Source organism: Ovis aries, chromosome 1, assembly GCF_016772045.2.
Source record: "Ovis aries strain OAR_USU_Benz2616 breed Rambouillet chromosome 1, ARS-UI_Ramb_v3.0, whole genome shotgun sequence".
Classification (NCBI taxonomy): Eukaryota; Metazoa; Chordata; class Mammalia; order Artiodactyla; family Bovidae; genus Ovis; species Ovis aries.
The window spans coordinates 107,841,516-107,985,694 of record NC_056054.1 but is presented as its reverse complement, the minus strand read 5'-3'; the positions used below and the strand labels follow the sequence as shown (position 1 = coordinate 107,985,694).

At 41.4% G+C, this 144,179-nt stretch overlaps 2 protein-coding genes across 9 annotated transcripts; both read left to right on the top strand.

The window, feature by feature from the left end:
- The first annotated feature begins 13,250 nt into the window (after positions 1-13,250).
- Positions 13,251-49,230, top strand: FCRL4 (Fc receptor like 4). Of its 2 annotated transcripts, XM_042255989.2 has the most exons (13): positions 13,251-13,389; positions 15,080-15,103; positions 22,867-23,121; positions 24,521-24,775; positions 25,219-25,503; positions 26,322-26,609; positions 36,539-36,649; positions 37,064-37,126; positions 38,329-38,356; positions 39,126-39,208; positions 39,416-39,484; positions 45,994-46,025; positions 46,123-49,230. In XM_042255989.2, the coding sequence occupies exons 1-13, from the start codon at positions 13,329-13,331 to the stop codon at positions 46,162-46,164; spliced, it is 1,596 nt and encodes a 531-aa protein (XP_042111923.1). In that variant the 5' UTR covers positions 13,251-13,328; the 3' UTR covers positions 46,165-49,230. The 2 variants fall into 2 exon arrangements, with proteins under 2 accessions (XP_042111923.1, XP_042111926.1); XM_042255992.2 differs by lacking the exons at positions 36,539-36,649; positions 37,064-37,126.
- A 25,050-nt stretch (positions 49,231-74,280) lies between these two features.
- LOC101112371 (Fc receptor-like protein 5) lies at positions 74,281-131,844 on the top strand. 7 transcript variants are annotated; one of them, XM_042255965.2, is made up of 18 exons: positions 74,281-74,432; positions 89,140-89,160; positions 91,139-91,393; positions 92,482-92,733; positions 93,018-93,296; positions 95,557-95,832; positions 99,230-99,490; positions 102,183-102,461; positions 103,766-104,044; positions 110,112-110,390; positions 115,809-116,087; positions 124,773-125,051; positions 125,486-125,602; positions 126,288-126,315; positions 127,567-127,649; positions 127,853-127,921; positions 130,337-130,368; positions 130,447-131,844. In XM_042255965.2, exons 1-18 carry the CDS (start codon positions 74,336-74,338, stop codon positions 130,534-130,536), a joined length of 3,255 nt encoding a protein of 1,084 aa, XP_042111899.1. In that variant the 5' UTR covers positions 74,281-74,335; the 3' UTR covers positions 130,537-131,844. The 7 variants fall into 7 exon arrangements, with proteins under 7 accessions (XP_042111899.1, XP_042111903.1, XP_060259124.1 ...); XM_042255969.2 differs by lacking the exon at positions 91,139-91,393; XM_060403141.1 differs by having other exon boundaries at positions 130,337-131,844.
- Positions 131,845-144,179: the final 12,335 nt, after the last annotated feature.

Sequence of the window (144,179 nt, the reverse complement as noted above, 5' to 3'; positions counted from 1 at the left end):
TTAAATCTTTGAAACATTTCCAGAAACTTTAGGCAAAGTAGGCAAGACATATATTTCAGGAAAATAAAGGGAAGAAAATAAATTCTAAAAAGAGGAATGGTGGGTCAAAGCAGCCCCTGGTGTCTGCAGAACTAATATGTCATAGACAAAAGGAAGGTAGAAAAAAAGAAAAGAAAAAATAAAAATCTGACAAACAACTTCAGATGAAAAAAAAAAAAAAAACAACTTTAGGTTGAGGCATACGATAGTAAATTTTGTCAACAGGACTAGGCTCAGAGATGCCAGTGTTGCTAGTAGAACCTTATTTCTGGGTGTATCTGTGAAGGTGTTTGTAGAAGAGACTCTCATTTGAATCATAGACTGAGTAAAGACCTAGCCTCATCAATGCAGGTGAGCATCACCTAATCTGTTGAGGACCAGATTAAAACACAAAGGTGAAGAAAAGGCTTGAGCCAGGACATCCATCTTCTCCTGACTTCAGATATCAGCACTCCTGGTTCTTGGGCCTTCAGACTCAGACTGTTTTACCATTGGCTCCCCTGGTTCTCAGGCTTTCAGGTTTGGACTAGGACAATACTACTGGCTGCCTTGAGCCTCCAACTTGCAGACAGCAGATCATGAGATTTGTTAGTCTTCTCAATCATGTGCCAGTTCTTTTTGCTATATCTATGCATCTTCTACTGGTTAAAAGGTAACTGCAGAGACTTTACAAGGTGTTCTGGGCTAGAACCTTCTCTGTTTTTGGAAGCAAGGTTACATGGCAGGACAAAAAGACAAGATTTGGACTGGATGGGAATGCTGATTGATTTTTTACCACTTGTCTAACTTTGGGAAATTATTACCCTCTCTGAACCTCAGTTATCTTATCTATAAAATGGGAGTAATTGTTCTTATAGGGCTGTTATAAGATTGAGAACTTCTAAGAAATAAATGCCTATTGTAAAGAAGGCATATAATAAGTGGTAATTTTAATATTGTGATTGCTATTATCATCATTGTTATGGAAAGGACTGTTCCTTACAGACATTCCAAAATACAAATTTATCAAGAGGTCTTTAGTGAGTTTTATCCATGTTACTGCTACCACCTTTTTCCAAACACAGGCAAATGCAAAGAACCCTACATATGCTCATATAGTCTAATCAATGGAGTAGACTACAGAAAGCCCACTTCTCTTCTCCAGTCTTCAGATAATATTTTAGTCAGGGCTTTTTGTTCTAGAACAGAAATCAGTTCTGGCTCACTTTTCAAAATGGGGATATTTAACTGAAAATATATTAGCGACTCAGAAAGTGGAATGACTAGGCTTAGGAAATGGATAGGAACAAGAGAGTAAGTGGCCCAAGCAGTAGAGACCACAGCAAATTTCATGTTACAGAAATGTGATCTACACACTGATCTGTACACTGTAGCAACCCCATACCCTAATACCACCAGCTCAAGCTGCAAAGTCCTGGGGTAGAGGACTAACAGGCTGAGCATGGGTCACACATCTATCTCTTAACGGCACAGGAATGGGGGATGGAATAGTCTTGTTCATTGGGTTTTTAAAAGGAGACACTGCACTCTTCCTCACCAAGACCATGCACCAGGTGAGTCCACCTAAAAGGAAATCAAAGTGATGATAAGAACAGTGTGTTGTACTCAAGACATCAAATAAAGCAAATGACAAGAGTCTGCTAGCACCCCTAACTCAGTCATCTTAAAATATGACCAATTGACCCATATATGTGTTCTACATATCCATGCAAATAAAGTGTCTTTTTTTTGGCCAAGCCCTATGACTTGCGAGATCTCAGTTCTCTGATTAGGGATTGTGCCGGGGGCCAGCGTGAGGAATTCCGCCCATGGCAAAGGTCATGAGGAAGGAGGCTTGGCATACGCAAAGGTGTGATCAAGCCTCAGGAAACCCTCTGTTCCCGAGCATCTAACCCCAAAACCAGAGTCTGTTTTATGCTCTCACCTACACCTCTGACTCTGCGGGGGGCTCTCCCCCATAACCGTTTCTCTCGGAGAAGGAGTAAATGTGCAGCTCCAAAGCAATAAAAATTCCTGGGTGTGACAAGAGTGTTTCAGCTTACAGACTCCTCTGAAGGTTATCTAGCCCACTTGTATAGGTTTGTCCGGCCACATGTGATTGCTTACAGCCTCCCAACCTGAGAGGCACGAGATGTTTTAGACTTACTAAAGGCAAATTCTTTTGGGGAGTTAGAAATTATTAGTATAGTTGGCTAGGAATTATATTGGTGAAGGGTCTCTTCATTTGTTGTGTCAATAATTGCTGCTAATTCCCTGCTCTGGGTGGGACAAAGCTGTCTCAGGTCAAACCTCTCTGCTGACAGACTAGCTTGTGTGACAGGATTATCCTTACTGCTGCCACTAGACACATGATTATTTACTACCTCTCAACCATAAACAGCGCAGAGAGTTTTGGAGTATTTTGAGAGTCTTAATTAGCATAGGACTTTTTCTTCTTGTTGAGTCAATGATTGCCGCCAGGCCTCCATATCCTTAGGCACTTGGGGATATATTAATCAATGTATTTGGAATATAGCAAAAGGAAATATAGTAGTTTTTGATGTTAGCAATACTAGACTTTTTGAGTTAATGGATTTTCTCTTTTGTAATAGATCACTGTACTTTGTTATAAATCACTGTGTCCTTGCTATGTAAGAATGTAACTTTATCATATCTTAAGACTAAACAGATCTTAAGAGAAGCATTGGTGAAAGGATTTTCATTTGTTGGGCTGATGTTTGCTGCTAAATCTCCATGTTCCCTACACTTATAATGAATATAACTAACATATAGGAGAAATAAGTATTAACCTTTAAACATGTAGGAGAAATAAGTATTAACCTTTAAGCATATAGGAGAAATAATTATTAACCTTTAAGATTAATCATGTTAACCTTGGGTTAAATAAATTCCTTTCCGGATTGTAACTCACTACACCCTCACCCTATAGGAATGCAACTTTATTTGGACGGTGGTGCCTGGTTTAAGAAAAAACACCCTTGGAAGAAATAAGTTTTTGGTTATCAGAAAGAAAGGATCATAAAATGTCAGCAGGTCTCACTCATGGCCAGAAGATGATGTAATATCCCTAAGACCTTTTTTTTATATATACATTTATGTGAAGCACCTGATTTTGATAAAGGTCAGGACTGCTGACCCCCGCGTGACTCTGTATTCATCCCTATGTGTAACAAAAGGTATATAAGCAAACCCAAAATAAAGAAATCGGATCAGTTTCCGGAAAGACTGATTCCCTCATGTCGTTCTTTTCTGCTCCCCATTTTTTGGGCTGAATTCCCATCTGGAGCGTGGGTGCCCTCCAAGTCTACTTATTCGCCCTGGTTTCAAGACCACGCGAGAAGGAGCCCAAGGAGGGGCACCTTCCGATATTCAAGTGGCACCGGTGGCCCAACGTAGATGGTGCAAATTCCTTGTCTTGGAATTTTATTGGTATCCCACGTAAACCAAGTTATTCAGCCCCTTTTTTCTCTCCTACTATTTTCTGGCCGAATTCCCATCTGGTACATGGGTACCCGCCAAGCCTACTAATTTTGCCTGGGCTTCTAAGATCGGACCAGGGGGGCCTCAGTGCCACCTCTCCTTCTGGAGAACGGGAAGACGCCTGTGGCCTACGTAGGTGGTGATTGGTATCCCATGTGAACCAAGTTATTCAGCCTCTTTTTCTCCGCTAATCTTCTAATCCCTTTCTATCTGTAATTAAATAAGTTATTTCCAGAGATGCCGACTCCGTCCCCACCTTCGAATCACCCTGGATCCACCGGGGCTGGACCCCGGCAGGATTGAACCCAGGCCTTGGCAGTGAAAGTGCCAAATCCTAACCACTAGACCACCAAGGAACTTCCAAAGTGTGTCTTTTTGGATTAGATACAAATAAAGTTACTACTGTAAAACAGACTATAGCAAGAATTATGACAGGCTAGAGAAGATGCACATTGAAGAACTTAATGAACTAAAAAATAAAAGGCTGAACTTTAAAGAGGTCCTCTTTTTAGTGTTCATAAATTAAATATTACCACTATGAAATGCAGCTACTTGCCCAATAAGAAACAAAAAGTTTTCTAAGTACAAGAACTTTCACAGAGGGTAAATCTATAAAAGAATGTTTCTTGAGGGCAAAAATATTGTGTTTCCTGAAGAGAATTAAGCATTGGCTGATGTTCAGGAAGTTGAAAATATGATTTAAGAGCTGAAAGGATAAGTGTGTGAAATTTTTAACCAATGTATGGCATTTTTACAGCAGTTTATAAAAGTATAAAGATAAATACTACCACCACCTGGAATAACTATTTACTTCAATATCTTTAAGAATTAAGATGGAACTAAAAGTTTTGGTCCTGATGCTAATAATGTATTGAGATAAATCACATCAGATAGTGCATGCACGCATGCTCAGTCAATTCAGTCGTGTCTGACTCTTTGTGACCCACTGGACTGTAGCCCACCAGGCTACTCTGTCCATGGGATTCTTCAGTCAAGAAGAATCCTGTGCCCTCTTCCAGGGTATCTTCCCAACCGAGGGATTGAACCCTCATCTCCTTTGTCTCCTGCCTTGTAGGCAGATTCTTTACCACTGAACCACCAAGGAAAGCCATCAGATAGTAAATCTGTGTAACAAATCACCTTAAAACTAAAGTTTTATTTATTTATTTATTTATACATTTATTTATCTTATGATTTGAAAACACAGTTACTTGGCTTGGGTTTATCTCGACAGCTGTTTCGGCTTAGGCAGTGCTCAACAGTTATTGGCTGGGTTCTCTTATGCATTTCTCCTGTCACCTGATGATTGGGTTTGGGCTCTCTGGTTTAAGCAGTGAAGGCAGAAGCATGCAAAACCTCTTGAGACATTCATGATTTTCATATCATTGCTACTGCCACTTTTTATTGGCCAAAGCAAGACGTTAGGCCATACTGTATTCAAGAGATAAACAGATTCCCCTCTTTCATGAGAGAAGTTACCAAGTCACATTATAAGGTCACAGATGCAGGTTGGGGAAGAGTTTGTGGCTATTTTTGCATCTACCACAAGTCTTGAAAAGTTAATATGTGCTCAGTCGCTCAGTCGTATCCGGCTCTTCTGTGATCCCGTGGACTGTGGTCCACCAGATTCCTCTGTCCGTGGGATTTCCCAGGCAAGAATACTGGAGTGGGTTGCCCTCATCTTCTCCAGAGGCTCTTCCCATCCCAGGGATGGAGCCTGCATACCCTGCGTCTCCTGCATTGACAGGCGGATTCTTTACCACTGAGCCACCTGGGAAGCCCAAAGTTGAATATAGCCTGGTCAAAATTAGTAAAAAATGTGCTCTTACAGTGGTCAGTGCTAATACTGAACTTATGATTTGCAATGAAAAGGAACTAAATTTGATCATTGCACCATTCATAAGAAATCACTCTATGCTGAAACAGAGCACATCTCAAACTCAATAATTAAAACCGTAAGCCAGATATATTCTTGGATTAGGATCACAGAAAGACTAGCCATTTTACTTGATGAATGAGAGGCAGAGTATAGCTGTCATTCGTACATGAATTTTAGGTGACTTACTTGTGACATGATACCATAGAGAACTGAAAGAAACTCATTCATGTCATCGACCTCAGCTCCCCACCAAAGATTAAGTCAAATACTTGGTTTTTTAGTGGATGATTCAATACATTTAAACACTATGTCTCAGGGAAACATTCATTAATATTATGTGCTGTGCTGTGCTTAGTTGCTCAGTCATGTCAGACTCTTGGTGACCCCATGGACTACATGTAGCCCGCCAGCCTCCTTTGTCCATGGGGATTCTCCAGGCAAGAATGCTGGAGTGGCCTTCCTCTAGGGTATCTTCACAACCCGGGGATTGAACTTGGGTCTCCTGCATTGCAGGCAGATTCTCTACCATCTGAGCCACCAGGGAAGTCCAAGAATACTGGACTGGGTAGCCTATCTCTTCTCCAGGGGAACTTCCTGACCCAGGAATTGAACTGGGGTCTCCTGCATTGCAGGCAGATTCCTTACCAACTGAGCCACCTGGGAAGCCCCATTAGTATTATAATTCCCCAAAATTGTGATCCCATTGACTGAAATCAGTTTCTAGAAATAAAAGGGATGACCCAAACTATATAACTCTAATTATGGAGTTGAAAAGTAAATTTAGAAAAAAAAATGTCCGAAAATAAACTAACATGGTTAAATTGGCCTTTTCCAATGAACGTGATAGTTGAGCTCAAGAGTTTCAAATAGAAATAACTAAACAGTAAGGCAATGTAACAGTGAAAACCAAACATGGCAATGTAGGAATACCAGAATTCCAAACATCTAAGTCCTTCTGAATATGAAAACCACTGTGCAAAGTTTCTACGCGTGATCAGAGACGCTTACATTTGCAAATCGCTATTCAACCTTACAAAACAACAAAACTAAATGTTGTGACCATTTGTCTTTTTTTCTTCCAGTTTTATGAAGATATAACTGACATGCAGCACTGTCTAAGTTTAGGGCTTCTCAGGTGGCACAGTGGTAAAGAATCTCCCTGCCAATGCAGGAAATGCAAATATGCATTTGCATTGACCTCTGGGTTGGGAAGATCCCCTGGAGGAAGAAATGGCAATCCACTCCAATATTCTTGCCTGAGAAATCCCACAGACAGAGAAGCCTGTAGGCTACAGTCCATGGGGTCGCATAAAGAGTCAGACCTGACTGAGTGACTGAACAGGCATGCACACATCATATGAGTTTAAGGTGGTGCAGCATAATGATTTAACTTACATACACCATGAAATGAGGATCATAAGGTTAGTAAACATTTATTATCTGATTTAAGTGCAAAATTAAAGAAATAGAGGCACTTCTGTGGTGGTCTAGCGGTCAAGGTTCTGTGCTTTCAACACTGGGGACATGGGTTTGATTCCTGGTTGGGGAACTAAGATCCCACATGCTGTCTGTGATCTTAGATGAAAAAAAATTTTGCTTCCTTTTGATGAAAATTTGTATCTTTTGACTACTTTTATCCAATTCCCCCTCACAAATCCCTCCCCCATCTCAGGTAACTACAAAGCTGATCACATCTCTATGCATTTGTTTGTTTTTGGAGTATAATTGACCTACAGTACAATTAGTTCCTGTCATAGAACATAGTGATTTGATGTTTCCATACATTTCAAAATGATCGTCATGATAAATCTAGTTACCATCTGTTGCCATACAAAGATATTACATAATTATTGACAATATTCTCCACACTGCTCATTTCATGCCCATGACTCATTTATTTTGAAACTGGAAGTTTGTTTCTTACTCTCTATCATCTATTTCTCCCCCCTCAACTCTCTTCCCTCTGTCAACCACTTTTTCTTCTCTATATCTATGACTATTTATGTTTAGTTACATTTGTTCATTTGTTTCTTAGATTTCGTATTTAAGTGAATCATACAGTATTCATCTTTCTCTGTCTGACTTACTTCACCAAGCATAATACCCTCTGGATCCACCCATATTGTCACAAATGGCAAGATTTGATTCTTCTTTATGTCTGAGTAGTATTTCCTTGTGTGTTTATGTATCCATCTATATATATAAACATACATACATATGCATAATGCTTCCTTGTGTGTATACATCACATCTTCTTCATTCATTCATCTACTGATGGTCATTTAGGGAATATTCACATCTTGACCAGTGAAAATAATAGTGCAGTGAACACAGGGGTCCATACGCCTTGGAATTAGCATTTTCATTTTCTTCAGATAAATATCCAGTAACAGGATTGCTGGATATACAGCAAATTCCCTGAGTTGTACAGCAAATTCCCACTGGCTATCTATTTTACATATGGTAGTATATGTGTTTCCAGGCGACTCTCTCCATCCGTCCCACTCTTTCCTTCCCCCCATCTCTGGTATCCTGTCTGTTCTCTATGTCCGTATCTCCATTGCTGCCCTGCAAACAAGCTCATCAGAATAAGATAATTAAACTTGTAATGCATTATGGCAATTGATTTTTCTCACACCTGACTTTTTTTAACCGTACATTGCTTGCCTGACTTTCATAGGTTTGGAATTCACACCCCTTGAAACAGACTGCTGCTGCTGCTGCTGCTAAGTTGCTTCAATCGTGTCCAACTCTGTGCGACCCCACTGACGGCAGCCCATCAGGCTTCCCCATCCCTGGGATTCTCCAGGCAAGAACACTGGAGTGGGTTGCCATTTCCTTCTCCAATGCATGAACGTGAAAAGTGAAAGTGAAGTCTCTCAGTCGTGTCTAACTCTTAGCGACCCCATAGACTGCAGCCTACCAGGCTCCTCCATCCATAGGAAGTTCTAGGCAAGAGTACTGGAGTGGATTGACCTTGCCTTCTCCGTGATGTGCAGTTGCAGCTAAAAATGTGTAGTTACAGACAAAATTTAGAACCAAATGCATAGTTTAATGCTGTTTACCAGTGATGGGTGGCCTTATTTTAGTATCTAGATTTTTTAATTCTTTAATATACAGTCTGCCAGTGAATTGCTTGGTTTAGAAAATTACAAAGTCCAACTAAAAGTTATGGTTTTATAATTTTTATTTTGCTGATTCTTTCTCAAAATGTTTTGGCCAATGGAAGTGAAGTAGTAAGAAAATTAATTTCTATACTGGCAACCTACTCCAGTACTCTTGCCTAGAAAATCCCATGGGAGGAACTTGGTAGGCTGCAGTCCATGGGGTCGCTAAGAGTCGGAAACAACTGAGCGGCTTCACTTTCAGTTTTCACTTTCATGCATTGGAGAAGGAAATGGCAACCCACTCCAGTGTTCTTGCCTGGAGAATCCCAGAGACAGGGGAGCCTGGTGGGCTGCCGTCAGTGGGGTCGCACAGAGTCGGACACAACTGAAGCGACTTAGCAGCAGCAGCAGCAAGCAAAATCAGTAGATCAGTTTTTCACTTTCCCTTCCAAATAAGTAGGGGCCCCCTAACATGTGTCATCCAAGACAAGAGTAGAAATGAAGGCCTTCCTTGTATATGTGCAGAGGTTTAAACATTATAAATCAATCTAGTGAAATAGTAAAATATATTTTTTCCTTTTACTTTAGCAAATATGCCTTTATGATGACCTGCCAGTCTAGGTTCAAATATAAACTCCTTGGATCTTTGGAATCCCATACTGGAACATGACACCATAAGAAATGCAAGCTCTGGTTGCAGGTCCCAAGCCTGCAGCTTCCTCCTTCTCTTCCCACCCCCAGCTTCATCCTATAGCACAATGCATGTCAAAAGGAAATACCGAGACTCAGTTCCAAGAGTTCCCAATGGACAAAGCAGAAATATTTTAAGCAATGTGATAAAGTAGCATTAGATTATACCTAAAGTACAAAGTGAATACACATGAGTTCATAGTGATATAAACAAAGATTGAATGAATGAATGAACACACAGAGACAAATCAATAAATAATGGGGACCAAAAGACAAATCTTCCTTACAAAAGTGGGACTTAACACCCTCTCAACCCCACTTCTTGAGTGTGGATTGGATTTAGGAACTTGCTTCCAAACACTAAAGGGTGGAAAGGGATAAATAGTAACACTACATTGAAGAAAACTGGCGAACACCACCATAACCAAGTGACTCAGATAAGCAGTACTTGTAATAAGACATGTTGATGTTGTGTATCCCTTGATAGGAAATGATGAGAAGCACACTGTGGCATTCTTTCTCCAAACCCGTAACCCTAGTCAAATCCTGAGAAAAACATCAGATAAACGCAGATGAAACAGCATCATAGGATATCTGGCCAATGATCCTTAAAGTTGTCAAAGTCACGGAAAACAAAGACTGAGAACCTGTCACAGACCGGGGTAGACGAAGCAGAAATATCTAAACGCAATGTGGTATCTTAGATTGGATACTACAAAGAGAAAAAGGATTAAAAAACATTTAGTCATTCTAATGGGTATATAGTAGTACCATGTATGGTTTTAATTTGAATTTCCCTAATTATTAATAATGTTGGGACAGCTCTTCAATGCTTATTTATCATCCGTATATATATATATATATATATTTGGTGAAGAATGCATTCATATTCTTTGCCCATTAAAAAAAAAAAGTTGTTTTTTAAAGGAAAAAATGGTAAAATCTGAGTAAAGTGTGAAGTTAAAATTAATGCATATATATATATAGAATCTAGAAATAAGTACTGCTGTTGCTGCTGCTGCTAAGTCCCTTCAGCCATGTCCGACTCTGTGTGACCCCATGGACTGCAGCGCACCAGGCTCCTCCGCCCATGGATTTTCCAGGCAATGGTACAGGTGAACCCATTTGCAGGGCAGGAATGGAGATGCAGACGTAGAGAACAGGCATGTGGACACAGTGGGGAAAGGGGAGGGGGGATGGATTGGGAATTGACATATACACACACTACCATTTGTGAAATAGATGGCTAGTGGGGCAAAGCTACTGTACAGCCGAGGGAGCTCCGCGGGTGCTCTGTGATGACCCGGAGGACTGGGATGCGGGTGGGGGTGGGAGTAAGGTTCATGAGGGAGGGGATACATGTGTACATACGGCTGATTCCTTCATTGTACAAAACGTCATAAAACAATTATACTCCAATAAAAATTTTTAAAAGGTAATATACCAATCAGGGTTTCTTAGTTTTGATAAATGTAGCACTATAACATGAGAGAGTGGATGAGGGATACACAGGAAACTTCTGTACTATCTCTGCAATTTTCTGTAGATCTAAGATTATTCCAAAATTTCAAATTTATTTTTAAAACGCAGAGTTTTAAATATTTTTTCATGCATGAAAAAGATCAATTTCTTACAGTCAGTAAATATAAATATTTACTGTCAGTAAAAATAAATATAAATATAACTGTTTCTCATTAATATAAAATCTAAAAGTTGTTCTTGATTGTTTAAGCAACTGCCTAATAAATTGTGGTATTTGCTGATTTGAAATGAAACTATAGTTATGATAACAATAACATGCATTTATAGCAATGACTTAAACACAACAAAAATAGTACTTGACTTAAACTATGTAAACTTTTACATAGTGGTTGTCAATGTGACTTTTGTGCTTGGACATCTTTTGTAATGTCATAAATATAAAATTTTATTTGCTAATTGAATATCCCTCATTCATCAAAAACAAGAAAACGGAAGATGTGATTTCAGCTTCCCCTCTACCCAGAATCAATAATATTGAAGTACTTAGTGTAAAATACTTTTTGTAGAACATTGTATCAATTATAAAGTGCTTTCTAGTTCATAGCCCTAAAATAATAATAGTGATTTATTGAATGCTTACATTGTGCCTCGCACTGGGCCATGAGTTTTACATCATTATTGCATTCATACACACGACAATAGCAACATCCCCTCTGAGAGAAAGTGTTAGTTGCTCAGTCATGTCCAACTCTTTGCAACCCCATAGACTGTAGTCTGCCAGGCTCCTCTGTCCATAGAATTTCCCATCAAGAATCCCAGAGTGGGTTGCCATTTCCTCCTCCAGGGGATCTTCTGACCCAGGGATTGAACTCAGGTCTACTGCACTGCAGGCAGGTTTTTTTTTACTGTCTGAGCCACCAGGGAAGCCCTTTAAGTGAATATTATATTTATCTTGTTTTTACCAGTGTTGAATCTGAGACCTAAATAGGTTAAGTACTTGACCAAAGTCATACAATTAATAAGAGGTGGGGACAAGATCTGAATCCATGCCTCACCCCTCCTGAGACAAATAGCAACAGTTGAAAGATGATAGGTCACAGAGCTAGGTGATAAAGGACCTAAGTGCCACCTTGACACTCTTTATGTTCCCATGGTGACTTGTGTCTATCAATACTTTGATCCTTACAACATTTTACAAAGTCTTTAAAGGAGATGCATTTTATTTATTTTGTGATACTTCTAAGGTCATGGACATTGCCTAGAATTGATGTCCAGTATGATTTTTAATTAGAGAAACAACTGTATGTATATAGAAAAATGTGATTATGAGAAAAATATGGGTCATTCACCTAATTCATCCTATGTCTGTTATCTCCTCCTCCTAAGAAGGCCAGGGGTCATTTAGTCACAGATACTATGAGTGTGATGATGATGGTGACGTGACTGCCTCCACCTTTGACCATGCTCATCTCTCAGTCTACTTGGATGTCTCTTCCATGGGAAACTTCTCCTGATTCTCCATAATTGGGCCAGATTTCCCTCCTTCTAAACTATCAGAGCACTTTTCATTCTATTTAACTTCCTGTTGGCTTTACTGTCTCCCCACTAAGATGAAAGCTTATCGAGTCTTGCTTACCACTATTCTCCTGGCACCTGGCCACTATGCCTGAAAGTGAAGGTGGCTCAGTCGTGTCCAGCTCTTTGCAACTCCCTGGAATACAGTCCATGGAATTCTCTAGACCAGAATACTGGAGTGGGTAGCCTTTCCCTTCTCCAGGGGATCTTCCCAACCCAGGAATCAAACCAGAGTCTCCCACACTGCAGGCAGATTCTTTACCAGCTGAGCCACAAGGGAAGCCCAAGAATACTGGAGTGGATAGCCTATGTCTTCTCCAGTGGATTTTCCTGCCACAGGAATCAAACCGGGGTCTCTTGCATTGCAGGCGGATTCTTTACCAACCGAGTTATACTTATGTAATTAATATATATTGGTCGAGACATTCCTGTAGCAAATTTTGGATTCTAGGATCTTAAATCAAAAATTTCACAGTCCATTCTCCAGGAAGAGCATGATGGGGCTATAATTTATTCTTTGAAACCTTCTCAGATCAGTCTGTATCTTCATTTGAGACAAATGAACCAGGGTATTTTCATAAAGGTCAGACAAGGTACAAGTTGTCTTATGATTCAGATACTTTGTCCTATATAGACGGTTATCTGGAGGTGGCCCAGTAGAGGTTGTCAAGGGTCATTTCTGCATTGAATGGGAAGTTTTTGAACACTGGAATGATACAGCCACATCCTTGGATTATGTGGATCTCAGTTGGATTGCAGTCTTACCTGATATCTGGTAGCAGAGAGGATAGGTTACAGTTTTCTCAGAAGACAGAGTCTGGAGGGTTCTGAAAAGAAGACAACTAAAGCCTTGAGAAGCTATTCATACCAAGATATCTGAGCAGTTCTTAAATATTTTGATTAAATTTTGACTTTCATCACTGAGATTTTCTCACACAGGGTAATGTGCTATTTGGTATTTAAAGAAGGATTCCTCCACTTCCCCTTTTCACTTCATTAATTTGAGCAGCGATACTCAGAGAGGAGACTTGTTGAACTCACTCCCCAGTGCTGGGAACTGGCTTGTCTCCTATGAGATGCTCCTCAGGATGCTAGAGGAGGCTTCTGTGCTGCTGTGGGCATCCTTGCTGGTCCTCGGTAAGTGCTGGGGGTCGTCTCTGCTCACTGGGAAAACTGAGTCTCTCCATAGGCAAATAGCTTCTCTGGGCTGGCTGCTGAAGAAAGAGATTTTACTCCCGTTTAGAACAGCAGAAAATGAACAAAGGAGAAAGATATAAATTTAATGGAAAGACAGGGAAAAAATTATTTCCAAAAATGTGTTCCTCATTTGCTTTTAATTGCCTAATTGAAAAATTCCTTTTATTCTCCAAAAAGTGGACTTATTTTTCCATTAAAAAAAAAAAACAAAACTACAATTAGTTGTTACCTCTCTAATCACAGATCATGAAGACTAGGAGTAAAAGATGAACTGACTCCCTTGTGAAAGGACCATGTTCTGACCATGGGCTGATGTAGAATGATCTTCTGCTGAGAATAGTTACTTCTTTCTCTGTATTAAAAGATCAAATCTGTTCTAATGTTTGCAAAGAGAGTGAGAAGTTTTCCTTTGATTTTGTTTCCCTGCTTCTGGGTTACTTGCTAATATCTATCCAAATGAGACACTGAATCTCTAGTAGTTCAAGCTTTGGGAAATAAAGACTAGCCAGTCATTTGTACAATGCATTTTGTTAAACGTGTTTGTCTTGTTCTCAGCTCTATCTCCAGGCTCTAATTAAGAAGGGAAGAGTTATTAGTGTGACTGGCGCATTACAGGATCTCAGTAAATAGTGAATGAGTGGCCATATGGGGCATAGCACAGTGCTGGGCAATGCAGAGGATGAGGAACGTGGAGGACATAGCCTCTGTCCTCAAGAACTGACACTCTGATAAGGAAATCAAAAGAGTATTTGACCTGGCAATACAAAAAAATATTGCACAATGGATTATAGGATAATATGTGATGATAATTATTGCTGATAACCCTGTGTCAGATAGTCTTCTAAGAATATCTCGTATTAATGTATCTAATTCTTTAATAATCAAAGAGCTGGAACTGCTGTAAATTCTGTTTTATGGGTGAGGAAACTAAGGCAAAGAGATGACGTCTTGCCTTAAGTTTCATGCCCCAGTTAAGTGGCAGAGTCAGGATTCAAACCTCTACTCTGACAGTGTAGTTATGCTTTTAAACACTGCCCCATACTGCATGTCCAGTTGAGGATTTCACGTGAGCTTGAATGGGAGGGGTTCTAAGTCAAAAGAAAAGTGATGGTTCTGTGGCATAGAGGTATCTCAGAGGGCTTCATGGAAGAGGCGGAATTTCATCTGGGCTTTAATGCATGGGTGTAATTTGCTTTTGCTTCATACTGAGGTAGGAGAATAACACTCCAGGCAAGAAGATAGCAAAAAGCTAAGCCTCAGCAGCAGCCACAGTTATGTTAAAAAATAATTCTAGCAACCCTTAACTGACGACTTACGAATTTAACTCCTTAAAATAAGGCCTCGAGATCACTTTGATGGTCCTCATTTTACAGATGAAGAAATTAATTGAGCCTTGGAGGTTTTATGTAGCATGCCCAGGGTCACACAGCTAAAATTCAAACCTGTTTCCGTCTGAGTCTGCAGCCTGAGACTCTGGCCATGACATCACCTTGTTTCCCCAGAGTGGGTGGATCTGGGCATGTTTTTCCTCCTTTTGGGTGGAAGTTGAAAGTGGCAGGTGGGCTCTCAGGGTGAAATGGTTTGGGACTCATCGCCTTGTGCTGACACCTGACTCTTTACTCTCTTGCAGCAGCTCCAGTCAGTGGACCACTTGGTAAGTCTTTCTTTTCCTTTCTCTTTTACGTTTCTGGATGTCCTAACAGCCATCCTCTATCTCAAATATTTGTCAAAAGGGACCTTGTCGTGCCCGCATCCTTTTCTTGAGGACTACGGGCAGGTAAAAACACGTCTTAGGATTCGGACCCTGAGAGTTTGCGGGTCATACTCCCGGACCAAACCTGCTGCTGTGCCGGATGATCTTGGAGGAGGACCTGGGATATATGTCATGAAATTCAAGGAGAAGGTGTGTCCCCATCTGATGTGGGATTCTAGCTGAACTGACAGAATGCATAGACTCCTGAGGGGGGAAGAACAAGAATAAACTATTACCTCAATGGGGAAGGTTGAGGTGCAAACAACTCGCTGGCTTCTCCATATTTCCCCCAGTTTGACAGATCAGTTGCATACTCAGCTGCTTCAGTCATCTCCTACTCTGTGACCCTGTGGACTGCAACCTGCTCGGCTCCTCTGTTTGCGGGATTTCCCAGGCAAGAATACTGGAGTAGGTTGCCATTTCTTCCTCTAGGGATCAAACCCATATTTCCTGTGGCTCCTGCATTGGCAGGCAGATTCTTTACCACGAGTCACCTGGGAAGCCCCTGACAGATCACTGTCCCTAAGCAAGTGCAACCAACTCATCCCAAACTTCAGCATTCTCTGTAGATATTTCTCTGTTAATAAGCTCAGATCATGATGACTTTGAGCCCCTATCCTACTACTTAGCAGAAAGTCAGGCCTCTTTGGGGAGATGTTTCCAGGAATTTTGGCAGCCCCTGAGGATTCATTCAAGTCTCCTCTCCCCAGGGAGCTGATTATGGTCAATTAACTCCAGCCAGTAGGAGCCCCTGCCCCTTGATGCACGGTGTCCCATGAAACTTCCCAGAAGAGTCTCCCCCTCAGTGCGTGGATATAGATTTTTTCCCACAAATAACTGGGAGGAGATCATAACTTGACAAAGCTTTCTTAAAAGTTCTATGACGGCGAAATAAAATACAGAGAGTGTCAGCCAGTAGACGTGGGTAACCTCAGGACCCACTGCCTCCGTCCCAACCTCAGAAAGACCCTGACAAGATGTGTCTGCTCCTGACCACAGGGCTACCTGTATTAGCAGGGGCAGCTTACTTGGTGTGGCAAGGAATGAAGCTGTGTCCATCAAAGGAAGTTTCCCCTTCTCCCTAGAACAAGACCCACTGCCCAAGTCTCCATTTCCCCAATCCCAGGCTCTTCCCAGGAATATAGATAATGCAGATTCCTATTCTCTTCAAGAGAAACACAGTCTCATACCTGCTGGGGACATAGTATATCTGTACAAACCTCTAAAGAAAGAGAGAGAAAAAAGGTCTGCAGAGACATATGAATGTTTATATAACCAAACAGAACACTTAGTTTTCTTGTTTAAAACAAGCATTCAGGTCACTCTACAAATTTTGCCCCCAGAGTATTTTCATTATATTTGCGTATAATTCTAAGGTGTATTTGGGTGTATTTTGTTATGGAAAAATTTGAGAATAGGTAAAGTCTCAGGGCTTCCCTGGTGGCTCAGCAGGAAAAAAAAAAAAAAAAAATCCACCTGCAGTGCAGGAGCTTCAGGAGATGTGGGTTCAATCCCCAGGTCAGGAAAGTCCTCTGGAGGAGGACATGGCAACCCACTCCAGTGTTCTTGCCTAGAGAATCCCATGGACAGAGGAGCCTGGAGGGTTATAGTCCATAGGATCACAAAGAGTCAGACACGGCTGAAGTGACGTAGCACACGTGCATGAAATGTCTCAAGCTTTAAAAAGTGTAATTGCTTATACACCCTTAAATACAGATACTCCTCCTTATCTGAGTATCAAATGTACTAAGATAAAAAGACATTTAAGTGATTCCACTTACAATTTTATGGTAAATTGCATATCCTCAACATTGAGATATTATTTTTGAAAAAAGATAATATAAATGGAAATAATTTACTTTGTTTTCCTCATCACAAAATTTAGATTACCATAGGCAATTTGTAGAACAAAGCATGAAGCAAATATTGATTATTATTTTTTTTTTTTGGTATGTGATCGCAGTCACAGCTTCAGGCATCATGACTGTGTGCAAAGCAGGAGAGCGGGGGGAGGGAGGAGTAGGAAACTCAAACGGCAGAGGAGCTGCCCTGCTATGCTTCTCTCCCTTCACCATAAAGGAAAAACCTTTCCCCAGAATCCTCACCCCTTATTTCACTCCTAGCTTTATTCTTCTGACATCTCCTTACTCAGAACTGTGTCACATAGCTGGGCAGTTAGTGCTTCTGTTTTTCAAACTTATCGGCAGGCAACAGGCTCAACAGATGGGCACTGGGACTAAGTTTCAGAAACCAAACAAGTATTGTTCCTATCACTGATTTCCCCTCTTCAGTTGTTAACAGATCTTGCTCTACTACACTTGTCAGTGACTTTGGAGGCATCAGAGCAGTGGTCTCACAGAACTTTTACCACCTTCATGAATTACTGCATCTTTGACAGAATCTGAAGTATCACTTTAACAATCAATTTTCATTGTGCATACCATGAAAGATTAGCCTGTCAAAGCATTGTTCTGGCTAGATAGCAGCATTAAAGGAGTGAGAAAGTTTACGTGGATGTTTGTGAATAATTTGGTTTGCAATGACTTTTATTATGCCAAAGATGGAAACTTTTTTTCTATCCTCTTATGTTTATAATGGAGGATTGCAAATGAAACTGACAAAAGACAGATTGGCAAGAGAAAAGAAAAATTTTTATTCAAAACTTCAGGAGTACATAGAAAACTACAACCTAAGGAACCATTAGAATTCGGGAATTATGTAATATCTGGATTGGAAAGAAGGGGAGAAGGGCAAGAGGGTGACTTCGTTGTTGTTGCTGTTGAGTTGCTCAGTTGTGTCTGACTCTTTGCGACCCCAGGTACTGCAGCACACCAGGGTTCCCTGTCCTTCACCATCTTCCGGAGTTTGCTGAGACTCATGTCCATTGAGCCAGGGATGCCATCCAACCGTCTCATCCTCTGTCGCTCCTTTCTCCTCTTGCCCTCAACCTTTCCCAGCATCAGGCAGGGTGTTTTCCAGTGAGTCATCTCTGTGCATCAGGTGGCCAGAGTATCGGAGCTTCAGCTTCAGTATCAGTGCTTCCAATGAATATTCAGGGTTGATTTCCTTTAGGATTGACTGGAAGGCCACTTATTGGAAAACAAATAGGTTTTAGAAAAGATAAATAGGCCCTTAAAAGAATAGATGGGAGCTAAGCTAGTTCTGTCACGATGTCTGTTTAGGTGTGGTGTTGACTTTCAGTAGCTGGTGATAAGAGCTGATTGTTTATTTGCTCCTGGGGAGGTGATTTATAACAATTGACTGTTTCCACTGGCTTTGCTTTTAGACAGATAAGGGAATTCAGAATAAAAATGAATAAATAGGATCTTTTATCTTATGCCCTCAGTTCAGAATAATTTTTATGCCACAGTTGTACCTTCACCCATCAGTTACTAACTCTCACAACCTTGAAACAGCAAAACTTAGAAAATAAACATTCAGATAAGAAAGAACCACAGTAATAACTGTGGGAAGTAAAGTTAAAACAAAATCTACCAACCCAGAAATCCTCTCCACAAAGGTAAGAAAGAGAGCAAATTCTTTTAGTACTAAACAAGCATTAAATCAAATCCCTTACAATTATACAGTGTAAGTGAGAAATAGATTTAAGGGACTAGATCTGATAGAGTGCCTGATGAATTATGGACAGAGGTTTGTGACACTGTATAGGAGACAGGGATCAAGACCATCCCCAAGGGGGGAAAAAATGCAAAAAAGCAAAATGGCTGTCTGAGGAAGCCTTACAAATTGCTGTGAAAAGAAGAGAATCCAAAAGCAAAGGAGAAAAGGAAACATATACCCATTTGAATACAGAGTTCCAAAGAATAGCAAGGAGAGATAAAAAAGCCTTCCTCAATGATCAGTGTATGGGAGAAGGAAATGGTAGCCCACTCCAGTGTTCTTGCCTGGAGAATCCCAGGGATGGAGGAGCCTGGTGGGCTGCCGTCTATGGGGTCACACAGCGTCGGACACGACTGAAATGACTTAGCAGCAGCAGCAGTGATCAGTGCAAAGAAATAGAGGAAAACAATAGAATGGGAAAGACTAGAGATCTCTTCAAGAAAATTAGAGATACCAAAGGAACATTTCGGGCTTCCCTGGTGGCTCAGAGGTTAAAGCATATGCCTGCAATGTAGGAAACCCAGGTTCGATCCCTGAGTGGGGAAGATCCCCTGGAGAAGGAAATGGCAACCCATTCCAGTATTCTTGCTTGGGGAATCCCACAGATGGAGGAGCCTGGTGGGCTACAGTCCACGGGGTCGCAAAGAGTCGGACATGACTGAGTGACTTCACTTTACAGGAACATTTCATGCAAAGATGGGCACAATAAAGGACAGAAATGGTATGGATCTAACAGAAGCAGAAGATACTAAGAAGAGGTGACAAGAATACACAGAAGAACTGTACAAAAAGATCTTCATGACCCTGATAATCACGATAGTGTGATCACTCACCTAGAGCCAGACATCCTGGAATGTGAAGTCAAGTGGGCCTTAGGAAGCATCACTACAAACAAAGCTAGTGGAGGTGATGGAATTCCAGCTGAGCTATTTCAAATCCTAAAAGATGATGCTGTGAAAGTGCTGCACTCAATATGCCAGCAAATTTGGAAAACTCAGCAGTGGCCACAGGACTGGAAAAGGTCAATTTTCATTCCAATCCCAAAGAAAGGCAATGCCAAAGAATGCTCAAACTACCGTGCAATTGTACTCATCTCACACGCTGGTAAAGCAATGCTTAAAATTCTCCAAACCAGACTTCAACAATACATGAACCGTGAACTTCCAGATGTTACAGCTGGTTTCCGAAAAGGCAGAGGAACCAGAGATCAAATTGCCAACGTGTGCGGGATCATTAAGAAAGCAAGAGAGTTCATGAAAAGCATCTATTTCTGCTTTATTGACTACATCTATTTCTGCTTTGGTGACTACACCAAAGCCTTTGACTGTGTGAATCACAAGAAACTGCAGAAAATTCTTAAAAGAGTTGGGAATACCAGACCACCTAACCTGCCTCTTGAGAAATCTTTATGCAGGTCAGGAAGCAACAGTTAGAACTAGACTTGGAACAACATACTGGTTCCATATAGGGAAAGCATACGTGCAGACTGTATATTGTCACCCTGCTTATTAACTTATATGCAGAATACATCATGAAAAATGCTGGGCTGGAGGAAGCACAAGCTGGAAGATTGCAGGAGAAATATCAGTAACCTCAGATATGCAAATGACACCACCCTTATGGCAGAAAGTGAAGAAGAACTAAAGAGCCTCTTGATGAAAGTGAAAAAGGAGAGTGAAAAAGTTGGCTTAAACCCCAACATTCAGAAAACTAAGATCATGGCAACTGGTCCCATCATTTCATGGCAAATAAATGGGGAAACAGGGGTAGACTTTATTATTTTGGGCTCCAAAATCACTGCAGATGGTGATTGCAGCCATGAAATTAAAAGACACTTACTCCTTGGAAGGAAAGTTATGACCAACCTAGACAGTGAATTAAAAAGCAGAGACATTACTTTGCCAACAAAGTTTCATCTAGTCAAAGCTATGGTTTTTCCAGTAGTCATGTATGGATGTGAGAGTTGGTCTGTAAAGAAAACTGAGCGCTGAAGAATTGATGCTTTTGAAGTGTGGCATTGGAGAAGACTCTTCAGAGTCCCCTGGACTGCAAAGAGATCCAATCAGTCCATCCTAAAGGAAATCAGTCCTGAATATTCATTGGAAGGACTAATGTTGAAGCTGAATCTCCAATACTTTGGCCACCTGATGTAAAGAGCTGACTCATTGGAAAAGACCCTGGTGCTGGGAAAGATTGAAGGCAGAAGGAGAAGGTGATGACAGAGGATGAGATGGTTGGATGTCATCACTGACTCAATGGACATGAGTTTGAGTAAACTCTGGGAGTTGGTGATGGACAGGAAGGCCTGGCGTACTGCAGTCCATGGGGTTGCAAAGAGTTGGACATGACTGATCGACTGAACTGAATTGAACTGAAGGATTAAAACAGAATACAATGCCCATCACAGGCAGTCCACCAAGAGATTGCAAAGATAGAAAGGGATCTTTCATTCTTATATGGCCAAGGGGATTCAGCCCATTATATCCATGTTTTCAAGATTAAACAATAATTAGTTCTCAAGCAGGAGGACTTGACAGCACCTTTTGCCACATATTTAGTGTCAGTCGCTCTGTTGATTCTGACTCTTTGAGACCCCATAGACTGCAGCCCAAGCTCCTCTGACCGTGGAATGTTCCAGGTAAAAATACTGGAGTGGGTATCCATTCCCTTCTCCAGAGGATCTTCCCGACCCAGGGATCAAACCTGAGTCTCCTGTATTTTGGAGGATTCTTTACCTTCTGAGCCACCAGGGAAATCCAATTTATCACTCTAGTTCTCCTTTCATCCAGAGGAGAAACAACTTTTTCATATATTTATGTAGGGGACTTTCCAAGTGGCTCAGTGGGTAAAGTATCTGCCTTTGATGCAGGAGATGTGGGTTCGATCCTTAGATCAGGAGGAAGCTCCCCTGGAGGAGTGCATGGCAACCCATTCCAGTATTTTTGCCTGGAGAATCCCATAGACAGAGGAGCTTGCCAGGCTGCAGTCCAGAGGGTCACACAGAGTCAGATACAACTGAAGCAACTTAGCTCACACATATCTTTAGGTAAGACTGGAGGTACTATTGCATATTGGAGCAAGGTACACACCAAAGGTAAACTCTTACCCTTCCATGGTAATGGGGAGTCAGGAGCCAGAGGAGCTGTCCCCCTACATGGCTGCATTTCAAAAAGATGGCTCCTTCTTGAGAAAGATGGTTCTGAGTTATGAGACAGGCAAGAGACTTTTTAGCAATTATAAAGAGTCACATATATTTGAAAGAAATTCTGAAGGAAAAAACAGAGAGAGAGAGTTGTTTCTCTTACTTTCAACAGGGAGAATGAAACCTCTTCTTTTTAATTTGTATTTATGCTTACATTCTCCAGCTTCTGTCCATCAGTAATTCAAAGATCTTGAGGCTTGATTTTATGCAGGGCCCACATTTTATTTTCATGAATGAGTATCTTTGAGGTGTGGGGATTTAGAAGCACCTGGTTCCCAGCACTCATACCCTTTGTAGTTATTTCAGGGTAATTCCCACTTCAGACAACAGCCTGCTCATAACAGCCCTACCGACTTCTTGTTGGTAAAAATACTATATAGACCCTTTTCCATAACTGTGGAATTGACCCAAAATTCCTACACTCCCTCCCTCTATAATCCCTCACCCCACTTTGTGGCCTTGCCAGACAAATACTCTTCTTAGAGAAATGCGAGTAACGCGAAGAGTCTGGGTGGGAAGGAGCCCAGGAGGAATCTACTTGAGGATGTGGCCTGTTTGAAAAGGTAAGGGGGTTGGCAAGTCTCTCCTCACTGATCTCCCATGCTGAGTAGGTCCTGCTGGGGTTGCCCTCTGAAAGGCCAGTATTCTCCTCTAGACCATAGAGCAGCTGCTGACACTCCTGAGTAAGACAGTCAGCAAATTTGAAACCTGGGAAAACAGCAGCCTGGCCACAGGTTCTTTCAGAGATTCTCCAAAGCCAGGTCTTCTGGTCCATTCCACACAAACTGCCTGGGTGGGGATGCAGGCACCTTCACCTCAGACTTATTTCTCTTCTCTCTAGCTGCTGTATACAAATCCGTGATTTCCGTCCAGCCTCCGTGGACCACTGTCTTCCGTGGAGAGAGAGTGAATCTGACTTGTAGTGGATTTCACTTCTATGCACAAGAGAAATTACAAGGCTACCGTTGGTTCTCTGGGAAAGCACGTCCACGTGAAACTCCAGGAAATACCCTTGAGGTTCGTGATTCTGGACAGTACAGGTGCCAGGCCCCAGGCTCACTCCCAAGTAACCCCGTGCACTTGATCTTTTCTTCAGGTGAGAAAGTAGGTGAATCAGTGAAAACTTGGGAAGCGGTTTCTGTACATCTTAGCTCCCTGGATTTCCCAAGAAAAGTCTTCATTCTACTCTAAGCCTTGATCTTTCAGTTTCATGTCCGACCTCCCGCATTGTCTATAGGTGTTTTTCAAACTACTATTGACATCAGAGTTTAAACGTCTAACATTAATCAGCAGACATCTTGCACACATATAATTAAAGGAAGGAGTTAGTTTTAGGGGATTCAGAAGTAAAGCTGTCTTAGGTCCTGTCTTTAACAATATTATAGCCTCCTGTAGGAGAAATTGCGTCTACATGAATGTGCTGAGCACAAAATAGAAAGTAAAAAGTGCCCTAAAACAGGAATTCAGAGGTGAGAAATCTCCATCCTCAGGCCTCGTGTCCTCACCTATCTTAGGATTTGTCCCTTCTCCACTACTTTCCTGTCTAACTGGCACACATATCTCTTTGTCCAGTTTTTCCTGCTCCAAAGATCTTCATTTAGAGCAGTGGTCCCCAACCTGTTTGGCACCAGGGACCATTTCAGTGGAAGATAACTCTTTCATGGAGTAGGGTGGAAGATAACTCTTTCATGGAGTAGGGAGTAAGGGGATGGTTTGCGGATGATTCAAGTGCAGTAGGGCTCATGCTCCTATGAGAATCTAATGCTGCTGCTGCTCTGACAGGAAGCGGATCTCAGGTGGTGATGTGGGTGATGGGGAGCAGCTGTAAATACAGGTGAAGCTTTGCTTGCTTGCCTGCTGTTCACCTCCTGCTGCGCAGCCTGGTTCTTAACGGGCCACTGTCTGTGGTCTGGGTGTTGGGGACCCCTGGTCTGATCACTCCCCAGGCATTGGTCAGGAGGAGCAGGCATTCACTGCTGTCATCTCAGAGAGAAAGGGTAGAACTTATCTCTAATCAGGATCTGCAGGGCATGAGAGGTTCACGAGCGGACCACATTCACTGTCTCTCGACCCCGGCTTTATGTCTATGACCACAAACCCTGTGCCTGGTGCACTTCAGTGCACTGTAACACCTCTTAGTGCATTTCTCCAAAAGCGTCTTTGACAACTACTGTTATCTAGTCAGCAGGTTGGTGCTGATCTTTGCTGTATTCAGCAGTGTCAGAGATTTTGGTCACATCTCTCAGCTTTTCCTCTCCATGTTAGAATCCTTTTATTTTTGAATCTGTCCTTGAATGATTAGATAGATGTGTCTGGGATTTATTTAGGAATTGTATCTGAAGCAAGTCACACTGATTTGGAAGGAGATGAATGAGCTTGATCAGGAGACTAAATCCTGGGGAAGGAAAAGGAAGAAAAAGAAAAACTCTGCAATTCAAGAGACTCGAAGGAAAGAGTGCCTGAATGACAGTGTCTTATCTCTGTGTGATTTCCAGCCTCTCTCATCCTCCAGGCGCCATATTCTGTGTTTGAAGGTGATGAGCTGGTTCTGAGATGCCAGAAAAGGGGGAGAGAGAAACTGGCTGTTGTGAAGTATACTTGGAATCGAAAAATTATTTCTGGTACTGATGAAAGCTTTGATCTTTTGATACCGAAAGCAAGTTTAAATAACAGTGGCTGTTACCAGTGCGTTGGATTCTTGGAAAATGCTTATGTATTGAAAACAAGTCAGATAAATATTCAAATTCAAGGTAAACCCTTCATTTCATACACATTTCCTTAGCAGTGTGAGGGTGGGGTAAACTGGGCACCTGAGTGGGGATCTATATAAGTAGTTTTTCTGTCTGTTTGTTTACTGATTTGTTTTGGTGTGCCTCAACGGTTTGTGGGATTTTCTTAGTTTCCGGATCAGGACTGAAACAGGGCTCTTGGCAGTGAAAGCACACTGTCCTTACAACTAGACCTCCAGGAAATTCCCTATATAAGCTGATACCATAGCGAATGTGGGATAAATTCATGATCTAAGTCCTCTAAGAGGTAGAGAAGGTGGAGTAATTTAACTTAAATAGTCCCGGGAAAGAAAAATGTTAATAGAGAGGCCAATAAGTTTGTCTTGTTGGATGTCTGAAGTTTTCTGGAACCAAGAATCCAAGCTGGCCTCATACTGAGAGCTTGGTTTCCCTCTTCTCTCTAGAATTATTTTCACGGCCGAAGCTGGAAGTCACAGATTCCCAGCCTATAGAGGGGAAGCCTGTAAACCTGAGCTGCGGGACGCAGCTCCCGCTGGAGCGGCCGGACACTCGGCTTCACTTTGTCTTCTTCAGAGACAACGGAGTCATGATCTCAAACCGGAGTGGGTCCCCGGACCTCCAGATCACAGCCATTTGGAGAGAAGACTCAGGATCATACTGGTGTGGTGCTGAAACAGTGACTGGTGGCATCCACAAACGCAGCCTCCCACTTCAGATTGACGTGCAGAGTGAGTGTTGGAGGGCCAGGCTGTGATGTCGCCCCTGGCTGCTCCATCTGGCCCCGTGGGGGTAGGGACCGCCAAGCACAGATGGATTTTGTCAGCCTGACAGAGGCTCCAGGCTTAGATCTCATGAGAAGTGAGGTACTATAATAAAAGAAATACAGGATTTTGCTTCCACCTATATTTCTCTAAAAACTTAGCATTTCTTTAAAATTCCAGCACCTTGAAATGACAGAGATGATTCATGGAGGTAGATACAGAGTTGGGGAAAACAAAATGAAAACAAGAAGCTAAATGCTTTGCTATTGAATCGACAGATTCTAGGATGTCAGGTCTTTGGGGGAAACTGTTTAGAAAACACATAACCACAGAGGTGGATCTCAACTGGTAACAACAACCAGTGTGATGTGTAAAGTGGAAGAGGAGGACATACATACATAGAAAGATAAACACAGTAAATATTGGCTTAAGAACCAAAAGCAGGACTGGTGGAAAAGGATGTAGTCTAGGCCAATGTAATGATAGCAACTATTGCTATTATCTCTCTGGGATCAAAATAATTCAGACTAATAACTAGGACCTCACATAAAACCCAAACACTTTTCCAAGGAGAGTCAATTTTTCTCTCCTGGAGCCTATGTATCAGGATGAAAAGGTTATTACATTTAGTGATGCTCTAGGTCTGAAATCTGCAATCTCTGGGCTATAGTGCTAGCACCTGCAGAAGAGTGTACCTTCAAGTCCCATAAAAAGTGCCCCTGTCCAACATCCCAGCCCCAGCCTCCTCCCATTATGCCCTCACCTGTCATCCTGTGTTCACACAGGAATCCCTGTGTCTGGAGTGCTCCTGGAGACCCAGCCCCAAGAAGACCAGGTGGTTGAAGGGGAGACGCTGGTCCTTGTCTGCTCTGTGGCCAAAGGCACTGGGAACACCACATTCTCTTGGCACAGAGAGGACACGAGGGAGAGTCTGGGGCAGAAAAGCCAGCGCTCCCAGAAAGCAGAGCTGGAGATCCCTGTTATCGGGGAGAGCCATGCCGGGCGCTACTACTGCACAGCTGACAACGGCTACGGCCTCATCCAGAGCCAGGCAGTGAACGTCACTGTGAGAAGTAAGGTTTAATCCCCATTGATCTTATTTATTCTCATATTTCTCAAATTAGGGGTGGACATAGCCAACACTATCTTTATGATTCTCCTTTTTAAATTTCGTTTCCACTTTGCCATCTTCCAGGGTGATAGACACTTTCTTCAATTAAATATCAATAATTCAGGTTGTAAGGAGGTACTCCAGTGAGCTAATGCTGTCCAGGAACCATTTCACCCCTTGGGGATGATTTTGTGTATTTTAATGCTGATCCATTGTTTTGTTGCTCTCCAAGAACAGCGTCATGTCATTAGTAGTGTTTTGGTAGGGCATAGCTCCACCATCCTAAGTGTCAACTATACTCTCCTTTCAGTAAATCGTTGAACAGGACCAAAGATCTAAGGCATCATTTTACTCTGTTACTGAGGGTCTAAGAGTATCTTAGTACCAAATGGCATGCAAGTTATGAAACTTACAAGTACCAAGAGTGAATATAGAGCCCCTAAATGTCCATAGAGGACATAAGCCTTCCTTTGGGATTGCACAGTCCTAGCTTATATCTCTCTATCCATTCATCTATCTCCAAGGAGTCATATAAAGTCAAGCCAGATTCCCACTCAGCCACTATGGCACTGAAGAAATGATTCCTATGGGGCTTCAATGCAGCCTCTATTTCAGGTTCACTTGCATCCTGGGCTAACTACGGGAAAGCAAAGATTTTCCTGCCTTCCTTTATATTTAAACCCCTTAAAAGAGTTATCTCTACTCACTGTCTTCCCTTCTATTTTCTTTCAGACCCGTCACTATCAGGCTTTCCTCACTCCAATAGATACTATTATACCTATTCATCAGATGCTCCTTGTAAGTTTTCATTACTGGACCTTCATCACATTTTTCCCTGGAGTAGGAAATGGCACTTCACTCTGGTATTCTTGCCTGGAAAATCCCATGGGCAGAGGATCTTGATGGGCTACAGCCCATGAGCCAGGCGTCATTCTAGACCCTCCACCTCGAATCTACCTGCAAGTCTGATAGCTCTGCCTTCAAAATATCACCAGAATATGACTAACTCCCACCACGTCCACTCCTACCACCTGATCCAAGCCACCTGGATGATTGCAATAATACTGTTCTGCTTCATCTGTGGTTCTGCACAGCCTGTTCTCAACACAGCATCGGAAGGAACTCTAAGCCGTAAATCAGATCATGTTCCTCTTCTGCCCGTGGCTCCCTATCTCCTTCAGAGAGAGAACCAGTGTCCTCTCAACATTCCGCCAGGTCCTGGCAATCTGTTGGTCCTACTACTGTGGCCTAATGGCTCACCACCTCCCTTCTCCACCTGAGCCACCAGGGCCCCCTGTCTCTTCTTCAAACCTTTCAGTCACATTCCACCACAGGGCCTTTGCAATGCTCTTCCCTGATATCCTCATGCTCATTCCCCTGCTTCCTTCAGAACTCTACTCACCTTCTCAATGAGACCTTCCCAGCCATACTATACAATGTGGCAGCTCTTCACCAAGGCCCTCCCTCTCCTGGTCCTTCTTGATTCTTCCTTGCAGCATGCGTCACCAACTCCCATACCATGTAGCCTTTGGTGTCTCCTTCCTCACCCCCCATGAGGGCTTCCCTGGTAGCTCAGATGGTAAAGAACCCACGTGCAATGCAGGAGATTTGGGTTCAGTCCCTGAATTGGGAAGATCCCCTGAAGATGGGAATGGCAACCCATACCAGTATTCTTGTCTGGAGAATCTCCAAGGACAGAGAGCCTGGTGGGCTATAGTTCATGGGGGTCACAAAGAGTCAAACATGACTGACTGACACTTTCAACACTTCCATACCTCCCATAGTAGCTTCATGAAGGTAGATCTCTATTTTGACTATTTGTTATCATAAGTGCCTATTCTACTGATCAGCTCATAATAAGCATTCAGTAAATATTTGCTGAGTGAATATATTTTGCATATATCACTTTTGCTTATCGTAATAATAATCCTAGAAAAGAAAGATATCATTATCTTCATTCTACAGAAAAGGAAAGTGAAACTCAAAAAAGTTTGCTGATTTGCATTAGGTCACAAAGCTTCTACCTAACAGCCTGGATTTGAACCTCAGTATAATCTTTTAGCTCAGAGACAGAAACCGTTGTCAAAGTTTTTTGAAGAAATACCACTGTCCACCATGCTAAATAAGCAGAGAACTGTGCTGTTTATATAAAACCAGTCAGCCCTGACTGAGCCATAACCCTAAACAGTTCGGTTAGTGGCTCTGGCAAGGGGTGGCTATGCTAATGGCACAGCTGCGCTACAATTTTCCCTTCAGCTCCCTCGAGGCACGTCCCGTGATCAAGCAGGGCCTTCCCAGGTCAGGGGAACTGACATGTCTTCCCCCAGATAGATGCCGCAGGAGGGTCTGCATCTCACCCTCAAAATTTCTTGAACAGTAATATTGGATGTGATTCCCAGCAGAGAAGGGCAGAGACTAAGCCTGAAATACCGTGAAAACGACATTTCAAGAATCAGGTGGGCGAAGGGAAAAAGAGATTAGCAAAGCTGAAAGCTGCCCATAAGACACCCTCTGAAGAGTCTTGAACACCCTAGAATCCAGAGTGACACTGAGGGTAGGAACATTGCTTCTCTAGGAAGGCTTTTTTTTTTTTTTTTGCTAATTGATTTTCTTTTAAATTTTATTGTAGTATAGTTGATTTACAATGTTGTGTTAGTTTTAGGTGTATGGCAAAATGAGTCTGCTATACACAGACATATATCCATTCTTTTTTAAGATTCTTTCCCCATGTAGGTCCTTATGGAGTATTGAACTACATATATGGAGTATTGAGCTATATATCCTGTGCTATATAGGACTTCCTGGTGGCCCAAATGGTAAAGAATCCACCTGCAATACGGAAGACCCAGGTTTGATTTCTGTGCTGGGAAGATCCCCTGGAGAAGGGAATGGCAACCCACTCTAGTATTCTTGCCTGGAAAATTCCATGGACACATGAGCCTGAGGGCTACAGTCCATGGGGTTTTGAGAGTCAGACACAACTGAGCAACTAACAATTACCCTGTGCTACACAGTAGGTCCTTGTTAGAGATCTGTTTTGTATGTCCTAGTGTATATGTGGGCTTCCCTTGTAGCTCAGTCTGTAAAGAATTTGCCTGCAGTGCAGGAGACCCGGGTTCGATCCCTGGGTTGGGAAGATCCCCTGGAGAAGGAAATGGCAACCCACTCCAGTATGTTTGCCTGGAAAATCTCATGGACAGAGGAACTTGGTGGATTGCAGTCCATCGGGTCGCAAAGAGTCGGGCACGACTGAGTGGCTAACACACAGTGTACATATGGGAGGGCATGGCAACCCACTCCAGTATTCTTGCCTGGAGAATCTCCATGGACAGAGGAACCTGGTGGGCTCCAGTCCACAGGGTCACGAGGAGTCAGACATGACTGAAGCAGCTCAGCATGCATGCACACTGTGCATGTATCAATCCCAATCTTCTAATTTATCCCCCAGCCTGGAGAATCCCAGGGACGGGGGAGCCTGGTGGGCTGCTGTCTATGGGGTCACACAGAGTTGGACACGACTGAAGTGACTTAGCAGCAGCAGCCACTATAAGTTTGTTTTGTATACTTGTGCTTAGCTGCTCAGTCGTGTTTGACTCTGCAATTCCATGGACAATAGTCCCCCAGGCTCCTCTGTCCATGGGATTCTCCAGGCAAGAATACTGGAGTGGGTAGCCATTTTCTTCTCAAGGGGATCTCCCAGACCCAGGGATCAAACCCGGATCTCCTGCACTGAATGCAGATACGTTATCATCTGAGTCACCAGGGAAGCCCAAGTTTGTTTTACGCCTCTGTAACTATTTCTGTTTTGCAGACAAGTTCATTTGTACCCCTTTTTTTTTCAGACTCCACATATAAATGGTATCATGTGATATTTGTCTTTCTCCATCTGATTTACTGCACTCAACATGAGTCCAGGAAGACTCTTACACTGAAAAGTTTACTTACAATCCCTGAAAGAGAATAATTGTGAATCTGTTGGTAATTCACACCTACATGTAAAATTTCTCATCTTTCCTTTTGAATTTTAAGGTCAGTAGAATGAATCAGCATCCTCTGATACAGGCAGTGAACTGGTTCCTTCACAGATGTAATTTCATTTTATTCTCACAACTGGTCTGCAAGGAAACAGATGATCTCAGAGTTTAAGCAGATTTTGAGGATTCAGTTGATATGCAACAGAACCAGAATGTCTTCTTTTTAATTTGTGGACCTCCTGCAAAATCTTTGTGCTTAGAAATGTCGTATAGCATAGCAGGATAGAAACTCTGAGGTAGCCTGGAGCACTAGTGCCAAGGTAGGCTGTCTTAGCTTGCATTGCTGTAACAAGATACAATAGACAGGGTGACTTTAAGAGCAGGCATTTGTTTCTTACCGTTTCAGAGGCTGGAAGTCTGAGATCAGGACTGAAATCAGGATGCTGGCATGGTTAGTTTCTGGAGAGATTCCTCTTCCTTGCTTGCAGATTGCTGCCCTCTGGCTGTGTCCTCATGCGACAGAGTTGGGGAGAGAGTGAGAGAGATCTCTGAGATCTCTTCTTTTAAGGGTCCTAATCTCATCATGAAGGACCATTCTCACGGCCTCATCTAAACCTAACTACCTCTCAAAGGCACCATCTCCAAAGCCATCTCACCAGGGTTAGAACCGCTTCAGTTTATGAATTTTGGTGGAACACAGTTCAGTCCACAGAATGGGCTGAAGTTGGCTACGGTGGTGCTGTGTGCATGCATGTGTTCACACTCAGTTGTGTCCGACTCTTTGTGACCCCAAGGACTGTAGCCCACTAGGCTCTGCTGTCCAGGGAACAGTCCAGGCAAGAATACTGGAGTGGGTTGCCATTTCCTACTCCAGGGGATCTTCCCAACCCAGGGATTGAACCCGAGTCTCTTGAATCTCCTGCACTGGCAGGTAGATTCTTTACCATTGCGCCACCTGGTGCTGTGTGAAAGTGAGCCTAACGTGTGAGGGTGTCCCTGAAACTGGTCAAAGGGCCATGAAATTTCTGAGGGTGAGGGCATTAGAAAAGGCCCTGATGCTGGGAAAGATTGAAGGCAGAAGGAGAAGGGGATGACAGATGATGAGGTGATGGGATGGCATCACCGACTCGATGGACATGATTTTGAGCAAGCTCCGGGAGTTGGTGATGGACAGGGAAGCCTGGAGTGCTGCAGTCCATGGGGTTGCAAAGAGTCAGACCTGACTGAACAACTGTACCGAACTGAGGGCATAAAGTAAGGGCAATGAATAAGAGGTAATACTTACATAGACATAGCACTTATTATATGTTAAGAACCGTTCAAAGCTCTTTACTAACTCATTTTTATCCACCAACAATAGTACTGCTATAGTTACTATAATCTCCATTTTACAGATAAGAAATCTGACAAACAGGGAAGATTAAATAAAGGTTGCTGGCCACACAGGTAGTAAAAAGAGGAATGACTCTAACCTAACAGCCTAATTTTAGAGTTTATGCCTTCCTTTTTGTTGCTATCCCACTCATAGTGAGATATAATTGACATACAACACCATGTAAGTTTACAGTATACAAGATAGTGACTTGCTGCATGTATATATTTCAAATTTATTATCACAAAAAGTTAGTTAACACATCCATCACCTTACGCAGTTGCAATTTTGTGAGTGTATATGTGATAAGAACTTTTATAATCTACTATCTTCAGTTCAGTTCAGTTCAGTCACTCAGTCGTGTCTGACTCTTTGTGACCCCATGGACTGCACACCAGGCCTCCCTGTTAATCACCAACTCCCAGAGTTTACTCAAACTCATGTCCATTGAGTCAGTGATGTCATCCAACTATCTCATCCTCTGTCGTCCCCTTCTCCAGCCTTCAATCTTTCCCAGCATCAGGGTCTTTTCAAATGAGTCAGCTCTTTGCATCAGGTGGCCAAAGTATTGGGAGTTTCAGCTTCAACATCAGTCCTTCCAATGAATATTCAGGACTGATTTCCTTTAGTATGGACTGGTTGGATCTCCTTGCAGTCCAAGGGACTCTCAAGACTCTTCTCCAACACCACAGTTCAAAAGGATCAATTCTTTGGCACTCAGCTTTCTTTATAGTCCAACTCTTGCATCCATACGTGACTACTGGAAAAATCATAGCCTTGACTAGACGGACCTTTGTTGGCAACATAATGTCTCTGCTTTCTAATATACTGTCTAGCTTGGTCTATCTTAGCAACTTTCAACTATATTTACAATATGTTCTTAGCTATAATCACCAATATATACATCACATCCTCCAAACTTACTCATTTTACAACTGGAAGTTTGTATCCTTCGACCACCTTCACCCATTTCTCCTATCCTCCACCCCCTACCCCTGGCAACCACCAATTCTTTCTGTTTTTGGTTTTTGCTTTTGAAAGATTCTATATATAAGTGAGATCATAAAATATTTGTCTTTCCCTCTGTCTGACTTGTTGCACTTAGCATAATGCCCTCAGGCTTCATACAAGTTGTTGCAAACGGCGGAATTTTCTTTTTTATAGCTGTGTAATAGTCTATCATATTCACATTCCATCATGATTGACTAGTGTGTGTTTGTTGTCGTTTAGTTGCTAAGTCATGTCTGACTCTTTTGTGACCCCCATGGACTGTAGCATACCATGCTCCTCTGTCCATGGGATTTCCCAGGCAAGAATACTGGACTGAGTTGCCATTTCCTTCCGTAGGGGATCTTCCCGACCTAGAATCGAACGTGTGTCTCCAGCATTGGCTTGTGCTTTTTCACTCAGTCATGTCTGACTCTTTGTGACCAGTTGGACTGTAGCCCTGCATTGGCAGGGGGATTCTTTACCACTGAGCCACCAGGGAAACCCTATATATACCACACTTTCTTTATCTATTCACACATCAATGACATTTAGGTTGCACATATCTTGGTTATTGTAAATAATATTGCAGTAAACATGGGGATGCAGATATCTCTTTGAGATAGTAATTCTCTTTCCTTGGGATATATACCCAGAAGTGGGATTGCTAGATCATATAATAGTTCTTTTTTTTTTTTTTAATTTTCTAGGAGTCTACATACTGTTTTTCACTGTGACTGCACCAATTTCCATTCTGACCAACACTGTACAAGGGTTTTCTTCTCTCCTTGTCCTTACCAACACATTATTTCCTGTCTCCATTTTTTTTAAGTTATAGGGAATAAAGTTTATTTTGATGAAAAGTGTAAAGCAAAATTAAAATTGTGTACATTAGTAACATAACTCAGCATGCTTAATTTGGTATAAGTGTGACACATTTTCTTGCTTTCCTATGTTTTGCTAAATCATCATAACCTTGTTGTTGTTCAATCATTAAGTCATGTCTGACTTTGCGACCCCATGGACTGTAGCAAGCCAGGCTTCAATATCTCCCAGAGTTTGCTCAAAATCAAGTCCATTGGGTCAATGATGCTGTCTAATCATCTCATCCTCTGCTGACCCCGTCTCCTTTTGCCTTCCATCTTTCCCAGCATCAGGGTCTTTTCCAATGAGTCAGCTGTTTGCATCAAGTGCCCATAAAGTGCTCCATAAAGTATTGGAGCTTCAGCTTCAGCATCAGTCCTTCCAGTGAATATTCAGGGCTGATTTCCTTTAGGATTGGCTCTGGTTTGGTCTCCTGCAGTCCAAGGACACCATAACCTAGACTGCTTTATTAAACTAAGGCATGGAAACTTATTTTTACTCTTTTGCTTACGCTCTGATTTCAAACAATTTTATTTTAAAAAAGCCATTGTAACAGGTGTGAGGTTCTACCTCACTGTGGTTTTGATTTGCATTTCCCTGATGATTAGTGATGTTGAACACGTTTTCCTGTGCCTGTTGGCTTTTGCATGTCTTCTTTGTAAAAATGACTATTCAGATCCTTTGTCCATTTTTAAAGTATTATTTGAAGGGTTTTTTTTTGTTTTTTTTTTTTTTTGGGCCATAGAGTTGTATGACTTCCTCATATTATTACCAAGGACTTTCCCCCTATAATTTCTCCTAGGGGTTTTATGGTTTCTGTTCTTAAAGTCTTTAATACATTTCTAGTTAATTTCTGTGAGTGGTTTAAGATGGAGGTCCAGTTTCATTCTTTTGCATGTGAATTAGCAAGTTTCCCCAGCACCATCTATTAAGAGATTATCTTTTCCACTGAGTATTTTTGACTCCTTTGACAAATATTAGTTGATGATATATTCACAGGTTTATGTCTGGGCTCTTGATTCTATTCCACTGGCTCATGTTTCTGTTTCTATGCCAATGCCGATTTGTGTTGGTTGTTCAAGCCTTGTTATATTTTTTGAAATCAGGAAGTGTAGAGCCTCCAGCTTTGTTCTTTTGTTGCAGGATTGCTTTAGCTATTTGGTGTCTTTTGTGGTTCCATACAAGTTCTTTTTAAATTTCTATAAAAAATGATGTTGGAATTTTGATAGGGACTGCATTGAATCTGTTTGGCTTCAATAGCTTTGAACAATATGGACATTTTAGCAATATTAATTCTTTCAATTCACCAACATGGGGTTTCTTTCTATATATTTGTGTCTTCATTTTTTTAACCATATCTTATAGTTTTCAATATACAGATCTTTCATCTCCTTGATTAAGTTTGTAATCAATAATAACTCTTTTATTGTTTTTGATGCTATTGAAAATAAGATTGTTTTCTTTATTTCTTCTTCAGATAATCCCTTGTTGTTGTATAGAAGCACAACTGATTTTTGTATTGATATTGTATTCTGCAACTCTATGAATTAGTTCATTAGTTCTAACAGATTTTCTGGGGAGTCTTTAAGATTTTCTTTATATAAGGTCACATCTTCAAACAGAGACAATTTTTCTTCTTCCTTTCCAATTTTGAGGTCTTTTATTATTATTATTTTCTTGCCTGATTGCTCTGGCTAGGAATTCTAGAACTATGTTGAATAGGAGTAGAGAGAGGGCACCCTGGCCTTGGAGAATGTATCTGATGAAAAAAATAAAAATTCTCCAATAATTTAGTCTATTCCTTCTATAGTTTTTTCCCCCCACCTCTTCAAAGCACATAAGACTCTGGCTTCTAGGAGGAAGGAAACGGATGTCATTTGATTGTAGTGTCCCAGTACATTATTTTAATGGCGAGCAATATCAGAGTTACTGTTGGTTCAGCTAGTGCCCTAATCAGTGGAGATATTTGCTCTCTTTCTCAGGCATGTTGCTGTTCCAAGTTAGATTCTGCCAAGTCATCCTTATAACATCTTTCCAGATGTCTAGGGGAAATTTCCAAATGGCCACATTACAAGAGTACAGAATAGGTAGACAGCTGGTTAGATAGACAGATGTAGTGTGCGTGTGCTCACTCAGTCATGTCCAGCTCTTTTCAACCCCATGGACTGTATAGCCTGCCAGGCTCCTCTGTCCAGGGACTTTTCCAGGCAAGAATACTAGAGTCGGTTGCCTTCTACTGAAGAGACCTTCCTGACCCAGGGATCGAATCCATGTCTCTTGTGTCTCCTGCTTTAGCAGGCAGATTCTTGGCCAGTGAGCCACCTGGGAAACCACAGATGTCCCTCTGAATATTAATGTCCTAAGTGAAGTCAGTGGGTCGGTGGAGGGAGCTGGCTTCCTTTTCTCCTCTTTGCCACAATCCCCTCAGATTCCTGCCTTCTGCCCCTGCGTGCTGAGTCACTTCCTGTCATATGCAGGCTCAGGACTGCGCTGCCCACAGAGGAATCCTGCTTCCTGTGCCACACAGTCCTAGTCCAATCCTCAACGGGCCCCAAGGGTCCTTGTCTTTTAGAGCCCTCCCTTTCCCAGGGCTCAGGACCCCAGCCAGGTCGAGGAAAGTTTCCAGGGCTGCAAGGCACCTCCAGGCTCTAGAACCCTCCCCCCGAGGCTCACACACACACTTTTTCTGTCCAGGCATCCCAGGGATTAAAAGAAGCCTTGTTGCGGGAGGAACCACTGGGGGATCACTCAGCATTCTCCTGGCTGTGGCCCTGCTGTTTTACTGCTGGCACCAGAGGAAACCGGGTTTGTGTTCTCTCTTACCCTTTGCTAACCTCTACAACCTGTCCCTGCCTCAGATACCCCATTCATTGCAGCCTTGGAAACTGCCCCATTACCATTCTCCACCTCACCATCCCAGTGCTAATAGACGGGCTCACATGCTTTCTTCAAAAGGCTGTTTTCTTAACAGATGTCTAGTCTAATTTATGAAGCCTCAGGTGAAAGATGGGGAAGGAATACATATTTTAATGTAAAGTTTCAAGAACTTCAAACGGTTTCCTTGGATAGTTTCTTTGGTCCAAACAGACTGGTCCACTAGATATTTCAGCCCATCCTATATCCCCCATAAGTGGACAATCAAATAAAACTTCATAGGAAAGGCCCTATGAAGAAATGACTGAGAATGGGAGCTAACTAGTCTCTATCCTTCTTCCTCAGAGATGTCCTTGAGTCAAAGCTTGGGACCAGCATCTCGTATTCCAATGGCTCCACTCTCTACAGGTCAGGCTACAGGCTCCCCCTCCACCCAGAGGAGAGAGTTTCTCCCACGTACTATCTGTTGTGCTTCCAAAGCCTTCTTGCTTTAGCCCAGGTCAGGCTAGTTTCAGACGTCAGAAAATCTGGTGTAGAAGACATACATAAAAGCTTTTTCAGCTCTAGTACAGTTACCCACATGCTTTAACTTTGTGTTTTGAGTGCATGCTCAGTCACGTCCCACTCTTTGTGACCCCATGGACTGTAGCCCCCCCAGGCTCCTCTGTCCATGGAATTCTCCAGGCAAGAATACTGGAGTGGATAGCCCTTCCCTCCTCCAGGGGATCTTCCCTACCCAGGGATCAAATCCAGGTCTCCTGCATTGCAGGCAGATGCTCTACTGTCTGAGCCACCAGGGAAGCACAACTCTGTGTTTTTAACTTAATTCAACCCAACTCACCAGATCCTTCTGAGCACCTCCTGTGTATCCTGCATTGGGTTGGATGTACAGAGCTTTGGACTTCTGACCAAAGTGTCCTTAACAAGCCTGAGGTGAAGTCTGAGGTTCTGGGCATAACCACAAATTCTTCTGGAAATCTACCTATAGCCCCACACTACTCTGCAAAAAAAAAAAAAAAAAAAAAATTGGTTGTATTTAGTATTTCCTAAGGCATATCAACACAGTCTTGAACCCTAATCAAGTCTCAGATGTTTGCATATTCAACAGAGCAATGTGTAGCCCTGACCCCAGCAAGTTATGTGCTTGGTTCAATTCTTTTTCACGAGAATCCGAGACTGCACCCACATTTGAATTGACTCTGCTAGGCAGCACATAGGCTTCCCTAGTAGCTCAGCTGGCAAAGAGTCCACCTGCAATGCAGGTGACCCCAGTTGATTCCTGGGTCGGCAAGTTCCCCTGGAGACCTAGGCTGCCCACTCCAGTATTCTTGTGCTTCCCTGGTGGTTCAGATGGGAAAGAATTCACTTGGGTTTGATCCCTGGGTTGGGAAGAACCCCTGGAGCAGGGCATGGCAACCCACCCCAGTATTCTTGCCTGGGGAATCCCCCTGGACAGAGGAGCCTGGCGGGCTACAGTCCATGGGGTCGAAAGAGTCGGACACAGCTGAGCACTGCACAGCACAGCACGCAGCGCTGGTGGTACATGCATGTGAAATATTTGAGAACGGGCTCCCTCTGCTGACGCAAATCTGCCTTTGTTTTATTTGCAGGAGACGGCTTTCAGGGAGACATAATCAGGTGAGGTCTCAGCCTTCTGGTTTCCCAAGAATAAAATATGCAGAACTGTGGGGCTACAAGATCAGGCCAAGTGATTTCTCTATGTCCCTGTGACCTGATGCTTCCACTTTCACATTCTTTAAAATGGTCATAATCACAGCTTCTTAGAATCCTTCTAATAGTGTATATAATGGATTTTCCCACATAAATAGATCAGTTTCTTATTTCAAATTTACCCATTCCATTAAAAGGATGATACTAAAGGTTATAGATTTTCTAGGTTGGCACAAAATATTTCTGGTGCAAATAATCCTATAGTTAGACCACAAGTTACTATAACTGTATAAAATGATTGCTAGTCCTAGATTTTACAGTGGAGTCTCAGCTTCTAGTAATCCTCTTTTTGTCCCAAATGTGCTTATTTGCTCATCAAATTTTGTGTTTTTAAGTTTGGTTTGATAAATGTGGTCTTGTTCTTCTATCTGTGTCGGTATCTCGGTCTTAGGATATAGTCAGGGTCTTGGTTCATGGATTATGTTTAATTGCTTCTTGAATTATCCAGGCAGAATGCTGTGAAGACACTTCCCCCTGATGATGAGGCTGGTTTTTTTTTTTTTTTTTTTAACCAATTGAGAGTGACCATTCTATTTACGAGATAATCATTTCTAAGAAGTCAAAGACTCTTCTGGCCTTGTTCTGCTGACTTCTCCCCACTCTTTTTTTCCCCTTTATTCCACTTTCATGTATAGTATAATGTTCCAAGGATGATCAGTGTTTCTATGCCTTACAGGAGACCCCTGACAGTAGGCCCACCAGGACCCTTCAACCCCATGTGCCCTGCCCCTGTGGAGCTGCAGCAGTTGTACATCAATGGTGAGGACTCCCTGGTAGGAAGCTGCTCTGGGCCTGAGCCAGAGAAAGATACTTGTTTTGAGGCCTGGCAAAAGGCCCTGGTCTCCGTAAGCATCCCAGACATTCACAGTAAACAATTGTTTATGAAGAAGCATCTGTATTGTACCCCACTGACTGGGACTGATTACAAAGTGTTTTTGTTTGTTTGTTTGTTTTTTTTCTTCTCAGTGCATCCAAGAGAAAGAGACTTGGTATATTCTGAGATCCAGATTTCTCAGCCTGGGGCAGAAGGGGAAGGTACGTTACTGGAGAGAGATTGTGGCTTCAAATTGCGCTCATTCATTTGACACATTTGCTGAGTCTCCTTTGAGTAAAGGGAGTGAATCAGTGATCAAGACAGATAAAAATCCCTACAGCAGTGCTTAGATTCCAAAGAAAGAGGACAGATATATAAAGCTATGTAGCATCTTTCCTGATATCAGAATAAAAATAAAACATTCTTCTAATAGACATTGTAATCATGAGGGTATATGTTCAAAGGTTACCTGAAAGTAATGAATGAATTATTGCAAAGCACCTACCATGTGATAAGAATATTATCATTATAATATATAAATATTAATATGTGTAATATTTACATGTTTAGTCAATTTATATAACAACCCCGTGTAACCCACATACTGAGCAAGCAAGACTCATGACTTACTTACAAAAATTTTCTGTCCCCCACTGTGTCTTTAAACTTTCTTCTGTGAGAGATTTTCCTGGGCATTCGGGTTGAAAATTCTGGCAACCAAAGGCTTTTCAACACATTCTCCATTCTCTTAGGTGATAGACAGTAGGTGGGCACTTTATGTCATAGTCTCGTAGTCTCTTACTTAGAAAGTGAATAGAATGCCAAGTTTGAAGATGGTGAATCAGAACTTTCTCCTCTTCTAGAGCAGGCCAGTTTCAGAATGAAGCTGGCAACGGTGTGGGTGAGGGGGAGGACCAGGCAGAGTTGGCTTCTTCCCTATCTCTTGGCTGACTTCCCCTAACTAGCCTGGGGAAAGGAGTGGGAAAGAAGTTAATTCAACTGGTACTGTGGAAGCTGGCTTCTGCCTTCCTGGGATGACAGATACTTAAGCGGGCACTCCCTCCTACAATGTATATATATGGTCTCTTGAAGTTTCCCAATGGAGCCCTCCTTCCTAAAGTTCGTTATGCACAGCTGAGGCATTTCTAATTCCATGAGTTGTTTCTTGCCCCTTCACTGGCCTCACCTCCAATCAGTCACATCCAACTTCCTGCTGCTGGAGTCCCTTGGTACCTGGAGGCCTTATTGAACAGGACTGAAGGTGATCACACTTCTGCTTGTTCTGTCTCCCATGTGGACCACATCTGTACTTGGGGACACCTGAGAATTTCAGGTCCTAGCTGGCCCAGCAGATTTCTTTTGATCCCACCACTTGTGAGTTAGAACTCTTAATGCTACTGATAAGGGATGTTGAAATATTTTTTTATTGTAATCTGCAGTAAGAAATACAAGCTGTGTAAAAAAAAAAAAAGAAATACAAGTTGTACTGTTAAGAAATGTGAATGTGCACACATATGCACACACATACACATACCTAAACCAAAAGTTTTAGGAGATAATACTTAGTGTGATGCACTCAATTTTCTATTCTACTCAAATTGATTGTTTTAATCAACTTTATGGAGGTATCAACAATATAAAATATTATTCACCACTTTTAAATGCACATTCAAATTATTTTAACAAATGTATCCATTCACCGAACCACCACCACAATCACAGTGTGATGTGTGAACATTTCCAGAAGCCCAGAAAATCCTTTCATACTCCTTTGCAGTTAATCTCCCTCCAGCTTCACCCTTGACAATTACTGATCTGCCTTCTGTCCTATATAGTTTGCTATTCTATAATTTCACATAAACAGATTCTTATATAACGCAACCCTTTTGTTTGGCTTCTTTCGCTTAACACAATGTTTTGAAATTCATCCACATTCTAGCATAAGTAGTTCACTATTTTTTTGACATGTAAAAAGCTATGCCTTTTTAATATATACAGTTCATGAGTTTAGGGATGAATCAACACCAGAGAAACTGTTACCACCAAGGCCATTGATATATGCACCATTTTCCAAAGTTTTCTTTCACACCCTTTATGATGATGATAATGATGATGTGTGGTAAGGACATTTAACATAAGATTTACCTTATTAGCTAATTTTAAGTATATAATAAAATATAGTTAGTGATTGGAGAAGGCAATGGCAACCCACTCCAGTATGCTTGCCTGGAAAATCCCATGGACGGAGGAGCCTGGTAGGCTGTAGTCCGCGGGGTCGCGGAGTGGGACACGACTGAGCGACTTCACTTTCACTTTTCATTTTCATGCATTGGAGAAGGAAATGGCAACCCACTCCAGTGTTCTTGCCTGGAGAATCCCAGGGACAGGGGAGCCTGGTGGGCTGCCGTCTATGGGGTAGCACAGAGTCAGACATGACTGAAGCGACTTAGCAGCAGCAGCATAGTTAGGGATTGCAATATCTAGCCTAGTTGCTAAGTCGTGTCCAAATCTTTGCTACCCCATGAACTACAGCATGCCAGGCTTCCCTGTCCTTCTCTATCTCCTGGAGTTTCCTCAAACTCATGTGCATTGAGTCAATGATGTCATACAACAATCTCATCTTCTGTTGCCCTCTTCTCCTCCTGCCTTCAATCTTCCCCAGCATCAGAGTCTTTTCTAATGAGTCACTTCTTCACATTAGATGGCCAAATGATCGGAGCTTCAGCATCAGTCCTTCCAGTGAATATTCAGGATTGATTTCCTTTAGAATTGACTGGTTTTATCTCCTTTCAGTCCAAGGGACTTTCAAGAGTCTTCTTCAGCATCACAGCTTGAAAGCATCAATTCTTTGGCATTCAGCCTTCTTTATGGGCCAACTCTCACATACATGACTACTGGAAAAACTATAGCTTTGACTAAATGTACCTTTGTTGGGAAAGTTATATCTCTGCTTTTTAATATGATGTCTAGGTTTGTCATAGCTTTTCTTCCAAGGGGCAAGTATCTTTGAATTTCATGGCTGCAGTCATCATTGCAGTGATTTTGGAGCCCAAGAAAATAAAGTCTCTCACTGTTTCCACTTTTCCCCCTTCTATTTGCCATGAAGTGATGGGACTGGATGCCATGATCTTAGTGTTTTGAACGTTGAGTTTTAGGACAGCTTTCTCCACTCTTCTCTTTCATCTTCATCAAGAGGTTCTTTAGTTCCTCTTTGCTTTCTGCCATTAAAGTGATATCATCTGCCTATCTGAGGTCGATATTTCTCCCAGCAATCTTGATATTCCAGCTTGTGCTTCATCCAGCTCAGCATTTCACATGATGTACTGTGCATTTAAGTTAATTAAGCAGAGTGACAATATACAACCTAGATGTACTCCTTTCCCAATTTTGAACCAGTCTGTTGTTCCATGTCTGGATCTAACTGTTGCTTCTTGTCCTACATACAGACTTCTCAGGATACAGGTAAGGTGGTCTGATAATCCCATCTCTTTAAGAATTTCCAGTTTCTTGTGATCCACACAGTGAAAGCCTTTAGCACAGTCAATGAAGCAGAAAAATACTTTTTTTTTTTTTGCAATTCCTTTGCTTTTTCTTGGAGAAAGAATTGGAAACCCACTCCAGTACTCTTGCCTGGAAAATCCCATGGACGGAGGAACCATCAGTCCATGAGGTCATGAAGAGTCGGACACGACTGAGCAGATGTTGGAAATTTGATCTCTAGTTCCTCTGCCTTTTCTAAATCTAGCTTATACATCTGGAAGTTCTCGGTTCATGTACTGCTGAAGCCCAGCTTGAAGGATTTTGAGCATAATTTTGCTATCATGTGAAATGAAGGCAATTGTACAAGAGTTTGAACATTCTTTGGCATTGTCCTTTTTGAGGATTGGAATGAAAGCTGACCTTTCCCAGTCCTGTGGCCACTGCTGAATTTTCCATATTTGCTGGCATATCGCGGAGAAGGCAATGGCAACCCATTCCAGTACTCTTGCCTGGAAAATCCTATGGACAGAGAAGCCTGGTAGGCTGCAGTCCATGGGGTTGGGAAGAGTCGGACACGACTGAGCGACTTCACTTTCACTTTTCACTTTCATGCATTGGAGAAGGAAATGGCAACCCACTCCAGTGTTCTTGCCTGGAGAATCCCAGGGATTGGGGAGCCTGGTGGGCTGCCGTCTATGGGGTCACACAGAGTCAGACACGACTGAAGTGACTTAGCAGCAGCTGGCATATTGAGTGCAGCTGTTTAACAGCATCATCTTTTAGGGTTTGAAATAGCTCAGCTGGAATTCTGTCACCTCCACCAGCTTTGTTCATAGTAATGCTTCCTAAGGTCCACTTGACTTCACACTCCAGGATGTCTGGCTCTAGGTGAGTGATCACACCATCATGGTTATCTGGGTCATTAAGAGCTTTTTTTATACAGTTCTTCTGTATATTCTTGCCACTTTTTCTTAATCTCTTCTGTTTCTATTAGGTCTTTGCTGTTTCTGTCCTTTATTGTGCCCATCTTTGCATGAAATATTCCCTTGATATCTCTAATTTTCTTGAAGAGATCTCTAGTCTTTCCCATTCAATTGTTTTCCTTTATTTCTTTGAATTGTTTCCTTAAGAAGACCTTCTTATCTCTCCTTATTATTCTCTGTAACTCTGCATTCAGTTGGGTATAGCTTTTCCTTTCTCCTTTGCCTTCTGCTTCTCTTCTTACTATACAGTATATCTCCAGAATGTATTCATCCTTGATAACCCAAACTTTGTACCTTTTGACCCTTACTTCTAGTTTCCTTTCCCCAAGCTACTTGTAACCACCATTCTACTCTGCTTCTGCGAGTTTGAGAAAATACAGTATTCGTCCTTCTGGAACTGGCTTATTTTTCTTAGCATAATGTCTTCTAGATCCAGCTGTGTTGTCACAAATGACAGGATTTCCTTCTCTCTTAAGGTGGAATAATCCAATGTATATGTGTGTGTATGTCTCTGTGTGTGTATCATATTTCCGTTTTCATTCATCCATCAATAAACTTTTAAGTTGTTTCTATACCTTGCTGTGATCTATTCAAGATCCTGATTTCAATTCCTTTGGGTATGTACTTAGAAGTGGAATTGTTGGATCATACAATAGTTTTATTTTTAACTTTTTAAGAAACTTCCATACAGTTTTCCATATTAGCAGTACCAATTTACGCTCTCACCGACAGTGTTCCAGAATTCTTTTTTCTCCACATCCTTGCCAACTCCTGTTATCTTTTGTCTTTTTAATGATAGCCATCCTAACAGGTGTGATGTGATATCTCACTCTGGTTTTGATTCCACTGATGATTACTGATGTTGAGCACCTTTTCAATAACTGCTATATGTCTTCTTTAGAGAAACATCTCTTCAGATCCTTTGCCCAAATTGGGTTATTACTATTGTTAGTTTAGCTGTTGAGTTGTATGAAATGCTTATATATTTTGCATATGAATCTCTTATCTGATAATATGGTTTGCAAGTGTTTTCTTCCATCTTGTAAGTTGCCTTTTCAGTATCCTTGTGTCTAGTAGAAATTTCAATTGTAAGCTGATCCTGAATTTGGTTTACAAATGAGGTTAAGGACTTCTGCAAGCTCCCAAATCCAATGAAGACTAAGTCTTCTGTTTCACTATAATATTTGCTGCATATAGTGCCTATTGCTATATTTGACTAATGTATATCCTCTGAACACCTGCTTTGTCTGTCACTGATTTCTCGGCTATCCTCACTAATCAGTATCTTTTGAATGATAGAATTAGAATTGCCACCAATTTGATTGGGTTAATTGGGTGCTTCTTATCGAGTCACCTTGATCAGTTGCTGCTCTTCACACTCTGTCTTTGACATATTTGTCAAAACACCCTTGAAGCTGAGCACTCTATTGGTGGATGAGTTATATTTCAGGCACTTTCTGTGTTGATGATCTGTAGCAATATTTCTTCACCAGTGCCTGAATGTTTCCATGAAGCCCCTGAAATTGCATACAAAGTTCCTTGGATGTGTCTATTATTCCAGGGAGAGAGTACATAGCTTCTATTTGGTCATTAAAAAGATCTATAACCCCGAAAGAAGCATGGAAAAAATATGATGAAAAATAGAGTATCCCAGGATGTATCTTTTTCCCCAGGCTCTATCCCCCCATAAAATTACTATATAGTTCTCATGATTCTATCTGCTCTGAGATTCTTTATGTCTAATAAGGAGGATGTGAGAAATTATACCTGCTAAGTTTTCTCTTACTGTGGCTCCATCTCTAAGAAATGCTGGCAATCAAATCAAAACCAGAACATGCTAATGTGAGACAGCTTTCCCCTCAGGGCATACATTTAAAGGATTCTAGTGGGAACTTGCAGAACAAGCAGGGGTTGGACTTTGCGACTGGTGAGATGGAGGTGCTATAAATTAATAGAGGCAATAATTGAAAGTAAGAGAGAAATCATCTCTTAACATCTGGTAAAGAAAGGGAATGAGGTTTCTCTTTGTGGTATTGAGGGAGAACTTTATAGATCAATGGAGCTTGCAAAGAACATCTAGAGGGTTGAGTTAAGAAATGGTAAAACAAAATCACGTGTGTTGTAGGAGGTGTTAGGTAGCAGAGAAGAGAAAATGAAAATCAATGCAGAAGGCCCAATGACCCCCAGATTCTGGGAAATAAGCTAGAAGACTAGGTTTCAAGTAGATCCAAACATTCATCACCCTGTGGTTTTCTTTTTCTCTACAGCCAATACCTTCAGAACATCTCTAGAGAACCAGGTGAGTTTCATTTCCTGACTATTTTCTCTCCCACTACTACCTATCACCCTACATTCACTCTCCTTCCAGTTCTTATTCTATCTTCTTTCCACCCCAGCATGTCTCAGTTGTCTACTCTGAAGTGAAGACACAGCTCTGAGATGATTCAGCTGGAAAGGTCAGCTCTAAAAATGAAGATGCCACGAAAAGCTATGAGAATATCCTACTTATATGATTTATCTCTGATCCAAAGACCCAGCTCAGTGCAGTCCTTGAGGACTCTGGAGTGGCCAACTAGGTCCAGCTTTCCAGTGCTTCTTGCCCATGTGCAGTCACTCCAAGGACGTCTGATTCAGTCTGAGGTGGTGATGGGAAGACCCTTCAGAGACGACACTGAAATGACCGAGATCCACGGTCAAGAGAGAAACCTATATACCTTCTCTGAGCCTAACCTAATGTGCTCCTTACTGTCTGACTTCAGGAGAGGGAGAAAGACTGCTGTAGAAAAACAGAAGGACCAATTTTGGAGAATTGGGATTTGTACCTAGATAGAAAGGACTAAGTGAATCAGGTCTCTGTATAACACGTTTTCAGCAACTCTCCCCATGGGGACTAGGTTGCATCAATTGGTTTCACTATGACTGGCTGCATGCCTACTTCACAAGCAAAGCACAGGTCCATCCCTCCTGCTTACACTGCCTGTCAAGATTCAGTTGCAGACAAAAGAATCCATTTCAAGTGGTTTACAGATAAAGGAATTAAAAAATTTATATCGGCTACTTTGAAAAATCATTTGAAGAGCTGGAGAAGCAGGCTGCAGACTGAGCTTCCAAAAGCAAAACCTAATTACATTAATGTTATTAGGGACAAAGAATTTTAACACTGGAGACAAGAAATATAACAAATATAAAAAGTTAAGTAACAATCTGGAAAACCTAAATTTGAATTGGAAATGTCAGTACAAACTGATGACAAAACCTGCTCATTTTAAAAATGTTATCTATTTCTGAGGTCATCCACTGGAAAGGTCTAGAAATAATTAATAATTCAGTAACATTGAGCATCCATTGCACATGCTGTAGTCTCTAAATACTTTTTCCTACTCAAAGGATATAGAGCTACCTTTCTTGTAGGAGCTGTATCTTTGAGTTATCAAATAGGTGATGTTAGAATAATTCTTCCAATAAATGAAGAAGGACTGAAAAAAATAGCAACTATTTTATGTGAATGTTTCATGCTACACCTAATGATCAAGCTGATATAAAAAAAACCCAGCCTAATATTATTGGCCTCCTAATGGAAGTATTCAATACCACGTACAAAGTATTTAAGCCTGAATTATCAGAAGTAAATCTATTGAAGTCTCTAGATCTAACTACAAGTTTATAGGAAATACAATGGACAAAGGATTTTGTTAAATAGCACCATGGGATTGCGATCAGAAAAATCTAAACTATGGAAAAATTCTAAAGACAAATGATCTGGCTTCTTTAACAAAAGAAGGAAGGAGAAAGGGAAGTTATAAATTAAATGATACTTAAGACATGTCAGTCAAAAGGAATGAGTGGGTCTTGCCTCAAACAAATCAAGTTTAAAAAGAATTACTTATGGAATACTAAATGAAATTTATATGTTAACATGAAGAAATTGTGTTTGGATAATTTATATGTTTGAAGAATTTATGTTTTGGGTATAAATGATAGTATTATGGTTATGTTTTTATTATAAATATTCATTTTTTACCTCATACTGAAGTATTTGTACATTAAATATTATTATTTTGCTTGATATAATCCAATAATAGTTGGGTGGGCAGGAAGTGGATACAGGTACAGATAAAGTAAAATTGGTCATGTGAGCACCATTTCTGAAGCTGGATGGTAGGTATGTAAAGGGAGGCAGTAGAGCTTATACTAGTCTCTTTGTATGTCTTAAATTCTGATGATAAAAAGTTAAGCATTGCCATTGTATATATGTACCACAGCTTCTTTACCCAGATCATCCGTCAATGGATCTCTAGGTTGTTTCATGTCCTAGCTACAGTAAATAGTGCTGCAAGGAACATTGGAGTACATGTGTCTTTTACAATTATGTTTTTCTCAGGATAGCCCAGTAGTGGGATGGTTGGGTCATATTGTAGTTTTATTCCTAGTATTTTAAGGAAACTCCATACTGGCTTCTATAGTAGCTATATCAATTTGCATTTCCACCAACAATGATAGAAGGTTCCCTTTTCTGCACATTCTCTCCAGCATTTATTGTTTGCAGATTTTTTGATGATGGCTATTTTGACCAGTGTGAGATGATATCACATTGCAGTTTGATTTGCATTTCTCTAATACTGAGCAATGTTCAACATCTTTTCATGTGTTTATTAGCCATCTGTATGTCTTCTTTGGACATTGCCCAGTTATAAAAAGGAACACATTTGAGTCAATGTTAATGAGGTGGATGAACCTAGAGCCTATTATACAGAGTGAAGTAAGTCAGAAAGAGAAAAACAAATATGTAAAGTATGTAAAAGCCATATGTAAAGCAGATAGCCAGTGGGAATTGTTGTATGATTGAAAGAACTCAAACCAGGGCTCTGTGACAACCTGGAGGGGTGGGATGGGCTGGGAGGGAGGTTCGAGAGGGAGAAGACATATGCATACCTATGACTGAATCATGTTGATGTATGGCAGAAACTGACAGTGTAAAGCAATTATCCTCCAATTAAAAACAAATAATTTTAAAAAGATAATAAGACCTACGGTGGAAGGGATAGTTAGGGAGTTTGGGATGGGCATGTACACACTGCTATATTTAAAATGTATAGCCGACAATGTCCTTCTGTATATAGCATGGAAAATTCTGCTCAATGTTATGTGGCAGCCTGGATGGAAGGGGAGTTTGGGGGGAGAACAGATACATGTATTTATGTTGCTGAGTCCCTTTACTGTCTAGCTGAAGCTATAATATGCATTAATATTGGCTATACTCCATACAAAATAAAAAGTTAAAAAAAATGTTAAGCACTCCCAATCTCCCTTACTCTGCTTTACTTTTATACCCCATAGCACTTATCACTTTAAAATATACCATACAATTTGCTTATGTACTATGCTTCTAGAAAGTAAATTAAGGGCAACAACCTCTGTCTTTTTTGTTCACTGACATATCCCAAGCACCTAGAACTATGCTTGATACATTGTAGGTGCTTAATAAATACTTTTGAATACTTGAATTACCTATTTCGTTCTAAAAGATCTGCCATGACAGTTCTTTTAGAATGAGTGTGTGTGTGTGTGTGTGTACTTTTAGTGTAGCTAGTAAAACCAGTGTATCAAAATGAATATGGGTTTTAAATCCAAAAGATTTTAGTTCAAGACTTGAATTTGGCACTTATAATTTCTTAGATAAGTTATATACGTTTTTTGCATATAAATTCCCTCTATGCAAAATGAAGATACTGTGTACCTCATGGGCTTCACAAGCGGAAAGAACTGATAGCTTATGGTGAACGATGTTGGATTCATGATCTTTGAAGAAGATTTAGCTTTGGGACCAGGCATCAGGCTTGATCACTCAAGAGCTTTTGTATAGCAGAGTTTTATTAAAGTGAAAAAGGAACAGAGAAAGCTTCTGACACAGACATCAGGAAGGGGCCGGAGAGTGCCCCCATCCTTAGTCTTAGCAAGGGAGTTATATACTTTTTAATTGGTTATTACAAAAATCAAAAGGATGTCTCAAGGTTGTAAAGATCTTACTAGACCCATTTCCACAATATACATTTTAAGAGAACAGGATTAGTCAGAAGGTTTTCAGAAAAGAGAAACATGTCCTCAAAGAAGGATGCATTATAGTTATATAATCCTTACGAAGGAATGTAGAAAAAAACTTTCGTCCTTTCCTCCTCCTTGAGAATTCCAGACCCCTTTCTCCTCCTTGGGGACCCTGGACTTCTTATCAACCTGCCTAAGGATTGACTCTTTCAGAACCCACCTGCCAATGCAGGAGACATGAGACGTGGGTTTGATCCCGGTGTCAGAAAGATCTCCTGGAGGTGGGCATGGCAAGCCACTTCAGTATTCTTGCCAGGAGAATCCCATGGACAGAGGAAGGAGCCTGGTGGGCTACGTCCAAAGGGTAGCAGACTCTGACACAACTGAAGTACTTAGCACACATGCACATACCTTGCATGACGGTTGTGAATACATTCCTAGTCAAGGCTTTTGTCCTTGCATTCTCTCTGTCTGTAATGCCTTTCCTGCTGATAACCACTAATTGTTTCCTCTCATCCTTTAGAGTTTACTCAAATGTTGTAGTCTCCATAAAATCTTCCCTTATTACCTGTTAATGATAGACACATCACTTAATCTTCATCAACTCCTCTTCTTATGCTGCTGCTGCTAAGTCGCTCCAGTCGTGTCCGACTCTGTGTGACCCCATAGATGGCAGCCCACTAGGCTCCTTCTTATGCTACCTCATATTTATCCAAAGCACTTTTGTCATCTGACATTCTAAATTTTTATTTGTTTATTATCTGATTACCCAAAGTATAACTTATGCTCCATGTAGACAAGAATTTTATTTGTTTTGTTTAATAATGTACCCTTAGTGCCTCTTTCAGAGCCCAACACATGGTAAGCACTTAGTTAACATTTATGAATTATGAGAATTATATAAAGCAATCAGTGTAAGTGTCTGATAATGTTCTTTTTGCATATAAGCATTCAATACATATTAATCGTCAGTATTTAGTAAGCCACTGATTTATTGTGTGCACTTAGTATACCAAACATAAAGATAGATAAGGAAGAAATGTTTCTCCTCAAGAAGTTTCCAGTAGGGAACAGACTGGATACAAGGGAAGGGGAATGAGAGGGTGGGACAAAGGGGAGAGCAGCACGGACATATTTACTCTGCCAAATGTAAGATAGTGAGCCAGTGGGGCTCTGCCGTATCATTCAGGGAACGCGCCAGGGCTCTGTGATAACCTAGAGGCTGGAAAGGGCTGGGGGGTGGCGGGGGGGGGGGGGGGGGGGGGGGGGGGCGCGGGGGGGGGGGGGGGGGGCGGGTGCGAGGAAGGTTCATGAGGGTGGGGCTGTATGTATGCCTATGGCTGATTCATGTTGATGTGTGGCAGAAACCGACACACTATTGTAAAGCAATTACTCTACAATTAAAAATAAAATTAAAAAGAAGTTTCCAAAGTAACGCACTGGAAGAGATAGATACATAAAGAGATAATTCTGGGAAAGTATGATTAGATGGAGCACTTAGCCCATGTGTTAGGGAAAGTAAGATTAACAGTTGTAACAGGTGAACCCAGAAGACTCAGAAACTTTCCAAACAAATCATCAGTTGCTCCAGAGTGAAGGGTAAGGCTGCACTCCACCCAGCCATTCGGGAACGTGGGTTGCTTACATCTCATGGTACTGCCATCTTCAGTGCTTCCAGTTCCTCTGCAAAAGGAGAGAGCATGGAAGGTCAGCCAAGAGACTTTAGGGCCCAGTCCTGAAAGTGGAATACATTTCATTGCTCCCACAGGCCACTGACAAGAACTTAGCCACAGTTTCCCTACCTAACTCAGGGGTGGGAAGAGGAATCCAGCTGAGGCCTGGAAATCAGAGGACACAGATCTTGTGGACACCCCAGCTAGTCACTGCCTGACTCAACCAAAGGAAATTTTCAGGGAAATTTTTTCTGGAAGAGATAGCACACAGTGAGCAAGAGAGTATTAACATGTAGGAACCAACCAGATCTGAGTTCAGATCCAGGTTACAGTTCATGTCTATGTAACCTTAGCTGTTGTTGTTCAGTTGCAAAGTTGTGACCCACTCTTTGTCACCCATGGACTTGTCTATCACCAGCTCCTGGAGTCTGCTCAAACTCACGTCCATTGAGTCAGTGATGCCATCCAACCATCTCATCCTCTGTTGTCCCCTTCTCCTCCTGCTTTCTACCTTTCCCAGAATCAGGATCTTTTCCAATGAGTCCATTGGAAAAGGACTTGTTTTGCTCTTTGCATCAGATGACCAAAATATTGGAGCTTCAGCTTCAGCATCAATCCTTACAATAAATATTCAGTGTTGATTTCCTTCAGGATTGACTGTTAAGTTACTCAAATATCTTCTTAGAGATTAAAAATGAGGCTAGCAGTAGAATCTAATTCATAAACATGCTGTGAGGATGAAATGTGTGGAGTCTTAAGCATAAAGCTTAAGACACAGTAAACATTTATTAATAAGAAATGTTAGCTGTCAGGAGGAGGAGAAAGGAAGGAACAGTAAGGAGAGGAAAAGGAAACTGAATTAGAAAACTAGACACAGAAAGAATGGGCTAGGAAATGAAGCAAAGGGCTTTGCTGCTGCTGCTAAGTCGCTTCCGTTGTGTCCAACTCTATGCAACCCCAGAGATGACAGCCCACCAGGCTCCCCTGTCCCTGGGATTTTCCAGGCAAGAACACTGGAGTGGGTTGGCTAGACAGACATAGATAACTGTGCTCAGGCATAAAACAGAAAAATGTGTTCAGGAACTTATAAGCAGATTGGTATATGTGCAGAGTAAAAGTCTGCTTACTGGAAAATTGTGTCAGTCTGGAAAGGTAGCTGTTCCAGTAACCTTGGCACCATAAGGAGATTTATCCTGTAACCGTCAGGAACCGCGGACGATTTAGTCTAACAGCCTGTCTCAGATTTGTGTCCTTCAGAGGGATCTTTCTGGTGGTTGTGTCATAGACAGCTTCCTGGTGGGTGAGCCTGGTGACAGGGACAGTACTGTCACTGCAGTCTAGGTTAGATGAACAGGGTAGAGCCACAGACGCAGTACAGGGGAGGGGCACAAAACTTGTTTTGTGAGAAACTCAATAAAAGTAATTGATTGATTGGAAGTGAAGAAAGGCATCGAGGACAGCTCCCAGGAGTTTGGCTCAGGCTGCCCAGGGGAACTATGATGCCATGGATGGAGACAAACTGGAGTATAATTCAAAAACTTCTTGGCAAAACTGCAGCCTCACCAAGTTGTGGTCAGTGTTGTGTTTTATGTGCCAGGACTTAATTTGCCAAAAACCTTGTGGAAAATTTGAGATTCACATCACGTCTCTCTCCTCCTGGCCAATCACTTTGTGGCCTAGTCCTTTTCCTTTCCTTTAAGAATTTGATTCGTTGCCTTCACTCTCGAGTTGTTAGCAAGTTTACCTAGATAATCACTATGATAATTCCATCTTGTGTATTTGATGATTCTGCTCTGCTTGCCACCAGCCTTTGGTCTCATTAGCACCATCCCAGCTTCTTGCTCATTGTATTTAATAAAATCTCTAAAGCTAAGCATGGCCTTGAGATAAGATGTAAAAACAGCCCCTACCCAAATGTCAGCTCAAGAGTCTCAGAAAGAGGAACCCCAAGATAAATATATCATTTATGTTTATGCAAAATTGTGTTATGTCTTCAGACTTGCCAGAGGCATGGAAAAATAACACCTCAAAAATTTACATAAGCTGGAGGGGCAAGGGGAAAGCCTCAAACCAGTTGGCTTCTATTATTTTCTAGCTAAAAAGAGAAAAAAAATAGAATTTTCATTGTGAAAGGAAATCAGCTCATTTGCACAGGGCCTCCTTCCCTGAGAACACAGGAAGTCCAGGTTCTCTCCAAGAAGCATGAAGAGGAGGGCAAAGTTAGATTCAGGATATTATATAACTTTTATGACCCAGTGAAAAGTGAAAATGGAAGACCCCTTGTTCGAAAACCAAGAGAAGAAAAGTGATGCTAAAAGTACTGATATATAAAATTTTTTTTTCTTTCTTCCATGGTCTCTCCCTCTTCTTGTCATGATGTTTTTTATTTGCTATTTAAGGTCATCATAAATCATTAGCAATATAAAGGATCACCTTTATATTTTGCAATGTCAGCTGTAACTGGAAATATGAGAGTATTTCACTCATATGTAGAATCACAGAAATTAGACAATTTGAATTTCATAGTTCATTCATGCGTATGCATTTTGTTCTTACAAGAAGAGTGGAAATTCCGGAAAAAAGAAAAAAAACACCTCTCATTTAAAATTTCATTTCTTAAGAACATTATGTCAATACTTTCTACTTGTGGAATACTGACAAGTAAGGAAAAACTGAAATATTGAGATTGTCTTGTCTTTCCTTTTCCTTCTATGTTATTTTCAACATACATGATTAACTGGTTATAGATAGGGAAGTACCATAAGAAAGGATACAATAGGGTTTCTTGGTTGTTCAAGTTTCTTAGAACACAACTTCCTTCTTACTGTGTTTGAATCAAGTTCTGGCTCAAATTGAAAGTGTGGCTTTTGGGGGCTGTTAGTTATTGATGTAATGTTTAGTTTGTACTCCCTTTGAGTCTCCCCGAGCATGGTGGATCCAACTGGAATTCTGTGTTCGTGGGGTATTTGAATGCTATTTGCATTTAAGCAGCAAGGAAAGTGGATACACCTATTGTAAGTATCTTCTCTGCTCATGTGCTGACTCTATTGTCCCATCAGGCTTCATTTATAAAGCACAAATTTAAATATAAAGGTATTACAAATTTCAAGATGGCAACAGCAGAGCATTAAACCAAGCTCAGGGCCTTTAAACCAAGTGCAGGACGCTGTGTAACTGCACAGGTCACAAGCTCATGAAACCGGAAACAGTTCTGATGCTTCCAGCAAGTCATAAGTGGCTAGTCAGAGGTCTTCTCCAATGGACCTTCCAGAATCAAACAGGCCCAACACAAGTTCTAATTCTCTTTTTCTAAATTCTTTCTAACTATTTGAACCCATCATTGGAATTTGTGATCATGCTAATGCTGGTATGAGAAGGCGATTGGATCTCAAAACCTTGGGCCGAGGGCAGCCTTGGTGAAAGAGTCACTGTGTGAACATTACAGAACACAAGTTCATGTGCTCCATGAGCAGCGAGGCCAAAAAAACTGAAACGTCAGAGTTTGGAGCAGAGAAAGATTTATTGCAGGGCCATTCAAGGAGATGGGTGGCTCATGCACCCTCCTCCCAAACTCGGACTCCTCAAAGGGTTTCAGCAAAGAATTTTAAAGGCCAGGTGGGGGAGGGGAGTGACAGGTTATGTGACCAGCTTGTACACAGTTCTCTGATTGGTTGATGTTGAAGTAACAGAGTGGTTAATTTTATCAGTCCTTGTGTGTCAGTAGATCCGGGTGCTATGTTCTCATGATCACCGAGAAGTTAATGTCTTAAATTTGGTGGTGGTTTTTAGCATCTGAAAAACTCAGGAAATACGCATGAGATACTAATATCTGGGTACTTCAGAGAGAAGCTAAAGCTGAGGATACGGGGGAGGGGTCTGTTCTGGGTAAGCTCCAAAGGCTCCTGGTTGGTTACATGAATGAAAAATAAAAGAGCTGGGTTCAGTGTGACAGGTTAATAAGCTTCATAACTTCCATTTATGCAGTATCTACTATATGCCTGTGATATATACTTTGCAAATATCTCATTTAATGCCAACAATAACTAGAAGGCAAGTATAATTAATACCAGCTTTATAAATGAGAAAACTAGGGCTCAAAATCTCCTGTGTCCATGAGATTCTCCAGGCAAGAATACTGGAGTGGGTTGCCATTTCCTTCTCCACAGAATCTTCCCGACTCAGGAGTTGAACCCAGGTCTCCTGCATTGCAGGCAGATGCTTTACCAACTGAGCTATGTGGGAAGCCCTGTAAATGAGAAAACTGGGGCTCAAAATCCTGCCTAGTTTGCCAAAAGTCACCCGGAGGGTAACTGACAGCTAAGATTCAGCTTCATGTCCATCCAATTTGAATCCCAATGTTCTCCCCATACACCAAGCTTCCTCTCCGACCAGTGATCAGTTTATACAAGGCAGATGGTGTATCGAGATGGCCAAGTTGGAAAAAAAGAAGAGTCTTTGCACAGACATTGTAGGTGAGGTTCACCTTGGCAGGTCCAGCAAGTATTTTAAGATGGGGAGAGATTTGCTTGACCATCCCAGTGAAGGGTGCCTCTTTGGATTACCTTTTAAAATATAATCAGGTAGATAAATTAATAAGAAATAAAAATCAATAGAAAATGATCAATAGCACATATTCAGAGGTTGAATTAGGTGGAGGAAAAGGACATAGATTAGAGAACTAATAAAAAGTTGGAAGGCTGGGGAGCTTTTGTTCTTTGCTACCTGTTTAAGGTAGCAAAGCCACAGCACATGAAAAGAATGTCCAGCATGCTAAGACAGAGGTTAAGGGCAGCGAAAACTGGTAGCAAGTATGCAAATTGACCCCTAGGGATGGGTAGCTCCCTTCAGAACCCTACAAAATTCAGTGGTAGATATTGGACATGTTCTTTCTTTGTTATCTCTGATGATGATGATCTAGTCGCTAAGTCATATCTGACTCTTGTGACCCAGTGGACTGTAGCCTGCCAGGCTCCTCTGTCCGTGGGATTCTCCAGGCAAGAATACTGGAGGGGGTTGCCATTTCCTTCTCCATTTCTTCTGTTATTTCTGACTGTTGGTCTTAGCAGACTCAGGTTGATGTAGACAGTAGCTTCATGGAAACTGTGAAATATTCAAGTGTATTATTAATACATCTTTTTATCCTAGCCATTAAGATTCAAACAACAAAATGTACATTCACAGAAATACTCATGAATGCTAAAACATGAATGAGACTTGGAAACATACTGAGTGAAAGAAACCAGACACAAAAAACCACGTATTGTAAATTGATTTCTATGCTCAGAATAGGTAAATCTACAGAGAAAGAAAGTAAATTAGTAATCTGTTGCCTGGGCTGTGGGTGGGAATGGAGAGTACAAATGGGTGCCAAGTTCCTATTTGGGGTGGTGGAAATTTTTAAAAAATTAGATTGTGGTGGTAAAGCAAGTGGATTATATCATTGACAGTTATACTTCAGTAGGGTTGTTAAATTTATATAGATTCATCCAGTGCTTTTCAGTAAGTGTTCATCACCACAAATGAAGGCAATTTGGTAAAAAGGTTGTAGAGTACAAAGTGCATATTTAAAAAAACAACACATTTTGGTTTCATGCAGATCTGAGTTTTGAATAGATTGGCACCAACTTACCTAGAAGGGTGGTGTTGTCTCCTTTATAAAGATGAAGAAGCCTGAGGTCAAGTTTGAAAACGTGCTTGAGGTCATCCCTCTTGTAAGCGGAAGCGCTCTGAGTCTTTCTGGTAACACAGCCTGTGCTTCTTTACCTCTCTGTCACCACAGAACCATTGCCTGTTAGATTTTCCCTCTGGAAAATGACCTGATGGTAACATTTAAAGTAAATCCTACCTTTGTCTAGATTTGTTTATGCTGCCAGCACTCCTTCTTCATCTCTGTCAGTCCTCTTTCATCATTGCATCTGAGATTTTCCCTCCAACTGTTGATAGCCAGAGAATGGAGAGGTTCCAACCCTTTTCCACAATGATTGACAGAGCCCTTGAGCTACATGGTTTATCCATTGATCATGAGATTACAGTGGCTAATTCCTCACATCCTACTTTAAATGTGTCTCTTCCTTTGTCTTCCAAAATCTTCTAGTTTTAGCCTGTACTGTTATAGAGAGTACATTTATTTATAGACTTCAGAAAACCAAGTTTCCATTTCCTGCCACCAGGGACCCAGAATAGGTCCTTAGTAATTGCCTTTGAGATATAATCATTTGACCATGGAAAGTGTTGCTGCTACAGACGGCTTTCAGTTCATTTCAGTTCAGTTCAGTTCAGTTGCTCAGTCGTGTCATCTCTTTGTGACCCCATGAACCACAGCACGCCAGTCCTACCTGTCCATCACCAACTCTCAGAGCCTACCCAAACTCATGTCCATTGAATCAGTGATGCCATCCAACCATCTCCTCCTCTGTTGCCCCTTCTCCTCCTGCCCTCAATCTTTCCCAGCACCAGGGTCTTTTCAAATGAGTCAGCTCTTCGCATCAGGTGGCCAAAGTATTGGAGTTTCAGCTTCAACATCAGTCCTACCAATGAACACCCAGGACTGATCTCCTTTAGGATGGACTGGTTGGATCTCCTTGCAGCCCAAGGGACTCTCAAGACTCTTCTCCAACAAGGGCAGTGTTGTATCTAGATTCCTATTCAAGTGTTAATGCCTGTTGAATCTCTTTATTGAATTGGTTAGGTTCAGTCTCAGATAGATCTGGGATGAAAGCCTGCTTCACTACTGCTTAAGAGTCTTCAGGCTTACAAGGTACTTGGAATTAAGGTACTTAATTTCTCTGAGCTTCAGTTTTCTTCATATATAAAATGAAGATGATAATACCGACTTGACAGAATATTGCCTCTGTTATTTCACTATTTATCTGTTTTAGCGTTGATGCAAACATTAAATAATATATACATAATACCTGGTGTGATGTTGTATTATAGTAAGCATGCAAAATATGGTAACTATTAGGAAAACCATCACTTTGAGTTCAGAATAAGAGCATATCTACCACATTTTACTTTCTGAGACAAATCACAAACGATAAAAAGAGTTTAAAAACATCTACCTTGAGTGAAACTTTTTTGGGGGAGGAAAGGCTTTAACAAAACAATTTTTCCAAGCATATTTTGCCTTGGTATTTAAACTCATGTAAAATTAACTCGTGTATTTCAAAGGGGGAAAAAAAATCCATCTTTTTCTGATTCATTTATGCTTAACTTAGCAGGATGTTTCTGGAGAAGAGTTATTGAGTATCCAGGTCACTCCCTATCATCCTCCTTAAACTTCTATTACTTCTTTTTTTCATCTTAAATTTGTAGATTAATTTGGTAAGATTTAAGGTCATTGTGTTGCTCTCCACATAAATGATACAACTCTCCATTTATCTAGCTTTTTTATGTCAATATATTTTATAATTTTCTTAAAGTACTACCAAATCAGGTCCAACTGCTCAAAAATCATTACTCAAGAGAAGCAAATGTAGGTAGAAAGGAAAGTTGCTTTTAATCAGAATGTCTGCAATCTGGGAGATGGTAGATTCAGTTCAGTTCAGTTCAGTTGCTCAGTCGTGTCCCACACTTTGAGACCCCATGGACTGCAGCACTCCAGGCTTCCCTGTTCATCACTAACTCCTGGAGCTTACTCAAACTCACGTCCATCAAGTTGGTGATGCCTTCCAATCATCTCATCCTCTGTTGTCCCCTTCTCTTCCCACCTTCAATCTTTCCTAGCATCAGGGTCTTTTCCAAGGAGTCCGTTCTTCTCATCAGGTGGCCAAAGTATTGGAATTTCACTTCAGGATCAGTCCTTCCAATGAATATTCAGGACTGATTTCCTTTAGGATTGACTGGTTGGATCTCCTTGCAGTACAAGGGACTCTCAAGAGTCTTCTCCAACACCACAGTTCAAAAGAATCAATTCTTCAGTTCTCAGCTTTCTTTACAATCTAACTCTCACATCCATACATGACTACTGAAAAAACCATAGCTTTGACTAGGTAGACCTTTGTTGGCAAAGTAATGTCTCTGCTCTTTAGCATGCTGTCTAGGTTGGTCATAGCTTTTCTTCCAAGGAGCAAGTGTCTTTTAATTTCATGGCTGCAGTCACCATCTGCAGTGATTTTGGAGTCCCCCTTACCCCCAAAAAAATCTATCACTGTTTCCATTGCTTCCCCATTCATCTATTTGCCAAGAGGTGATGGGACTGCATGCCATGATCTTAGTTTCCTGAAAGTTGAGTTTTAAGTCAGCTCTTTTACTCTCTTCTTTCATTTTCATCAAGAGGCTTTTTAGTTCTTCATTTTCTGCCATAAGGGTGGTGTCATCTGCATATCTGAGGTTATTGATATTTCTCCCAGCAATCTTGATTCCAGCTTGTGCTTCATCCAGCCCAGCATTTCTCATGATGTACTCCACATATTAGTTAAATAAGTAGGGTGACAGTATACAGCCTTGACGTACTCCTTTCCCAATTAGGAACCAGTCTGTTGTTCCATGTTTGGTTTTGACTGTTGATTCTTGACCTGCATACAGATTTCTCAGGAGGCAGGTTGGGTGGCCTCGTAGTCCCATCTCTTTAAGAATTTTCCACAGTTTGTTGTGATCCACAATGTCAAAGGCTTTGGCATAGTCAATAAAGCAGAAATAGATGTTTTTCTGGAACTCTCTTGCTTTTTCTGTGATCCAGTGGATGTTGGCAATTTGATCTCTGGTTCCTCTGCCTTTTCTAAATCCAGCTTGAACATCTGGAAGTTCACGGTTCATGTACTGTTGAAGTTTGGCTTGGAGAATTTTGAGCATTACTTTGCTAGCATGTGAGATGACTGCAATTGTGCATTAGCTTGAACATTTTTTGGCATTACCTTTCTTTGGGATTAGAATGAAAACTGGGCTTTTCCAATCCTGTAGCCACTGCTGGGTTTTCCAAATTTACTGGCATATTGGCATCATCTTTTAGGATTTGAAATAGCTCAACTGGAATTCCATCACCTCCACTAGCTTTATTCGTAGTAATGCTTCCTAAGTCCCACTTGACTTTGGACTCCCAGATATCTGGGTCTAGGTGAGTGATCACACCATCGTATTTATCTGGGTCATTAAGATCTTTTTTGTATAATTCTTCTTGTATTCTTGCCACCTTTTCTTAATATCTTCTGCTTCTGTTAGGCCCATACCATTTCTGTCCTTTATTGTGCCCATCTTTGCATGAAATATTCCTTTGGTATCCCTAATATATATGTTATGTCCATCTAGCTAACATGTCCTTTACGGCCAGTATTTCCTTATTTATTTTCTCTTTGGATGATCTATTCATTCATGTAAGTGGAGCATTAAAATCTACTAATATTATTGCTTATTTATTTCATTAAATCTGTTTAAATTTGCTTTATACATTTATGTTCTCCTATGTTGGATGCACAAATATCTACAAATGTTATATTCTCATAACATTGGATTGACTCCATTATCATTATGTAATGTCTATCTTTGTCTCCTACTGCACTATTTGTTTTAAAGTCTATTTTCTCTGATATAAGTACAGCTATCACTGCAGATGGTGATTGCAGCCATGAAATTAAAAGACACTTACTCCTTGGAAGGAAAGATATGACCAACTTAGATAGCATATTAAAAAGCAGAGATATTCCTTTGCCAAAGTTCCATCTCGTCAAGGCTATGGTTTTACCAGTGGTCGTGTATGGATATGAGAGTTGGACTGTGAAGAAAGCTGAGTGCTGAAGATTTGATACTTTTGATCTGTGGTGTTGGAGAAGACTCTTGAGAGTCCCTTGGACTGCAAGAAGATCCAACCAGTCCATCCTAAAGATCAGTCCTGGGTGTTCATTGGAAGGACTGATGTTGAAGCTGAAACTCCAATACTTTGGCCACCTCATGCGAAGAGTTGACTCATTGGAAAAGACCCTGATGCTTGGAGGGATTGGGGGCAGAAAGAGAAGGGGACGACAGAGGATGAGATGGCTGGATGGCATCACTGACTCGATGGACATGAGTTTGGGTGAACTCTGGGAGTTGGTGATGGACAGGGAGGCGTGGCGTGCTGTGATTCATGGGGTCGCAAAGATTCGGACACGACTGAGTGACTGAACTGAACTGAACTGATTCCAACTTTCTTTTGGTTTCCTTTGCATAGACTACTTTCCCTTCATTTTGAGTCTGTGTGTTCCTGTCCTTACATCTGAAATGACTCTCCTGTAGGCATTATATATATGGGTCTTATTTTCTTATCAGTCAGTCATTCTATGCATTTTGGTTGGAGCATTTAGTACATTTGAATTTAAAATAATTATTGATAGATATGTACATATTGCCACTTTGCTAATCCATTCCTAGTTGTTTTCTGTAGTTCTTCTATAGTTCTCTTTTTCTTATCTTGAGCTTTTCTTTTTTAATAGACTATTCCAATTTTATATCATTTTTTACTCTTAAAGTGAATAACTGCTTTATCAACAAAATTTAAATATGCAAGCAAGTGAATTTATATGTTCAACAAAATTAAAATTGCAATCATTCATGTGTTTCCAAGCAGGTTGGTTCTTGTAAACTCATCATGCCAAATTTACAAGAGTAGGCTTTTCATCCTAAGGAATCTTTATAATTTTTAGAAATTTGAATGTTATCTTTCAGATTAGTTTCAAAATCACCTTTGGTCTCTCTGCAAGTTTAAATTATGATGATTTTTAATTGATGTTTAGTTGATTTACAATATTACATTAGTTTCTAGTATACAACATACTAATTCAATATTTTTATAGATTATGCTCCCTTTACAGTTACTACAAAATAATGGCTACATTTTCCAATGCCATACAGTAAAATTATTTATTTTATACATAGCAGTTTATATCTCTTACTTTATTACCCCTATCTTGCCCATCCCCTTTCCCTCTCCCTACTGGTAACCATTTCTTTGTTCTCTATACCTATGAGTCTTTTCCTGTTTTGTTATTTTTAAGTTTGTTGTATTTTTTAGATTCCACATATAAGTGATGAGATATAGGATTTATCTTTCTCTGTTTGACTTATTTCACTAAGTATAGTAAGCTCTAGGTTCATCTGTGTTTCTGTAAATGGCAGAATTTCATTTTCATTTTTTTGGTTGAGTAACATTCCATTATGTCAAAGTGAAAGTGAAAGTGAAGTTGCTCAGTCCTGTCCAATTCTCTGCGACCCCATGGACTCTAGCCTACCATGCTCCTCTGTCCATGGGATTTTCCAGGCAAGAGTACTGCAGTCGGTTGCCATTTCCTTCTCCAGAGGATCTTCCCAACCCAGGGATTGAACCTGGGTCTCCTGCATTGCAGGTAGATGCTTTACTGTCTGAGCCACCAGGGAAGTTCCATCATGTCAGGGGAGTTTATAATTTCCTTGGTTCTGTCTTGCAGCAGCAAAAATTTGAAGCAACAGATGGACCAGTGGTACAGCTTGGTATTACAGTTTTATTTGGCAAGCGAAGGAAAATACATCCTCAAAGTATGAGGGCGGACTGACCCAAAAGAAGCATAGGGAAGAGAGAGAAGAGAGGAGGAGAAGCTCAATCTGGCTCCTGTTTTTATATGTTTTTTCCTCCTCCCCCTGAGTCTGCCCTATGTAAGCTTGGCTAGCCAGAAGGGCCATTTGCTTCACCTTAGGTTCTTACTCTTTTCCTTGGAACTTTCTTTAGTTTATTTTTGCAGGCTTTCCCCTTTGTCTTTTAGCCACTGCTATTTTGGATTCTTTTTTCCTGTTCTAACTACCTAACAATCCTAGATGGTATATTCAAAAGCAGAGACATTACATTGCCGACTAAGGTCCATCTAGTCAAGGCTATGGTTTTTCCTGTGGTCATGTATGGATGTGAGAGTTGGACTGTGAAGAAGGCTGAGCGCCAAAGAATTGATGCTTTTGAACTGTGGTGTTTGAGAAGACTCCTGAGAGTCCCTTGGACTGCAAGGAGATCCAACCAGTCCATTCTGAAGGAGATCAAACCTGGGATTTCTTTGGAAGGAATGATGCTAAAGCTGAAGCTCCAGTACTTTGGCCACCTCATGCGAAGAGTTGACTCACTGGAAAAGACTCTGATGCTGGGAGGGATTGGGGGCAGGAGGAGAAGGGGACGACAGAGGATGAGATGGCTGGATGGCATCACAGACTCGATGGACGTGAGTCTGAGTGAACTCCGGGAGATGGTGATGGACAGGGAGGCCCTGCGTGCTGCGATTGATGGGGTCACAAAGAGTCGGACACAACTGAGTGACTGAACTGAACTGAACAATTATAACAAATATATCATCTTCTTTATTCATTCATAGGCTGCTTTCATATCTTGCCTATTGTAAATAATATTGTTATGAACATTGGGGGTATATGTACTTTTTTATTAGCATTTTTTTTGTATGTGTACCCAGGAATAGAATTACTGGATCATATGGTAGTTCAAGTTTTAGTTTTTTGAGAAGCCTCCATACTGTTTTCCACAGTGGCTGTACCAATTTGCATTCCTACCAACCATGCGAAAATAAGGGAAGCGAAAAGCAAAGGAGAATAGGAAAGATATACCCATTTGAATGAAGAGTTCCAAAGAATACCAAGGAGAGATAAGAAAGCCTTCCTCAGGGATCAATACAAAGAAATAGAGGAAAACAACAGAATGGGAAAGACTAGAGATCTCTTCAAAAAATTAGAGATACCAAGGGAATATTTCATGCAAAGACAGGCTCAATAAAGGACAGAAATGGTAGGGACTTAACAGAAGCAGAAGATATTAAGAAGTGGCAAGAATACACAGAAGAACAATACAAAAAAGATCTTCATGACCCTGATAATCACGATAGTGTGATCACTCACCTAGAGCCAGACATCCTGGAATGTGAAGTCAAGTGGGCTTTAGGAAGCATCACTACGAACAAAGCTAGTGGAGGTGATGGCATTCCAGTTGAGCTACTTCAAATCCTAAAAGATGATGTTGTGAAAGTGCTGCACTCAATATGCTAGCACATTTGGAAAACTCAGCAGTGGCCACAGGACTGGAAAAGGTCAATTTTCATTCCAATCCCAAAGAAAGGCAGTGCCAAAGAATGCTCAAACTACCGCACAATTGCACTCATCTCACACGCTATTAAAGTAATGCTCAAAATTCTCCAAGCCAGGCTTCAGCAATACATGAACCGTGAACTTCCAGAAGTTCAACCTAGTTTTAGAAAAGGCAGAGGAACCAGAGATCAAATTGCAAAAATCCGCTGGATCTTGGAAAAAGCAAGAGAGTTCCAGAAAAACATCTATTTCTGCTTTATTGACTATGCCAAAGCCTTTAACTGTGTGGATCACAATAAACTGAGGAAAATTCTGAAACAGATAGGAATACCAGACCACCTGACCTGCCTCTTGAGAAACCTATATGTAGATCAGGAAGCAACAGTTAGAACTCGACATGGAACAACAGACTGGTTCCAAATAGGAAAAGTAATACGTCAAGGCTGTATATTTATCACCCTGCTTATATAACTTATATGCAGAGTACATCACGAGAAAACGCTGGGCTGGAGGAAGCACAAGCTGGAATCAAGATTGCTGGGAAATATATCAATAACCTCAGATATGCAGATGACACCACCCTTATGGCAGAAATTGAAGAACTAAAAAGCCTCTTGATGAAAGTGGAAGAGGAGAGTAAAAAGTTGGCTTAAAGAAAGAAAACTAAGATCATGGCATCCAGTTCCACCACTTCATGGCAAATAGGTGGGGAAACAGTGGCTGACTTTATTTTTCTGGGCTCCAAAATCACTGCAGATGGTAATTGCAGCCACAAAATTAAAAGACGCTTACTCCTTGGAAGGAACGTTATGACCAACCTAGATAGCATATTCAAAAGCAGAGACATTACTTTGTCAACAAAAGTCCGTCTAGTCAAGGCTATGATTTTTCCAGTGGTCATGTATGGACGTGAGAGTTGGACTATAAAGAAAGCTGAGCACTGAAGAATTGATTCTTTTGAACTGTGGTGTTGGAGAAGACTCTTGAGAGTCCCTTGGACTGCAAGGAGATCCAACCAGCCCATCCTAAAGGAGATCAGTCCTGGCTGTTCATTGGAAGGACTGATGCTGAAGTTGAAACTCCAATACTTTGGCCACCACATGCGAAGAGCTGACTCATTGGAAAAGACCCTGATGCTGGGAAAGATTGAGGGCAGGAGGAGAAGGGGACAACAGAGGATGAGATTGCTGGTTGCATCACTGACTCGATCGACATGGGTTTGGGTAGACAGACTCTGGGAGTTGGTGATGGACAGGGAATTCTGGCGTCCTGCGGTTCATGGGGTCACAGAGTCGGACATGAATGAGCAACTGAACTGAACTGAACTGAACCAACCATATCCTTGCCAACATTTGTTATTTGTGGGGGTTGGTTTTTTTTTTTGGTTTGTTTGTTTGTTTGTTTTTGATGATAGCCATTCAGCTATGTGTGAGGTGATATCTCATTGTGGCTTTGATTTGCATGTTCCTAATAATTAGTGATGTACCTGTTGGCCATATGCATTTCCTCTTTGGAAAAAATATCTGTTGAATTATTCTGCCCGTTTAAAATCGCTTTTTGTTTTTTTATGTTGAGTTGTATGAACTTATCGGATATTAACCCCTTATTGGTTACATTATATGCAAATATTTTCTCCTTTGACATGCAAAAGCTTTTCATTAGGTTCCATTTGTTTATTTTTGCCTTTGTCTCTTTTCCCTTAGGCAATTGATCCATAAAAATATTGCTATAGTTGATGTCAAACAGTGTTCTACCTATGTTCTCTCCTAAGAATTTTCTCAGATCTTAATCCATTTTAAGTTGTTTTTTGGTATATGTTTTGAGAAATTATACTGATTTCATCCTTTTACGTGTAACTGTCTGGTTTTCCAGCACCACTTACTGAATTTACTCTCTTCCTTGTGGTTTAATGACTTTTTTCTTTTTTTTTGTAAACTGTTATATTTATGTTACTTTCTCTTTCTCTCATTCTGATTTGTTTGTTTGCTTTAGCATTTACTATAGGATAGCTTCATGGTTACCAGGAGGCTTTCATATAATAACATAGCACTCTATTTTAAGTTGGTAAGAACATAAATTTGATCCTTAAAGCTCAACATTTTTATTTTCCTCATCACAGTTTATATCTTTATATCTTGTGTATCCCTTAAGTAGTGATTATAATAGTTATTTCAACTACTTTTGTATTTTAATTTTTATACTAGCTTTATAGGTGATTGAAGCACTACCTTTGCTATATATTTGTGTTCTGTATCCAGTTCCCATGACCCTGCAGCAGGCCACTGTCAACGCGTGCCTCCACCGGAGACTCCTGGACACTCACAGGCAAGTCTGGTTTAGTCTTTTGTCGGAACACTGTTCCTTTCTCCTGGCTCCTGGCTCACTTGCAGAAGGTTTTGTTTGTGCCCTCCAAGAGTCTGTTCCCACAGTCCTGCGGAAATTCTGTAATTAAATCCCATTGGCCTCCAAAGCCAAATTCCCTGAGGATTTTTGGTCCCTTTGCTGCATCTCCATATCCAGGTTGGGAAATCTGTTGTGGGTCCTAGAACTTTCTAAACAGTATGAGAATTTCTTGGTATACTTGTTCTACAGTTTGTGGGTCATCTGCTCAGGGGCTCTGTGGTGGGGCTAATGGTGACCTCCTCCAAGAGGGCTTATGCCACATACTGCATGACCCAGGTCTGCTCTACCAAGAGACCCTGTCCCCATGGCAAGCCACTGCTGACCCATGGCTTTGCAGAGGACACTCAAACACTCAAAGGCAGGTCTGGCTCAGTCTCTGCAGAGTCTCTGGGTTCTGGTGCACAGAAGAATTTGTTTGAGCCCTCCAAGCGTCTCTGGTGGATATGCGGTTTGATTATAAACAAGAATTTGCCCCTCCTACTGTCTTGTTGAGGTTTCTCCTTTGCCCTTGGATGTGAGGTATCTTTTTTTAATAGGATCCAGCATTCTCCTGTTGATGGTTGTTCAGCAGTGAGTTGAAATTTTGGAGTTCTCACAGGAGAAGGTGAGCACACATCTTTCTACTCTGCCATCTTTACCTTCCCTAGGGTCTTGCTTATTTCAGACCTTATAGCACAGTCCCAGAGAGTGGACACATAGCTACTCTTGAATCAAACCTATTTGGAGCCTAAGCCTGGACATCATTTTTCCTGGTGACTGGGGATTCCTTAAATCTCCCATGAAGCACAGTTGGGATAAAGATCATAATATGCTCCTGTCATCTTACACAACAAATTTAAGGCAACAAGAGTAAGAAAGCTAAGATGCTCTTCCCCTAGTTCCCATCCCCCCCGCTTTTTGGTCCTTTCCAATCTCCTCCTAGGACTGGAAACCTAAGATGAGACTTATCACTTCCACTCCCACCCCTACACCCCCAACCCCTTCCCACCCTGTATCCCCATGGTGGGGTCATCAGGCTTTGCCTTTCAGTTACTTCGCCCTTCACCTTAGGAAACATAACTAAGAACAAAGCTAGTGGAGGTGATGATATTCCAGTTGAGCTATTTCAAATCCTAAAAAGATATTGCTGTTAAAGTGTTGCACTCAATATGCCAGCAAATATGGAAAACTCAGCGGTGGCCACAGGACTGGAAAAGGTCAATTTTCATTCCAATCCTAAGAAAAGTCAATGCCAAAGAATGTTCAAACTACTGCACAAATGCACTCATCTCACAGGCTAGCAAATTAATGCTCAAAATTCCCCAAGCCAGGCTCCAACAGTATGTGAACCGTGAACTCCAGATGTTCAAGCTGGTCTTAGAAAAGGCAGAGGAATCAGAGATCAAATTACCAACATTTGCTGGATCATCAGAAAAACAAGAGAGTTCCAGAAAAACATCTGCTTCTGCTTTATTGACTACACCAAAGCCTTTGACTGTGTGGGTCACAACAAACTGTGGAAAATTCTTCAAGAGATGGGAATGCCTGACCTGCCTCCTAAGAAATCTGTATGCAGGTCAAGCAACAGTTAGAACCAGACATGGAACAACAGACTGGTTCCAAATAGGAAAAGGAGTACATCAAGGCTGTATATTGTCACCCTACTTATTTAACTTACATGGGAAATGCTGGGCTGGATGAAGCACAAACTGGAATCAAGATTGCTGGGAGAAATATCAATAACCTCAGATATGCAGATGACACCACCTTATGGCAGAAATTGAAAAGGAACTGAAGGGCCTTTTGATGAAAATGAAAGAGGAGAGTACAAAAGCTAGCTTAAAACTCAACATTCAAAAAACTAAGATCATAGCATCTGGTCCCCACACTTCATGGCAAATAGATGGACAGGGAAGCAGTGGAAACTGTGACACACTTTATTTTCTTGGGCTCCAAAATCACTTCAGATGGTTACTGCAGCCATGAAATTAAAAGACACCTGCTCCTTGGAAGAAAAGCTATGATCAACCTAGACAGCATACTAAAAAGCAGAAACATTACTTTGCTGACAAAGGCCTGTCTAGTCAAAGCTATGATTTCTCCAGTAGTCATGTATGGATGATAGTATTGGACCACAAAGAAAACTGAGCGCAGAAGAATTGATGCTTTTGAACTGTAATGTTGGAGAAGACTCTTGACAGTCCCTTGGATGGCAAGGAGATTGAATGAGTCAATCTTAAAGGAAATGAGTCCTGAATATTCATTGGAAGGACTGATGCTGAAGCTGAAACTCCAATACTTTGGCCACCTGATGTGAAGAGCTGATTCATTGGAAAAGATCCTGATGCTGGGCAAGACTGAAGGCAGGAGGAGAAGGGGATGATAGGGGGTGAGATGGTTGGATGGTATCACCAACTCAGTGCACATGACTTTGAGAAAGCTCCAGGAATTGGTGGTGGACAGGGAAGCCTGGCATGTTCAGTCCATTGTGTTGCAAAGAGTGAGACATGATTGAGCAACTGAACTGATTGACTGGCTTACTATATATTTACCTTTTTACTGAAATATTTTCTTTCATATATGTATATATATATATATATGTTTTAGAAATTAAACTTTATTTTCTATTTAAATAAGTCCTTTTTTACACTGCTTGTAAAGCCAGTTTAGTGGTGAAAAGTCCTTCAGCATGTGCTTCTCTCTCCTTCTAGTCTAGATGATAACTTTTCTGGGTAGAGTATTATTGGTTGGATTTTTTTTTTTAATTCTTTTGTTTCAGAACTTTGAATATATCACTTCACTCCCTTCTGGCCTGAAAAGTTTCTACTATATAATCTACTGATAATCTTATGAATGTTCCCTTGTATGTAACAAAATGCTTACTCTAGATGCTTTTAATACTTTCTCTTCATGTTAACTTCTGCCGTCTTAATTACAATGTGTCTTGATGTAGGTCTCCTTGGGTTCATCTTAATTTAACCCTGAACTTCCTGGATCTAGATATCTGTCTTTACCCAAGTTAGGGAAGTTGTCATCCATTATTTTTTCAAGACCTGGGCCATTTTCTCTCTCTCTTCTCCTTCTGGGACCCCCATAAGTTGAATGTGTGTCCACTGAGTTTTGTCTTCTAAGCTCCTCAAGCTCTTTTTACTTTTTATTTAATTTTTATTGCTCCGATTGGGTGAGTTCTACTGCCTTGTCTTAAAGTGGACTGCTGCTTTCTTATGTTTCATCCAGCCTGTTGTTGAATATGCCCAGTGTATTTTTCAGTTCAGTTTTTGTATTCTTCTAGCAGTAATTTCTTTTTGTTTACTTCTATGAAATTGAAGAAGGACTTCAATTAAAATTTTATTCAGATTGCATCCAACCCTATGTCATTATGTCGCATGTTATATATGGTCTAAGAAATATGTTAAGGTATGTAATGTAATAATCTTTACTGTATGGGAGTAAGACGTGAAATGATAAAGACAAAAGTAACATTTCCTTTATTTGTTACTGTATTCATTCTTTCATGGCAATATCTTTACTTAAAAATGACCTGTAATATAGTCTTAATGATACCCTGTGCATAAGCTTTCACTGTTAAGATTATTGTCCATGAATCTATGGCCTTTACAATGTCTTCACAATTATTTTCAGTTTATACTGATCCTCTGAGTCCACAGCTGAACACATTTGGTCATTGTCTTCTCTAGCTCCCATCTCTCAGCTGGCATTACCTGGCAAATCTCAAATGTAAATATCCTTGGGTTTCTTTTGCTATGTACAGCAGATATAAAACTGAAATCAGCAGTAATTTCTATCTGTCACTTTCTCATATTTTCCAACTTTTTGTTGACATTTTTCTGTATCTATTTATTCTTCTCCCCAGGTCAGTGAGTATTCTTATGACCATAACTTTGAACATTTAATCAGGTTAATTACTTAACTCTGTTTCATGAAGTTTTTTTCTTTCAAGGTTTTACCTGATTCTTTTATTTGAAATATATTTCTCAGCTTTCTTTATTTTGCTTGACTGTTTTGATTTGTATACTGTAGATGTTTCAGCAGCCTCCCCCCAACATTGAAGAGTGGCCTCAGGTAGAAGACAAAACTTATTATTCAACTGCTCCAACTCTTTGTCATCTCTCTAATCTTTGCATTTTCAAACAGCCTATTATATTTTTAAATGCTCCTAGTATTTGAGAATGTGCCTAGATCTCTCAGTGTTCCTAAGAGGAGTATTTCAGTACCTTGCTTCAGGCTGTTTGGAAGACAGAATTCAGGCAGCATCTTTTAAAAGTATGCAAATATATACAGCTTTGTGGGAACTTAAACTTAAGTCCCATTAGCAAGGTGATCTGATGATCTACTCCAGGTTGCAGTGGCAAAAGCTGGGGCTTCAGACAATGGTATAGGCTCTTTTTTTAATTAAAATATAATTGACTTATAATATTACAGTGCTTTCTAGTGTGCAACACGATGAGCAAAAATTTGAACATGAAGAGATGCTCAATTGCATAATTCACCAAGGACATGAAAATTAAAACTGCAATAAGATAATCCTAGCATGCTGGCTAAAATTTACAAGATTATAATACTATAAAGGTTGAAACTAGCACAACCACTTTCAAAAATAATTTAGCAGTACCTTCTATACAGTTTTTTTTAAAGGCAGCTTTCTAAAATAATGTTATAAGCCAGGAATTCTATTCCCAGGTATATAAGCAACAGAATGCAAGCCCACATGTACCAGGAGACCTATACAAGAATATATGTAGTAGAGTTATTTGTATTAGCTTCAAAAGCAAGTTAAAGCTCTTTGTTGCCTTGAGGTCTTCCTGATGGACTGAGATGGAATAATCTCTATTTACCATTATATGCTTTCCTTGTCTCAGAGTGAAGTAGGTAGGATGTAACATAATATATGTAAGTGATATGCATTTGTAGATATGAAATTAAATGGTCCCTTAAGGGATTCGTTGGTGGCTCAGATAGCAAAGAATCCACCTGCAATAAGGGAGACCTGGGTTCCATCCCTGGATTGGGAAGATCCCCTGGAGAAGGGAACAGCCATCCACTACAGTATTCTTTGAAGAAGGAAATGTCCACTCCAGTACTCTTGCCTGAAAAATTCCATGGACAGAGGAACCTGGTGGGCTACAGTTCATGGGGTCGCAAAGAGTTGGACACTACTGAATGACTTCACACTCACTCACAGTATTCTTTTCTGGAGAATTCCATGGACAAAGGAGCCTGGCAGGCTACAGTCAGTGGGATTGCAAAGAGTTAGACATGACTGAGTCACTTCCACTTTCACTTTAAGAAGACCAGAATACAGACCCAGAAAGAAAAGGTGGGGAAAACTATTTGAAAATAAGAAACTGGCATTCCTCATGGCAGGTAATGTCAGTATACCAGGATGAAAACCTGACTTTTAAAAAGTTATCCTGTCTGCAAGACAGCAAAAGAGACACAGATGTATAGAACAGCCTTTTGGACTCTGTGGGAGTGGGAGAGGTTGGAATGATTTAGGAGACTGGCATTGAAACATGTATAATATCATATATGAAACAAATCACCAGTCTAGGTTTGATGCATGATACTGGATGCTTGGGGCTGGTGCACTGGGACTACCCAGAGGGATGGTATGGGGAGGGAGGAAGGAGGGGGGTTCAGGATGGGGAACACATGTATACCTGTGGCAGATTCATGTTGATGTATGGCAAAACCAATACAATATTGTAAAGTAATTAAAATAAATAAATATTTAAAAAGTTATCGAAGCAATTCACATATACAGAAATTAAAAACAAACAAAAAAAAACTGTATAGAAAGACATTGGAGAAGGAAATGGCAACCCACTCCAGTATTCTTGCCTTGAAAATCCCATGGACAGAGGAGTCCATGGGGTCACAGAGAGTGAGACACAGCTCAACGACTAAGCATATAGCATGTATGCTTCTGCTGCTGCTGCTAAGTCGCTTCAGTCGTGTCCAACTTTGTGCGACACCTTAGATGGCAGCCCACTAGGCTCCCCTGTCCCTGGGATTCTCCAGGCAAGAACACTGGAGTGGGTTGCCATTTCCTTCTCCAATGCGTGAAAGTGAAAAGTGAAAGTGAAGTCGCTCAGTCCTGACTCACAGCGACCCCATGGACTGCAGCCTACCAGGCTCCGCCATCCATGGAATTTTCCAGGCAAGAATGCTGGAGTGGGGTGCCATTACCTTCTCTGATAGCATGTATAGAAAGATATAAAATAAAATATCTTCTTCCATTCCATAGTTCTGAAAATATAACCACTATTTTAGGTTTATTTCCCAGGAAATAAGAAAGGATTCTTATATCAATTTATACATGTACTCTATATTTTACATTTGGAGAAAAGTTATGACCAACCTAGATAGCATATTCAGAAGCAGAGATATTACTTTGCCAAGAAAGGTCCGTCTAGTCAAGCCTATGGTTTTTCCAGTGGTCATGTATGGATGTGAGAGTTGGACTGTGAAGAAAGCTGAGCGCCGAAGAATTGATGTTTTTGAACTGTGGTGTTGAAGACTCCTGAGAGTCCCTTGGACTGCAAGGAGATCCAACCAGTCCATTCTGAAGGAGATCAACCCTGGGATTTCTTTGGAAGGAATGATGCTGAAGCTGAAACTCCAGTACTTTGGCCACCTCATGCGAAGAGCTGACTCATTGGAAAGACTCTGATGCTGGGAGGGATTGGGGGCAGGAGGAGAAGGGGACGACAGAGGATGAGATGGCTGGATGGCATCACGCACTTGATGGACGTGAGTCTGAGTGAACTCTGGGAGTTGGTGATGGACAGGGAGGCCTGGTGTGCTGCGATTCATGGGGTCGCAAAGAGTGGACACAACTGAGTGACTGAACTGAACTGAACTGAATATTAGTATAAATACCAATCTACTCCTCATGTTTTTCTCTTCACATTGATCAAGGCTGTCTTGTTTTCTTACATGTACAAGCTTATCTCATTCTTAATGTCTTCATGATGTGTCATTATTTTGATGTATCAGAATATTCTTAAGCAGTCCTATGTTTATTCTGGAGAAGGAAATGGCAACCCACTCCAGTATTCTTGCCTGGAGAATCCCAGGGACAGAGGAGCCTGGTAGGCTACACACAGTCCATGGGGTCACAAGAGTCGGACACAACTTAGTAACTAAACCACCACCATGCTTATTCAGTCTTATAATGTTTCTTCCAGTGTTTAGCTATTATGAGTGATGTCATAATAAACATTATTTTAGAGCTATCTTCCATGCTTTCCTTAAGGCATTTTTCCAGCAATAGAAATGTGGTATCAAAACCCCTAACATTTATTTTTATCACTTTGATCACAGGGCAGGAAACTTTGATAAGTAGTTAAAAATGGGAACTCCCACTTCCTTTTTTCTAGCTTACTAATGCATCCTGCTCTTTGAAAAAGCTATTTCACAGATGCCTTTCTTAGGGCTAGGGTGATAGTGTACAACTGTGAGATCAATGACAAACGCACTATTCCTGAGAAAGCTTCTCTTTTGGCCTCAGCCCTGGGCGGCCCAAGTCTTCATGCTGCTGTGGGTGTCACTGCTGATCCTGGGTAAGTAAAACAGCTCAACATGGGTCCTGGGTTGGGTTAGGACAGCATCTCTCTACCACGGACCTGGCTTTTTGTGGGGGCTCAGCCCCTGCTCAAAGATTCTTTCCTGCCTCGAGAGATTATGTTCTCTGACTTCACCATATAGCTCAGAGATTCTTCCTTTGAGGCTGCAAGAGTGGTCAGAGCCTCAACTTTACAGAAAAGGAAACCACAGTGACCACAGCACTAAGGGATTATTCATCTTTTTTCTACAAAATAATACTACATCATGAAGTGCAGCAAGTGTTTTCTGTTTGCTTGTTCATATGGTCTCATTCAGATAAGATCTTACCTTTCTGTCTGCAAAGGAGGTGTGTTTATTCCTTATATGACAATCCAAGGCTGTGGTGCTGGACATGGGAGGACAAGTTTTCTAAGACAAAAGATGTCTCCTTCTTTCGCACACAAAAGCAAACAGTATCAGTGATTGGCAGTTAAAGAGCACAAAGAAGGGGAGATGAAGACAGGGACTCTCAAGGGGAAGTGGGCAAGGCAGGGGAAAAACCTAAGATGCTTGATATTTTTCTTTTCCCCCTCGGGTTTATTGAAGCATAATTGACAAATTAAAATTATATGTATTTAACATGTGATACACATATATTATGCAATAATTACTACAATCAGCTAGTTAGCATTCTTCTCACTTCACACAGTCAGTCACCTTGTGTGTGGTAAGAACACTCAGGATCAACTCTTTTAGCAAATTTTAGCAAATTTCAACTTAACGTTATTATTAACTAGTCACCGTACTCTACATTAGATCTCCAGTACTGCTTCATCTTACAACTGAAAGTTTGTTCCTTTGACCAACATGTCCTCAGTTCTCCTATAGCGTACTCACTGCTGGCAAACACCATTTTAGTCTCTGCTTTTGTGAGTTCAACTTTTTCAGATTGCACATGTAAGTGAGATCATGTAGTATTTGTCTTTCTCTGTCTGGCTTATTTCACTTAGCATAATGTCCTCCAGGTTTATCCATGTTGTCTCAATGTCATGATTTCTTTCTTTCTTTAAAAATTGAATAATATTCCATTGCATATATGTGTGTGTGTGTATACACATACTACCTTTTATTTATCCATTAAACAGAAGACAGACACTTAGATTGTTTCAATATTCTAGCTACTGTGAATAATGTTGTAATGAATATGAGAGTGCAGGAATCTCATTGTGATACTAATTTCATTTCCTTCAGATATATAACCAGAAATGGGGTTACTAGATCATATGATAGTTTTATTTTTAGTTTTTTAGGAACTTCCAGACTATTTCTGCATTATGACTGTGTGAATTATATTCTTGCCAACAATGTACAAAGTTTCTTTATTAACACTTGTTATCTTTTGTCTATTTGATAATCAGTTCAGTTCAGTTCAGTTACTCAGTCGTGTCCGACTCTTTGATAATAGCCAATCTAATTAACGTGAGGTTTTATCTCCTGGCTTTGATTTGTGTTTCCCTAATGTTTGAGCATCTTTTTATAAACTTTTGGAGATTTGTACATCTTCTATTGAGAATATCTATTCATATTCTTAACTACCTTTTAATCAGGTTATTTGTATTTTGCCATTTATTTGTTAAAGTTCCTTAGACATTTTAACCCCTTATTGGATAGATGGTTTTCTTTTATTTTCTCCCATTTCATAGGTTGCTCTTTATATTGTTGATTATTTCCTTTGTTTGCAAAATTTTTATTTTTGATGCAATCCCACTTGTTTTAGTTCTTATTTTTGTTGCCTATGCTTTTGGGGTCATACTGAAAACTCACGTCCCAGGTCAATGCCAAGAAGCTTTCTCCCTGTGTTCCCTTTTATCAGTTTTACAGTTTCAGGTTCTATATTTAAGTCATCTATTTCAAATTGATTTTTGTATATGTTGAGATACAAGAATCCAATTTTGTTTGTTTTCATGTGGGAATTCGGTTTTCAGAGTGATTTATGGAAGGAACTGTTCTTTCCCTTTTGTGTGTTTTTGGTACTGATTTTGAAGATCAGTTCAGTTCAGTTGCTCAGTTGTGTGTGATTTTTTGCCCATGAACCACAGCATGCCAGGCCTCTCTGTCCATCACCAACTCCCAGAGTCCACCCAAACTCATGTCCGATGAGTCGGTGATGCCATCCGACCATCTCATCCTCTGTTGTCCCCTTCTCCTCCCACCTTCAATCTTTCCCAACATCAGGGTCTTTTCAAATGAGTCAGCTCTTTGCATCGGGTGGGCAAAATATTGGAGTTTCAGCTTCAACATCAGTCCTTCCAATGAACACCCAGGACTGATCTCCTTTAGGATGGACTGGTTGCATCTCCTTGCAGTCCAAGGGACTCTCAAGAGTCTTCTCCAACACCACAGTTTAAAAGCATCAATTCTTCGGCGCTCAGCTTTCTTCACAGTCCAACTCTCACACCCATACATGACCAGTATAAAAACCATAGGCTTGACTAGACGGAACTTTTTTGACAAAGTATTGTCTCTGCTTTTTAATATGCTGTCTAGGTTGGTCATAATTTTCCTTCGAAGGAGTAGGCTTCTTTTAATTTCATGGCTGCAATCACCATCTGCAGTGATTTCGGAGCCCAGAAAAATAAAGTCAGCTACAGTTTCCGCTGTTTCCCCATCCATTTGCCATGAAGCGATGGGACCGGATGCCATGATCTTCGTTTTCTGAATGTTGAGCTTTAAGCTAGCTTTTTCACTCTCCTCTTTCACTTTCATTAAGAGGCTCTTTAGTTCCTCTTCACTTTCTGCCATAATGGTGGTGGTGTCATCTGCATATCTGAAGTTATTGATATTTCTCCCAGCAATCTTGATTCCAGCTTGTGCTTCCTCCAGCCCAGTGTTTCTCATGATGTACTCTGCATATAAGTTAAGTAATCAGGTTGACAGTATACAGCCTTGACATACTCCTTTTCCTGTTTGGAACCAGTCTGTTGTTCCATGTCCACTTCTAACTGTTGCTTCCTGACCTGCATACAGGTTTCTCAAGAGGCAGGTCAGTTCGTTTGGTATTCCCATCTCTTTCAGAGTTTTCCACAGTTTATTTTGAAGATCAGTTGACTATAAAAGTATGGATTCATTTCCAGGCTCTCTGTTCTGATCTATTGATCTATTTGTCTATTTTTATGCTAGGTTTGATTTTTTTATTGGAAAATAGTTGTTCTACAATATTGTGTTGGCCTCTGCCACATATCAACATGAATAGTTTTGATTATTACCACAGCTTTGTAATAATTAGACGCCAGAAATTGTTTTTTCCAGTTTTGTTCTTCTGGTTCAAGATAGTTTTGACTTTTGGGGGGTCCTTTGTATCTATTTGGGGCTTCCCTGATGGCTCAGATGGTAAAGAGTCTGCCTGCAATGTGGGAGACCTGGGTTTGATCCCTGGATTGGGAAGATCCCCTGGAAAAGGAAATGGCAATCCACTCCAGCACTCTTGCCTGGAAAATCTCATGGACGTAGGAGCCTGATAGGCTACAGTCCATGGGTCGCAAAGAGTCAGACACGACTGAGCGACTTCACTTTCACTTATATCTATTCAGATTTTTTCTTTGTGATTGCTATGGAACCTATATAAAATATAAGAATTTGAATTAAGAAATTCATCTAAATCAAGTATTAAAACTCTATCCTTTAATTATCCTCCATTTTATTATAGATATCACAATTTACATACTTTTACATTGTGTATATATTAACAAATTATTGTAGCTATAGTTAATTTTTAGTACTTTTGTCTTTTTAAACCTTTTTGCTAGAGTTAAAAGTGTTTTACGTACCACTATATAGGATTTTATGAATGTTTATTTCCCCTCAAACTTCATATATTAAAATTTTGACACTGAAGGTGATAGTATTAAGAGATAGAGGGGCCTTTGGGAGATGATTATGTCATGAGGGCACAACCATCATAAGAGATTAGTGCCCTTATAAAAGAGGTTAAAGAGAGTCCTCTTATGCTTCTTCCATGTGAGATTATAGTGAGAAGGTGGCTGTCTATGATGAAGTGCATTGTGCCAGAGAGAGTCAACCAGTGTTACTAGCCTTCAGAACTTTGAGAAATAAATTTCTGTTGTTTATAGGTTACCCAGTACAGCACTTTTGTCATAACAAATTGTATAGACTAAGACACAGTGTTTAGCATATTCTGAATTTGATTATACTAATCTTCCTCAATTCATGATAGAGTTATATCCTAACAAACTCATTATAAGCAGAAAATATCATAAGTCTAAAATGCATTTAATACACCCAGCCTATCAAATATTGTAGCCTAACCTAGACTGCTTTAAACATGCTCAGAACACTACCTTAGCCTATAGTTGGGTAAAATCAGCTAACAAAAAGCTTATTTTGTAATAGAGTGTTGAATCCTCCATGTAATTTACTGAATACTGCACTGAAAGTGAAAAATATAGTGACTGCATAGATACAGAATTGTTGTAAGTGTGTCTGTTGTTTACCCCTGTGATTATGTGGCTGACTGGGAGCACTGGCACACTGCTGCTGCCCAGCGTCACAAGAGAGTATTATACTGTGTGTTGCTGGCCCAGGAAAAGATCAAAATTCAAAGTCTGGCTTCTACCAAATGCATATTGCTTTTCTACCATCACAAAGTTGAAAAATCATAGGTCAAACCATCTGTATATTCACTTTTACTAGTGAGTTTTACAATTTCATGTGTTTTCAAGTTGCTAGTGGCCTTTAATTCCAACTTGTAGAACTTTTCATGTGTGTATATATATGTGTATATGTGTGTGTGTGAAAGTCATTTAGTTGTGTCTGACTCTTTGTGACCATGTGGACTGTAACCCACGGAGCTCCTCTGCCCATGAAATTCTCCAGGCAACAATACTGGAGAGGGTAGCCATTCCCTTTCTCTGGGGGATTTTCCAACCCAGGGATCAAACCCAGTTACCCTGCATTCAGGCAGATTCTTTCCTGTCTATGCTACCAGGGAAGCCCCATATATAAGGATACATATAAGATTTTCTCTTAGTCTGTGACTTGCCTTTGGATCTGGGTCACAGAACTGCTTCAGCAATGGAACTCAGTCTGAGGTTGGTGGGCCTGCTACCAGGGGAATGGATGAGCATGGATTCCTCGGCAGAAGAGGCAGGTGGTAGGAGCATGGACAAGTGGGGCTAGAGTTGAATCCACAGGAGAATGGGGCAGCTCTCAGTCTATAGCTGGGATGATAGTCAGTGAGTCACCTCCTAGGGCATGCACCTACCTTCTCAAAATGGCCCTTCGTTGTTACTGGGCTCCAGCAGGATTTCACAATCTCCCATCTAGATCTCAAAGCTATCAGCTTTTGTTTATAGTAGGCTGCCAAAAATTTGCTTCTGTAAGGGAAAGACTAGAGACCTCTATTCTACCATCTTGTTTATGTCACTCTCAACAAATGACATTCTCATTATGTCTGTGGGCGGGTGTTAAGTCTATCAATTCACATGTATCAACTGGCTGGTTTTTCAACCAAAGTTGAAACTATTAGAATAAAATATATTTATTCATTTGTTGAACAAATTATTCAGTAGCATTAATACACAGCATTATGTTAGGTGCTAAGAATGATGAGAAGACATGAAAGTGAAGGTCACTCAGTCATGTCCGACCCTTTGCAACCCCATGTACTATACAGTCCATGGAATTCTCCAGTCCAGAATACTGGAGTAGGTAGCCTTTCCCTTCTCCAGGGGATCTTCCCAACCAGCGATAGAACCCAGGTCTCCTGCATCGCAGGTGGTTTCTTTACCAGCTGAGCCACTAGGGAAGCAGATCGTAATCTGCTGCTGCTGCTGCTGCTAAGTCGCTTCAGTCGTGTCCGACTCTGTGCGACCCCATAGACGGCAGCCCACCAGGCTCCCCCGTCCCCGGGATTCTCCAGGCAAGAGTACTGGAGCGGGGTGCCATTGCCTTCTCCAAGATCATAATCTGCATATCCATAATTCAATGCACTGTCTTCTCAAAACGTGGGGATCAAGCTTCATTAAAATAATGTTGGCTCATTACTCACATTCTCCACAAAAAAAAAAAAAACAAACAAAAAACTGATAATGCTGGTACTCATCATTTCCCTGGTGGCTCAGTGGGCAAAGCGTCTGCCTACAATGCGAGAGACCCGGGTTCGATCCCTGGGTTGGGAAGATCCCCTGGAGAAGGAAATGGCAACCCACTCCAGTACTCTTGCCTGGAAAATCCCATGGACTGAGAAGCCTGGTAGGCTATAGTCCATGGGGTCGCAAAGAGTCAGACACGACTGAGCGACTTTCCTTTCATTATAACAAAGGGCAGAAGAAACATGTCCAGTACCCCGAGTACCTGCATTATGTTGCCTAAAATATCTAGTTTATAACAGAAATATTAGATATGCTTAGAAATAGGAGTTGGAACTCTATAGTGGGAATAAAGGGCATTTGGAAAATGACCAGTAAAATTACCCTCATAAAATTAGGTGATATCTCAGCAAAAACACAGGGGGGCCAGAAGGCAGAGGGAAACATTCAAGGTGTGCTAAGAAAAAAACTTATCCACCAAGAATTCCTTCTTGACCAAAACTACCTTCTGAAAGATAGAGACAAAACAAAGATGCTCTCAAATCAATAACAACTGAAAAGATATATTAATAAATTGCCTCACAGGAATTACAGGAGGAGTTCTTCAGCTTGAATACTAGGGATTCCAGAAAGTAGTTCATATTAACATTAACAAAGAAAAACACTTGTGTATTTAATGCCATAAGAATAAAAGGCAGAAGTAATACAGTTTTCTTTTAGTTGATGTGAAAGGAACTATGTAAAATCCTATGTATGCCATGTGTTAGCACACTACAATATATAGCAATGTGATACCCATGTTAGTACATTTGCCATTCAAAAGCACAAGCGTGAGAGTAAACTGTTCTGAGCAAAGGAAATCACCACAGATGGTACACAAGTGAACCAAAATATTTGAGAGGATTATATCATTAATATAATCTGCATGATAATAATAAAAAAATGGAAAAAGATAAAGCTTTATATGAATGCTTTCTTGTATCCCTGGGATTAAGCTATGATAATATGTAATCAATGCATATATTTTAAAAGAGGAAACTCTAATTTTTTTAATATCTAATGGAGAAGCCATTTAGAAATGAAAGGACTAGAATACATTCATTTAATGAAAAATAAATTTATAAAGGACTTACCCACTCCAGTACTCTTGCCTGGAAAATCCCACGGGCAGAGGAGCCTGGTAGGCTGCAGTCCAAGGGGTCGCGAAGAGTCGGACACGACTGAGCGACTTCACTTTCACTTTTCACTTACATGCATTGGAGAACGGAATGGCAACCCACTCCAGTGTTCTTGCCTGGAGAATCCCAGGGACGGGGGAGCCTGGTGGGTTGCCGTCTATGGGGTCACACAGAATCAGACATGACTGAAGTGACTTAGCAGCAGCAGCAAGAATTAAAAGTGTTAGTTGCTCAGTCATGTCCAACTCTTTGCAACCCCATGGACAATAGCCCACCAGGCTCCTCTGTCCAAGGGTTTCTCCAAGCAAGAATACTGGAGTGGGTAGCCATCCCCTTCTCCAGGGGATCTTCCCGACCCTGTGATTGAACCTGGGTTTACTGTATTGCAGGCAGATTCTTTACCTTCTGGAAGAATTAAAAATTTAAGAACTGTAAAACACAGAAGGTAAATGCCAGGTGTATTGCATCTATGTCAATAATACTAAGAGTGAATGAATGATGTGGTCCAAACAGGAAGAAGAGAGTGTCACCTCATATGAAATAGACAAACCCTGATCTAAGTATGTACTATGTACAAGAAGCAGAGTGTATTTTTTATTACATTTTAAATTTGATTTCGTTTATTTATTCATTCATTTTCAGCTGTGCTGGCTCTTTATTGCTGAGCATGGGCTTTTTTTCTAGTTGTGATGCTTGATCTTCTCATTTGCAGTGGCTTCTCCTGTTGTGGAGCACAGGCTCTAGAGTGCTGGCTTATTAGTTGTATAGCATGTCCTTAGTTTCTCTGAGGCATGTGGAATCTTCCTGGACCAGGGATCAAATCTGTGTCTTGCGCTCTGGCAGGCAGATTCTTAACCACTAGGCCACCAGGGAAGTCTAGAAAGCACACTTTAGATGAAAGATACTAAGAGTGAAAGTCCAAGTGTGTGATAGATATACCTGTGAATGACACCAACATGAAAAGAGGCTGTATAAATATTGTGCAAAATGCCCTTGAAAACAAAAAATATTAATAGAGATATTGAGGGATATTATATCGTTCCCAAAGTCTCAAATGTTATGGCTTGCATCTGAAGTGAAACCTAAAAAAAAGATGTAGCCTTTTCATGCCTCTGCTAGCAAATGAGGGAGACTGAAAATCAGTACCATGTCTATTGACCTTAACAGACTTTAAAGATGACTCACCAAACCTGATTTGAGGAGGAAAGGAAAGAATAAAATTTAAAGTAGAGATGAATGAAATGGGGAGTGGAAAAATCATAGAGAAAAACCAGTGAAATCAAAAGTGAGTTCTATAGAAAAATTAACAAAATTGACAAATCTTAAGCAAGGTTGATCTAGGAAAAAGAGGGACTATTCAAATGTATACAGTCAGGAAGAATGAGGGATATTACTATGGACATTGCAGAAATAGAAAAAGACTAAGAAAGAACTCAACGAACAAGTATATGCCAAAATCTAAGACGATTCACATGAGACACATAATTTCCCGGAAGGAAACAAATTATTGAAACTACGAAAATAAAACAAAAGTAAATAAACCAAAAAACCCCAAATCAAAATGGAACTACAAAAAGTGAAGTACTTGAGGGACCTCCCTGCTGGTCCAGTGGTTAAGAATCCCTATTCCAATGCAGAGGATAGGGCTTGGATCCCTGTTCGGGGAACTGTGATGCCAATGCCTCAGGGCAACCAAGCCTATGCACCACAACTAATACCTGATGCAGCCGAATAAGTATATAAATATATTTTTTAAAGGTGAAGTGTCTGAATTAGTACACCAGAAAACACCCATAAAATAGACCCAGACCGTACCTCTGAGTAGATGACTTCAAAGTTCTCCAAAAGTTTTCAACAATATATATTACTGCTGTTCACAAAGTCTTCTCAAAGGAGACAATACTTCACACTTATTTTGTGAGACTGTTACTACTATAATATGAAAAGTGAAAAGTTAACTACCAAAACAAACGAACAAACAAAAACTCAACCCTCAAAAACAAAAACTATACACCTGACACTTTCCTGGTGGTCCCATGGCTAAGACTCTGAACTCCCAATGCAGGGGGCCTGGCTTCAATCCCTGGTCAGGGAATGAGATCCCATATGCCACAACTAAGAGTTCACAAGCTGCAACTGACGGTTCTTCTCAAATCTGGGTTCTTCATGAACTTTGACCCTCTTTTTAACACTGATAAGGCTTCTCTCCAATGTGAGTCCTTTCATGGATTCAAAGAGACTTGTTGTTTCTGAATGCTTTCTCACAGTGTTTACACTGATAGGGTTTCTCTCTGGTGTGAAATCTTTCATATGATTGAAAGCTTTTATGACTGCGAAAAGCTTTTTCCACATTGTTTACGTAGGATTTCTCTCCAGTGTGACTCCTTTCACGGAATCAAAGAGAAATGTGGTATCTGTATGATTTCTCACAGTGTTTACATTGAGAAGACATGGGAAACAGCATTTTGTATTTAGGAAGCTCACGACATATAAGGGTCTTCATTCCACAAGGACAATGTACAAGATACATCTATGCAACAAGATCTCATGTAAACAATTGTTCAAGAAAAAGTTACCAATGATGGTAAAAGTGGATAGTAAGCTATATGCCAAATCGTTGGTAATGACTTCATGAAACAGAGGGACAGTAAGAGCTGGAGGGGGCAGGGATGGAGTGCAGGAAAATGTAATAAAAAAAGGGCCTCATAGTTTGAAGCTGCATGGAATACTCCAAAAATGAGAAGACGTCCTAGCGTGGCACCAAAACAGAGGAGCAGGATGGGGTAATGGCCAGGAGCATATGCGTTGGAATCAAACAAGATGGGTTCAAATAAATGGGTTAAAAATTATATTCTGCCCCTCAGTTCAGTTCAGTTTAGTCACTCAGTCGTGTCTGACTCTTTGTGATCCCATGGACTGCAGCATGCCAGAACTCCCTGTCCATCACCAGTTCCCCCAGTTTGCTCAAACTCATGTCCATTGATTCGGTGATGCCATCCAACCATCTCATCTTTTGTTGTTCCCTTCTCTTCCTGCCTTCAATCTTTCCCAGCATTAGGGTCTTTTCAAATAAGTCAGTTCTTCTCATCAGGTGGCCAAACTATTGGAGTTTCACTTCAGCATCAGTCCTCCCAATGAATATTCAAGATGGATTTCCTTTAGGATGGACTGGTTGGATCTCCTTGCTGTCCAAAGGACTCTCAAGAATCTTCTCCAACACCACAGTTTAAAAGCATCAATTCTTCACTGCTCAGCTTTCTTTATGTCCAACTCTCACATCCACACATGACTACTGGAAAAATTATAGCTTTGACTAGACAGACTTTTGTTGGCAGAGTAATATCTCTGCTTTTTAATATGCTGTCAAGGTTGGTCATAACTTTTCTTCCAAGGAGCAAATGTCTTTTAATTTCATGGCTACAATCACCATCTGCAGTGATTTTGGAGCCCCCCAAAATAAAGTCTCTCCCTGTTTCCCCATCTATTTGCCATGAAGTAATAGGACTGGATGCCATGATCTTAGTTTCCTGAATGTTGAGTTTTAAGCCAACTTTTTCACTCTCCTCTTTCACTTTCATCAAGAAGTTTTTTAGTTCCTCTTCACTTTCTGCCATAAGGGTGGTGTCATCTGCATATCTGAGGTTATTGATATTTCTCCCAGCAATCTTGATTCCAGCTTGTGCTTTTTCCAGCCCAGGGTTTCTCTTGATGTACTCTACATATTAGTTAAATAAGCAGGGTGACAATATACGGCCTTGACGTACTCCTTTTCCAACTTGGAACCAGTCTGTTGTTCTATGTCTGGTTCTAACTGTTGCTTCTTGACCTGCATACAGATTTCTCAGGAGGCAGGTCTGGTATTCCCATCTCTTGAAGAATTTTCCACAGTTTGTTGTGATCCACACAGTCAAAGGCTTTGGTGTAGTCAATAAAGCAGATGTTTCGGAACTCTCTTGCTTTTTTGATGATCCAGCGGATGTTGGCAATTTGATCTTTGGTCCCTCTGCCTTTTCTAAATCCAGCTTGAACATCTGGAAGTTCACAGTTCACATACTGTTGAAGCTTGGCTTGGAGAATTTTGAGCATCATTTTCCTAGAGTGTGAGATGAGTGCAATTGTGCGGTAGTTTGAACATTTTTTGGCATTGACTTTCTTTGAGATTGGAATGAAAACTGACCTTTTCCAGTCCTGTGGCCACTGCTGAGTTTTCCAAATGTGCTAGCATATTGAGTGCAGCACTTTCGCAGCATCATCTTTTAGGATTTAAAGTAGCTCAACTAGAATTCCATCACCTCCACTAGCTTTGTTCATAGTGATGCTTCCTAAGGCCCACTTGACTTCACATTCCAGGATGTGTGACTCTAGGTGAGTGATCACACCATCGTGATTACTGAGTTGTGATGATCTTTTTTGTATAGTTCTTCTGTGTCTGCTTGCCACCTCTTAATATCTTCTGCTTCTGTTAGGTCTATACCATTTCTATCTTTTATTGTGCCCATCTTTGCATGAAATGTTCCCTTTGTATCTTAATTTTCTTGAAAAGATCTCTAGTCTTTCCCATTCTGTTGTTTTCTCTACTCGTTGCATTGATCACTGAGGAAGGCTTTCTTATCTCTCCTTGCTGTTCTTTGAAACTCTGCATTCAGATGGGTATATGTTTCCTTTTCTCCTTTGCCTTTCACTTTTCTTTTCACAGCTATTTGTAAGGCTTCCTCAGACAAATATTTTGCCTTTTTGCATTTCTCTTTCTTGGGGATGGTCTTGATCACTGCCTCCTGTACAATGTCATAAATCTCCATCCTTAGTTCTTCAGGCACTCTGTCTATCAGATCTAGTTCTTTGATTCTGTTTGTCACTTCCTCTGTATAACTGTCAGGGGTTTGATTTAGGTCATACCTGAATGATCTAGTGGTTTTCCCTACTTTCTTCAATTTAAGTCTGAATTTGGCAATAAAGAGTTCATGATTTGAGCCACAGTCAGCTCCTAGTTATATTTTTGCTGGCTATATATAGCTTCTCCATCTTTGGTTGCAAAGAATAGAATCAATCTGATATTGGTATTGACCCTTTGGTGATGTCCATGTGTAGAGTCTTCTGCCTCTACCAGCTATCAAACAGTTTTTCATCTGTAAAATGGGGATAATCATAGAATTTTCCTGATAGGGGTTGTGACAAGATTACATGAAGCAACATAGGGGAATATCTACCATATAGAATACACTTTAAAAAGTATTTGTTGTTGTTCATCATTCAGTTGCTAAGTTGCCTTCAACTCTTGTGACCCCATGGACAGTAGCACACCAGGCTCCTCTGTCCCCCACTGTCTCCCACAGTTTTTTCAAACTCATATCCACACTTTGACTATATGGACCTTTGTTGGTATAGTGATGTCTCTGCTAGCCTAAACAGTTTCTTGTCTGTAAAATAAGGACAATCATCAAACTTTCCTCATATGGATAGTGAATAGATTACATGGAATGATATAGGTTGCATATCTACCATATAGAATACACTCAGAAAAATAATCTCTACTAATATAACAATACAAAATCCATGGTGTCCGGGTTTTCAGAAAATGGCAAATAATCCATTGTTCTGACTATAACACTTCGGTTTGGATTACTTCTCCATCAGCCCCATGCAGACAGAGATAATATCCCTTTTGCTCACTGCTGGATTTCCATTGCCTTGTCCAGTTCCTAGATATGGTTAGACAAATTCCACAAATTCCTGCTGAATGAATGACTCAAGTCTGTTCCTCACTGGAATGTGTAATCAATGTACAAAACCTGTCAGTTTTGCCTTCTCTGCCTCTTGGTTACCCCTTTCTCAAGCCTGCATCCTCTCAAACCAGAATTGAGAGAGACACATGTACCCCAGTGTTAATTGCAGCACTGTTTACAATAGCTAGGACATGGAGGCAACGTAGATGTCCATCAGCAGATGGATGGATAAAGAAGTTGTGGTACATATACACAATGGAATATTACTCATATAAAAAGGGACCCTTTAGAGTCAGTTCTATTGAAGTGGATGAAACTGGAGCTTATTATACAGAGTGAAGTAAGTCAGAAAGAGAAAAACAAATACTGTGTTTTGATGCATGTGTATGGAATTTAGAAAGACAGTACCGACAATACTACATGCAGGGCAACAAAAGAAGCACAGATGGAGAACAGATTTTTGGATTCAGTGGGAGAAAGCGAGGGTGGGATGATTTGAGAGAATAACACTGAAACAGCTACATTACCATATGCAAAATAGATGACCAGTGTAAGTTCGTACATGAAGCAGAGTACTCAAAGGGAGTACTCTGGGACAACCCAGAGGGATAGGGAGGGGAGGGAGGTGGGAGGAGGGTTCAGGATGTGAGGACCACGTGTACCTGGGGCCAATTCATGTTGATGTATGGCAAAAACCGTCACAATATTGTAAAGTAGTTATCCTTCAATTAAAATAAATAATTTTAAAAACCCATATCCTCTCAAGTAGAGATACTTGCTGATCTAGTACTTCTAATTAATTCACTGTTCAGTAATCATTTATGAAACATGTCTGATGAGTTTGGCACTGTTATAAATTCTGTGTGATGTATGGTGAAAATAAGAAGTCCCCACTGTCATACAGATTCTATTGTAGAGAAGGAAAGTGAATAAACAAACAAGTGAGATGATTTCAGATAAATACTCTGAAGAAATTTACGTATCACTGTATCTTGCTCTGCCTTCTCTCCAGTCTTTCTGCTTTACCTCTTCCAGAGTGCTCCAACGAAGTTACCACTTTTACTCTTGTCACTCCTCCTCTTGAAACGTTACCATGGTTCCCTGTTACTTTTATGATGAAACCATAGCTGCTTACCACTCATAACTTAGACCCTGTCTGCTTCTCCAATCTGATTTCCCTTAAATTCTCTACCTTCCAGAACCACTCTCCTACCCAGCTGAACACCCAGTGCTATTTCTTCACATCTGGGGCCTTTCTGTTTTGCCTGCCCTCTCCATCATCTCTTGCCACGTAGAAACACCTTTCCCTGGCTGCCTCCTATGTTCTCATCCAGTTTTCTCAAGCATCACTTCCTTTGCTACACACTCACTCCCACACATAGACCCTACATATTGGGATGGGTGACCCTTCTGCCTTTATGATGTCCCCATGTGTATTTTTAGTATTTACACCCTGTATTATAATACTTTCTTCAGGTTTCTGTTTATCACACCCCCCAAATTAACTTCTTGCTATCAGATACTATTTTTAAAATTCATCTTAATAGTCCAAGCACAATGACCAATATACACAGACATTTGCTAAATGATTGTTATATTTTTAAAATAAATTTTAACCAAAAAGTAATAAGTGAATGGGGAAAAAACAAGCATTACTTTTGAAAAGCCAAAGAATCTCTGCTCTGTGCTCATCTCTGGCTCTTTATATTTTTACAGCTCCTGTCGGTGGACAGTTTGGTGAGTTCTCCTTTCTTATGTTCTTCAGTGTTGCTGGATAAGAATGTCTCTCTAATAAATATGAAATACTTGTGACAATTGTCTGAGGATCTCTAATATCTCCTGTTTCTCTTGCTGACATCGACAAGGATGTGAACGTGCTACCTGGTTTACTGGGATTGCCCTATGGCCCGGATGGCTACATAGTCATCCTCAGACCCTCCCCGGAAGAAGTAGCAAACGCTCAAGCAGCTACTGGCTGTCACTGGGCCCTGCACTTACTCCTATTGCAAATGAACCTCAGATCACAAGGCAGGGCATCTCAACTTCATGTCGAATGTTTAAGACTTGGGATAAGATGTTCTCCAGTCATCAAACCCAAAAAACTGCTCTGAAACAGTGGGAATGTTTCATTCTCTACAGTATTCTCTCCAGGAAATGTGTGGAGAATACAGCATCCAACAGATGGGCCCTTAAAAGGAAGAAATGCACAATAAGAGGAGATTGGGGGAGAAGATAAATTGTCTGTATCCTACATTTTTTAGAGTTCTGACTCTTCATTGCCATTTGTTTGGATCAGAGGGTATCCCGGATATTTAAAGACCCGTGAATAGCAAGAACTGTCTACAACCTGTCTCCTGTCCAAAATCAGATGCATCAGTGTTTCATCCTTATCTAGATCATCTCTGGATTCTAGCTAACACCTTGTCCGTTCCTTGCTTTACCATAATTATCTATGATGGACTTTTTATTTATTTATTTATTTTTGATAGTGAAACAGTTAAGTGTTTATTAGGAGGAAAAAGGGTACAATGTATGTGGATAGATACACGGGCAGACTCAGAGAGAATCGCTCCATCACTTACATGGGGCATTTCATCCTGGTTCCCTTTGGCCAATCCCTTTGATTTGCCTGGTTCTGAGTCTGAATTTGGTATATCTAAGGATCCTCCCATGTGTGTGTACACATCTCTTAGCCAAGATGGATTGTGGTGAAGAGACCTATGTGTAGAGTGAGCATCACTCTTTTTTTTTTTTCTGATAGGCAAGAAGTAAATTTATTAATATAAGATGCTTGGAAGAGATGCAAATGGACAGGTGAGGGAACTCTGTCCCGAGGATTGAGTGGGTTACAGTTTTATAATGAGAAAAAGAGGAGGGGAGAAGCCCTCTTCTTCAAGTACATATAGCTGCAAACATAAGGCATACATCATTAGCTCCTCCTTCATATTAGGCAGAAAATTGTCTGGCCCTATGAGGTCAAACTAGGATTATCATATTAGTGGAAGGGTGGTGACAGTTGTTCCATCTGGGGCATATCTTGTGGTTTTGTTTACAGTTTTATAATTAAGCAAGCTTGCTTCATTGAACAATGTTCCAATAGCTTTCTTGGGCTATCAACTTGCAACGGCCTCCCAAAGTTTCCTAAGTTTCCTTCTCTATCTATAGTCCCTTACTAGGATCATCACCCTCTTGACTTTCAAGGAGCTTTCTAGTTGGGAAGGCTTTCTTGACTTTGGTCTTTATCTTTTTCTGTATATCATCTATAAAATGAAAGCGTTAAGCAAGTTAATCTCTCAAGTTTTGTTAGTGCCAAAATCTTAATATGATTATCCCTTTTTTTGTGCAAAGTGCAAAACTGTGATTTTAACAACTCCTTGTGAAGTTCTTATGGGTTTATGAACATGATAAAGTGGCAGAGGATGACTTTTTCCAGAATCCAATTCTAGAACAAATTAACCAATCATTTTTCCTATTGACATTTGGCAGTTAATCTTACTGGTATTGCAATCTTGAAATCTCTTTGCTCACTGCCATCTCTTCAGCAGTCACTTTCTCCTGGGTGAGAGCTCTGGTTGAAACAAAGCCATGAACAGTGACCTTCCCTGGGATTTCTTGGGGATCCTCCAAAGTCAAGGCCTCTGGACTGTGCCTCACAAACCACTATGATGGGAACTGTAGGCCACTCCACCTCAGATTCTTTCTTTTTCCTCCACAGCAACTGAAATAAAATCTGTAATTTCCCTCCATCCTCCATGGACCACTCTCTTCAAAGGAGAGACTGTGACACTGACTTGCAAAGCATTTCAGATCAATGCACCACAGAAAATAAAATGGTACCGTTGGTATCTTCCTGGAGAAATACAGTATAAGACAACAGGAAACACCTATGAGGTCCATGAATCTGGAGGGTACAAATGCCAGGCCCAGGACTCACACTCAAGTGATCGTGTGGACTTAATCTTTTCTGCAGGTGGGAAAGAAATGAAAGAAAAAAAAGTTTAGGAATAATAAAGTGATTCAAAACCCAGCTGCATTTGCTAATTCAAAAGCTATAGAAATAGGGCCCAAGAATTTAAATATTTTACAAGCTGCTCAGGTAAAAGAAAATTTGAGAAGCAATTTATTTGAATGGTTTCTGAATCTATGTTTAGTTTGAGACTTATAAAATTTATTTGGAATAAAAATCTATGTGAGGATTTATTAATATTTTATAGATAGGTAGATAGAAGATAGAGAGGGAGTAATTTCCATTTCTGTCCTAAAACCACCTATTTTGAATGACTTTGAGGCAGTATCTTTCTAGTTATAATATAATGCTCTTTAATTTAGTGAACAAGTAACAGTATAGTAGCAAAGAGCTAAGAAAATGTTTACCCTTTTGACCTGACAATTCTTCTCTTAAGAATTTACCTACTGAAATAGTCATAGATATATACAACCAAAATTGAAGAATCTTAAATGGTCAAGAAGAGAAAATTCATTAAATAAATTATCTTACTGCCATTGAAGGAAAATGTTGCAGTCATTAAAAACCAGGTTAAGGAATGATATTGATGACATAGGAAAGTATTCATAGTAAAGTAAATGAAAAGCAAGTTATCAAGTGGATAAATATTTTAATTTCATAAAAAGAAATATATACAGACTCTTATATACATGCACATAGATAAAAGAACTGGAAAAACATATGACAAAATCTGGTGAGTTGATAAGGTTAATTTGCATTTCTGTTTTAAGCATTTTCTCAAGCATATGTGTTCCTTTTAAAGCCAGGAAGATAAAGGGATTTCCCTGGTGGTCCAGTGGTTAGGATTCTGCACTTTCATTTCAGGGAGCATGGATTTGATCCCTGGTTGGGGAACTAAGATCCCACGAGACATGTGGCTTGGTCAAAAATAAATTAATTAATTAAATAGATAAAATCAGAAAAAAAGAAATGATGATTACTTTAAGCATCCTTTTCCCTAGTTCCCAGTCTTATAAAATCTTTTAGAATAATAGTGAAAAGAGGGGAGAAGCAATCTGAAGAAACAAACAACTCCCTTGTGTTTCCTACAGCCAACCTGATCCTGCAGGCTCCATCTGATGTGTTTGAAGAAGACTCCGTGGTTCTGAGATGCCAAGCAAAGGCAAACATAGTACTAAATAACATGACATTGTACAAGAACGGAAAAATCCTGAAAATCCTTAACAAAACTTCTGACTTCCGTATTCATCAAGCAAGTATGAAGGACAGTGGTGAATATTACTGTAGTGGAGTTAAAGATACTCACTCGGTTTCTTCAAACAAAATTCAAATCGTAGTCCAAGGTAAAGTGTTCTTTATTTTGTGAAATAGGTTAGTCAAAATGAGGACTCCTGAGATTGTAGAGGATAAAAAGGGTGGTCTGAAATACTACTGAACCTCAGGGAGCATTCCTACAAGGAATAGAGAAAGTACTACTGTGCTTTGGAGGATATTAGTAATCAAAGGTGGCATCTTTTCCACCTGCTTTTGTATGTTCTGCTTGCGGGTGCCGAGGATGAACTGTGTTTTTCTCCAAAGCAGTTCCAAACCTCACTTCCCTGAGAAATATCGTGATCCTTCTCTCTAGAGCTGTTTCCGAGTCCCGTGCTGAGAGCCAGCTCTACCCAGCCCACCGAGGGGCACACAGTGACCTTGACCTGTGAGAGCCAGCTCTCTCTACAGAGGCCAGAAGGCCAGCTCCAGTTCCGCTTTGTCAAACCATCCACGATGTCAGAATGGAGAATCTCCCCAGAATTCCAGTTCTCTCCCATACGGAGAGAAAACTCAGGGTCTTACTGGTGTGAGGCACGGAGAATTAATTCCCTTGTCCAGAAACGGAGTCAGGAATTACAGATACAGGTACAAGGTGAGTGCTAGTGGGTTCTGAGATTTTCCAGAATGGGGCTGGGAAGGGCCGGGCAGAATGACACAGCAGTTTGTTTTTCTTTCAGTACTGTGAGACACAACTTGTTCTTTTTCCTCTGAGGTTAGTCTCCCTTGACATCATTTTTTAATTTTTTTTCCTGGTGGGCCTGTAGGCATGGGCTTCCCAGGTGGTGCTAGTGGTAAAGAACCCGCCTACCAATGCAGGAGACGTAAGAGCCCTGGGTTTGATCCCTGGGTGGGGAAGATCCCTTGGAGGAGGGCATGGCAACCCACTCCAGTATCCTTGCCTGGAGAGTTCCATGGACAGAGGAGCCTGGCGGGCTACAGTCCATAGGGTCACAAACATTTGGACACAACTGAAGCAGCTGAGCACACACATGTACACTATAGGCATAAACCACAGAGCCCTTTGATTGAGCTAGACGGACTCTGCTCAGCCAGATGGACAGATTCTTAGAATGCTAGATGCCTGGAGGTGAGCACTTAAGAATAAAAAAATCTAAAGGACAAGAGCTTGGGGAGCAAATATTTCTAACTGGATGTATTTAGGGATGATGTTGTTTCCACTGGGCTTCCCTTGTGATCAGATGGTAAAGAATCTACCTGCAATGCAGAAGACCTGGGTTCAGTCCCTGGGTTGGGAAGATCCCCTGGAGAAGGGAAAAGCTGTCTGCTCCAGTATTCTGGCCTGGAGAAATCCATGGACTGTATAGTCCATGGGGTCACAAAGAGTCGGACATGACTGAGTGACTTTCACTTTCATTTTGACCCACTATTGCTTTTGCCTAAGTCTCTGAAACTGTATAGGTCTTCAAGCGTGAGTGCCACCCAATGGTCAAGTGCCTCTTCTGATTTATTTTGACCTATTGATATCTCATAGGAGCACTAGGACGGATGCAGATCTGGGGTGCATGCTCTCCTGAGTGAGGAAATAGTGAAAGTGATTAGCATTCTCCATCAATTTGCTCCCATTCCCAAGCAAAAGAGATGGTTTCATGTTTCTTCCAAACTGTCTGAAATTGAAAATGTTAGTTGCTCAGTCCTGTCCAATTCTTTGTGACCCCATGGACTAGAGTCCACCAGGCTCCTCTGTCCATGGAATTCCCCAGGCAAGAATACTGGAGTGGGTAGTCATTCCCTTCTCCAGGGGATCTTCCTAACCCAGGGATCAAACCGAGGTCCCCCACATTGCAGGCAGATTCTTTACCATCTGAGCCACCATAGAAGTCCTTGAAACTGTCTAGATATTAGGTATATGATTTGGACTGGACAACTGAGAGGAAGTGGAGAGGTTGTTACTCAACAGCTGCAACACAGTGATTTCTAGTATAGGATCTCCCTTCATGTTACTGATGGAACCCACACCCCAAATCCTACTCCTTATCTGTTCCCAGGTATCTTCCCTTGTTCTTCAAGCCTCCAGGATGACTCAAAACGGCATTGCCCTTAGCCAATATCCTAGTGTAAAACCATAACCACCTGGAGTGTAGAACACTTTCATCCCAGATTTTCCTATTTTAGGAGGACTGTCACAGGTCCACCTCCTCTGACCATCTAACTGACAGGCAGAGGTGTTAAGAAGTGCTTACTCCAGGGCAAGCTTGCTGTATATGTCAAAGATTGATTTCCAGCAAAGCATCGAAGTTGTCACAGCTTCAGAATAAGTACCTCCAGTGCCAAGTCTTCCTGTCCTTTTCCATCCTCACCACTTCAGTGTTGGGCACTGGGTGTAATTTCCAGGATGACTGGCCCATGCTCTGTCAGGTAGGGCATGAGGAGAGGCTGGGCATTTTATTCCCTGTGGAATAAATGGTTCCTGGTGGCTCAGATGGTAAAGAATCTGCCTGCAGTGTGGGAGACCTGGGTTTGATCCCTGGGTTGGGAAGAGCCCCTGGAGAAGGAAATGACTACCCACTCCAGTATTCTTGCCTAGGGAATTCCACGGACAGAGGAGCCTGGTGGACTCTAGTCCATGGGGTCACAAAGAGTTGGAAAGGACTGAGCAACTAACACTTTCAATTTCAGGAACTGGCTCCATCAGTTCATTAGGAATTGAAGTTCTCTCAAACCATTGTCTCTCCAGCACTTTCTCCTTCTTCCCAAGCAGAAATCTCAATTCCACCCCAGGTCAGCTTCCCATCAGGTCAGCAGACTTAGCCCTTCCCATTCTGTGACTCTTCTGTGACTCTTCTGTGACACTCCAATGCCAAGAATCCCACATGTCGTTTTTATTCACTTAGAAATTGTTCCTGATGTCCGAATACACTCCCATCCAGAGTTCGTGTTTGAAGGTCTGGAGCTGGTTCTCATCTGCTCAGTAAGTGGAGTTCCAAGGCCCACAATCTCTTGGTACAAAAAACAACACAGACTGCGGAAGGACAGAGAGCTTCAAACTTCCTCAGAAACAGAATTCAAGGTCCCTGTGGTGCAAAACAGCGATGCTGGAGAGTATTACTGTATTGCCAGAAACAGTCGCTTTTCCATTAAGAGCAACTCAGTGATCATCAGTGTGAAAGGTGTGTCTGCCAACTGTCATTTGCAGAACAGCTTTTCAAACTTTGTAAAGACCATGAGGTGGTTGAGTGGGAGTGGGTGTTGATTGTTGCCAATAATTTACTGCTATGAATAATCTGCCAGAATTTAGACTAACAGCAGGGGGATTTAGGGGTAGAATGGGTTGTGGGAGCTTTTGGAAACTCCTAGAAATGGAGGACAGAGAAAGTATTCAATGACTGGCATATGTGCGGGATCTTCATATTTAAAAATTTCTTTTTAAATGAAATGGTTCCTGAACAAATAGAATTTTAGAGCTGGAATGATATGGGGCCATGTCTCTTGATAAGAGGGCCCTCTTTCTCTTGTAGTAGGTCACATTCTCTCTGTGTCCTCACATAACCTTTCCTCTGTCCTTGAAGAGAGAGAGGTCTCTGGTATCTTCCTCTCCTATCTGTAAGGATGCCAGTCCTATCTGATTAGGGGATCAATCTTCTCTTATGACCTCATTTAACCTTTGTTGTTGTTCAGTCTCTAAGTTGTGTCTGACTCTTTGCAACCCCATGGACTTCAGCACGCCAAGTTCCCCTATGCTTCACTGTCTTCCAGAGTTAGTTCAAATTCATATCCAAAGAGTCAGTGATGCTATCTAACCATCTCATCCTCTGTCACCCCCTTCTCCTCTTGCCTTCAATCTTTCCCAGCATCAGAGGCCTTTCCAATGAGTTGGCTCTTCGCATCAGGTCACCAAAGTATTGGAGCTTTAGCTTCAGCATCAGTCCTTCCAGTGAATATTCAGGATTGATTTTTCTTTAGAATTGACTGGTTTGATTTCCTTGCAGTCCAAAGGACTCTCAAGAGTCTTCTCCAGCACCACAATTTGAAAACATCAATTCTTCAGCACTCAGTCTTCTTTATGGTCCAGTTCTCACATCCGTACCTGGCTGACTACTGGAAAAGCTATATCACTGATGACTATACAGATGTTTATCAGTAAAGTGATATTTCTGCTGTTTAATATGCTGTCTTTTAGGTTTGTCATAGCTTTCCTTCCAAGGAGTAAGCATGTTTTAATTTCACGGTGGCAGTTACCATCTGCAGTGATTTTGGAACCCAAGAAAAGAAAATCTGTCACTGCTTCCACTTTTTCCCCCTTCTATTTGCCATGAAGTGATGGGACCAGATGCCATGATCTTCGTTTATTGAATGTTGAATTTCAAGCCAGCTTTTTCACTCTCCTCTTTCACCCTCATCAAGAGGCTCTTTAGCTCCTCTTTACTTTCTGCCATTAGAGTGGTGTCATCTGCATATCTGAGGTTGTTGATACTTCTCCTGGCAATCTTGATTTCAGCTTGTAATTCATCCAGTCTTGCATTTCACATGATGTGCTCTGCATATACGTTAAATAAGCAGGGTGACAATATACAGTCTTGTTGTACTCTTTTCTCAATTTTGAACTAGTCCATTGTTCCATGTCTGGTTCTAACTGTTGCTTCTTGACCTGTATACAGGTCCCTCAGGAGACAGGTAAGGTGGTCTGATATTTCCATCTATTTCTTTAAAAAAAAAAAAAGTTTTATTTATTTATGGCTGCACTGGGTCTTTGTTGCTGCATCTGGGCTTTCTCTAGTTGCAGTAGGGGCTACTCTTCATTGAAGTGAGGGGTACTTTTTGTTGCAGTGAGCAGGCTTCTCATTGCAGTGGCTTCTTTTGTTATGGAGTATGAGATCTAGGTGCTTGGGCTCAGTAGTTATGGCAAACAGGCCTAGTTGCTCCATGGCATGTGAGAATCTTCCTGGACCAGGGATCAAATCTGCATCCCCTGCATTGCAAGGCAGATTCTTAACCACTGGACCACCAGTGAAATCTGATATTCCCAGCTCTTTAAGAATTTTCCACATTTTGTTGTGAACTTCCATCCATCATTCTTCAGGCACTCTGTCTACCAGATCTATTCATCACCTTCACTGTATAACCATGAGGGATTTGATTTAGGTCAAACCTGAATGGTCTAGTGGTTTCCCCTACTTTCTTCCATTTAAGTCAGAATTTTGTAATAAGGAGCTCATGATCTGAACCATGGTCAGCTCAAGGTCTTGTTTTTGCTCACTGTATAGAGCTTTACAATCTTCAGATGCCAAGAATATAGTCAATCATTTAACCTTAATTATTTCCTTAAAGGCTCTATCTCCAAATACAGCCACATTGGAGGTTATGACTTCAATATATGTATTAAAGAGGGACACAGTTCACTCCATAACACCGTCCCCATTGGCTTTGAATAAGTGTCTCTATCTTGTGGGCCTCATCCTTCAACCAGTTCAGATACTATCATACCTCTTAATATGTCTGCAATCTCTCTCCCTCTCCTTTCTTGAACCCAGCATCTGTAGAACTCACCGTTTTTCTCTTTCTTTCTTTATCTGTTGAAATCCCATATGCTTGAGTTTCAAATCAATCACAGTAGTTCTCAAATAATTCCTCTGTCCCAGGGTTATGGAGATATCTGTTGTTCCAATCAACAGTTAATTATTTTCAGTAACCAGTGTGCAAATCCATGTAGGATACAACAACAGGTAGTAACATCTATTACTCCAACCATGTAACTATGGTTACTACACCACCCCAAACTACCCTACCTCCTTTACCAGTATCTAACATCATCTTACCCTCAGTACTGTTAAGGTAGTTGTGGTAGTGACAGGAAAATAGCTTCAATAGAGCCCTGTGCTTTTCCCTTGGTTGGTGACAAGCTCCAGTTCCCCTTTTAAGGAGTCGATGTTATTTAACTTTGGAACAGGAGTCAGGAGACAGACTTAGGTCCTGTCTGGCCCTGAAAACATCCTGATGAGTTACCACAGACAGATCTCCTAACCTCTTCCTGACTCAGTTTTCTCACCTATAAATAGAGAGTGTCAGGCTGGATACAGGGAGAGTGTAGGAACAGAGGAGATTCTAGAAGAGTATGTGAATGTAGTCCAGAAAAGAGAAAGGGGCAGAGGCCTGAGGCCAATCCCAGCAAAGGGACAAAGGAGAGCAGGGACTGGCAGGAAGACTAAGAGTGGCCTGGGCAGGTGAGGGGACAGATCTTCCAAGTCCTATGGTAGAGGGAAGGAGCAAGGTAAATGTGTCAGTCTGATGGTAGCAAAATCAGGGATTTCTTCCCCAAGAACATCATTTCCCCTGGAAAATGGGAGTCAGGTCACCTAACAAGGGGAGATAGCAGAGGAGAAGGGCCAGGTCTGATGGAGAAGGAGAAGACCAACATGGAGAAGAGGAAAGAGCTGGGGAGAAAAGTCGGGAGACGGTGGGCTGCCCTGAAAGCCAGTGGACGTGAGACTGGACATTTCATTAGCCGCTGATTGACAGCTTTAGGAAGTGTCAGGGGCAACTGTTAACTAAGGTTTTTCTCTCCCTCAGTCCCTGTGTCTCAACCTGTCCTCACTCTCAGACCTCTTGAGACCTGGACTCTTGTGAGAGAGATGAGCCTTCAGTGTGAAGTTCAGAGAGGTTCTCTGCCCATCAGGTACCAGTTTTTTCATGAAGACGTGTTGTTTAAGGAGATAAAATCCAGTTCAGGGAGAAAAGTACTCCATAGATTGTCGCCGACGGAAAAGCCCTTTGGAAGCTACTACTGCACAGCTGACAATGGTCTTGGCCCTCAGAGGAGTGCGGCTGTGAGTAAGTAAGCCTCCCTATCATTAGCAAGCCCAGGGTCTGTTAGAGACCTATACTTGGCCTCTATCCCTGACTGCCCCAGAAATGTGTTCCCACCTTCAGTGTCACCTTCTTTTTCATCTGGCCAAACCAATGTTCTTCTCAACACCCCCGCTCACTGAGACAGCTATCTGCTGCTTTTGAGCCTGGTTCCTTCAGAAGCCCGTGTGCCACTGTGCCCCTGGCAGCCTGCACAGCAGTTCTGTCTTTCCTGGACCCCAACCTCTGAGGAGTCAAGTGCTTCTCTCTTTTTGTCCTCTTGTCTTGTGAGCCGCCCCCCCCCCTGCCCAGATTCCTGATTTTCATCCATTACACTGTCCCCTGTAGCCACAAAATCAGTTCTCCCTGAGGCACAGGTGTGTCTCTTGTCCCTTTCATATCAGATACTGATCATTTACAGTGTACAAAACCAGGTAAGATGTAAAGACAAGGAGCATGATCATAGTTACTCCAAATATGACCCTCTTTTTAAGAAAATGTTTATCGGAGTGTAGTTGAATTACAGTGTTATGTTAGTTTCAAGTGTACCGCAAAGTGGGTCAGTCATACATAAATATATACACATTCATTTTTAGATTCTTTTCCAATATAGGTCATTACAGAATGCTGAGTTAAGTTCCCTGTGCTTTACAGTAGTCTTCATTAGTTATCCCTTTTATATATAGTAGTAATGTACACATCAGTCCCGATCTCCCAGTCTATTCCCTCCCTCACTTCTTTGCCCCCTGGTAACCACAAGTTTACCGTAAGTAAACCATAAGTGTAATTCAACATAACCACATTGAGTAAGCTCTTTTAGAGTTGGTTAGGTAGCAATGTGAGAGGGGCCCAAATGGAGAAGGGCTGGCAGCAGATCAAGGGATAACCACTGTGAGCCAAGAGGAACTCACCTCTGCTTGCCTGATTTAAGGCCCTAAAGGTGAATGTCAGCTCAAAATCAAGTTAGATAGGTTTCAGTTGAGCCCTGAATCTTAGTTTTGTGCCATCTATGCGTGGCCAAAGTCCAAGCCCAATTTTAGGGAGCAGTGTGATTTGGGTTTGTACAGATTGTGGAGTCCAGTCCTGGCTGGTCCTGGAAGCAACCTATTTTCTCTTCTGTTTGGGGGAAAAAAAAAAAAAAAAACAAGCAGAACAAGGCTGGAGATAAGCCAGAATGCAGCCCCTCCCACAATAGATGTGCAAAAGGTTTTAAAGGAAAGGATCAGGGAACCCTGGAAGGAGACATCAAATGAAAGAGACAGAGAAGCTGTGCTCCTAACATCCACAGACCCAAGGAATTTGGAGGCAGGATGTCATCATCAGATGCTCTCAGAGTTGCACAAAGTTCTATAGAATGGCTCCTTTATCCACCTCCTAAGTAATTACTTCATATATTCAGTATGCCAGGCTATACTGACATCTAAGGATACAGAGACTAGACCAACACTGTAGGAGTGTTTAACAAAGTGAAACCAAGTGAGGGAGAGTTTTAAGCAAAAGACAGTAGAGGCCAAGTCAGAGAAGGCAGAGCTGATATATGATGAAAGATAAGAATTGAGTCACATCCCCTGAATTTAGCCACAAAGCACTGAAAAGGAAAGCGGAAGAATACAGATGAGAACCTGCTTTGACAGCTGGGTTTGATGGGTGCCTCACCACGTACTAGCTATACAGTTTAACCCCAGTGGGCCTCAGTTTCCTCATCTGTGAAATAAAGCCAGTGATAATAGCTTCTCAGGACTGTTTTGATCATTAAATTAGTGTTTGCCTACATATGTTTACAAATAATATATGACAAATGCACACCAGACACATAGTTAAAAACATTATATTATATCATGTGAGTGAGTGAGTGAAGTTGCTCATTCGTGTCCAACTCTTTGCAACCCCATGGACTGCAGCCTTCCAGACTCCTCCATCCATAGAATTTTCTAGGCAAGAGTACTGGAGTGGGTTGCCATTTCCTTCTCCCATATTATATCCTAAGTATCTATTATTATCACCATTATCATTATAATCACAAGCATGAAAAATCAACTTTAGTATGTTGGTGGGTATAAAAACAGGATTGTATTGAGCAAAAGATCAGAGTGAGAAAAAAGTAGAGACAATGTTTCTTCTATGAGTCTTTCCACAGAAAAGAAACAGACATTGGGAACATTGAATGCAAATAGGGTTTTGTTTTGCTGTTTTACTAAAGGGGAGAGGATTAAACACATCTAACTGGTGTTTGGAGGAAGTGAATAGATGCAGAGAATTTATATCTGGGACACATGGAGGTGAGCTCAGGGTCAAGAAAGAGCAGGATCCTCCTTGAGTTGGTGGAGGGGCAGCTTTTCCAAGGTCACCAGACAGGGGAGAAGCAAGGGGCTGATACAGGTAAATGGTGTGAGTCTGGTGGCAGTAAAATAAGGGACTTCCTTAACAACATCAACTCCTCTGAAAAATGGGAGTGAGGTGACCTAACAAGGGGAGACAGGAGAGGAGAAGGGCCAGGTCTAAAGGGAAAGGAGAAGACCAACAAGGAGAACAGGAGACAGCCAGGGAGAAAAGCCAGGGAGGCTCTGGGGTGCCCCGACGGCCAGTGCACATGAGACTGAACATTTCACCAGCCGCTGATTGACAGCTTCCGAAAGAGGCAGAAGCAACTGCTGACTAAGGTTTTTCTCTCCCTCAGTCCCTGTGTCTAAACCTGTCCTCACCTTCAGCTCTCCTGGGACCAGGACTTTTGTGGGAGATAAGATGAGCCTTCAGTGTGAAGTTCAGAGAGGTTCTCTGCCCATCTGGTTCCAGTTTTTTCGTGAAGGTGTCTTGCTCAAAAAGAGAGAAGCTGTTTCATGGATAACAGCATCCTATAGCTTCTTTTTGATCGCAGAGCATTCTGGGAACTACTACTGCACAGCTGACAATGGCTTTGGCCCTCAGAGAAGTGAGACCATGAGCCTCTCTGTCACCGGTAAGCCCTAGGTTCTGTTAGTGACCCATCCCTGGCCTCTATCCTTGTGAAAGTGAAAGTCGCTCAGCCGTGTCCAACTCTTTGTGACCCCATGGACTATACAGTCCATGGAATTCTCCAGGCCAGAATACTGGAGTGGGTAGCCTTTCCCTTCTCTGGAATATCTTCCCAACCCAGGGATCAAACCCAGGTCTTCCACATTGCAGGCAGATTCTTTACCAGCCAAGCCACAAGGGAAGGCTGGCCGGTAACTTTGACTCCTCCAGAAATGTGTTCCCACCTTCAAGTTTCCCCTGCTTCTTCTTCTGGCCAAACCTATGTCATTCTCAATACCTAGGTTCTCTTGAGACAGCTGTCTGTTGCTTTTGAGCCTTGTACTGTGAGCAACTCAGATATTATCACACCCCTAGCTTCCTGCAGAGCAGCTCTCTCTCTCCTGGAGCCCAACTCTGAGGAGCCAAATGCTTCTCTCTTTCTGTCCTCTTGCCCTACTAATCCACAGATTTCTGATTTTCATTAATTACATTGTTTCCCATAGCTACAAAATCAGTTCCCAGGGTCACTGAGTTGTCACTTGTCCCTTTCCTATCAGATACTCCTAGATGGTTCAGTGGTAAAGAAGCCACCTGCCAAAGCAGGAGATACAAGAGGTGCTATTTTGATTCCTGGGTTGGGAAGATAGTCTGAAGTAGGAAATGGTAACCCTCTACAGTATTCTTGCCTGAAAATATGCCATGGACAGAGGAGCCTGGTAGGCTGCAGTCCATGTGGTCTACAGTTCATGTGGACCTGACTGAGCAAGTGAGCATGCAAGCACTGATCATGTACAGATACAAAACCATAAAAGATACAAAGACAGGGAGCAGGATCATAGTTATACCAAAGATGTCCTCCTTGAGTAAGCACTTTTAGAGTTGGTTAGGCAGCAGTGTGAGAGGACACAGAGGGGAGGGGCTGGAAGCAGGGCAAGGGGCATCCATTCTGAGTCAAGAGGAATTCACCTCTGCTTGCTTGGCTTAAGGTCCCAAAGTCCATGAAGGTGACTGTCAGCTCAGTGGGAAGTTAAAATGGTTTCTGTTGAGCCTTGAATCTCAGGGGTTTTTTTTGTTTGTTTGTTTGTTTTGTTTTGTTTTGTTTTTTTGCCATCTGTGTATGGCCAAACTCCAAGCCCAATTTTAGGGGGCAGTGTGATTTGTGCTCTCCTGAGGGCCAGTGGACATAAGACTGGATATTTCACTAGTCACTGATTAACAGCTCTAGGCAGTGGCAGAAGCAACTGTTGACTAAGGTTTTCTCTCCCTCAGTGCCCGTGTCTCAACCTGTCCTTACCCTCAGCCCTCCTGGAACCCGGACTCTTGTGGGAAATGAGGTGAGACTGCAGTGTGAAGTTCAGAGAGGGTCTTCGCCCATCCAGTACCAGTTTTTTCATGAAGATGTGTTGCTCACAAAGATAGAAGCTACTTCATGGAGAACAAAGTCCTATAGCTTCTCTGTGACTGCAGAGCATTCTGGGAACTACTACTGCACAGCTGACAATGGCTTTGGCCCTCAGAGCAGTGAGACCATTAACCTCTCTGTCATTGGTAAGCTCTGGATTCCTGCTAGTGACCCATCCCTGACCCGGATCCTTGTCATGCCAGCTCCTTTCAGAGATTTTCATGGATCTTCCAGTTTCCTACCCCATCAACTTAATGCCCATCTCATTTCCCTTCTTAAAGAACCATCCATCTGTGGGCTTCACTCCTCATTCAGCCCTCACTCAACCAGGCCTCTAAGATAACTCAACACATTCCCCCACTTTTACCAAATGAATTTATTTTCTCAAAAGTCCCTGGTGGCTCAGATGGTAAAGAATATGCCTGTAATGCAGAAGACCCAGTTTCCAGCCCTGGGTCAGGAAGATACCCTGGAGTAGGAAATGGCAACCCACTCCAGTATTCTTGCCTGGAAAATTCCATGGACAGGAGCCTGGCTGGTTACAGGCCATGGGATCACAAAGTGTTGGATATGACTGAGAGACTAACACTTTTTTATTCTCAAATTATATTTTCAGGCCCTGTGTGTTCAGTCTCCAAGCCAATTTCTTTTAACTGGATGCACAGAAGCATCTCATATCACCCCACTAATACCTACATATTAATTTAGCTACAAGTTCAGACATATGGACATATAGTGGACAAGAGCTTACTTTTTCCAAAGGGTTCTGAAGTAGTTCAGACTCTTGCTGCTGTTGCTGCTGCTGTTAAGTCGCTTCAGTCATGTCAGACTCTGTGTGACCCCATAGACAGCAGCCCATAAGGCTCCCACGTCCCTGGGATTCTCCAGGCTGGAGTGGGTTGCCATTTCCTTCTCCAGAGCATGAAAGTGAAAAGTGAAAGTGAAGTCGCTCAGTCGTGGTTTGTGGGTTCTCCACACAGGAGTGGGTTGCCATTTCCTTCTCCAATGCGTGAAAGTGAAAAGTGAAAGTGAAGTCGCTCAGTCGTGTCTGACTCTTAGCAACCCCATGGACTACAGCCTACCAGGCTCCTCCATCCATGGGATTTTCCACTGGAGTAGGGAAGGCCAGTGCCTTTTCCACTGGAAGGCCATTACCTTCTCCAGTTCAGACTCTTACAGTAGGTTTAAAGAGGGCTGAAAGTGAAAGGAAGGGAGGAAATGATTTCCTGGAAGCCAACTCACTGGTTTTTCTGGGGTTTCTGGAATCTTTTGACTTAACCCAGTAATAACACAAGTGTCATTTCTTTGTATTATGTTTTTTACAGTTTTGTTGCAGTATGACATACATTTGTAAATGTATACGAATCATCAGTGTACAGTTCATGGTTGCCTATAGAACCATGAAAAATTGTCATTTTATGAGCAAAATTGCTTCCATTTACTCTTGGAATCTTCATGTAGAAGAGAGTGAACGTTCAGTTTTCTTTTCACAGAAGCAGAAAGACAGACAGAGAAATCTTGAGTCAGATGTATAAGATCATTTTAGATAAGAAATAAAAAGACCTTGATGTCCCTGAGGGGTGAGGGTTTGCTAAGTAAATCGAGGGAATTGAGAAAAAAAAAAAAAAGGAAGGCAACATATTCAGATTCACAGAATAAGAACTGAGAGGTTTCTCGGAATTCAACTTATTTCTCAAAAACAGGTTGCATTTATGCTTGATGAACTAGATGCTTTCATTATTATCTACTTCTAGCCCTGCCATCTGTTTCCTTTCTCTGTCTCTCAGCCCCATTTTTCGTATTGCTCCGAAGTGCTTTCCACTCTCATTCTTAAGACTCTATCTTATGACTTATCTTGCCTCAGACCTCCTGCAAATTTCATCATTGACTGTCTTAGACTTTGTAGTAGGACATCCTGCTCTGTATTTCAACGTCTGCCCCAGCTGCCAGTGCTGTATGGCTTGCTACCAAAGCAGTGCTTCTAACAAGTCTAATTAGCCAAGTAGCCTAACTCTAAGACACCTCACAAGCCACAGGCAAGTCTACGCAGGAAATGTTCTTAAACCAACCGCCCACCTCCAGTTCAACAAGTGGTGGCAGAGGGAGCAGGGTCAATTGGGACAATATGACATATAACGAACTACATTGTGGAAAATAGTTTTTCTAGGAATGATATACACAGCAGGACCTCTGAGGTTTCCTAGAAAGAGCCAGTGTACATGTAAAACGTCTTGCTTGAGTTGCGTGATGTCAGTGTGGATGAAAATATCTGAATTCTAGCCCTAGTTGTGAAAATAGCTAGTTCATAATTTAGGCAAAATTTTAAAATATTCTTTGTCTTACTGTTTTCACTTTCTCTTGAAAGTTAGATAAGACAGTAATTAGTGTCTCTTAAAGCCCCAGAATTCTGTGATTTGAGTTGGAATAAGAACCCAAAGGTAATGAATTCATGATTCTCTGAAAGAAATGAGGTGAGGGTCCGTGGGTGTCCCTTTTTTTACCTGGAAAAGCAAAGGAGAGCATCACTTTGACAGAGTCTCATCATCCTTCAAGGTGGTGGGGAGGAGTTAGGGGAGTCACTTTTAGGGTTTAAGAAACAGGAATTAGTCAGAGTATGATGGTAACTACAAGCGTGGTCTGGTCAGAACTTTAGGCAAGTTCCTGTTATGGTCTCTGGTCTTAGGAGAGTCCATCTGGAGTCCTTATTACTGCAGTCCTATCTTGAAACTGATCAGTCTGAACGATCACTTGCTCCTTGACAGTTCTTGTTTCAGATCATAGTAAAACTTGACCAAAGGAAGACACTGCACCTATATAAATTGTTGAGTGGAGAGATTATTTATGAAATGTAAATGCTCTGAGATTCAAACTCTAAAGCCTGAAGCTGAGCTATCGAGGAAAGTTCCAAGTCCTAAACACATCCTTTTCCTCATGATTGTGTTTTATTTTCTTCTCAAACTTACTGTTATCTAAATCCCTTTTACTTCTTGTTTCATGTGTATCTTCCTCAATACCAGAGTGTAAGCTTCATGAAAATGGAACCTTTTTAGTTTTGGTCTGCTCTGCATCCCTGTGCTTACTCGGTGTCTGGCACAAAGTAGGTCTTCAGTGAGTATTTGTAATTCCATGAACAAAAAGTCTTTTCAGGTGAGATGAGGAAGAAAAGATTAGGGAGAGAACACTGGTCTTCACATCTGCTTATACCAACTGAACAGAAATAAGTGAGCCTTAAATTAACACACAAATTGAGCAGCTTCACACTGAGCCATGCAGACTTTCTGACAAAATAATTTGTTTTGTGTTGTTTTTTTTTTTCTTTTTGAGGGAATATACCCCAAAGAGAAGACATGGAAATTTCGTGGGAATATAAACTGATAAGATATGCCCATTTTGAATCTATCCATACACACATACACAGAGCATTCTCAAGCAAATACAAGAGTCTGAATATAACTTTATTCATTGAACTATAAGTCATAAACATAAGAAGTCTAATGTGGGAATTTTTGCTTCGATGCATTTAAAACTGTAACAGGGAGAGAAAAGCCACAAAATTCCTAATACCTTAAAGAAGAAGAATTTTTTTAAGAAATAAAAAAGTTTTCTGGATATTCTTAATACAGTTAAAGAAAATATGGACTTATGGACTCCAGGGGGAGAAAAATACAATGGGGAAATTAATGAGGTTAAAGAAGAGATGAATCTTATCAGAAAAGAAAAGAAAAACAAGAATGTATAGTAGTCATGTATGGATGTGAGAGTTGGACTATAAAGAAAGCTGAGTGCAGAAGAATTGATGCATTTGAACTGTGGTGTTGTAGAAGACTCTTGAGAGTCCCTTGGACTGCAAGGAGATCCAACCAGTCCATCCTAAAGGAGATCAGTCCTGGGTGTTCATTGGAAGGACTGATGCTGAAGTTGAAACTCCAATACTTTGGCCACCTGATGCGAAGAGCTGACTCATTTGAAAAGACCCTGATGCTGGGAAAGATTGAGGGCAGGAGGAGAAGGGGACGACAGAGGATGAGATGGTTGGATGGCATCACCAACACAATGGACATGGGTTTGGGTGGACTCTGGGAGTTGGTGATGGACAGGGAGGCCTGGTGTGCTGCAGTTCATGGGGTCGCAAAGAGTCGGACAAGACTGAGCGATTGAACTGAACTGAACTGAACTGATATCAAATCAAAAAGACATTTTCAAATGTGCAAGGATTTAAAGAACTTAGTACTCATTAACCCCTCTTGAAAAATTATTTGATGACAAACACTAGCCCAGCAGAGATAAGAATCAATATAAAAGACTCAAAATGAAGAAACCATGATATGAAAAGTGAATACTGAATCTATTCACATCTGTAGGTCTCAGCCTTGGCTGCATATTAGATTGATGTTAATGTATGGAAGAACTATCACAATATTATAAATTATCTTCCAATTAAAAATTAAATTAAATTAAAAAAGAGTCACCTAGGAATGTTGAAAAAGATATTTTACTAAGCTCTCTCCAGACCAGTTTAGTTCAGAATCTTTCAGATGAGGCCTCATAATCCCTTTTTTTTTTTTAAACACGTCCTCAGTTGACAATATTATACAAATAGGGTTGAAAATCACTGATTAAGACATAAAAATAAAGGCTAGGCAATATAAGAGTTATGGCTACAGAATATTAAGCAACTATTATAAATGCTAAAACAGTAAAAGGTGACAAAGGTCCAGCTAGTCAAAGCTGTTTTTTCCAGTAGTTGTGTATGAATGTGAGAGTTGGACCATAATGAAAGCTAAGAACCAAAGAATTGATGCTTTTGTACTGTGATGTTGGAGAAAACTGTTGAGAGTCCCTTGAATTGCAAGGAGATTCAACCAGTCAATCCTAAAGGAAATCAATCCTGAATGTTCATTGGAAGGACTGACGCTGAAGCTGAAACTCTACTACTTTGGCCACCTGATATGAAGAACTGACTCCATCGGAAAAGACCCTGATGCTGGGAAAGATTGAAGGCAGGAGGAGAAGGGGACAACAGAGGATGGGATGGTTGGATGGCATCACTGACTCGATGGACATGAGTGTGAGCAAGTTCTGGGAGTCGGTGATGGACAGGGAAGCCTGGTGTGCTGAGGTCCATAGGGTCACAAAGAATTGGACACAAAGGAGTGAATGAACTTAACTGAACTGAAAACAGTTAAAAAAACATGTAACAAAGAAAAATCAGTCAGAGGGAATAGAGGAAATTAAAAAAAAACAACAATTTTCTTCTTGTTTCTTAATGGAGGACAAAAATTCATGTGGTAATTTAGAAAAATTAATGACAGATTCAAGAGTTTTCATTTTGCAAATAATTTCTGAATACTTTTATAGACTGCAACTCATCATTAATGGATTATAATTCACTAGCCGTCCATAAAAAATCAGTAAAGTGCAAGGTTCCCATAGGTTAGAATAAGTAAATTCTTCAGACAAACAACTGTAAAGTTTAAGACTAGGAAAAGAGAAATAATAGGGAAAATAAGCCTATGTGTTTATGTGACTGCAATTGATCAGAGAGTGGGGAAAGAAGACTTATAAACCATGAGTGTAAGTGCAAATTGGTTGAAACTTTTTGAAGAACACATAGCGTTATATATCATTATTTGAATGCTTATATCACAGTTCCAGAAATCCCACTTGTAAGAATTTATCCTAAGAAATGTATTGACAAAGCACAATGATATACATACAGAATTGTGTATAGAGCCTTATTCAAAATTAGAAAATGATAGCAACCTAAAGTTCCATAAATGGGAATTGTTTAAATGTGTTACAGTAAATTCATACTGTGGGATGCTTTGTGGTTGTTAAAAATAACCAAACAATATTTACCCTAAAATATCAAATTTTAAATTTAAAAGAGTTGCTTTTATGCATGTAAATTATACCTCAATAAAACTTATTTTTAAGTGAGTGAGATACATCCTTAAGTAATAACATAGAATGATGGTCATGATATTTAGCTAATTGGAAAAATCAGCTGGTAGACCAGTACGTATCTTGTGCTCCCATGCATATATGTGGGGTTTTTTACGCATTTATTTGTGTTGATAAGGCCGAGTGTTCCTACACATAGAAAAGATCTAGAAAGGGTCACCAAATTATCAACAGAGGTAACCTCTGGAAAATAAAAATAGAGGAAATGGGAAAAGATACTGATATCAACTAACTCTTTTTTGCTTTCAGTTCCAGTATCTCGCCCTGTTCTCACGCTCAGGACTCCCAGGGCCCAGGCTGTGGTGGGAGATGTGGTGCAGCTTCACTGTGAGGCCCAGAGAGGCTCTCCCCCGATCCTGTACCAGTTTTATCATGAGGATGTCACCCTCGGGAGCAGCTCAAGTCCCTCTGGAGAGGGTGCTTCCTTCAACCTCTTTCTGAAGACAGAGCATTCTGGGAACTACTTCTGTGAGGCCAATAATGGCCAGGGGGTCCAGCGCAGTTACCCAGTGTCACTCAGTGTCAAAGGTAAGTGGACCCAACTACAGCACAACCAGAGACAGACCATCTCCCCTATCATTCCCAGTAGCTGAGATTGGAGGTACCACAGGGACACTTGCTGTTGGACATCATTGCTAGCCTGCTGTCTACACACCTGAGAGTTCTGTATTCTACATTTTTAAGAACTTGAGCCTTCCTTTTGCTTACTTTGCTTCTCCTGGTAGCAACACTGCAGCCATTGTGACCCAATGTATCCTAATGTAGGAATAAAGGCTTTTCAAATGCAAGTTGCATCCTGGCCAACAATGATCAGCAAAAAAAGTTTAAAAGAAATTATAAAGTTCAACTTGTCTCAGTTCAGTTCAGTCGCTCAGTCGTGTCCGACTCTTTGTGACCCCATGAATCGCAGCACGCCAGGCCTCCGTGTCCATCACCAACTCCCAGAGTTCACTCAGACTCACGTCCATCGAGTCAGTGATGCCATCCAGCCATCTCATCCTCTGTCGTCCCCTTCTCCTCCTGCCCCCAATCCCTCCCAGCATCAGAGTCTTTTCCAATGAGTCAACTCTTCACATGAGGTGGCCAAAGTACTGGAGTTTCAGCTTTAGCATCATTACTTCCAAAGAAATCCCAGGGTTGATCTCCTTCAGAATGGACTGGTTGGATCTCCTTGCAGTCCAAAGGACTCTCAAGAGTCTTCTCCAATAGCACAGTTCAAAAGCATCAGTTCTTTGGCACTCAGCCTTCTTCACAGTTCAACTCTCACACCCATACATGACCACAGGGAAAACCATAGCCTTGACTAGACGGACCTTTGTTGGCCAAGTAATATCTCTGCTTTTGAATATGCTATCTAGGTTGGTCATAACTTTCCTTCCAAGGAGTAAGCGCCTTTTAATTTCATGGCTGCAGTCAGAAGAGATTAGTTGGGGTTTCCTCTATCTGTCTCACCCCACTCCAGTACTCTTGCCTAGAAAATCCCATGGATGGAGGAGCCTGGTAGGCTGCAGACCATGCGGTCTCTAAGAGTCAGAAATGACTGAGCGACTTCACTTTCACTTTTCACTTTCATGCATTGGAGAAGGAAATGGCAACCCACTCCAACGTTCTTGCCTGGAAAATCCCAGGGACGGAGGAGCTTGGTGGGCTGCCGTCTATGGGGTCGCACAGAGGTGGACACGACTGAAGCGACTTAGCAGCAGCAGCAGCAACTATCTGTCAATCAATAATAAGGCCAACTCATTCTTTCACGGGCTCATAAATTTTGCTCTAGCCTCTCCTGCCACTGTCCTAGGGCAGCTCAAATCCTCACCCTGAACTCCTGCTAAAAGGCTTCTCAACACCATTCTCCTGAATTCTCTCTTACCTGTCATTCAGCAGTAGCACTCTCTCCCACCTGGCCATCATGGGCTGGCCTCCTAGTCATGCCCACTTTCAGTGCAAGCTTGACACCACTCTCATAGTCTTCCACTGTACACTCTGTCATCATTCTATGACTGTAATGTCCACATGGATGACCCACTCAACACCATGGCTTGTCATCCTTCCCACAACTCTCATCCACTCCCCCGCATACACACTACTCCAATTACCTGACCACAGCCTTCTATCCTTCTGCTTGCTTCTTCAACTCCTCTAATCACTATTGTCCTCAGACTTCAACAGAACTCCCAGTTCATTAACACTTTTACTTCCTCCCAGACAATCACACCCTTGGCTCCCAACCACCCTATTGGGTGTTTTGTCTTTGTATCCATCCAGTAACTTATCCTTCCTCTTCCTAAGGTACAGAATAGAAGACTGCTTCCTATAAAAGGTGAAAATATCCATCTCATTTCTATAATAGCATCCTTGCTTGCATTCTCAGATAATTTGAACAACTTTCTCTCTTATGTCCCTTAACACCTACTCTATAGGATCCTTCCTATTGAGTTTAACATGCTATATATCCCCCATGTCTAAGGGGGGAAAGAAACCCATTTGATCTCATTTATGCCTCCAGTTGGGCTTCCCAAGTGGTAAAGAATCTGCCTGCTGATGCAAGAGACACAAAAGACGTGAGTTTGGTCCCTGGGTCAGGAAGATCCTCTATAGAAGGAAATGGCAGCTCATTCCAGCATTCTTGCCTGGGAAATTCTATGTACAGAGAAGCCTGGCAGGCTACAGTCCATGGGGCCACAGAGCTGGACACAACTGAGCAACCGAGTACACATCCCTCCAGCCACTGTTCTCTTATGACTAAATTTCCAAAAGGAGAGTCAGTTGTACAGGTTGCCTCCATTTCCTTTTTACCCACTAGGATTAAACCTTGGTTTCTTCTGAGCTTTATACCAAAATTATTCTTACAAAAGTCACCAATGACCTTCATGGCTTTAAATCCAATGGACATTTTCCAATCCTCACCTTACTTGATCTCTCAGAAAGAGTCCATGTTGTTTATCTATTTATCCTTCTGGAAACCATCCCTTCCTTGTCTTCAATGACTTCACTGTCTCCCAGATCTCCTCTCTCTGCCACTCCCTCTCAGTCTCCTTTACTAGCTCCTCACATTATAGATGAACTAAGCATTGGTGTGTTCCAGAACTTTGTCTGGCATGTATCCTCTTGTCTTATATATTATGTTCTTTCTCTGGGTGATCCTGGCTATGTCATCTACATAAGTGATTCTTAAACTTTTAACTACAAAACCTCCCACATGAGTACATGCTTATGCCATATCTCTTAAAACTTCATGACCTGAAACACCTCTAAAATACATGGAATTCCCCCCCAGACCTGGTCCTCCTTCAAGTATCCCCACTTCTGTGAAAGATACCTCCATTCATTCAGATACACAAGGCAAAAATCCAGGAGTCCATAGCTCTCCATAGCCAGTTAATCATTAAGTCCTGTTGCTTTTATTTTTTATAAATATTTCTCCCTTGCTCTCCATAGCCAGTTAATCATTAAGTCCTGTTGCTTTTATTTTTTATAAATATTTCTCAGATCTTTTTTTTATCTTTACTGCTGCTATCATAGTTATATCTACCGTCATTTCATTTATTGCAATGCCGCTACTCAAGTCTACTTCTAATAACCTTTCCACTCCAATTTTATGCCATTATGATCTATTTTACACACTGAGATCAGAATTGTCTTTTTTTTTTTTTTAAAGACAGGTTTGATCATCTCATGCCTCTGTAGAGAAACACTTACAGATTTCCCATTGCTCTGTGAAGAAGGATCAAAATCCATTCCATGGCTTATGAAGCTCTGCCTAGCTCTTCAGCCTCCTATTTCCTGCCACTCTTCAAATGCTTCCCATAGCTCTGCTGTTACCTTATTTCAATAACACAAAAGCTCCAATGTTCTTACCATCTCAGGGCCTTTGCACATACAGTTTCCCCATCTGTGCGGTCCTCAATCTCTTCTTCACCTGATTAATTCAAATGTCACTTTGTGAGGAAGCATTCCCTGACTAACCCATACTAGATCAACCCCCAGTACTATACATTTCATAGCATCCTATTCTTTGTATCAATAAAATAAAAATATTTCTATTTTTATTTAACTGCTTCTTAACATCTCATCTAGATTGTAGTCTTCATAGAGGAGGGCCTGTGTCTTTCTTACTATTGAATCCCCAGTACACTGTCCTGTTCCTAAGGCTTATTAATTGCTTAATTAATTTCTGATAGATGAATAAATATAAAAATGAGCCAATAATTTGATCAATATCTATTCTCTTTTGGGTCTTATTTTTTATGCAGCCAAGGCTCAATTACGTCCCTGGCTATGTAAGCAAGTCTTCCTCTTTCCTCATTTTCTATTGAACTGATTACTTCTTTTGACTACTCTGATACTTGAGTTTTAATTTAATATTTATTTTCAGATTGCTCAAACATTTTTGAGATTGTGTATTAAGTACTCCCTGCTATTCTTTGGAAGTCTGCATTCAGCTGGATATATCTTTCCTTTTCTCCTTTATCTTTCACTTCTCTTCTTTTCTCAGCTATTTGTAAGGCCTCCTCAGACAATCATTTTGCCTTTTTCATTTCTTTTTCTTGGGGATGGTTTTGATCACCACCTCCTGTACAATATTATGAATCTCTGTCCATAGTTCTTCAGGCACTCTGTCTATCAGACCTAATCCCTTGAATCTATTTGTCACTTCCACTATGCAATCATAAGGGATTTGATTTAGGTCATACATGAATGGTCTAGTGGTTTTCCTTTACTTTCTTCAATTTAAATTTGAATTTTGCAATAAGGAGTTCATGATCTGAGGCACAGTCCACTCCTGGTCTGGTTTCTGCTGACTGTATGGAGCTTCTTCATCTTCAGTTGCAAAGAATATAATCAACCTGATTTCAGTATTGACCATCTGGTGATGTCCATGTATAGAGTTGTCTCTTGTATTGTTGGAAGAGGGTGTTTGCTATGATAGTGTGAAATATCAATAACTTTAGATATGCAGATGACCCCACCCTTATGGCAGAAAATGAAGAGGAACTAAAGAGCCTCTTGATGAAAGTGAAAGAGGAGAGTGAAAAAGCTGGTTTAAAACTCAACACTCAAAAACCTAAGATCATGGCATCTGGTCCCATCACTTCATGGCAAATAGATGGGGAAACAATGGAAACAGTGAGAGACTTTATTTTTTCAGTCTCCAAGATCGCTGAAGATGGTGACTGCAGCCATGAAATTAAAAGACATTTGCTCCTTGGAAGAAAAACTATGATAACCTAGACAGCATATTAAAAAGCAGAGACATTACTTTGCCAACAAAGTTCTGTCTAGTCAAAGTTATAGTGTTTCCAGTATTCATGTGAGAGTTGGACTATAAAGAAAGCTGAGCACTGAAAAATGGATGCTTTTGAACTATGGAGTTGGAGAAGATGTTTGAAAATCCCTTGGACTTCAAGGAGATCCAACCAGTCCACCCTAAAAGAAATCAGTCCTGAATACTCATTGGAAGGACTGATGCTGAGGCTGAAACTCCAATACTTTGGCCACCTGATATGAATAACTGACTCACTGGAAAAGACCCTGATGCTGGGCAAGATTGAAGGCAGGAGGAGAAGGGGATGACAGAGGATGAGATGGTTGGATGGCCTCACTGACTCGATGGACATGAGTTTGAGTAAGCTCCAGGAGTTGGTGACAGACAGGGAAGCTTGGTGTGCCACAGTCCACAGGGCTGCAAAGAGTTGGACACAACTGAGCGACTGAACTGAACTGATTAAGTATTCCAAACTATATAACACTATATACATATATATATATGTAAAACACTACACAAATGATACTATTTCTTCAGATTTGAAGAAATTATAGCTCAGTTCTTAGTGATATCACAAGGTCATTAAAAACTGAGAAAGATATTTTTCTGTTTGAAATGTCTTTTCTATGGTGGAACACATTTAAACAATAGGAAATGATGGTTAACCCTTTTTCTTCCCTCAGTTCCAGTGTCTCATCCTGTCCTCACCCTCAGGACTCCCAGGGTCCAGGCTGTGGTGGGGGACATACTGGAAATTCACTGTGAGACCCAGAGAGGCTCTCCCCCCATCCAGTACCAGTTTTATCGAGAGAATGTTGCCCTGGGGAGCTGCTCGAGCCTCTCTGGAGGAGGAACATCCTTCAACCTCTCCCTGACCACAGAACATTCTGGAAACTACTCCTGTGAGGCTGACAATGGCCTGGGGGTCCAGCGTAGTGAGGCAGTGTCACTCAGTGTCAAAGGTGAGTTGGTCCTGCCCACAAGCATCACAACCAAGGACTGACTGTCTTCTCTCCCTGGCCTCTGAAACAGAGCTCCAGGACTACTGTTTGTTGGGTAACAGCCCAGCGTACTTCTTGCCCACAGAACCTCTAACTGAAGTCTGGGGTCCTTACTGTGGTTACTGTTTAGGAGCCTTGACTTTCCCAACAGCACAGTTAAAGAAGTCTTCTTGAGTGTCATTAAAAAAAAACAAAAACAAAAACAAAAAACTCTCAGTAAAAATGCAAAGAAGGTTTTTTAAGAACATAGACTGCATTTTGATCTATGAATATGATACAAAAGGGAAGCTAAAGAATTCTAAGTATAGGTTTCTCTGCTCCAAAAATGTTGGGCCAGGTTTTTCTTTCATTGACTCTCAATGAACCTCTACTCTTGAGCTTCTTTCACTACCAGGGATAAACATGCCTCACACATCTCCTTTAATCTTTAAGATGAAGAATTGAGTTATAAATGAGATCATTTTTTATCTTCAGTTTGCAGGAGAGGAAACTGAAGCTTAGAGAGGGGAAGTAATTAGCTTACAGACACACTTAACAATGGTAAAGCCATGTTGAAAAACAAGCCTATCCAACTCTTAAAGTAAATCTACATTATGACACCTCTCATCCCTTTGATGCAATCTCATGCTTTAACAAGACTTTTTAATAATTTATTATTTGAAAGAATACATAAACCTTCATGATAAAAAGAAATCAAATTGTACAAAAGGGACAATATGAAAAGTAAAGTTCTCTTTCTACCTGCATGTACACACTTTCATACCTACATGCTTCCAAGACATAACTGCTATCAGTACTTGCAGGTGTATTTTTCTAGAAATATTAAAATATATTATAAAGGCATAGAAATTTTATAAGTAGAATCATACTACATGTATAGTTACTCAGCTTGCATTTTTTACTTAAAAATTTATTTTGGGTATCTTTCATGTTTTATAAGTGAGTTGATTAGATTGTCTCTAGGTTTTAGCAATTGCAAAATATCTACAACAGAAGTATTTGTGCAGATATATATGCAAATCCTTTTGTAAAATTACTTGTTTATTTATGTATATTTGGCTGTGCTGGGTCTTTGTTTCTGTGTGTGGGCTCTAGTTGCAGCAAGCAGGGGCTACTCCCTAGTTGCGAGGAGCTCTCATTGTGGTGACCTGTCCTTTTGCAGAGCACAGGCTCTATCTAGAGCACACAGGCTTCAGAAGTTGTGGTGCACAGGCTCACTCACCCCATGGCATGTGGAACCTCTCCCAACCAGGGGTCAAACCCACATCCTCTGTGTTAGCAGACAGATTCTCAACTACTGTCATCACCAGGGAATCTTTCCTTTTCTAAACTGAAATATAGTTATTTTACAGTGATGTGTTAGTCATTTTTTTAAAATTTATTTTTTGATTGATGGATAGTGGCTTTACAGAATTTTGTTTTCTGTCAAACCTCAGCATGAATCAGCCAGAGGTATACATATATCCCCTCCCTTTTGAACCTCCCTCCCACCTCTCTCCCCACCCCACCCCTCTAGGTTGATGCAGAGCCCCTGTTTGAGTTTCCTGAGCCATACATCAAATTCCTGTTGGCTATCTATTTTACATATGGTAATGTAAGTTTCCATGTTATTCTTTCCATTCATCTCACCCTCTCCTCCCCTCTCCCCGTGTCCATAAATCTATTCTCTGTGTCTGTTTCTCCATTGCTGCCTTGCAAATAAATTCTTCAGTACCATTTTTCTAGATTATGTATATATACATTAGAATAAGATATTTATCTTTCTCTGTCTGACTTACTTCATTCTGTATAATAGGTTCTAGGTTCATCCACCTCATTAGAAATGACTCAAATGCATTCCTTTTTATGACTAATATTCCATTGTGTATATGTACCACAACTTCTTTATCCATTCATCTGTTGATGGACATCTAGGTTGCTTCCATGTTCTAGCTATTGTAAATAGTGCTGCAATGAACAATGGGAGACATGTGTCTTTTTCAATTTTGATTTCCTCAGAGTATATGCCTCGGAGTGGGATTGCTGGGTCATATGGTTGTTTTATTCCTGGTTTTTAAAGGAATCTCTATACTGTCTTCCATAGTGGCTGTATCAATTTACATTCCCACCAACAGTGCAAGAGCATTCCCTTTTCTCCATAGCCTCTCCAGCATTTATTGTTTATAGACTTTTGGAGGATGGCCATTCTGACTGGTGTGAGGTGATATCTCATTGTAGTTTTGATTTGCATTTCTCTAATAGTAAGCAATACTAAACATCTTTTCATGTGTTTGTTAGCCATCTGTATGTCTTTGGAGAAATGTCTGTTTAGGTTTTTTTCCCACTTTTTAATTGGGTTGGTTGTTTTTCTGGTATTGAGTTATATGAACTGCTTGTATATTTTGAAAATTAATCCTTTGTCATTTGTTTCATTTGCCATTATTTTCTCCCATTCTGAAGGTTGTCTTTTCACCTTGCTTATAGTTTCCTTTGCTGTGCAAAACCTTTCAGTTTAATCAGGTCCCACTTGTTTAATTTTATTTTTATTTACATTAGTCTAGGAGGTATGTCATAGAGGATCTTACTTTGATTTATGTCACCAAATGTTCTGCCTATGTTTTTCTCTAAGAGTTTTATAGTTTCTGATCTTACATTTAGGTCTGTAATCCATTTTGAGTTTGTCTTTGTGTATGGTGTTAGGAAGTGTTCTAATTTCTTTCTTTTACATGTAGTTGTCCAGTTTTCCCAGCACCATTTATTGAAGAGGCTGTCTTTGCCCCATTGTATATTCTTGCCTTGTTTGTCAAAAACAAGGTACCCATAGGTGCATGGGTTTATTTCTAGGCTTTCTATCTTGTTCCATTAGTCTATATATATTTTGTGCCAGTACCATATTATCTTGATGACTGTAGCTTTGTAGTATAATCTGAAGTCAGGAAGGTTGATTCCTCCAGCTCCAATCTTCTTTCTCAAGACTGTTTTGACTTTTTGGGGTCTTTTGTGTTTCCATATGAATTGTGAAATTTTTTGTTCTAGCTCTGTGAAAAATGCCATTGGTAATTTAATAGGGATCTTATTGAACCTGTAGATTGTGTTTGATAGTATAGTCATTTTCACAATATTGATTCTTCCTACCCAGGTACATGGAATATCTCTCCATCTAGTTATGCCATATTTGATTTCTTTCATTCAGTTCAGTTCAGTTGCTCAGTCGTGTCCGACTCTTTGCGACCCCATGAATCGCAGCACGCCAGGCCTCCCTGTCCATCACCAACTCCCAGAGTTCACTCAGACTCACGTACATCAAGTCAGTGATGCCATCCAGCCATCTCATCTTCTGTCGCCCCCTTCTCCTCCTGCCCCCAAATCCCTCCCAGCATCAGAGTCTTCTCCAATGAGTCAGCTCTTCGCATGAGGTGGTCAAAGTACTGGAGCTTCAGCTTTAGCATCATTCCTTACAGAGAAATCCCAGGGCTGATCTCCTTCAGAATGGACTGGTTGGATCTCCTTGCAGTCCAAGGGACTCTCAAGAGTCTTCTCCAACACCACAGTTCAAAAGCATCAATTCTCCGGCGCTCAGTTTTCTTCACAGTCTAACTCTCACATCCATACATGACCACAGGAAAAACCATAGCCTTGACTAAACTGACCTTAGTCGGCAGAGTAATGTCTCTGCTTTTCAATATGCTATCTAGGTTGGTCATAACTTTCTTTCCAAGGAGTAAGCATCTTAAATTCATGGCTGTAATCACCACCTGCAGTGATTTTGAAGCCCCCCAAAATCAAGTCAGCCGCTGTTTCCCCATCTATTTGCCGCGAAGTGATGGGACCAGATGCCATGATCTTCATTTTCTGAATGCTGAGCTTTAAGCCAAATTTTCCCTTCTCTTCTTTCACTTTCATCAATAGGCTCTTTAGTTATTCTTCACTTTCTGCCATAAGGGTGGTGTCATCTGCATATCTGACGTTATTGATATTTCTCCCAGCAATCTTGATTCCAGCCCAGCGTTTCTCATGATGTATTCTGCATATAAGTTAAATAAGCAGGGTGACAATATACAGCCTTGACGTACTCTTTTTCTTTCATTAGTGTCTTATAATTTTCTGTGTACAGTTCTTTTGTCTCCTTAGGTAAGTTTATTCCTAGATTTTTAATACTTTTTGTTGCAGTGCTGAATGGGATTGATTCCTTAATTTTTTTTTCTGATTTTTCATTGTTAGTATATAGAAACACAAGTGGTTTCTGTGTGTTGATTTTGTATCCTGAAACTTTGTGAAATTTACTGATTAGCTCTAGTAATTTTCTGATACTATCCTTAGGGTTTTCTATGTACAGTATCATGTCATCTGCAAACAGTGAGAGCTTTACTTCCTCTTTTCTGATCTAGATTCTTTTTATTTCTTTTTCTTCTTTGATTGCTGTAGCTAGGACTTCCAGAACTATGTTGAATAATAGTGGTGAAAGTGAACACTCTTGTCTTGTTCCTGATCTAGGGAGAATGCTTTCAGTTTTTCACCACTGAGAGTAATGTTTGCTGTAGGCTTATCATATATGGCCTTTACTGAGGTAGATTTTTTCTATGCCCATTTTTTGAAGAATTTTAATCATAAACAGGGGCTGAATTTTGTCAAAGGCTTTTTCTGCCTCTATTGAGATTATCATATGGTTTTTATTTTTCAGTTTGTTAATATGGTGCATCACATTGATTGATTTCTGTATATTGAAGAATTCTTGAATCCCTGGAATAAACCCAACTTGATTATGGTGCATGAGCTTTTTGATGTGTTCCTGAATTCTGTTAGCTAAAATTTTGTTGAGGAGTTTTGCATGTATGTTCATCAATGATATTGGCCTGTAGTTTTCTTTTTGTGTGTTGTCTTTGTCTGGTTATGGTGTCAGGGTGATGGTGGCCTCGTAGAGTGAATTTGGAAGTGTTCCTTCCTCTACAAGATTTTGAAAGAGTTTTAGAAGGATAGGCATTAGCCCTTTTCTAAATGTTTGATAGAATTCTCCTGTGAAGCCATCTGGTCCTGGGCTTATGGGAGATTTTTGATTACAGCTTCAATTTCAATGCTTGTAATTGGGTTGTTCATAATTTCTACTTCTTCCTGATTCAGTCTTGGAAGATTGAACTTTTCTAAGAATCTGCCCATTTCTCCCAGGCTATCCATTTTACTGCCATATGATTGTTCATAATTGTCTCTTATAATCATTTGTATTTCTGCATTCTCTGTTGTAACTTCTATTTTTTCATTTCTAATTTTGTTGATTTGATTCTTCTCTCTTTTTCCTTGATATGTCTGGCCAAAGATTTGTCAATTTTGTTTATCTTCTCAAAGAACCAGCTTTTAGTTTTATTAATCTTTACTATTGTTTCTTTCATTTCTTTTTCATTTATTTCTGCTCAGATCTCTACTAATTTTGGGGTTTCTTTGTTCTTCATTTCCCAGTTGCTTTAGGTGTAAAGTTAGGTTGTCTAGTTGATGTTTTTCTTGTTTCTTGAGGCAGGATTGTATTGCTATAAACTTCCCTCTTAGAATTGCTTTTGCTGCATCCCATACGTTTTGATTTGTCGTGTTTTCATTGTCACTTATTTCTAGAAATTTTTTGATTTTCCTTTAGATTTCTCCAGTAACCTGTTGGTTATTTAGAAATGTATTGTTTAATCTCCATGTGTTTGTGTTTTTTACAGTTTTTTTCTTGTAATTGAGACCTAGTCTCTTAGTGTTGTGGTCAGAGAAGATACCTGATATGATTTCAAATTTCTTAAATTTACTGAAAGTTTGATTTGTGACCCAAGATGTGGTCTATCCTGGAGAATGTTCCATGTGCACTTGAAAAGAATGTGTATTCTTCTGCATTTGGGTGGAATGTGCTGAAGACATCAAGGAGACCCATCTCATCTAATGCATCATTTAAGACTTGTGTTTCCTTATTACTTTTCTGTTTTGATGATCTGTCCATTGGTGTGAGGGCATGTTAAAATCTCCTAGTATTATTGTGTTACTGTCAATTTCTCCTTTTATGTATGTTAGCGTTTGTGTTATGTATTGAAGTGCTCCTATATTGGGTGCACAGATATTTACAATTGTTATGTCTTCCTCTTGGATTGATCTCTTGATCATTAAGTAGTGTCCTTCCTTATCTCTTGTAATCTTTATTTTAAAGTCTATTTTGTCTGATATGAGGATTGCTACTCCAGCTTTCTTTTGCTTCCCATTTTAATGGAATATATTTTTCCACCTTCTCACTTTCAGTCTGTAAGTGTCTTTAGGTCTGAAGTGGGTTTCTTGTAGACAGCATATATATGGGTCTTGTATTTTTATCCATTCAGCCAGTCTGTGTCTTTTGGTGGGAGCATTTAATCCATTAATATTTAAAGTAATTATTGATATGTATGTTCCTATTGCCATTTTCTTAATTGTTTGGGGTTGATTTTGTAGATCTTTTTCTTCTCACCTCCCTAGGATGCCCTCCAACACTGTGCTGGTCTCTGGACCTGCTGTGGGGGCATCTAAGATTCTAATCTGGTCCTACTTCTGTGTGTTCTTGCCTCCAATGTCCACACCTATCAGAACTAGTGTGTTTTCTTTTGTGGGTGCTCTCAATGTCCTTTTATATATTCCATAGACACAGAATCTGCCTAGTTGATCATATGGATTTAATCTTCAGCTTGTACAGCTGGTGGGAAGGTTTTGGGTCTTCTTCCTTAGCCACACTGCCCCTGGGTTTCAACTGTGGCTTTATTTCCACTTCTGATGTGAGTCGTCCACTGGGGTTTGTTCCTAAGGCTGCCCTGGAGGACTTGGGCCTGCCCCAGTGAGGGCTAGAAGTGGAGGTGGTGCAGCTGCTTGAGTCGCAGGGGTTCTGGCAGCACCAGGTACTCAGGGGAGTTGGTGGCTATGGCAGCAGGAAATACAGTGCTCTAGAAGGGTATGGCAACCAGTATTGGCCAATACGTTCCAGTATTCTTGCCTGGAGAATCCCCTGACAGAGAAGAGTTGGACACAACTGAAGCAACCCTGTGTGCATAGATGCAAGATTTTTTTTTTTTTTTTTTTTTTTTTTTTTTTTTTTGCCTATGGCAGCTCTGCCCCAGTGAGGGTTGAGTGTAAAGGTGGTACAGCTGCTTGACTTATGGGAACCCTGGTGGCACCAAGTGTGTAGGGGACATGGACTGCCTCCACCACAGGAATTATGGCCCTATAAGAGTCTTTTTTCAGGCCTCTTGTAGCTGGCGGTCAGAAGGCCTTTTTGACTAGTCTTTCTCCATAGCTCTGCCTGTTCAGGCACTTAGAGGGATCCCTTGCCTGGGATCCTTCTCTGTTGCTTGTGTGTCTGACACATAGAGGCCCTCCCTTGACTGGGTTCCTACTCTGTAGATCAGTGTATCAGGCACTTTAAGGGGCACCCTGGGTGGGGTCCTACTCTAGTTCAGTTCATCAGGCATTTGATGGGCCAGTCTCTCTATTGTTTAGCTGCAGATGCTGGCATGTAGAGTGAGAAAGGGTATGGTGATGACTCCAGCCCCTAAGTGTGACTCAGCAGTATTGCCTTGCTTCCATGGCTGTCCGGCTTTCCTCCACAGGCATTTCCCACCATAATCTCCTCCCTCATATCCCCTCAATCCGTTTCTCCACAGTCAACAGCAGCCCTCACCCTGGGATTTCTTCACAATCCCTACACTTCAGCTCCCAGTTACTGTACCTTCCAGGGGACCTGTGTCCCTGTCCAGGGTATATATGGCTGCGGCAAGGACTCTCTGATTCTCACTCCATTTAGGCTGCTACAGATCAGCTGTTTCCCTCTCAGCCTTAAATGTTTCTCCTCCGACTCAGACATTGCCCCCAGTGTGGGGACTGGACCCCTGTTTCAGTTCCCCCACCTAGGAGGGCAGGTCCAGTCCTAGTAACACTCCTGTTCCCCCCCCCGCCAGTTCCTTCATCCTACCGAGTTTTGTGTGGTCCTATATATTCTTTTTGCTGGTCAGGTATTCCTGTCCTCTCTCAGCTGGTGTTTTGCGTGCACTTCTGTGTCGGAAGTGTATTCCTGATGTATCCATGGAGAGAGATGTACTCCATGTCCATCTACTCCTCTCCCATCTTGTTCGCCCATATTAGTCACGTTAGTAGCCCTAAAGAAAATAGTCTTATAAGTATATTTGCTGGGTCAAAATTTAAGTGCATTTTCAATTTGGTCAATACTGCCAAAGCTCCATTCAAGAAAGTGACTCAAATATGCATTCCCACCAAGAGCTTATCAAGGTGCCTGTTAATCCACAACTCCATCATAATTATCTGCCTGTGTTAATCTTTGCTGGACAAGATTGTCCACACTCTGGACAAGGAGTGTCCTTAAATACCCAATCTGATGGGTATTTTGTTTGTAAACAGTTAATAAGTAATGAGGAAGATAATATTTTTATATATTTATTGGCTATTTGAAGTTTCTAGTGGCTCATAGCCTTTTCACAGTTTACTGTTGTATATTTTTGTGCATTGAAAGCTGTTTGTGGATTCAGATCACTAGCTTTGTCTGTCATACATGTTTTCAACCCATTTTCCTAGGTTGCAAACTGACTTTTATTATTTGTTTACATTGTTTTTTGTTCCTTTATAAATATATTGGCAATAGGACTTTCTATTGACTTTTTTGTTTTCCCCCAGTTCCAGTGTCTCGCCCTGTCCTCACCCTCAGGACCGCCAGGGCCCAGGTTGTGGTGGGCGATGTATTAGAACTTCGCTGTGAGGCCCAGAGAGGCTCTCCCCCGATCCTGTACTGGTTTTATCACAATAATGTCACCCTGGAGACCAGCACGTCTCACTCTGGACAAGGAGTGTCCTTAAACCTCTCGCTGACTGCAGGTCATTCTGGGACCTACTCCTGTGAGGTCGACAATGGCCTGGGTCCCCAGCACAGTGAGGCAGTGACACTTTTTGTCATGGGTAAGTTTTCTATGCCCAGGCCACAGGGCATGAAGAACAAAAAATGTCCTCCAAGGATGCTCTGAGTGCCCTCTCAATAGTTGACTAGGGTGGTGCCTCTCAGGAACAGGTACACAAAGCTGGAAGCATTCCAAGTTGTTATTTTCAGGAGTGTTTCTGAGAGCATGTAATTTGGATGGGAAAAGAGAGCCAAAGAAGACCACTGAATTTACTGTTTATCAGTTACTATCATCCATCCTGACCCTCAACCCTCTCATCAGCCACAGATATAATCTTCCCCACAAAGGGAAGAGCCATTTCCTGTGCCACATCTATACCTGCTTAATCCCAAGAGCCCTTGGTTCATCCTCTCTCCCAGGCATCAGCTTCAGGGGTCAGGCAGTTCAAGACCACAAGCCTCTACCTCTGGCTCATGCCTGGCGTCTCCCCCTCAGGGCTGACAGGGAGCAAAAGCAGCCTTATTGCCACCAGTGTCACCGGGGGACTGCTCAGCGTGATGGCCGTTGCTGCCGTGGCACTGCTGTTCTACTGCTGGCTCCTGAGAAAAGCAGGTGGGTGACTCCCTGGCTAACCTTCGCTTGAGTCCTTGTCCTTCCCATCTCTGTTCCTTTAGGCTCATGCTGCCTTCGGAACCACCCCCAAGCTCTCAACAGCTAATTTCTGCACAATTCCACAGCTCCTACCTTCCCCTCTAGATCCTCCAGAATTTGTCTTCTTCAAATGCCAAGTTGCCAAAACAGCCCTTTTTGGGGGGAAGTTGCTTTTACAAGATGTAGTTTATCCAACGTGACAAATTGCAGTGTATCTCCATCTCTACCCTTGAAAGACTCCCAAGGAACAAGAACAGAAGAAGAAAAACTTTGAGAAATAGGAGCAAGAACAGAAATCAAATGAAATTTTGATAACTTATTAATTTTGTAAATGTATGGTACTTTCATAGTAGATAAGTCTCTTTTCCCACATCCATCTATTGACCGTTGTTCTTCACAAACTCCAGGTTAAACAATTATGGGTTGTGGGCTACTCTTTTGCATTATAACTATAAACTTCTGGAAGCCAGAATCAGTAGTTTTTGCCCAATCTGCTACCTCCATTGTGAATGTCAAAGCAGGGTTCACATTTTAGTGACAGTGACTTCTGGCAGGTTCTAGATGAGCCTCCTGTGAGCTCTGCTCATAGGAAGACTTGTGACGTCTTCCTTTTCCTAGACTCAATGCTTCTTTGCTTTCCTTTCAGGAGGAAAGCCTACATTTGACTCCTCAAGGTAAGGCCTGGCTGTATTCCCGTATGGTTAATGAAATGCCCACTGGATATAAAAATGAAATTGAATCTGGCTACTGCTAAGAATGGGGATTTCCTGATGGCTCAAATGGTAAAGAATCTGCCCTCAATGTGGGAGACCTGGATTTGATTCCTGGGTTGGGAAGATTCCCTGGAGAAGGAAATAGTTACCCACTCCAGTATTCTTGCCTGGAGAATTCCAAGGACAGAGGAGCCTGGCATGCTATAGTCCATGGGGTCTTAAAGAATGGGACACAACAGAGGGACTAACACTTTCACTTTCACTGCTGAGAGCACAGTCACTGCTTCATGTCACTGAGAAGGGTTATGCCAATTCCATGTTGCCACCTCCCTTGGGTTATCTCAAGGCAATTCCCCAGACTTTCTCACCCACCAACTTAACTAAACAGGGCTTTTTTTCTTTTATGCCTGTACGCTCAGTTGCATCTGACTCTTTGCAACACCATGGACTGTAACCGTCCAGGCTCCTTTCTTTCTATACTTTGAGAAAGATTGGTATCTCAGAGAAATCCATAATTAGAAAGGCTCAGAGGAACTCGGGTTGGTTTGGATGTTGCTACCATGAGCTTGCTCAGGAATAGCTGTGGTGTGGCTCCTAAAGTCAACCTTGGGAATCCAAGATGGCAGCGCCTTCTTCACAGGCCCCACCTCCTATTAGCAGAGAGGTGTCTCTGGATGGCCAAGTTGTGTGACTTCATCTTCTTGACTGTCATCACAACAGATATTGGTTAGCTGGGCTGGCCATGACCTAATCAGAGCTTTCCAGACTTATTAACCTTACAGCATGTTAGGAAATGGATGGATTCTGTGGTCATGGTGATCACTCACACAAACTAGGCAACGGTGGACCAAGGATGTATGTCCTTGGTTTGCATCTTGGCTCTTTCCTTTTCTAGTTACATAGTCTTCAGCAAGTCATCTGTTAGAACCTCCATTTTTTTTCCATCTATAAAATAGAGAAAAAAACAGAATCAACTTAATATTGTTATAGGTACTAGCACAGTGCTTGGTACATACCAGATACATACCATAAAGTCTGGATTAATATTATGATTTATAATTTAATAGTCCCTAATAATAGACTGTTTATTATACACTCATCTATGTTTCCAGGCTTGACAACTATCCTGTGATAAAGACTTGCTAACAGGGAATGATCCTTAGAACTACTTTTTCAGGATTTCTGGGAAACATCAATGTTTCTGTTTCATAGGAACCCTTCAGCCCCAGATCCCCAAGAGTCCACCTACTACAATGTACCAGGCTGGATAGAACTGCAACCAGTATACAGCAATGGTGAGGACTGAAGACCCTCCATTTGGGCAGGGACTCCAGGGTTTGTCTGGGAAGGGGTGGGACAGGAAATGAGGAAGGGGCAGTGCAGAGGCTCAGAGGGCTCTGCTCCCTCTAGAGAATAAGCTATGACTGGGGAACAAAAATGTAGCAAGACAAGGGGGCAAGAATCTTAGAATCCTCTCAAGTGTCATCTTCTCTCCAAGTAAATCCTAACAGAGGCGAGGTGGTGTACTCGGAAGTCTGGAGTGTGAAGAAGGAGAACAAACTCACAGGTAAGACCCAAGGACCCTTGATTTTGGTGGTTGATTGCTGTGTGTGGCTCAGTCTCCACCCCTTCAGTGGGTCTGGGCCAACCAGACATAGATGTGTCCCTTGCGTTGGGTCACTGGACTTCTTGAGTTATGCCCAGCTATATTGGGCTTCCCTGGTGGCTCAGGGAGAAGGCAATGGCACCCCACTAAAGCATCTGCCTGCAATGTGGGAGACCTGGGTTCAATCCCTGGGTCGGGAAGATCCCCTGGAGAAGGAAATGGCAACCCACTCCAGTATTCTTGCCTGGAGAATCCCATGGATGAGGAGAACTGAGATTAACTCAAGCTTATTGTGCAGAACTGCTTTCTCTTTTCTCTATGGATGGCCTCAGCATCATCTGAGTAATGAAGCCATTGCCCTAGGCAGTCACTTAATCCCTCAGAGCTTCCATGTCCTGTCTGTGAAATGAGACAGGACTGTCTCAATGCCTGTATCTATTTTTTAATGCTGCTGTGGCAAACAACCACAAGGGCTTAAAAAATACTAGTTAATTATCTTACTGTGCTGTAAATCAGGCATCTAACTCAGGTCTCACTGGGCTAAAATAAGTGTCCACTGAGTTCCTTCCTGGAAGCTCCAGGGAAGAATATATTTCCTTGCCTTTTTTCAGCTTCTAAAGGATTCCCCTTTCCATGGCTCATGGTCCCATCCCTCTGTCTTTAAAGCCAGCAATGTAGCATCTATCTAACCATTCCTTCCATAGTCAATGTTGCCTCTGATCACAGCTAGGAAATGTTCTCAGATTTTAAAGTTCTCCTTAAAGTCCCCTCTGGATAATCTAGGAAAATCCCTCCATTTCAAGGTCCTTAATCTTAATCACATGTGCAAAAATCCCTTTCTCCATCTAGGGTCACATATTCACAGGTTCTAGGGGTCAGGGCATGGACATCTTTGTGGGAGACGTTATTTAGCTAACCACACTCTCTCATAGGGTTATTGTAAGGACCAGATGAGGAAGCAGATGCAGAGATGCTATAGCAGCAACAGAATCTGCGCACCTTTTATGATGAGTCTATGCTGGTTGTCTGGCTGCGTCATTATTTCTCCCTCCTGGTAGATGGTCTGCAGTGAACAATCCCAGCCTGGCTTCCTCTTGCAGGCAAAGGAAAGAACAACCTTTGGGGCTGTTCTAATTCTATTCTGAAAAAATCTGCCATGTGATTTTAGCTATTCTGCTCCCCCCCTTTTTTGATCCCTCTTACATAAAATCAAATGACAAATGAACTGTATTTTTTTGTTCTATTCTTGGTTCAGTGGCCTCTTGACCTCTAACATGGATGAACTCATTCACATTTATAATCCCCTTTGATGAGAGTATTGCTATTATTTCCACTTCTTAGATGAGGGAATGGAGGCAAAGATACCTTAAATAACCAGCCTGAAGTCACAGAACAGTTTGTCTCCAGAATCCAAGTGTTGGGCCAAGCTCTGCTTCTCAGGACAGTTTCAGGGAGCCTTAGGATTCACTCCAAGCTAAAAGACAAAGTCCTGCTTGATGAATGCCATACTTCATTCCAGCTTTAAGAAAATATAGTAATAATGACAGCAACTTCTAGTATCATATCAACATGTGTTGAGCAGTTCTTATGTGCCTGGTACAGTTCTGAGTACTATAAATAAATGTTAAATTGTATATGCCTTAAATATATACACACATATTTATAGTTTGTTAATAGCCTTCAGAATTGTACCCTCGCACTGGAATTGCTCAATGTATAACAGATATTAGAAATCACATGGACACACAACCCTATAGATAGATATTATTATTCCCATCATACAGATGAGACAACTAAAGCAAGAGATACTGCGTGACTTGTCTAAGGCCACAGAGGTGGTACAGCTGTCCTGGAGCTCAGTTTAGGTGGTCTGGATCTGGAATCTGCTTCAAGCCAGCTTCTTCTCCGTAACGTGCATGCATGCTCAGTCAATGTCTGACTTAGTGATCCCGTGGTCTGTAACCCACCAGGCTCCTCTGTCCATGGGGTTCTCATGGCAAGAATACTGGAGTGGGTTGCCATTTCCTCCTCCAGAGGATCTTCTCGACCCAGGGATCGAACCCACATCTACGCTGGCAGGTGGCTTCTTTACCACTGAGCCACATGGGAAGCCCCTCTCCACTATTAATCTATGATCAAAGCATAAACAAGATTAAAATAGATTTCTTCCTTTTGAGAGCCCCTGAGGGAGCTCCACATGGGGAACAAAGAGTGTAGTGATGCTGCGGAGATAGCTGGTGGAAGCTGTGAGGCTGAGGGTCTTAGAAAATGTTCAGTGGCTGTGCAGGCCCCATGGAGAAGGCTGTGGCTGGGCTAATGGCTTGGATACAAGTGGAGAATTGAGTTCACAGTTGAATGCTTCCCTTCTTTCCACAGCGGCCTCTGAACCAGAGCCTTTTAAGAAGACGGTGAGTCCCATGCCCTGTGCACCCTCCCATCTCAGGCCCACTGATCTCTGCCCCTCACCTGTGTGCTCTTTTTCCCAGGATTCCTGTGTCATCTACTCCCAGGTAAAGGGGGCTTCCACCGCAGCCTCTAAGCCCCAGTTCTTGGATCCATTGACTCCTCACAGATGAGTCCACATAGCTCCAGACTGCTGCCTCAACCTCTGCACTCCAGAGCCATTCTTGTGGGGTGGGGGAAGGGACATCGAAGTGGGAAGATTTAAGCCACCCCAGGCCGCACCCTGCAGCCAGTGCCTCCAGTGCCCACACCCTCATCTGAACAAGACACAGGGCCCCAAGGGACTCCTGTCGACTTCCAACTTGACAGCCCTGCCACATATCCCAAACAGCATATTGTTCTCAACCCAGGGCCCATGATATTGCCCGGCTTCCTTATTGTGCTTGAGCTTCAGGCATATCCCCACTATTCTTCCATGAGGATGACACCCGAGCTCTGCCATGAATACAACTTGCTCTCAGTCAATGCTTTTCTCAGTTGCCATCAGTCTGGTATGGCTATGCACACACCCATGAGATGTGTACACTGGATTTGTTATAGACCTCTCCATGGTGGGACTGCATTCCATACTCACCTGTGTGTCTGAAACTCTAAGCCCAGCATCTGACACCAGGATAGCTTCTCTCCTGCCTATGTAACAATATCTACCTGTCCAAGTATGTGGATTTCACACACTAGGACCTAGATCCTTCCCATCCTGCCAGAAGGAACCTAGCATAGTCATGGCCAGGAGGACCAGAGATGCAGATAGAATGCACATTGAAGTATAAGAGGTGCTTATTACTACTTGAATGAATGAATGAATAAATGAGGAAGATATTATGGATCATTATGATGTATTCTTACCCTCAAACTGGCATCTGATACAGTGTGCTTCCTAAGAAATTCAGGAAATAGGAAATAAATTCAGAGAAGGAGTTTGAGTGAGGAGAGATCTGTTCAGAAAGCAAGAAGGCTTCTCAAACTTCAAAGTGCTTATTGGACCTGGGGATCACAGAGTCTTATTCAGTGGGTCTGGGTGGAGGCTAAGACCCTGTATCTATAACAAGCTCCCATGTGATGCTGATGCTACTGATCCTAAGAGTCTACTAATCCTAGGAGTCTACCAAGTACCCAGACCTTGTAGGTTTTGGCAGAGGTTCATGGAGAAGCAGTGAAGGCTGCTTCTGTCCATTGCCCAACTCCATAGTGGCCACTGATACAGCTCACATGATTCCTGCACTGTTCTTCCATCAGAACAACCATCAGCTGCTGTTACTAAAAGAACTTCTCTTCTATATGCTGGGATGCATCAGTCACCCTGGGTCCGGGAAAAAGTAGTTGCCACTATCTTTGTTTCCTCACCTCGGGCCTCATATTTCTTCCATAAAGGGATTGAATACACTGTGAATAAATATACCCTGTAGCTTTCTCCATTCAAAGTTGATCTGTCTCATCTCTGAGCCATAGGATGCTTTGTTCCATTTTTATGATGCACATCACACCTTATCTTGATCTCCACCCTCCAGTGGATTGTACAGAGGGAATCATTTCCAAGCCCCATTGCCTAGAATAAAACCCTTCGCAAGGAGTTCATGATCCTTCTCCACACGGTGCTATCCACTTCCCTCTCCAGGCTTTCCCACAGTTGTTCTTCACACCCTATTCTCAGTCACAGGGTGATCTTCCCCATTTTCTAATATAGACTCTTTGTACTTCCTCCATAGAAGGGCTTTCCCGTTATTTGCATATCCTGGAATCCTGTTCATTCACCAAGCCCCAAGTCAAATGTCAGCCCTTCCTAGAATTGATCCGTCTTCGGGATCTCATAGCATTTTCTTTTTTTCGGCCACTTTGTTTTTTTAACTGAATGATATTTGCTTCACAGAATTTTGTGGTTTTCTGTCCTACATCAACAAAAATCAGTCATAGGTACACCCCACTCCCCTCCCTCCTGAACCTCCCTCTCATCTCCCTTCCCACCCCACCCTTCTGGATTGTCACAGAGCCCCTGTTTGAGTCCCCTGAGTCATACCTAGAGCCTGTTATAAAGAGTGAGGTAAGTCAGAAAGAGAAATATATGTATCGTATACTGATGCACATACCTGGAATCTAAAAAGATGGTACTGATGAATTTATTTTCAGGGCAGCAATGGAGAAACAGACATAGAAAACAGACCTTGGGACACAACAGGAGGGGAGGAGGGAGAGGGTGAGATGTATGGAGATGGTAACATGGAAATTTATAATACCATATGTGAGACAGCCAGTAGGGATTTGCTGTGTAACTCAGAGAACCTACAGCACTTTTATACAATGAGACTTGGAATCACTAATGGTTGATGTTTGGAGGGAACATAGTTTAATCTAAACCACTTCTCTAACTTTGTGGTTGGAAGCTGAGAACCAGAGAGGAAGTGTAACTAGCTGAAAATTAAGCAACCAGTTAGTGGCAAAGGGCACACTAAACTAAACCCAGGAGAGTGCTCTTTCCTCTACATGGTTCCTCTGCTACAAAGACATGTGCATTTTTGTGTCACCAACAAGACTGAGTTCCTTAAAAGCAAAGCCCAGGTGGCCAACGTGGTGCCTGGTATTCAACCAATGCTCAATGAATGGTTGTCAAATTGGATGTCTATCAAATCCCCTGACAAATAAATATCACCTCCACAAATTCATTTATACCCCAGAGAAGTGCATACATGTCCTTCAATCTCGGAGCTTTTTAAATTTATATATATAATCTCAGTAAAAACCATTGTTATGAGATCCATCTATCAGTTTGAGATGAATGCTGTGTTTTGTTCAAAACCTGGGTGACCTGCAGATATCTCAAACATGACATAAAACCCAGTCTGTTGTCCCCATGAAACCTGCTCTCCTTCCTGTGTTCTCTCTCCTCTTTCCTTCCCTCCTCTCTTCCTTCTCTCCTTCCCTATCTCTTCCTCCCCGCTCCTCCCTTTGCCTTCTTCTTCTCCTCCCTTCCCCCTTCTTCTTCTGCTTTTCCTTTGTCTTCTCTCTGCCCCTCGCTCTCTGTGTTTTCCATCGTCTTCTTTTCCTAGTTGTAGATAGCACTATCTAATCACCCAAGACAGAAGATGCATAGCCTTCTCTGAGTCTCTACATCGAATTGGTCACCCAAGCCAGTTCAGTCAACTGTCTTTCCTTGGACACACCACACAGCATGCAGGATCCTAGGCCCCCGATGATGAATCAGATCTGGGGGGCCATGCAATAGAAGCATGGAGTCTTAATCACTGGACCTCCATGGAACTCCTGGTCAACTTTATTTTTGAACTATCTCCCAAATCACATCTTCCTTTAGTGTCCACCCCTACTGCCTTAGTACATGCCCTTGTCACCTGCCACCAGGACTGCATAGTATTCTCACCAGTGCTTTCTCCACTTCCAGATTCCCTCCTTGCACAGCCACTCCCAACAGATGTGCCAGGATGCCCTCCCAACAGAGTTACTAGTATGATCTTTCTAAAACCCAGCTCCACTTATTACTCTGCTTGAAATCCTTCAGTTATTCAGAGTTCAGGCTCCATCATGGGGTATAAGGCTCTTCCTGACCTAGATCCAACTTACATTTACAGCTCTAGCTCCCAATATCTCCTTTAACAGACAAAAACACTTACCATGTATTCCTGCCACACAAATTTCTTTCCATTTCCTACACACACCACCTTCTTTCAAGTAGCCATGACGTTTTTTTCCTTTTTTTTCTATCAAAATCACTCATCCTTCAACACCTAATTCAAATGTCACCACTCAGTGAGGCCTCATTTCTCTCAATGCATTGCCATAACCTATGTTTCTTACACTTCTTACAAAAGTGTGTGTGTGTGTGTGTGTGTGTGTGTGTGCACGCGCACACGTGCAAGCATATACTTCTCTCCCTAGACTACTTAAAACCTATCTAGAGCTGAGTGTTACAGCTAGTTCTAGTTTATAACCCTCCCATCACCCTCATATCAGCCTCAGCACACAACACCGGGCCTGGTGAATCATAGAGACTCAATTTACAGTGAATAAATGAATGCGCAACAGTATTGAACTGACTTTCCCTATTTTCCTCAGAATAACACCTAAAGCGTCAAAGTTGAGCTCAAAAGTTGATAGCAACTCACATGTGCTGCAGAGGAACTTTTGACACAATCCCACAGGATTGACTCAGAAGTGGCTGCATGACTCTTGAGCACCTCCCTGGCTTCTCACACCTCCTCTATCAGCTGTTGGTCAGAGTTCGTTGAAATGGGTGATTGGGGAGGAGATGGTGGTTGGTGGGGAGTAATGGGCATTTTACTTTCCCTTCCCACTCCATCCAGGAGAAGACAGAACTCCACCCCTCACCTCACCACTCAAGGAGAACTCTTGATCCTCAGGCAGAGAGCAGAGCCCAATGAGAGAGCATTTAAGAGATCTTGACATGAGTGCCCTGAGGCTTGGGGATGTTAGAGAGAACACATTATTTCCCACTCTTGTAGTTTCCTCTCATGGGAAGAGAGTTCTATTAGCATCACACTTCTGGCCTCCAGTAGTTTTAGAAGGAGAGCATAGTCCAGCCCTTCTTTTTTCATGGCCAAGAGCAACCCACAGGATTGCATGTTCCTCTCTGTTCTAAATTCTAAAGGGTCTGCCTCTACATGGGATACTGACAGTTTCACAGGCATAACCCTGACCTCAGTGTTCTGTGCAGGAGGCTTCAAACCTTGAGAAGCAAAATAGAGAATTCAGGGGAGCCAAATGCACAGCAAGAGATGAGGTTTCTGTTCCAGGCAGGGCAGACAGCTCTATGCTTTTGTGGTGTTTACCAGATATAGGCCATGTGGGTTTCTTTTACTGTTTTTTTTATTTTTTTGGACAGTGTTTGGAGCTGAGTTGGCTTTTGGGGGCTGAACTTGAGAGAGAAGCTCTAAGCCTCAGACTGCGTTGTTTGGTGGCAGGTCACTAGAACTTGGGCAAAGTTTTGACCAAGGGCTGTAGGGCTGGGGGTGTGCACATTGACCATTAAGCTATGGTGAGCAAGTGCACAGACTCTTCTGGTTGCAGTGGCCCCAGACATAGCTTGCACTATTCCTGTGGTTGTGAATTCAGGCAGCTGCTTCTGCTGGTCAAAGGTTCCAGTTTCTTCTGGCACTCGGGGGCAGAACCTCTCTCATACACATGCCATGAACCTTCCTTCTATAGTCTAGGGCTCCCAATCAGGCTGAAGTGCAAATGTGCAGAGTAGTTGATTCTGACAATGGCATATTGGAAGCGATGGAAATATTTTGCTCCTTTTCTCCTCTCTACAGTCCCCTGCCTAAATGCACCGCTCAGAGATGCAAAGCTTCTTTGAGGGCTCCTTGAGTGAAAAAGCAATTGATTTTTTGCAAAACTGTGGCAGGTTTGGGGTGCATGCATGCAAGCTGCCTCAGTCGTATCCAATTCTTTGTCACCCTATGGACTGTAGCCAGCCAGGCTCCTCTGTCTATGGGATTCTCCACGCAAGAATACTAAAGTGGGTTGCCATGCCCTTCTCCAGGGGATCTTCCCAACCTAAGGATCGAACCTGTCGCTTAGGTCTGCATTGGCAAGCAGGTTTTGTTTTTGAGTTTTTAAAACCCACTAGCGCCACCTAGTGGCACCTCTGAGCCACAAGGGGAGCCCCAAGTTAGGACTGCTGCTGCTGCTAAGTCGCTTCAGTCGTGTCCGACTCTGTGCGACCCCATAGATGGCAGGCCACCAGGCTCCCCCATTCCTGGGATTCTCCAGGCAAGAACACTGGAGTGGGTTGCCATTGCCTTCTCCAATGCATGGAAGTGAAAAGTGAAAGTGAAGTCGCTCAGTCGTGTCCGACTCTTAGCGACCCAATGGACTGCAGCCCACCAGGCTCCTCCATGGGATTTGCTCCTCCTCATGGGATTTGCTCCTCCTCATGGGATTTGCTACGCAGTCTTAAATGTGTTCCTTCCCAGTCTCTCTCCTATCCCTTCTCCCTCTTGCTCCCCTGAGATTATACTCACCCATAGTGTGTTAGCTCACGAGCTTCTGCTTCAGGCTAACTTCTAGATGAAAGTCAAGGGTCCAGCAAAGCTAGCAGCCTGAAAAAAGGGGCTCGTTTTTCCTTCAACAGAACGGTTTTTCTGAACAGCTATGGCTGTGGCCAAGCTTCAGCCATAAAACAGAATATGCTCATTCAAGGCCTTTGGTGTACTGAAAGCCAGGGCAGTCTTTTCTGCTTTCAGTGCAATGGCAGCTATTTCCATGTGTGTCACAGAGCTTTGCAAGCTGTTCAACATTAGGGCCTTGCCAAAATAGGCAGGGCCGGGTCTGCTGATCTAACCGCAGATGAGCATTTTGACAAGGACACCAAACACTGGAGAACACTAGAGACATGAGCCTGAACTGCAGCCCTATGCTGCCTTACAGAGCACAAGGGAGGACACCTGTCTCCACTATAGGACTTCAACAAATACAAAGACAGGACAAGGGGAATGCCTCCCTGGCAGCCAGGGTTTTAGGCCCAGCTGCAAATTGAGAGAATAACAGCAAGAACAACTCAGGGCTAAAGGAAAAGATCTGCTCAGTGTCTCTGATTTTGGAGCCACAGACCCAACAAAGTTCGTACTCGGTGCAGCTCTGAGAAGGTGGTGCTACCAGGCTCTAAAAAGGAAATTTTAAAATTCTTCAGTGGAGAAGAAAGATGTCTCCTAGGTGAATTTCTACCCCTTTCCCAGGATGGTGAATTCATAGTTGCAAACAAATCTTAAGATTTCTTCCATTTTAGTTTTGTGGTAGATCACAAATTATAGACTCTAAACTTTATAGAGATTTAATTCTGGTGAATCTTTTCCATCTACCCTCCATGATTCAGACACCAGTCTCTTTGGCAATGCTAAAAGCTAGACTCTTGGGACCCAATTATGTTGGGATAAAGGTTTTATTAGCTTGATATTAGCTTCTTTTCTAAAGTCAGTAAGTGTAGGGTCAGTGCTATGATATTCTGACATGTCCTATTAACTCTCTGGATTCTTTTACATAGTGTATTTGTCCACTCTGGCTGCTATAACAAAAATACCATAGACAGTAGCTTATGAACAGCAGAAATTTATTTCTTAGGGTGCTAGAATCTGTGAAATCCACAACCAAGGTGCTGGCAGATTTAGTATCTGGTGAATGTTTGCTTTTTGGTACTTAAATATGTCTTCACATGGCAGAAAGGGTAAAAAGAACTCCCTGGGATCTTTTCATAAGGGCATTAATCCCCTTCATCAGGGTCTTTGCCTGCATGACCTACTCACCTACCAAAGGCCCTCACCTCCTAATACTATTATATTGAGGATTAGGTTTCAACATATAAATTTGAAGGGGTCACAAACATTCAGTATATAGCAAATTGTAAGGTACATAATCTATGAGTTTGCCTTTGGATAATTGGAGCATGAAAAATAATATTAGTAGTAATAAGTGATAACACATTAAGCTTTAAAAGAATATATGAGATAATTATTCTCAAAGGGAAAGGAGAGCAGGCAAAAGTTCTTATTTACAGAAGACAACAAATAATAAATGTAGAAAAAATGCTGACATTAGGAAATCACCACTTTGCAATTCCATGGTAACAATAGACTCAGGCAAGGATCACCCATGGATGTTAAAATCACTGGATGAGAGGTTGTTAGGAAAAAGATCCACATGGTCTCAATTCGCCTCTATCCACAGTACTTGCTAATCAAAAGGGGAATTTTACCTTTGCAATGGAGAGATCTGGCAGGGCCAGTCTTCACTAAGGGACAAATGTGGCATCACTAGTAATGGGGGACCCTGGGCGATCTTTAATGTGCTGCAATGGGAAGTCCAGTCTCCCTTTCACAGAGCTGTTATCAAAGAAGCTGACCGAGAACCTACGTGAGGAGACAAATTCAGAATGTGGGCCATTCTGAGGGAGATTCCTCAAAACTGCCAGTGTCAGAAAAGATGAAAACAAAATAGCAGTGAGACCAAGGGAGACTGGAGAGACATGACAACCTCATAGGAGCCTTGACTGGATCCTGGATTCCCAAAAAGCCTTAGGAGAGATTAGGGGAAATTGAATACAGGCTATACGTTATTGATAATATTGAATCAATAACCTAGTATTATTGTATAAATATTTTAAAATATATTTTGAATGCTTTCAAATGATTCATGTGAAAGAAAGAAAGAGCACAAATGTGGCAAAAAACTTAATTGGTGAATGCACGGAGGGCATACAGATTTGCATTGTACTAGTCTCTTTTCCAGCTTTTCTGAGGTTTGAAAACTTTTAAAATAAATCAGGTTGGGAAGAAGCACTTCAGACACTTGGCATCAAACTGATAGGTGCCCTGAGGTGCTGAGAGAACTCACCCAGCCCTGTGTGCCATCATTTCCCACTACTGGGGTCGTGAGAATAATCCTGTTTGGCTCAGGTACTGAGACACGTTGGCCAAGGATAAAGCCACATAGGACACCAGCTTTCTCATTTAAAATATTTTATTTTAGAATCCTTAAGAATTTAATTTTTGAACTGCCTTTCTTTCTTGAACATTTCCTAATGGGGTGGAGTTTGTTTTCAACATCAGAGTATCTTTGTGTTGGCATGTTATGACTGGAGAAGTAAATAGCACCAGACTTCACTGCAGAGCCTCTGATAGATGGTTAGGAAATATAGACGAAATAACTAGTGATGGGTAATAGAGAAGAAACTCTCAGCTTCAGGTGCACTGTGAGCTGGAGTGGACTTTTGTTAGTCACTGTTCTGACCCATTTTGGAGCTCTCTATAAAACCCCAACTTCCCACCTCTGTTCCCAAGAGTCTGCACAGAGATGGAATATTTTGTTTTGGGGGTACAGTCTCACATAGATGGGATCAGTAGATTTTTTTCTGTTGCCCACACTTGTAACTGACCACAGGCTTAATAGATAACAACAGTGAGCTGAACAAAAATCTAGGGAGCTTTAAGATTTTCTCTAAACACTCCCTATTCTTCCCCAGTTAGTGGATGATGGCCATCTGTCCACACGTCTTCACTGACAAGTCTATTCTATCCAAATTCTAGGCATGGGATTTGTTCCCTAATTTATTCCTCTCTACCCAGGACCAGTGTGAGCCTGTAGTCTAGGTAAGTGTGTCTTCTCTGAGGGCAGAAACTTTCCTTCAGGTGGCCTGTCTCAAGTTCCAGCCTGGGGAGAGGTAGTTAGCCACCCCATTTGGTTCTCATGGTTCTTCAGCTTTATTAATAATTGCATTAAGGTTCTCCAGAGAAACAGAGCCAGTAGTAGATCTATCTACTATCTATCTATCTGTCTATGTAGAAGAGGGATTGATTTATTATAAGGAGTTGACTCATGCAATCATGGAGGCTGACAAGTCCCCAGTTTGCCAAATGCAAATCTGGGGAACCAGAAGAGCTGATGGTGTAATTCCAGTCCCAACACCAAAAGGTTAGAGACCTAGGAAGAGCCAATATTTCAATTTGAGTCCAAAACTGGAGAAAAGTGGATGTCCCTGCTAGTCAGGCAGGAGAAATTCTCGCTCACTTGGAAGAGAGGCAGCCTTTTTTGTTCTTTCCAGCTTTCAACTGATTGATGAGGTCCACCCATATTAAGAAGGGCAGTCTGCTTTACTCAGTTGGCCAATTCAAATGCTAATCTCATTCAAAAACACCTTCACAGACATACCTAGAACAGTATTTGTACAACTGTCTAGGCACCACATGGCCCAATCAAGTTGTATATAAAATTTATCATCATCAACATAAAAGTGATCTACAGGCTACAATATAAGTTTTGGTTTTCTTCTTAATTGGTTCAGAACTCTGACAGGGAAGAGTAGTGTTTCTTTGGGGGTGAGGGGTGGGGATATCCTCAAAGAGGAGAGGTACCTGCCTGGCCTCCCTCACTTTGGTGATTAAAAGAATGCTAAGCATTTCAAAGATACACTGGCTTTCTCTTTCTGTTTTTGTCCTTTGTCCTTTCTCGAGGTCCATCTTTCTCTTTGACATCTGGCTGACACACAAAATCTCCTGATTTAACTTCTATGTCAACTAGACAACCTTGCTGTCTTTCCCCTCTTCTGATCTCCTCTGATCAATACTACCCACTCAGCAGAGATCTAACTCATAAGAATAATTGCGATTTATTGAAGAATTAATAAATATAAGGCAGCATGCTAGGGCATTATGCTAAATATGGAAGCAACCTAGATGTCCATGGCTAAAGATGAGACGCATATACAATGGAATACTAGTCAGACATAAAAAGGGTGAAATAATGCCATTTACAGTAACATGGATGGTCCTAGAGATTATCATACTAAGTGAAGTAAGTCAGACAAAGACAAAATATATGCTATCATGCTTATGTGGACTCTAAAAAAAATGACACAAATGAAATTATGTACAAAACAGAAAGAGATGCACAGACATAGAAAACAAACTTATGGTTACCAAAGGGGAAAGGGCATGGGGGAAGGATAAGTTAGGAAACTGGAATAAACATATACATACTACTATATATAAAATAGATAACCAACAAGGATCTACTATACAGCACAGGAAAATATATTCAATATTTTGTACTAAGCTATAAGGGAAAACAATCTGAAAGAGAATATATATGTATGACCGAATGGATTCTCCAGACATGAATACTGGAGTGGGTTGCCATGCCCTCCTCCAGGGGATCTTCCCAACCCAAGGATCGAACCCACGTCGCTTATGTCCCCTGCATTGCAGGCAGATTCTTTACCACTAGCACCACCTGGGAAGCCCCTTACATATAATATATAACTGAATATATATATATATATATACACACACACACACACACACACACACACACACACACACACACACATATATTATAGAACTGAATCACTTTGCTGTACACCTGAAACTAACACAACATTGTACATCAACTATACTTCAATTACATTTTTAAAATAAATAAATAGATAAATACATTTTAGCCATAAAAAGAAAGGAGCACGCACTAGTAAGTTGGAGCTAGCAGCATCATAACTCTTCAGTGCATACTCTTCGCCTCTTCACCCAGGGTCCTTAGAGGGCTTCATGAATCATGACACCTGGAGTCAGAGGCCTGGCTCCTGTGTGGTCTCCTACTGCTAACTATCCAGCCTCTCCTTGCTCTGTTTCCCTCACCTATAAAACAGAAAAAATAACAACAGCTGCTTGGCTGTGTTATTTATTGAAAGAGATAATGTTTGTATAAACATCGTGCAGGTGTTCTCAGAGCAGGTGGTGAGGTACCTGTGTTCATTACAAAGTTTGCATTACTATCTGTTTGCTGTTATTGGTCCCTTCTCCATCATTACAGTGAAGCAGCTGCTGAACTGCCAAAAAGATACTCCAGAAGAAGAGAGTGGAAAAAATTTGTTAGCCCTTTTAATGTGAAAGGAATGGGATAATTAGATGGGAAGTGTCAGAATACGTGCCTTTAGTATTTCAGGGACTGACCTATGTAATTTGGGTTTTATCTGATCATTTAGCAGAGAAATAAAAGCAAGGGGGTGATTTTGCTAGATATACTCTCCCAGGTCTCTTAGTGACAAAAGATCATGTTGTTTGCTTACAAAAGAACTTTGAAAAATTCTAATTCCTTGGGCCAGGGCCCAGAATATCCTGTAGCTTTAGGTTTGCTGGTACCAGGTAGCTGAAGAGATCAAAGGCTGGTATGAAAGAGAGAAAATGAGAGTGCTTGGGTTGATGGGTATTTCAAGGCCTTTTCTCCATGCTCCAGCTCTCAGCTTCCCTTTCTTCCTGACCATTACCATTCTCATTCGCATCTCTCCTGTGCTTGTTCCACACTTCTGAACCTGCATGTCCTCTTAAGTCTTCAAATGGAGAATCACAGTGCAAGCCCAGTGGATAGGTCTGGTCCAGAGTTGACCATGTGGCCATGTCAATGAGACTGTGTGAGAATTAGAAGAAGAGATGAAAGAATAATGTTGAAAGGAAGATATCCCTCACTCACCCTTCTTCTATTGGTCCAGGCTACCCTCTCTCCATCAAGGACACATTACAGTGCCTTGGCAAAAATAGAGTAAGTTCTATGTGTGGGGGCAGGAGGAGAAGAACTTCTGTGCCCAGAACCATGGAGTAACAGGGGTGTAGAGAAGGTCAGGGAATGGCTCAGGGGACCCAGCAGGACCAGGGATTCCAGGGCTGTGACTCAGGATTTGAAGGATGTGAGCAACCAGGGGGAGATCAGTCTAATTATCAAATCGTATATTTGGAGGAGAACTTGAAGGTCATCCACCTTTAATACTTTTCTCATGCTTGATTCCCTCCACATTATCCTTCCTGAGACACCATCCAGCCTATGATGGAATATATCAAGGTACAGGAAGCTCAGCACTTCACATGGTCTGAAATTACAGAGGGTTGGAGGCGGAGGGAAGCCTTGAAACCAACTGGACCAGTGACTGTTGTGGTGGAAAGTCCTCATGCTGACTGTTAACCTTGCACTCTGGAAGCCACCTTCCTGTAACTGTCACCTTTAAGGAGATTCTGCTCCTTGGACTTATTAACTAGATTGCTTCCTCCAGGGGTCACCTTCAAACAGCTGGGCTGGTGGAGCACACCAGTGTGGGAGAACCCCAGTTCTCCTCACTGCCATTCTTTCACTAGTTCACCAAATTTAATTTTGTGCCTACAACTGAGTCTGGCAGCACATTAGGCACTTGGAATACATCAGTGAACACAATAGATCAAGACTGTGCCTTCAAGAAGCTGACAACCTAGCTGAAGAAAAGATATGAAACAACAAACATGATAATAAGTAACAGATGTAGTAATTTAGAGGGTGGCATGTGCCATGGAGAAAGAAGGTGTAGAGCAGAGTAAGGAGGATCAGGAGTGGCCAGCAGGCCACAGTTTTAAGTAGGGTGGTCAAGGAAATCCTCACTGAAAAGGTGACATCCGAACAAAGGCAGGATAGGTTCACTGGACAGCTAATAGGCCTTCAAGGTAGGAGGATCCTTGGAAGAGGGCATAGGCTGCAAGCCAGTATTATATCTGACAAGTTTGAGAATAGATGGCAGGGAACAATGGTGGAGGTGGGAAGACCAGTTAGGAGGCTACTTTATGGTCCAGGTGAGAGGTGATGATAGCATGATGGCTCAGACAAGGGGGAGGGGTGATCAGAAGGGTTGGGATACTGGATATATTTTGGGCACAGAGTGCACAGGAATAGAGGTAGAATATGAAAGAGGAAAAAAAAATCAACATGACTGTGAAATAGTTGACCTGAGCAACAAGAAGGATGACAAGTCAGTCCTGAGCTGGAGAATGGTGGAAGTGAAACAAGTTTGGGGGAAAAGATCAGGAGTTTAGTTTTGAACAAGTTGCATCTGAGATGTGTATTGCATGTATAAGTGGAGATGTCAAATAGTCAGGGATGGGAGTCTGGGATGGAAAGAGAGGTCTGGAGACAGACATGTGGGAGTCTTTGGCATAAAGACAGCACAAGACCATCAAGGGAGTGCCCAGTGACAGGGAGCTCTTTCATGACCACTTCAGAAATTCACTTTGGTGGCCTGCCATGTTTTAGGATGGTCAAATGGTCAATGAGCACAACAATTTACTCCTCTCTTTCTCTAAATCCACCAAAATATTAATCTTTATCATTTATTGGTGACTGTCCTAACGGTTTGCATGTATTATCTTCAGTTCAGTCGCTCAGTCCTGTCCAATTCTTTGCAAACCCATGGACTGCAGCATACCAGGCTTCCCTGTCCATCACCAAC

Coding starts and splice junctions, on each gene's coding strand:
- FCRL4 (XM_042255989.2), top strand. CDS start 13,329: ATGCTCCTCAGGATGCTAGAGGAGGCTTCTGTGCTGCTGTGGGCATCC. Junction 15,104..22,866: donor TCCAGTCAGTGGACCACTTG/GTAAGTCTTTCT, acceptor TCTTCTCTCTAG/CTGCTGTATACAAATCCGTG. Junction 36,650..37,063: donor CTGGCACCAGAGGAAACCGG/GTTTGTGTTCTC, acceptor CTTCTTCCTCAG/AGATGTCCTTGAGTCAAAGC.
- LOC101112371 (XM_060403141.1), top strand. CDS start 74,336: ATGACAAACGCACTATTCCTGAGAAAGCTTCTCTTTTGGCCTCAGCCC. Junction 116,088..124,772: donor AGTGTCACTCAGTGTCAAAG/GTGAGTTGGTCC, acceptor GTTTTCCCCCAG/TTCCAGTGTCTCGCCCTGTC. Junction 125,603..126,287: donor CTGGCTCCTGAGAAAAGCAG/GTGGGTGACTCC, acceptor CTTTCCTTTCAG/GAGGAAAGCCTACATTTGAC.